Genomic DNA, 133,493 nt, shown 5'->3' with positions numbered 1-133,493 from the left:
GTCGCTGGTGGAATCTAGATCCTAGAATGCCACCTGGCACATAATGAAGAGTCAATATTTGTTGGATAGGTTAGGGGCTGGCAAACTGGCTACAGGCCAAATCCACACTGCTGCCTGGTTTTGTAGGAGCTAAGAATGCATTGCATTTTTTAAAGGCTGGGGAAAGAAATGAATACTTCACGATCTGTGAAACTAATATGAAATTCAAATCCTAGTGCCCTAAGCAGAGTTTTATTGGAATACAAAGGCAGAATGGACAAGATAAGTTTTATTGGAATACAAAGGCAGAATGGACAAGATAAGAAGTTTTATTGTCTGGTCCCTTACAGAAAAAGTTCGCTGACTCCTGCACTAGATGAACAGCCTCCTGCCTGGTGGCCTGTGGGGAAGTCAGCTGCCCTCCAACCCTCTAGGGGCTCCTCTTACTTGGCTCCCCTGTCCTGCTCACCCCTTAACTACTCTGCTCCAACCACACGGTCCTGCCAGTGGGAGAGGCCAAACAGGCCCAGGTGGGCTCTGATGGAGGAGAGGGAAGATGCTAAGCAGGAGAGGGCTTGGGGCTCAGGGGCAGGCTCAGGGCTTTTGCACAGGCTGTTTCCTCTGCCTGGAAAGGTCTTCCCCAGATGTCTGCTACTTTACTCCTTACCTCTGCACATCTTTGCTGGATGCCACCTTTTGGGGAGGCTATCCCTACTTTCCCTATGAAGTAACACCCACTGTTCTGGTATCCCTTTCCTGGCTTTCTTTGTCTCTGATAGACCATGTACTTGTGAAAGTACAGAACAGTAGGGCCTCCGCCCCCCAGGGGGGGGCAGGGCCTTCTTCATGTGCACACCCATTACTAGCACTAAACCCTCCTGAATGGGCTGATTGAGTCCTCACAAATGCCCCCTCAGAGGGCCAGGAGGTTGTAGCTTCCTCCCGCCCCCCCCCCCCCACAGCTGTGGGTGTTTGGTCACTGGGGCACCAGGGACCTCACTATGCCTTGGAAGCCCAGCTGGTCGAGGTGGGTAGTGAACACCATCCAGTGTCCAGTGGTGGGTGCAGGGAGACTCCATGGTCACCCTCTCTTGGAGGGTTGGGTTCCACAGTCCCTTGGCCCTGGTCACCTGTGGTATCCTCGGTGCATTTCCCTGACTGGCAGCCAGATGCTGGGAGGGCGCATGGGTCCGACGCCAGGTGGAGAGGCCAGACAGGCCCAGGTGAGCCCTGCATGCAAGAGAGGGAAGGTGCCAGGTTGCAGGAGAGGGCTTGGGGCTCAGAGGCAGGAGAGGCAGGCCATTCCCGTGATGGGACCTTACTACCTGTCCTGCATCCCTACGAGGAAGGAGACCTTGAGGCCTGTGGAATAAAGGTGGCTGGGACAGGTTTCTGGAGCCAGCTCCTGGCCGGGCCTTGGCTTCGGGGCCAGCTTGAGGAGGGGTTCCGCCAGGCAGGCTCAGGCCAAGTCCGCAAGGCTCCCTGGAAAGCATGGTTGTGCTGAGCCTCAGCCCCCAGCTTCAGCCCTGGGGCACCTTTCAGGCCACCTGCTGCAACACCCCCAGCATCCAGGCCCTGGCCCTGGGTGGTGAACTCCCTGGGTCTGCAGCAACAGGCTCTCTTGCACACTTTCTGCGTCTCCCTTCTTCGGGGCAGCACCGTCGGTGTTTGGAGCTGGGCAGTGTGGCGGCGACACCCCAGAAGAGGAGGCAGGGAGGTCCCGTGAGGCCGCAGGCCTCACCCTGCCCCACTCCTGCCCACATGGCTGGGGAATGCCCTGTGGGGCTGTCACCTTCCTTCCTGCCAACGGCACCCTCCCTTTCTCCCCAGTCCTGCCCTCCTGAAGTGGGTCTCTCTACCCCAGGAAGCTGGACCGTAGAGGGTGGGAGTGATGAGGAACGGATGGGGCCAGGGCTGGTGTGCCCCAGTGCCCCCACCCTGTGTCCTGCCCCAGAACCACCTGTAGGAAGGCTCCTGGACTGCGTCTCTCCACCCGGAGGCCTGTGCCCCTGTGGCCATGTGCAGCACCTCCTGGAACACTCTATCCATTCCTAGCTAAGGGCACGGCGGCGCTGGAAGGGAACAGAGCACTACGATCCGCACTCTGGGAGGGGAGCCATGAGGTCCCTGGAGAGCCCTGGTGGGGAGGACACAGGGAGGCACCCCCAGGAAAGGATTTGGCCACTGGTGCAGAGTCTGTCCTCTTCACTCGGGCAGGAGTTCTATCCTGGGTTGGGCGGGGTCTCCCTCCTACTTCCCCAGAGATGAGCGAAGAGGAAGTGCAGGTGTTCCGTAGTTCTTTTGTGCCCATAGCACCAGGAGCCCCCACACGCCTTCTTTCCTCCCTGTTTTGCCTTATGACTGTCCTGGGCAGAAAGGAGAGGTGGCCTCAGCAGGCTGGTGGACTGGAATGTCTCTGCTGTGGGCAGAGGCGCTTGAGGGCCTGTCCCCGTCTGGCTGTGGCAGGCGCTGTGGGTGGAGGAGGTGACACTGAAGTTGGTCATCAGGCAGCAGAGGCGGACGGGGACAGCAGTCTCATGGCTGCACCCATGTCAGGTCCCGGCCTCTGCCCCCGGCCTGGGGCCCACCCCTCTCCCGGCCTCAGTTCCCCACCTGAGAAAGTGGGACAATGGCAGCCCCTCTCCCCAGGTGACATGGTGGATGGTGAAACAAAGCCTGTCCAGGTGGGAGGTCCAAGTGGAGCCTCCAAGCCAGCCAGCATCCATCTGCAGGGGTGAGGAGAGAGCAGGAAGGCTGGGGGCATGGAGGAGGGTAGGGAGCAAAGCCTGGGGGCCCTGCTGGGGTTTGGGCCCTTGGGGACAGGGAATGACCGTTTTAAACATTGCTGAGGCAGGGGGCCTTGCCGTGAAGCTGGAGGCACATCCTTGTAGTTAGTTCCAAGGAAGGAGATGGCCAAAGGGGCCAGAGGGGCAGAGATGACCCGGGCCCGACTTGGTGAGGAGTGCCCCAGAGAGAAGCTGGGAAGAGGGCTACACGTTTCACTTTTGTGGGCAGGGAAAGGTTCCTGATGGCCGTGAGTGTCACAAGAACCTCAAGCCTGTTCAGGGGAAAGGGTCAGAGGGACCACCATGCACTGAGCCCAGCCTGGAGGCGGTGGTGCAGGAAACAGGCAAGTGCAAAGGCCCTGAGGCAGGAGAGTGCCCCAGGTTCTGGGAATGATAACCAGAGCGGGGCACCAGAACAAGCGGGGAGGTAGAGGGGGGAGGTAGGTGGGGCTTGGGGTCTGCCAGGAGGTGGGGAGTATGGCACCAGGAAGGAAGCAAGACCGCGGAGCTGGACTGGCTGGTGCCAGAGTGATCCAGCGAGGGAGAAGCTGCTGCTGCTGAAGCCAGCTGAGAGCAGTGGAGGGAGCCCTGGGGTGGGCCAAGGGACCTGGGATGAGGCCCCTGACATCTGGGGAAGGATACCCTCGGGCATAGGGACCTCAGTCTGTGGTGGCCTCAGTTCTACCTAGTCTTTTCCAAGGTTGAGGTGGCTTCAGAGCCTAAGATCATAACTATGGTTGCCAGATTAAGCAGATAAAAATGCAAATGTTGCATGGCACCTACGTGTATTCACAATGATTTGTTGTTTATCTGACATTCATTAACTGAGTGCACCATGAATCTGCTACAACCTTGTTAGCAGTACAGCCAACACCAAAAAGATGAAGAAAATGTGAAAATCATCTTTGATCACACCCCCAAAAGGACAACTTTTTTAAATGCAATTTTATTGAGATATAGTCACATACCATGTAATCATTCAAAGTATAAAATCAGTGGTTGACAGTATCATCATATAGTTGTGCAATTCTCACCACAACCAATTTTAAAACATTTTCAGTACTCCAAAGAAATAAAAATAAATAACACCCCAAAACATCCCATACCCTCCTTATCCCCCTATTCTTTATTTCCTTTTTTGTATTTATTTTCTTACTCATCTGCCCACACACTGGATAAAGGGAGTGTCAGTACCAAGGTTTCACAATCACATGGTCACACCATAAAAGCTATTTAGTTACATAATCATCTTCAGAAATCAAATTACTGGATTACAGTTCAACAGCTTCATGTATTTCCTTCTGGCTTATCTTTTTTTAAAAAAATATCTTTATTAAGAAATATCCACAGACATACAGTTCAATCGTATTATACAATCAGTGGTTCACAATATCATCACATAGTTGTGTATTCTTCACCATGATCATTTTTAGAACATTTGCATCACTCCAGAAAAAGAACTCATGCATCCCATAGCCTTACCCCTCCCTCTCATTGACCAACAGTATTTCAATCTACCCAATTTTTACCCTCCAAAAGGACATCTTTGAAAGCAATTAGAAGTACATCTTGTCCAGATTTTTGCCTTATGTGTTTATTTTTAAAAGATGATACTGTATGTTTTCCTTTCTCATGTGCCTTTTTCGTGTAACAAAATCTGCACCCACGTTCATCTATATCCCTGACTGCGGCGGCCTGATATTCCCCAGAGCCCATGCAAAGCTCCAGGGCGTGTCCACCTCGCCAGGCAAGACAGTTCCGAGGGGGGCAGGGCCGGTTTACACCTTCTCAGGCTCCTGTGGTAGCTCCTTAGTGGAATTTTTTTTTTTTTTTAAGAGAGAGGGAGGAAGGGAAGGAAAGACAGAGAGAAGGAAGGAAGGATAGAAGGAAGGAAAGGAAACATCTTTAAACATTTTCTTGTTTTATTGTATTTTGTTTGTTTGTTTGTTTTTTACATGGGCTGGGGCCGGGAATCGAACCGAGGTCCTCCGGCATGGCAGGCAAGCACTTTGCCCGCTGAGCCACCGCGGCCCGCCCCTTAGTGGAATTTTTTAACTGACATTTTCACTGAGATGGGAAGATCTTCTGGCTGTTTTGCCCACTCCCCGCAAAGGCGGCGGCGTGAGCACGGTGCAGTCTCCCGAATGGGTTGCATGTGGCCCCCCTCCCCCTATCCCCCCCCTCCCCCGGCGTCCTTTGTGCAGGTGCCCGCGTCCGACGCCAGGTGAAGGCCCTGAGCTGCTCGGAGCCCCACGGGCTCGCGGCCCATTCGTCCACGTTCGCTTGCCCCCTGCCTTGTCATCCAAACCCGGCAACCCCGCATATGGCCTCCGTTTCTGAAATCTGGTCATTTCGGGAGGGCTACATAAACGGAGTCACACCGCAAGTGCCCTTTGTGGACGGGCTTCCCTGAAGACTCATCTACGAAGTTGCGTTTATCAACAGTCTGTTCCTTTTTTGTGGGTAGTAGTAGTCCATGGGGTGGATGGACCAAAGCATGTTTGGACACTCAGCCGATGGCGGACCCCTGGGCTGGAGCCAGCTTCTGTCTACATCTACCAGCAATGTCGATGAGCTCCAGTTTCTCCACATCCTGGTCGGCATTTGGGGTGTCACTATTTTTAGCTTTAGCCATTCTGCTAGGGGTGACAGCTCGCTGTCTTTTCATTTCCATTCCCTCCCCCCCCATTTGACATGTATATTTTCTTCAGTGAAATGTCTCTCCCTGTCTTTTCCCAATTCTTAAATAGGATTTTTGTTTTTCTACTAGTTGAGCATTGAACGCTTTAATATATTCTACATTCTAGTTATTTGTCAGATAGGTGGTTTGTAAATATTTTCTCCCAGTCTGTAGCTTGCCTTTTCAACCTCTTTTCAGGGTCTTTTGGCAGAGCAAAAGATTTTTAATTTTGAAGAGATCTCATTTATCCATTTTTCCTTTTTTGGATTGTGCTTTCGGTGTGAAATCTAAGAACTCTTTGCCAATCTCTACATCCCAAAGATTTTCTCCTGTCTTTTTTCTGAAAGTTTTGTAGTTTTACATTTTATATTTCCATCTGTGATCCATTTTGAGTTAATTTTGGTATAAGGGTGTGTAGTGTGAAATTAGGTAGAGATTCTCCTCCTTTCTTCCTTCCTTCCTTCCATCCATCCGTTTTCTTTCTTTTCTTTCACCTGTGGACCTCTATTTGCCCCAGAACCATTTGCTAAAAAAAAAAAAAAAATGCTTTTGCAACTTTGTTTAAAATCAGTCAGACTCATTTTTTTTTTTTTTTTGGATCTATTTCTGGGTTGTCTATTCTGTTCCATTGATCTGTATGTCTGTCCTTCTGCCAACACCACATAGTGTTGATGACTGTCAGTATAAAAAGATTTAAATCAAGTAAACAGATTTCCTCTCACTCTTTTTTCAAAAGCATTTTAGCTATTTAGCTCCTTTGCCTTTCCACGTAAATTTCAGAATAATCTTATCTGTATTTATACAAAATATTGCTGGGATTTGGACAGGAATTTTCTTAAATTCGTACATCACTTTGGGGAGAACTGGCATCTTTACTCTGTTGGGTTTTCCAAACATGAATGTGGTATGCCTCACCATTTATTTAGCTCTGCTTTCATTTCTATCATAAGCATTCTGTAGTGTTGCTTCATTTTACTAAAATTACTGAAATGTAACACACCATAAATGGGGTGGTTTTTACAATGGGGATTTATTAGCTTGCGAATTCATAGTTCTAAGCTGAGGAAATGTGTCAATTAAGGTATCAACAGGATGATGCCTTCTCTGAGGATAGGCTGCTGGCATCTGGGATTCCTCTGTCAGATGGAAAGGCACATAGCTGGCATCTGCTCTTCCTTCCCTCTGGATTCCACTGTTTTCAGCTTCCATGTGTCCCTGCTTGCTTCTCCAGGCTTTTCTCTTTTTGCTCTCTCTGAATGTTTCTCTTTGGGCTCGCTCCTAAAGGACTCCAGTAAAGGATTACGACCCACCTTGAATGGGGTGGGTCACATCTTAATTGAAACAACCTAATCAAAAGGTCCCACCCACTATAGGTCTGCGCGGCAGGAATGGATTAAGAAAACATAGCCTTTCTAGTGTACATAACAGCTTCAAATCAAAACAAATGTTCAACATATAAGTCCTGTACCTTTTTGTTTGTTTGTTTTTTATTTTATTTTATTTTTTAAATTTATAATTTTTTTAACTTTTGTTATTGAATACTATATATACAAAGCAAAGAAATAAAAAAGCAATAGTTTTCAAAGCATACTTCAACAGGTAGTTACAGACAGATCCCAGAGTTTGTCATAGACTATCATAAGATCCTCTCACATTTTTCCTTCTAGCTGCTCCAGAATATAGGACGCTAGGGGGCTTAAATATTTTTTTATCATCACAATTGACTTTTTTCCTTCTTTTTTTTGTGAAAAATAACTATATACAAAAAAGCTATAAATTTCCAAGCACAGCACCACAATTATTTGTAGAACATATTTCAGTTTGACACGAGTTACAATTTCACAATTTTAGGTTTTTACTTCTAGTTGTTCTAAAATACTGGACACTAAAAGAGATACCAATTTAATGATTCAGCATTCATATTTATTTGTTAAATCCTATCTTCTCTGTATAACTACACCTTTGATCTTTCCATCCCTCTCTTTAGGGGTGTTTGGGCTATGGCAATTCTGAATTTTTCATATTGGAAGGGTCTGTCACTAATATGGGGTAGAGAGATGGAACTAGGTTTCAGGACTTATCTGGACCAGGGACCCATCTGGAGGTTATAGGTTTTTGGAAAGTTACTCTAGTACATGGAACCTTTGTGAATCTTATATATTGCCCTAGGTGTTCTTTAGGATTGGCTGGAATGGTCCTGATGGGGGTTGGCAGATTATAATAGGTAGCAAGGTCTACCTGAAGCTTGCATAAGAGCAACCTCTGGAGTAGCCTCTCAACTGTATTTGAACTCTCTCTGCCACTGATACTTTATTAATTACACTTCTTTTCCCCCATTTGGTCAGGATGTACTGTTGATCCCCCGGTGGAGAATTGATCTCTTAACTATATTTAGCCTTCCTGTTCATGAGCAGAGCATGTCTTTCTACCTATTTAGATCTCCTTTGATTTCATTTAGCAATGTTATGTAGTTTTCTGTGTACAAGTCCTTTATGTCCCTAGTTAAGTTCGTTCCTAAGTATTTGATTCTTTTAGTTGGTATTTTGAATGGAATTTTTTCCTTAACTGACTCTTCAGCTAGGTCATTTCTTGTATATAGAAATGTTACTGATTTCTGCACATTAATTCTATATTCTGTCACCTTGCTGAATTTATTACCTCAAGTAGCTTTGCTGTAGATTTCTCAGGATCTTCCAAGTATAGTATCATATCATCTGCAAATAATGAGAGTTTTACTTCTCCCTTTCCAATTTGGATCCTTTTTGTTTCTTTGTCCTGCCTGATTGCTCTAGCTTGAACTTCTAGCACAATGTTGAATAATAGTGGTGACAGTGGGCATCTTTGTCTTGTCACTGATCTTAGGGGGAAAACTTTCAGTCTTTCTCCTTTGAGTACGATGCTGGCTATTGGTTTTTCATATATTCCCTCTATCATATTGAGGTAGTTACCTTTGACTCCTATCTTTTGGAGTGTTTTTATCAAAAAAGGATGCTGAATTTTGTCGAATGCTTTTTCAGCATCAATGGAGATGATCACATGAATTTTTTCCTTTTTATATGTTACTGTGCTGTATTACATTAACTGATTTTCTTGTGTTGAACCATGTTTGCATTCCTGGTATAAACCCCACTTGGTCATGGTGTATAATTCTTTTAATGTTTATTGGATTTGATTTGCTAATATTTTAATGAGAATTTTGGCACCTGTGCTCATTAGGGAGATTGGCCTGTATTTTTCCTTTCTTATGGCAGCTTTACCCAGTTTTGGTATTAAAATGATATTAGCTTCATAGAATGAGTTAGGTAGAGTTCCTTTTTCCTCAATTTTTTTGGAAAAGTTTGGGCAGGATTGGTTTTAGTTCTTTTTGGAATGTTTGATAAAATTCCCCTGGGCTTTTCTTTGTAGGAAGATTTTTGATGACTGATTGAATCTCTTTACTTGTGATTGGTTTGTTGAGATCTTCTATTTCTTCCTGAGTCAGTGTAGCTTGTTTGCATGTATCCAGGAATTTGTCCATTTCATCTAAGTTGTCTAATTTGTTGGCATATAGTTTTTCATAATATCCTCCTACGATTTCTTTTATTTCTTCAAGGTCTGTGGTAATGTACTCCTTCTTATTTCTGATTTTGTTTATTTGCATCCTCTCTGTTTTTTTCTTTGCCAGTCTTGCTAGTGGCCCATCAATTTTATTGATTTTCTCAAAGAACCAACTTCTGGTTTTATTGATTCTTTCTATGTTCTTTTGTTCTTCCATTCATTTATCTCTGCTTTAATCTTTGTTATTTCCCTTCTCCTATTTGCTTTGTGGTTAATTTGCTGTTCTTTCTCAAGTTCCTCCCAGTGTGCTGTTAAGTCCTCAATTTTTGCTCTTTCTTGTTTTTTAATATAGGCATTTAGGACAATAAATTTCCCTCTCAGCACAGCCTTTGCCACATCCCATAAGTTCTGATCAGTTGTATTCTCATTTTCATTCATCTCCAGACAGCTACTCATTTTTCTAGCAATTTCTTCTTTGACCCACTGCATGTTTAAGAGTATGTTATTTAATCTCCATATATTTGCGAATGCTCTCATTCTTTGGTGGATATTGAGACCCAGCTTCATCCCATTGTGATCAGAGAAAGTGCTTTGAGTAATTTCAATGCTTTTAAATTTATAAAGACCTGTTTTGTGTCCCAACATATGATCTGTCCCAGAGAATGTTCCATGAGCACTAGAGAAGAATGTATAACGTTGTGCTTTGGGATTCAATGACCTATATATGTCTGTTAGGTCTAATTCATTTATCAAGTTATTTAACTTCGCTATTTCCTTGTTGATCTTCTGTGTGGTTTTATCTATAGAGGAGAGTGGTGCATTGAAATCTCCTCCTACTATTTTTGAAACATGTATCACTCCCTTCAGTTTTGCCAATGTCTGTCTCATGTACTTAGGAGCTCCTTGATTGGGAGCATAAACATTTATAATTGTTCTATCTTCTTGGTGAATTGACCCTTTAATTAGTATGTAGTGTCTTTCTTTGTCTCTTATGATGTCTTTACATTTAAAGTCTGTTTTGTCCAATGTTAGTATAGCTCCTCATGCTTTCTTTTGGTCACAACTTGCATGGAAAATCTTTTTCCATCTGTGCTGGTTTGGAAGGATATATGTATCCTAGAAAAGCCATGTTTTAATCCTAATCCCATTTTGTAAAGGCAGTCGTTTCTTCTAATCCCTATTCAGTACTGTATGTTTGAATCTGTAATTAGATCATCTCCCTGGAGATGTGACTCAATCAAGAGTGGTTGTTAAGCTGGGTGGGTCTTGATTAGTTTACTGGAATCCTATAAAAGAGGAAACATTTGGAGAAAGCTGGAGATTCAGAGAGAGCAGAGAATGACATAGCCATGAGAATCAGAGAGTCCACCAGCCAGCGACCTTTGGAGATGAAGAAGGAAAATGCCTCCTGGGGAGCTTCATGAAGCAGAAAGCCAGGAGAGAAAGCTAACAGATGACACTGTGTTCACCACGTGCCTTTCCAGATGACAGAGAAACCCTACCATGTTTTCTGTGTGCCTTTCCACTTGAGAGAGAAACCCTGAACTTCATTGGCCTTCTTGAACCAAGGTATCTTTCCCTGGATCCCTTAGATTGGACATTTCTAGAAACTTGTTTTAATTGGGATATTTTCTCGGCCGTAGAACTGTAAACTTGCAACTTATTAAATTCCCCTCTTTAAAAGCCATTCCATTTCTGGTATATTGCATTCCGGCAGCTAGCAAACTAGAACACCATCCTTGCACTTTCAATCTATTTGTATCTTTGTGTCTGAGATGAGTCTCTTGTAAGCAGCGTATAGCTGGATTATGCTTCTTAATCCATTGTGCCAATCTGTATCTTTTAATTGGTAAATTCAATCCGTTATCATTCAAAGTTATTACTGAAAAGTTGTTTCTTGAATCCACCATCTTACCATTTTATTTTGTTAGATCTATATATTCTTTTCACTCTTTCTCTTTGTATTCTTTAACTTACCCTTAGTGGTACTCTTCAATTCTGTGCCCTCCTCTAGACCACCCTCTCCTGTCTTTTGATTTTTTTTTTCAGCTGCCAGAACTTCTTTTAGTATTTCTTGTAGGGCTGGTCTCTTGTGACAGATTCTTTCAGGACTTCTTCGTCTGTGAAAACTTTAATCTCTCCCTCGGTTTTGAAGGACAATTTGGCTGGGTACAGAATTCTTGGTTGGAAGTTTTTCTCTTGAACGATCTTAAATATATCATACCACTGACTTCTCGCCTCCAGAGTGCAAGTTGAGTAGTCTAAACTCAGTCTTATCTGGTTTCCCTTGTATGTAGTAGATTGTTTTTCTCTTACCACTTTCAGGATTTTCTGCTTCTCTTCAATGTTTGACAGCCTGATTAGTATGTGTTTTGGGGAAGGCCTATATGGGTTTATACTGTTTGGAGTTCATTGGCTTCTTTGACTTGTATATTTATGTCCTTTATGATTGTTGGGAAGTTTTCCCCCATTATATTATCAATTACTCTTCCTAGCCCTTTACTCCTCTCTTATCCTTCTGGGACAATTATGTTTGTGTACTTTGTTTTGTCTATCATTTCCCTGAGATCCAATTCAAATTTTTCATCTTTTTTGCTATTTGCTGTTTGGAGTCTTCAAAGTCAGTTACCTGACTTCTATATCACTTATTCTTTCTTCTGTCTCTTCAGATCTCGTGTTGTGTGACTCTAGTATGTTTCTTATTTGGTTCGCAGAGTCTTTAATCTCTGTGATATTCTCTATTTATCTATTTATTCTTTTAAATTCCTCCTTATGGTCTTCTACTTTTTGTCATTTTCTATCCCACTTATTTTATTAAGTAGAATTGTATGAGCATCCTTGTTAGCTGTTCCAATGTTTGGTCTCCTCTGGTGTTTTATTTTGGTCATTAGGCAGGGTTATATCTGTCTGCATTGTGATATGCTTAGTGATCTGCTGTCTTCGTGGCATGTAAATATCTTGATTGATTTACTTTGGGAGTTAATTTCTTTCAGTAGTCTAAGGCCTTGTTTTTGCAGGATGGTTGTACAACAGGGAGCAGGGTACAGGGTGGGGCACTCAGTGTGGTGATTTGTTTCAGGGCAGGTATAGATGCAGGTTGGGGATGTTACGCTGATGCTTGTGAATGTGGACACCCAGCAGCCAGGGAGGATGTAGCTGAGCATGCGCCCTGGGCTGGGGGGTGTAATGCTGGTGTCCACTGGTGTAAGCCATGGGGCCCTTTGTGTGCATGTGCAGAGCTGTGGCAGCAGGTCGGCATTAGGCCTTCATGGATTGGGGGCTGATGTGACCTGGCTGTTCAGGTCAGCACTTTCTCAGAGCTGGAAAGTGTGGGTGAGGGCCGTGCACATGCGTGGTTCTAGGACTGGTGTAAAGTGAGTTTCCCAGAGTCAAATGATGTGATTTGGGGCTGGTGCACATGTGTTGGTCTAGGAGTGCCGTAAATTGATGCGCAGAATTCAGGGGGGTGGGGTGAGGCGGTGTGACACTATGGGCAGGGGGGTGGGGTAGCCTGGGTATGGAGATTAGTGCCCGTACGTAGCCTTTTGCACTGGCAACAGCCTGCAGGGAACGGAGAGGGCAAGGTAGTGCTCTGGGGGGTGCAGGAGAGGTGGGTTGATGCACTTGGGGTGGGGATGTAGGGCAGGTACATGCACTGGGGCTGGTTGGGTGGGGGCATCTGGAGCACAGGGAATGGGAGTGGGTGACAGGGTTTGGGTGCACAGGGTGTGGGGTGAGTGGCAGGTCATGGGGCTGTGCTGGTGAGGTAGTGCAACCAAGGAATGTGGCTTACTTCCTAGTCCCCAGATCCCATCTGTGTACTCCTGTGGGCTCCATGTCTCCATGCCAGTCTCCAGCTTTCTGTCTCTCAGTTCCTCGGCCTCTACCTGTACCTGTTTTTTTATATTTACACTTAAGTATTTCCTTTTTACAAGTGATTATAGTGTTGCATTTTAAATTTCATTGTCCCCATATTCATTGCTAGTATTTGGAAACACAGTCAATTTTCTGTATGTTTATTTTGTATCCTGTAACCTTGCTGTACTCATTATTTCAAGGCATTTTATTCATAGATTCTCTGGGATGATCTATATAGGTAATCATGTCATCTGCAAATAGAGATGGTTTTGTTTCTTCCTTTCAGATCAGAGTGACTTTCTTTTTCCCTTTTCTTGCCTTATTGCATAGGCTAGTATTTCTAGCACTGTGGTGAATGAGTAATGAGAGTGACAGCCTTGCCTTGTTCCTGATCTTAAGGAGAAAGCATTCATTCTTTCACCATGGAGTATGAAGTTAGCTGTAGGTCATTTGTAGGTCTTCCTTAGAAGTAGAGGTACTTCTCCTGTATCCCTATTTTTTTCTGAGTGATTTTATCATGAATGTATGTTGTTGACTATGTCAAATACTTTTTGTGCATCAATTGATATGATCTTGTGGTTTTCTACTTTAATCTGTTAAAATTATGAGTTACATTTGCCGATCTTTGAATTTTGAAATAGTCTTGCATCCTTGGACTAAACTCCCTTTGGTTATGGTGTGTAACTCTTTATATATATATATTGCTGAACTCTATTTGATAATTTGTTAAGAATTTTTGTGACTGTATTCATGACGGATATTGGTATTATGAATTGATTGGTATTGGTATTCTTTTTTGGTTCTATTTTTATTTGATTTGGAATCAGGTTGTCACTACCTCCATAAAATAAACTGTGATGTGTTCCTTTCTCTTATTTTCTGGAAGAGATTTGCAGAGTTAATATTAATACTTGTTTAAACATTTGGAAAAATTCCCTAGTGAAACCATATGGTCCTGGAGAATTCTTTATTTTTTGGAGTGTTAAAATTACAAATTCAGCTTCCTAGGTAGTTACATGGCTCTTCAAATTATCTATTTTTATATTGGATTAGTTTAGTCTATACTTTTTTAGGGAATTGGTCTATTTTAGCAAAGCTGTTAATTTTACGTGTGAGAACTGTTCATAGTATTCCCTTATTATCTTCTTGATATCTGAAGGGTCTGAAGTGATAGCCTCTGTTTCTTTCCTGATATTGGTAACTAATGGATTATCTTTTCTTTTTTCTTTTGTCTATCTTGCTGAGGTTTGCCAATTTTAGTGCTGTTTTTAAGGATGTGTTCTTTGTTTCATTGATTTTCTCTATTGTTTTTATGTTTTCAGTTCCATTGATTTCTGCTCTAACCTCTATTATTTCCTTCCTTCTGCTTGCTTGGGGCTTATTTTTCTCTTCTTTCTCTTAAGATGGGAGCTTAGACTATTGATTTGAGGGTTTTCTTCTTTTCTAAGGTATGTATTTAGTGTTACAGATTTCTTCCTCAGCACTGATTAAGCTGTGTCCCAGAAAGCTTTATATGTTGTATTTTCATGCTCATTGGATTCAATATTTTTTTTACTCACCTTGAGCCTTCTTTTTTGATCATGGGTTATTTAGCAGTGTGTTGTTTGTTTTCAAAGTATTTGGGGGTATTCCTGTTGCCTGTTTGTTATCGATTTCCAGTTTGATTCTATTATGATCAAAGAACATACTCTGTGTGATTTCAATTCTTTTAGATCTGTTAAGGATTGTTTTGTGACCCAGAATATAGTATATCTTGGTGCATGTTCCATGGGTGGTTACAAAGAAGTTTTAAGCTGTTGTTGGGTGGAATAGTCCATAAATGTCAATTAGCTCCTGCTGATTATTGCTGTTGTTGAAGTCTTCTCTATGTTTGCTGACTTTCTGTCTGGTAGTTCTATCATTTGCTGAGAGTGGTGTATGAAAGTCTCTAGCTATAATTTTAGATTTGTCTAGTTCTCCTTTTTGCTCTATCAGTTTTTGCTTCATTTTAGGCCTTGTTGTGCAGTGCATACACATTTAGGATTGCTATATTATCCCGGCAGATCAATAGTTTAACATTATGTAGTATTTCTGTTTGTCCCTAGTAATTTCCTTTCCTCTGATCTACACTATCATTTGTTAATAAAGACACTCAAACTTTTTTGATTAATATTTGCATGCTATATCTTTTTCCATTGTTTTATTTTTAAATCTACCTACACTGTTATGTTTGAAGTGGGTTTATTATAGATAGCAAATAGTTGTGTTATGTTTTTTAATCTACTCTGTCAGTATGTGTGTTTTAATTGGTGCATGTGCTGGTTTGAAATTGTTGTGTCCCCTAGAAAATCAGTGTTCTTTAATCCTAATTTAATATTGCTTGGTAGGATCTTTCTTTCTTTTTTTTTTTTTTTGCATGGGCAGGCACCGAGAATCAAACCTGGGTCTCCAGTAAGGCAGGCAAGAACTCTCCCTGCTGAGCCACCATGGTTCGCCTTGGGTGGGATCTTTTTGATTAAGTTGTTTCCATGGATATATGACCCACCCAATTGTGGGTGGTACCTTTTGATTAAATGGTTTCCATGGAGATATGTCTCTACCTATTCAAGTTGGGGATGCTTACTGGTGCCCTTTAAGAGGGAACCAATTTGGAAAAAGCTTAAGAGCCCACACAGCCAGAGAGCTTTGGAGATGAAGAAAGAAAACATCCCTGGGAGAAGATGTTTGAAATGAGGTATCAGAGACCCCAGCAGATGCCAATCATGTGCCTTTCCAGCTGACAGAGGTGTTCCAGACCCATCAGCCTTTCCTGAATCAGGGTATCATTCCAAAATATCCAATATAACAATCTACTATATTTTCCTTTATTTTAACCCATGTCATCTTCTTTCCTTTTGGAAGTTCCAAGCTTGCTATCATTTTGTATCTGTTTCAAGAACTTCCTTTAGCTGTTCTTTAAAAGTAGTTCTGCTAGTGACAGATTCTTTTATTTCCCTTTGTCTGAGCATGGTTAATTTCCCCTTACTCATACAGAATTAATGATTGACAGTTATTTCCTTTCAGCTCTTGAAAATGTTGTGCCATTTCCTTCTGGCCTCTGTAGTTCCTGGTGAGAAATCTGCTGTTATTTCAGTTGTCTTTCCCTTTAGGTAATAGGCTGTTTTCTCTGACTGCTTTAAAGACTTTTTTCTTTGTTGTTAGTTTGTAGAAGTTTAATTAGGATGTGTGAGGCATAGCTTCATTTGATTTTACACTATTTGGGGTTTGCTTGGATTTCTGAATCTGTAGGACTATATCCTTCACTACATTTGTGGAGTTTTAGCCAATTTCTTCAAATGTCCTCTTTCTAGAACTTCAATAACACAAATACAGGATTGTTTTATGGTCCCACAGTCCTAAAGGCCTGTTCTTTTTATTTCTTTTTTTTTTTTTTTAATGTCTGTTTTCTCTCTGTTGCTCAGATGGGGTAATTTCTATCTCTCCTCTATTGTATTTATTCTGCTATTGAGCCTATCCAGTCCTTTTTTTTTTTTTTAACTTCCGTTTATTGTATTTTTCAGTCCTATAATTTCCATTTGTTTGTTTTTTATAACTTCAATTTCTTTGCTAAGAATTCTTACCTTTCATTTGTTTCAAGAGGATTTATAATTGTTTGGTGAAGCATTTCTGGGATGGCTGCCTCAAAATCCTTATAAAATAATTCTAGCATGTTATCCATCTCATTGTTGGGATCTGTTGATTATCTTTTCTCATTCAAATGATGAATTTCCTGGTTCTTGGTATGACAAGTGACTTTTTATTGTAGTCTGGTCAGTTTGGATCTTCTGTTAGGAGGTTCTGAATCCTATTTAAATCTTGTGTCTCTCCAGGCAGTTGTTCTGTTTAGCTGCAGTGCGTCCTGGCCTGTTTTTCTGGGCTGTGGTTCTGATGACAGCTGAGTTTTGAGAGCCCTTGAGGTGCTATTCCAGCTGTTTCATTCACTGGGCGACTAGGGCTCTGGTGTCGCTAGTGGAAAGAGAATCACCAGCAGGGAGTGGGTGAGGCAGGGCCCGCGTGTGGAGGTGCCTACCCAGGCCACCCGAGCTGGTGGAGTTCCTGCTGCACCCCTGGACTGCCTGTGGGAGAACAGCAAGGCCCTGTCATGGCAGGTGGGGAGCCACACCCCTTGTGGGGAGCACAGGGTCCAGGCTGCTGCGTTTTCCCCTAAGCCTGGGGTTCTTAGACAACCTGCCTTTCTCTTTCAACTGTTTGGAGTTTTCCTCTGATTGCCTGCTGTGTTATTTCCAGGTTTTCAAAGTTGCATTTAGCAGACGGGGCAAGGAGAGATGAGTTTATACCATCTTGCCCTGAACCAAGACTTTCTGGTTTTATTTTTAAAAAGTGTTATTTATGCAATTATTTAATGCATTTCTTAATAAAAAAGCATCTTTATTGAGATATAATTCACATACCATACAATTAACCAACTTTAAGTGCACAATTCATTGTTATTTAGTGTATTCACAGGGTTGTGCAACAGTCACCATGATCAAATTTAGAACATTTCCATCACCACAAAAGGAGCCCCATCCCCCCAGCAGTCACTCCCTGTGTCCCCCCCAGCCTTAAGCAACCACGAATCTACTGTCTGTCTCCGGATTTGCCCTATTTTGGACATTTCATATAAATGTAATCCTACAATGTGTGACTTTTTGTGTCTGGCTTCCCTCATTTTCATGTTCGTCCATGTTGTCGCATTCATCAGTAGTCCCTCAGTCCTTTTAATTGCCAAATACTGTTTCATTGTATGAAGTTTTAAATTTTTTCATTCATCAGTTGCAGGACATTTGTAATGTTTCTACCATTTGGCTCTGATAAATGAAGCTGCGATGAACATACATGTACAAGTTTCTGTGTGGACATATGTTTTCACCTCCCTTGGGTATATTCCTAGAAGTCAAAGTGCTGGATCATATTGTAACTGTATTTTTTTTAACTTTTGGTGGAACTGCTCAGACTGTTTTCCAAAGCAGCTGCACTGCTTTCCTTCCCACCTGCAGCGTATGAGGGTTCCAGCTTGTCCACGTCCTCGTTGTACTCGCTACTGCCTTGTCTCTTTGAATATTGCCATCCTGCTGGGCAGGAACGGGTACCTCACTGTGGCTTTGATTTGTATTTCCCTGATGACTAATGATGTGCAGCATCTTGTCATGTGTTTATTGGCCATTTTATATCTTGTTTGGCAACATGTCTATTAAAATCCTTGCCCATTTGTAAATTGGGCCATTTTTGTTTTTTATCATTGAGCTGTAAGATGTCATTATATATTCTGGATATTATTCCAGATATGAATATACTTATCAGATATATGATTTGCTGACATTTTCTACTACCCCGTGGGTTGTTATTTAACTTTCTTGATGTATCATTTGCAGCACAAAAGTTTTAAATTTTGATGAAGTCCAATTTATATATTTTTTCCTTGTCTCTTGTGTTTGTGTTATCTAAGAAGGCATTGTCATGATCCATTCCTAAGTTTACTTCTAAGAGTTTTATAGAAACTACATTTGGGTTGTTGATCCATTTTGAGTCAGTTTTTTATATGGTGTGGTAAAAAGAAAAGAATTTCATTCTCTCATGTGTGGATTTCCAGTTGTCCCTGCACCATTTCTTTTTTCGTTTTTTTTTTTATTTTAACATTTGTTCTCCGTATTGTTTATTTTTATTTCATATGTTTTACTCATCTGTTGACAAGGTAGATAAAAGGAGCATCAGACACAAGGTTTTCACAATCACACAGTCACATCGTGAAAGCTATATCATTATACAATCATCATCAAGAAACATGGCTACTGGAACACAGCTCTACATTTTCAGGCAGTTCCCTCCAGCCTCTCCATTATATCTTGAATAACAAGGTGATATCTATGTAATACATAAGAATAACCTCCAGGATAGTCTCTTGACTCTGTTTGGAATCTCTCAGCCACTGACACTTTATTTTGTCTCATTTTGCTCTTTCCCCTTTTGGTCGAGAAGGTTTTCTCAATCCTTTGATGCTGAGTCTCAGTTCATTCTAGGATTTCTGTCCTACTTTGCCAGGAAGGTCGACACCCCTGGGAGTCATGTCCCACGTAGACAGGGGGAGGGTGGTGAGTCTGATTGTTGTGTTGGCTGGAGAGAGAGGCCACATCTGAGCAACAAAAGAGGCTCTCTTGGGGGTGACTCTCAGGCCTAATTTTAAGTAGGCTTAACCTATCCTTTGTGGGATTAAGTTTCATATGAACAAACCCTAAGACTGGGGGCTCAGCCTATAGCTTTGGTTGTCTACACCGCTTATGAGAATATCAAGAATTCAACTTGGGGAGGTTGAATTTTCCCCTGTTCTCACCATTCCCCAAAGGGGACTTTCCCCGCACCATTTATTGAAGAGACTCTCCCCCCACTCCACTGAATTGTCATGGCACTCTTGTCAAAAACTGCTGACTATAAACATTTGGGTTTACTTCTACACTCTCGATTCTGCTCATCTATATGTCTATCCTGATGCTGGTATTCTGGTTTTATTTTGAAAGATCTCTTAAGATGCAGATGAGACTGTTTGCATGAACAGTGACTAAAACCTTCCTTCTGTTGGGTGGTGAATTCCAGTTGTGCTGCGGCTGCCTGCATCCATTCAGGTGGTGCTTTCTCCTGCCATACCTCAGTCTGAAAAGGGTGGCACACAGGCTTCTCGCCATGGCACCACTGGAGGACGACGTGGACACACAGACGCAGGTAGTGCTCCGAAATTTTAGGTGGTCTCTAGATGTTCCTGTTCCTGAGCAATGGATGTCCTTCACTGCCTAAGTTGTTCTAGGCTTAGAGACCTAGAAGCAGTGCCCAGGGTTAGGGGGTGTGTACATTTCAGTTCTCACATTGCCAGAGGGCTGTACTAACTTATACTCTACCTTCAGCCTATAAGCTGGAATTTACTACTGCTAGTAATTGCCAATTTAATGAATAAGATATGTTACCTTGTTTTACTTTTTATTTCCTTGATTACTAACAACAGAAGATGGACAATTTTTCATATTTTATTCACTATTTCTGTTCCCTCTGTTCTAATTGTCTTTGACTAATTTTATTTTATTTATTTATTCATTTTGCATGGTCAGGCACTGGAAATCAAACCCGGGTCTTTGGCATGGTAGGTGAGAACTCTGCCTGCTGACCCGCCCTATAACTTGCTTTTATATATGTAACTTGGTTTCTAGATTCCCTGCTCTGCTTATACCCTTATCTAGTTGTTTTTCTTAGCTCCTAACACCACTCCATTGTAATAACTTCAATATTTATATGCTTTTTAAAAAATTTCTTTGGTAATTTTTGCACATCGTCTCTTCCAAATGGATTTTATATTCAGTTTGCCAAATTCTATTAAAAATCCTGTAGGATTTTGGTTGGTGATTACATTGAATTTGTAGATTAATCTAGAGGAGAATTTTGACATCTTTTCAATACTGAGTTTTTTTCTTTCAGGGGCCTGGTTTACCTCTCCACTTTAAAAGTATTTTTCAGGACTTTGTTGTGCCCCTAAGAGGTTTCAAAATTTCCTTCAAGTCCCACACTATTCTCATTAAATTTATCACCACACATTTGTAGGTTTTTTTTTGTTCTTGTAGTTGTTAATGCGCTATACTTAACTTGTACAGTTTCTAGTTGGTTATTCAAGAGTCATTTATCATTCAGTGTACAGCTACTAGCCGTGCACTGTGTTGTAGTCTCTGGGGAAACTGCAATGAATAAAACAGACAAAATTCCTTGTCCCCAGGAGAGAGGAGAGATACAAGTGGCCTAAACAAGCCAGTATATATAGAGAGGGGCTGTGGTAATTAGTATTTTGGAGGGAGCTGGTGGGCTGTGTAGGCTGACAGGGAGAGGTTCTCTGAGACACGTCCCTGTGGGCCAACATCCAGATGAGCCAAATGATGGGACCAACACTGGACCAGGGCAGCCTGTGAAAAGGCTCTGTGGTGCCACCACCCCTGGCTTGCTGGGGGAGTGGAGGCCTTGAGGGTGAAGAGGTCTGAGGAGTAGCGGAGTGGGCACAGATCTAGAAGGATCTGGAAGCACCTTGACAGGCCTTTGTGTAAGGACTTGAGGGCAGAGGGGGGCACTAGACAGTTCCTTTCCCAGGAGTGGCGGTGGAAACAGAGGTGCTTCAGGACACCGAGACAATGCAGGAGGGAGGCGGGGGTGGTGTGGTCCTGGAGGTCTCAGGGGAGGCCCATTTGGAAGGGGCAGCCCACAGGATTTGCTGGAGGCCAGGGGTGCCACCCTTGTGGGGAGCATGGAGCCCCCACCAAGAGGGGGATGGGGCTAGGCAGCTGCATAGGAAGTTAGAGCTGCTGCTGGGACACCCCAAGGAGATGCTGAGCAGGCAGCCAGGCGTGTAACCCCCAAGCACAGGGATAGGAGAGACAATGTGTGAAAGGTTTCTCCAGGCCCCTCATGACAGCGGCCCGAGGGCGCGGCTGTTCGCACAGCTGGGAGAGGCTGGCAGATGGTGTGTGGGTACAAGCCTGAAGGTCAATGGGCCACCAAATTGTGTCCTTTTGTCACCCCGGTATCTCTCTGTCACATCGTGCAGTGTGATCAGATGAGAATCACAGCACCTTGCTGTCCATGCCCTGCAGGGCAGAGGCTACCCTAAGTGGGCAGCTCGCAGTTGGTGGTGGGCAGCACGGTGGGCAGGGCGGTGTCCCCGAGGGGCCATGATCAGCCACCGCTGGCAGGACCTACAGCCCTCATCTCTGCCCACGGACACTTATTGGCCTCCCTTAGGAGCATAAATAATCTCCAGAGATTATTCTTGCCCGCAGAAAGCTGGCCTTGTACTCTAACCTGACTGGGCCACACAGGTGCAGCCAGATGCCTTCGTTAGCATGTGGGGTCTCCTGGCACACCCCGGGGGCTGTGCAAGGTGAGGGTGGAGGGCCCCTCCTGCTGCAGATGCCCCTGAGAGGACGTAGAGTACCAGGCTGCGGGCCCCAGGCCCTCCACACCAGCCCTGCCCTGGCCAGGGGCATGTCCCATGGGTCCCAGGAGAGCCACCCACAGAGGGCCTGGGGTGTACCACCTGCTGACTCTATTCTGGCGGAGAGGACCAATTTCCACAGAATCTCTTCTCGTGGCTAGTGTTCCATGAGAAGAAACGAGTCAGCAGAAAACATCTGCCTCATCTCTGAGGGTTAGTAAGAAAACTACCACTTAAAGAATGCTTCACAGCAGTTTGCAAATTATAGAGACAGATCCAGGAGAGAAAGAGCATTTGTTATTTCTGCTGGAAAATGGACCCTTAAAAACTAACACCAGCATGTCCACGCCTGTCTTCCTACCCTTGGAGAGCCCAGCTTTGGGCCCCTGGACCCAGTGTGAATGCACAGGCGTAGGCATGGGAAGGCGACGTGCCCCGGGCCAAGACTTTGGCAGGTGCCGTGGCTGGTGCTTTTGGGGTCAAGCTTTGGTTCTCGCCAGGGAGACTGACCAGGCCACTCGCTGCGGGAAATGCGTCACGAAACATGCAAAGGGGAGCCCAGGATGAACCCGATGGTGTTGGACTAGAGTTGGAGGGGTCAGGACACACTCAAGGTTTGTTGATGGGTATCAAAACAGATGGGTGTGCGTCTGCGTGTGCACGCACCTCCGGACAGCTGTTTCCCAGCTTTCTTCCGAGGGCAAATAGAACCATACTTCCGTCTCCTGTGGCTTGTTTCTTGCATGCAGCATCGTGTGACTGAGATTCAGCTTTGCGGCACCAGAGGTTTCAATTAATTTCTCCCTCTATTTATTTCTCCATAACAAATTTACTATCCATGGACATTTGAGTCCCTGCACCCCTTCCACATTTTTGCTATTAAACTCTGTGCTGCTGTGAATATTCACGTACACATTGCTTGGAGTGGACTGTGCCTAGGAATGTACGCTGGCCTAATGCTCGCTGGTAGTGGGTGTGCACGTTGTGGTGGCTTGCATTTTCCCAAAGTGGCCCCACAATTTCTCCTCTTAAAATGTGTGACTCTGACACTTCTCCAATGAGAAGGGTCTGTCCCCCCTGCTTCTGGAATTGCACAGGATTGTGACTATGGCAGAATTGACGTTAGGTGACTTTTGAGGCCAGCTCACGAGACGTAAGACAGTCCCCACCTGGCTATCTTTGGAGCCCTGTTCTTAGAACCCAGCCGCCGTCCCATGAGGGAACCCCACTAGTGCACAAAGAGGAGCACTGCAGGGGAACTGAGGCCCGTAGCCTAAAGCCACAACCGGCCTACCTGCCATGGGAGCGGCTCCCCAAGCCCAGGTAAAGTCCCCCTGGCATGTTCTAGCACATCTGCGAGCAGAACAGGTGATGGTTGTTTCCAGCTGTGAAGCATTGGGGGCAGTTTGTTTTGCCCCCAAAGATACACATATGTTCAACTTCACCAGATAATGCGATGTTATTTGCCAAGGTAATTGTACCAGTTGATGCTCAGGCCAGCACTTTTCTGTTGCCCCATCTTCTTGCCAACTCTGAGTATTGTCAGACTATAACATCTGTGCACATTTAGTGTGGTTTTAGTTTGCATTTCCAAAATTACTAGTGATGTTATTGGCAGTTTCAATTTTCTTCTCTGCAAGAAGCCCGGTTATGGGCTTTGTCCATTATTCTAGTGGGTTGTTTTTTTCTAGTGGCTTTGAAAGCACTCTTTATATATTCTGGATACTAATCTTTTGCAAGGTACGTTCTCCAGTTTTTCAATTTTTGCTCTTCATTCTCTTTATGTGTCTTTTGAGGAATGAAAGTTGTATTACATTCTATCCTTTTATTTTCAATAATTTTTTTCAGGTGTATCTCTTGAAAACAGCATTTAACTATCTTATATCCTAGAGTCTGAATCTTTTAATGGATGAATTTAGTCCAAGCACATTTCAATGATTACTTATATATTTGGATTCCTCCTGTCACTTTATGTTATATTCATTATTTACTATGCTTTTGGGTTTTTTTTCTTTTTGTTGGCTCTGTCCCTTTTTCTTCATCTCACTTTCTCCTCAGCACTTATTTAGAAGCTATAAATCCTATTTCTATTTTTTAAGTAGAAATTTCCTAATATACATTTTGTCTTTTTCCCTATAATTTAAAAATCTTCCAACCAAATAATACAAGAATCTTGATGCACTTTCACTTCTCCCTTCCACCCCTTTTTGCCAGATGTCATGTCTAATTCATCTGGGATTTTCCCCTCATGTTGTTACTTGATTTTCTTTGAATAATTCAAACCACTTCTTTTCTGGCAACCACTTCTTACTCTTGCCTTCTCTTTTCATTTTGCTAAAGTACATCCTTTAGTAGTTTTTTTGGGCTTGGTGGTTGGTAAACTGGATGCTTACGGGTCTGTGAAAACACCTTCGCAGATATTGACAACTGCTCTTTCGTGACTTCAGTCTGATTACCTCTAAAGGAGACCCTTTCCCTCTGAAGGCTTTTGAGCTATGCTCTTTATTCTTGGAATTCCAGCATGTCCCCATGGCATGTGTGTCTTTTTTCTTTCCTCTTCCTAGGCATTGCTTCTGCCCTGAGCCACATGTCTCTGGTTTGGGGAGGAAGAACTCCATGTCTTTTCCTCTTCTCTTTCATGCAACTGGCCCTCGCTTTTGCTCTATGGGGTGGGCACTCCTCTAGGTTTTCTGGTTTGTCTGAGGTGGGCAAGGGGGCCTGGAGCAGGAGCAGGAAGAGTTTGGGTCCAGCTGCCTGGGCACAGCTGGCCTGAGACTAACCCATTCCTAGAGCAGAGGCCACACTGTCCCCCACCATTGCCCAACGGCATGGCCAGAGGAAGCACGGCTGACCTTGAAGGTCCTGACCCCCTCCAGGCCTTTGCTTCCCAAGGGGACACTGGATGCCCTGGGCTGCATGAACTGGCCAGCAGATGGCCTGTCGGTGGACAAGGTCTCCCCAGTCCCACCATAGGCATTTGGTGGAGGTCCCGGGCAGTGGACGCTGCCCTGCCTACCATGTGGAGGAAGATCTGCCAGCCCAGGGGTCCCTGTGCCCCCAAGAGGACTCTTTTGCTGCCACCAGCTGGGTCCCCACACTCAGCCAGTTAATCTTCACAGGTAGCCAAGGAACCATCCGGCCACTCCCTGTATCACAGCATTTTGGGAATTTGGGGTTAAAAATTATCCAGAGGTCATTCAATTTCAGAGTTTAAACAACAGGTCAAGGGGAAGTAACCTGATAGGAGAGCATGATTGGGGTCTCTGAACTTCTGCCTCAGAGGGCCCTTTTCTCAAAAATCTTAAAATGGCATCTGTTTTACCAGGATCCCAGGTGGGTGTCCAGCTCCCTAACCACCCCCCCCACACCAGGCCTCTAATGCTCTAAAGAGGACCTCCAGCCCAGCTAGCCCCCACATCTGCTAGGCACCCTCCCAGCGCTTTGTGCAGACCCCTCCCCAGCGCTCCCTCAGATATCACCCTCCCGGGTCTGCACCCTCAGGACCCCCACTCCACCAGCCTCCCTCCCCCCATGGCCCACCCAGCACCCTTTCAGGCCCGCTGGCAGCCTTCTCTCCTACCCAGCACTCCCTTGGGACCCCCTCCTCTGGTCTCCCTCCAGCCCCTCCGTGGCAACCCCTCAGGTTCCCCCCATCCTCCGACACCCCCCCACTCCCTTAGTTCCCCTCCCTCACCCCGTCACGTCCCCTCTCCCAATCCCCCCTCTGTACCCCTTTAAGTCTCCTTTCCTGGTTCTCCCCTCAGCCTCCGCGCGGCACCCCCTAAGTCTCTACCCGCCGCCCGCCCTCCAGCCCGGCGCCCCGGCGGTCCCTCCTCCGGCTGCCCCTCCCCGCGGCCCGGCCAAGGCGGCGGAGCCCGCGCGCGTCATGGCGGCGGCCGGGGCGGGGCGCGTCGGGCACGCAGCGCGCCGGGCGGAGCGCTCGCCGCATTGTTTGCTTCGCTGGGGAGCGAGCGAGCGGCCCGGCCCGGGCGTCCGTGCCAGCCCCGCGCCCCCCGCTGCCGCCGCCGCCGCCCCGGCCGGGTCTCCCCCGCCGGCCTTCCTCGCCGGCCTCCGCCGCGCGAGCCTCCTTCCGAGAGCCCGCGGCCACCGCGGCCGGGCCCGGAGTCGCCGGCGCCGAGAGGGAGCCCGCGCCCAGGAGCGGCGGCGGGGCCGGGCCTGCGCGGCCGTTGGCGGAGGAGCCGCGGGCGCCATTAGCGCCGCCTCGGCCGCGCCGGCTCCCCGTGCTCGCCCGCTCGCCCGCCGGGCTCCCGCGGCTGCGGCGCCCCGAAGGTGAGTGTGCTGGGGGTCCCCGGCCGGGCTGTGTCTGACGCCGCCGCCGCCTTCACTCGCGGGCCGCCCGGGCCGCCGCCGCCCTGGGCCGCGGCCTGTCGCCGGCTTGTGGAGCGGACGCCATGTTTGGCGGCGGCGGCGCGCATTGTCCGCGGGCGGGCTGGGGGCGGCGGGCCGGGCCTGTCAGCCGGGGCCGCGCTCGCTGGTCGGCCGTGGCGGGGATGGAGGGGCCCAAGCCTGCGCTACCGCGCTGGGGGCTCCGTGCGGCGGCGCGGAGGAGGCCTGGGCGGGTCGCGGCGCCGTGCCGGGGAGTGCCTGGAGCCCAGGCCCCGCAGGTCTCCGGGTGAGGCCGGCCCGGGCTCTGCGCCCCGCCTCAGCCCGCGTTGGGCCCGGCACACTGCACGAAGCTGTCGGCCGCTGCCTCCTCAGCGTGCTGGATCGCGTTATGTAACAGATACACTCTGTTTGTTTTGCCGAGACAGGAAACTCCCTGTTCACAGGGACGTACTGTAAAGATTCCCCAACGAGAGACGTTGGCGGACCTCTGCGACTTCCCGGGTGGAGAGGCAACCCCGGGCCGGCGGGCGCCGTGGCGCCTCCTTCCTGCGGATCCGGCCCGGGATGAAATGAACGCGCCTCCCAGCAGGCCTGGTCTTTTTCTTAAGGAGTAACTCTGCTGAGGTATAATTTACACACATACAAGTGTTGTTCGGGTGCCGTGGTCCTGACAAGTGAATCCACATTCACATCATCACCGCCCCACCCAAGAATGTGCCCCTTGCCCCACAAAGCACCCTCCTGCCTGGGTTTAAGTCTTTGTCATTGCTTAAAATATGAACTAGGAGTTATGGCATTGTGTATTTACCTGGCTCACCACTTACTCTTCCCACAACCTGGCCAAGCATAAGCTCTTCCTGTACCTACTTTATGATAGAGGCTGCAGAGTCCTGGAGAGTTTCAATGACTTGTCCACAGCCAGACAGGAAATGAAACTAATTACAAAACCCCCAAGCAAATCACTGCTTTGGAGTGACTCTCTTCTGGCCCTTGTGGCTTTCCAGGACGTGTGCATTTAGCACACTCATTTCCCTGGAAACACACCGGCTGCCCTTGCTGTCCCTTTTTCCTTGTACAGCCCTGGGAATGGGGAGAGGCTGCCGGCTGACCAGGGCTTAGGGAGATGCCAAGTACCCCGGTCACCCTGTGTCCGATGCTGCCAATGAATGCCCATCTCACCCTCTGTAATGCCTTGGGCTAGAACTGCTCTGACTGTTGAGTCAGTGGCTAAGCTCTCCTGGTAGGAAGGGGTCAGATGAAGAGCTCTGAGACCTGTTGAGAGAGTTCAGGTTTTGAAGACCTTGTACTTAGAGTTGCTTTGTGCTTTGCTGTAGAGGAGAAAATTATATGTTTGTTTTGAATCTGGTGAGTAACCAACTGTTGCTTCTGCCCCACCTCAGTAATGAGCGTGTGTGGCTCTCCCAGAGTGCTGGAGGGCGCCTGCCGTGAAGGCGGTGGCACTGGGCTGGGGGCCACGCCCAGCCCGCCTCGGAAGGTGTCTGCCTGCTATTGGAGGTGTGGGGCCCTGGTTTGCACAGGGCTGGAGCAGCTTTGCTGACAGCTCAGCAGGAATTCAGGTTTCAGTGAGCCCCAGAGGTCCCTGAGATATGCGGGCTAGTGGGGGTTTTCCCTACCATGGTGTCTGCATAGGGAATTCCAGTCTGATTTCAACCACAAGCTGTAGGTTTTTTCCTAAGAAGTGTACATAGGCTCTGCTGGGATGTCCCTATAGGAGCTAAGAATGTCTAAGTATAGAGTGAATCTCTTCTTTGTGGGCTTTTCTTGGAGTACAACTCGGGTGACCCAGAGGCTGTGAATTAGGGCTCTGCAGGCTGCCCTTGGACCTCCTGACAGGGCAGGGCTAGATGCTGTGCTGGGGCCTCTCCAACTTGGAACACTTGTTTGAAACACTTGTTTGTAAGCCCTGAATTTATAAAAGTAATCTTGTTTCCTTTGTGTGAAATGTAGCTGTTTCCCAGGGACAGTCAGGCTTCTTCCTTGTTGTTGGACGAGAGTGCCTCTGGGGCTGTGATCTGGTCGCAAGGGTGGCCTAGTGTTAGGTCCTCAAGGAACAAGGGGCCAGGCCCCTGTAAGTGGTACGCGGTGAAACTGATGCAGTGGTGACAGGCCTACTGCTCTCAGCCACAGAAACTGGCAGCTCTGGAGGGCAGCATGCTGGCTTTGCCGATCTTTGAGAAGAGCAAATTCTCAAACCTCTGCAGCAGAGCTTTCAGGCCCTGGAGCCAGCACCAGCCTTGTAGTGTAGAGACTTCAGTGCGGTCTCTGCCAGCAGGGTTCTCTGGGAGTCAGCCCTGCTGAGGAGCCAAGCAGAAGGCAGAGATGTCCATACCTGGGTTTCTTCCAGAAAGAGGGAGAGGACACAGGCTGGCGTAGCAGCATTCAGGCCACCTATGGCAGAAGGCACCTTGGGGTGGGGTGGTCATCGTGGAGGCCCCATGGAGGCTATGCTGGGGCTCTCCTTTTCCATTCCAGCACGGTGTGCATGGGGATATGCGTCTGGCCAGAAACTCCCAGTAGGTAGCTGTCCCCCTTTACCTTGTTAGCATGAAGGGCTTGTGAGTTCTTGGGTGTACTTTTGCTCCCCCGGGGGCTGTCCCGGGCAGTCGTGGGGGAAGGGATGAGTTGGCAGGGAGGGGCCCCTGGAGACCCTGAGGACCAAGTAGCCACTGAGATGGTGCACCTTGAGACCGTGGCCCCTGTACCTGTGGGATCCCAGCCCACAGTAGAATTGTCCTAACTGGCCCCCTGGGCCAACTGGCCGTGGGGTCTAGACCCGAGTCGTCGTCCTGGTCTTGGCTGCCTATTGACTTGGCCTACATGAAGTGGGGTGGGCAAGAACTGTCCCAGCCTCTTGGAGGGCTTCTCATAGCAGATGCCCTCTGCAGAGCTGTGGCATCTGGGCTGTTCCTTGCTTCTGCCTCTCCTGGCACTATTGCCCTTTCCTTCTGGTCCTGGGGAGACTCTTGGGCCTGGGGTGAATGGGCTGTTGATGGCTTATTGGAACAAGATGACAGGTGTCAGGATGAGTGATTTTGAAAGCCTCAGACCCGTGTAAATGTGAGCTTCATGTTGATGCAGCTTGGAGTTACTGTGTATGCTCTGCTCATGTGCACTTCTGAGGTATCCCAAGCTGTGAAATAACTCTCAATCTGGCTCTGCTTGTAGGTGATTGTTGCCAAATGAGGAGGAAAGGACGATGCCATCGAGGACCTGTGGTCAGGCATCCCGCTTCCCCATGCAGCCTTAAGCACTCCCCAACACGAGAGACACTGACGTACGCACAAGCCCAGAGGATGGTCGAGATTGAGATCGAAGGGCGCCTACACAGGATCAGCATCTTTGACCCCCTGGAGGTCATTCTGGAAGATGACCTCACTGCTCAGGAAATGAGTGAGTGCAACAGCAACAAAGAGAACAGTGAGCGGCCCCCCGTCTGTTTAAGAACTAAGCGCCACAAAAACAACAGAGTCAAAAAGAAAAATGAAGCCTTGCCTGGCACCCATGGCGCGCCTGCCTCGGCCAGCGCGCTGCCCGAGCCCAAGGTGCGGGTGGTCGAGTACAGCCCCCCATCTGCCCCCAGGAGGCCTCCCATGTACTACAAATTCATTGAGAAGTCTGCTGAGGAGCTGGACAATGAGGTTGAGTATGACATGGACGAGGAGGACTATGCCTGGCTAGAGATTGTCAATGAGAAGCGCAAGGGTGAGTGTGTCTCAGCTGTATCACAGAACATGTTTGAGTTCCTCATGGATCGCTTTGAGAAGGCATCGCACTGCGAGAATCAGAAGCTGGGGGAGCAGCCGCCGCTTATAGATGAAGACGCTGTGTGCTGCATCTGCATGGATGGCGAGTGCCAGAACAGCAACGTGATCCTCTTCTGTGACCTGTGCAACCTGGCCGTGCACCAGGAGTGTTATGGTGTGCCCTACATCCCCGAGGGCCAGTGGCTCTGCCGGCACTGCCTGCAGGCCCGCGCCAGGCCTGCTGACTGCGTGCTGTGCCCCAACAAGGGCGGTGCCTTCAAAAAAACAGACGATGACCGCTGGGGCCACGTGGTGTGTGCCCTGTGGATCCCAGAGGTGGGCTTTGCCAACACGGTCTTCATTGAGCCCATTGATGGTGTGCGGAACATTCCCCCAGCCAGATGGAAACTGACGTGCTACCTCTGCAAGCAGAAGGGTGTGGGAGCTTGCATTCAGTGCCACAAAGCAAACTGCTACACAGCATTCCATGTGACATGTGCCCAGAAAGCTGGCCTGTACATGAAGATGGAGCCAGTCAGGGAGTTGGCTGGTGGGGGCACCACCTTCTCGGTCAGGAAAACCGCATATTGTGACGTTCACACTCCTCCAGGTTGCACACGGAGGCCCTTGAGCATTTACGGGGATGGTGACACAAAAAACGGTGTGTGTAGGAAAGAGGGTACGGTCAGAACAGTGAGATCCACTTCCAAGGTCAGAAAGAAAGCGAAAAAAGCCAAGAAGACACTTTCTGAGCCTTGCACGGTCCTGCCTGCCGTGTGCGCCCCTTATATTCCACCTCAGAGGTAAGTGTTCCTGGCATTGAGTCAGAGCAGGCATAGCATGAAAGCACATAGGAGAGCATAGTGGGACCCTGCCCAGAGCTGGGCCTGAGGACCACTGTGTTTGCTTCTTTGCTTCCTGGTTCCCCTAGATACAGCCTTACTGGTTTTTCGTGCTTTTTGGGGAAACAGATGCAAGAGTTTTGTCAGACCTGGGACGTTTGGCACGGTGTTGTGAGGCCCTCCTCACAGCGTGCCCCATGTGGTTCCCACCCCATCTTATTAACCTTGCTCCTTTGTAGTTTTTTCTAAAAAATAACTTTTTGCAGTGGCAAAGGGTGTCAGAATGGGACTGAAGGGAGACGTGGCTGTGCATGTGCCTGTGGGAGATGGTTACTCCCCTCGACTCCGTTGGCCTGTGGTAGCAGCACGCACTCTGGCCAGTGTCAGCGTGCACGACCTCAAGTGAGCTGCTGGGCAGATGGGCCATTGCAACCCTGCAGGCGCGCTCTCACGCCCTTCCTGGGGCTTTACTCACTCAGCTCTGTCAGCTCCTGTCCCCCTGTTGCCCAGTTTTCTTGACCTGGCTCCCTCATCACTGCTGCTTGCTTTTATCCCATTATCTTTGCCCACCTTCTCATTTTTAGGACATGAGGTAAGTGACTGGCTGAGAGCCATGTAAATGTGAAAGAATGGCTGCTGCTCTGTGAAGATCCCTGGCTCCTCTGGCTGGCTCTGAGAGGAGGCCATCGTGCCACCCCCAGGGTACAGCACGGTTCCACTGGAGAGAGTGATTCAGAAGGAACTGGTGTATGAATAAAGTGACAAGACTTTTCAAAAATTGGGTAGTTGACAGACATTTAGGACATTTTTGTTATTAAATGCTAAAAGTTATCTTCACCATATTGAATGTTAGGTTTTGTATTGTGTTCCTGTGTATTTGTGACTTAAAATAATTCATGCTTGCTAGCAGGTTGTGGTTAAATGATGTAGTTTCGCTTCAAAGTGTCAGAAGTTACCTGAATCTTAACTAATTAGATTGTAAGCATATGACTGTGGGATCTGCTGCTTAGAATACTGGTTTTATCCTGAGACAAGGAAACACTAACTTTGTATTAAGATTAAGAAATTTAAGACTATTTTTGTGTTACTTAATCTACCTGGTCTTTTCCCTCAAAATAACAATTTTTTTTTTCTTATTACAGAGCAGTGCCTAGTCTGCAGATTCTGTATATTCAGACGAGCAGAGGGAGTAAAAAATGTTCACGATCCCTCTCAGCCAGAGAAAACCATGCCTAGTCCATGGGGTGTGTCTTTGCAGATGAGACTGACTGCTCAAAGACAGTTTCACTTAAATCTCTAAATGTGTAGGATTTGTATTGGGAACTTTTGTTTAAAAGGCCTAGAAACGCCAGCTTTACTGAGAGTGGAGTAAATGAAACAAAAGTTTTGACCTAATGCATGGAAAAGCTGAAGTGTACAGTGCTTCATGCTCTGAGGCCGGTGCTTTATGCACCTGCTTCAGGTAGGGGTGAGGCTGTGGTGGGCCCCCTTCACCTGCTGCCATTGCCCCCTGCCTTGTTGGATGTCTAGGGGTACAGCCTCCCAGTGAGGGAGGATCTGCTGGAGACGCGTGGATGTCGCAAGTACAGGGAATGGGTTGATGGGGAAGAAAGCTCAGGCTCTGTTGATTTCATTGAGCCGTGTGTAAAGGTGTGGTTTGGCCGTGTTTCCGTTTCCACCTTAAGATTAAGTACCCTCCACACCTAGCCTCAGACCTTGCAGTCTGTGGTCCCCAGAGTCTCTGGGAGATTCCTGCTCACTTGAGTCTACCTGCGGGAGAGGCCTGAGCCCCCCCGCCCCATAGCGCCACTGTTAAGTGGGGGCGCAGCCATGATGGGGCATGCGGCCTGAGCGAGCGCTGGTCCCGCCATGGGTGTGCAGCAGATCTCCATCCGAGATGTGTGTGGTATTGGAATGCAGTCTCCTGGCGTGGCAGCACCTTGACAGCGTTGGTGCCAGGACCCTGAAAGCATTTTGTGAGAGCAGCAGTTGGGTGGAGAAGGGTGTGCTGTCACACGCCAGTGCAGGGGTTTTGACTGCTGCAGATACAGGCTTTCCCTCCTTCCCTGTGGGTGACAATCTGCTGCAGAGGGTTTGGGGGTGGAAACAGGGCATGCTGCAGGGCCTAGAGATGCTTTTGTCATGGGAGTGGTTTAGAAAATTAAGATTTCAAGTAAAAAAGATAAACACAGCCAAGTAATTCCAGGATCATGGTATGTTCTTACCGAGAGGGGGACGGTATATTTAACTCTTTAATGTTATCATTTTTAAGCCACTGTAACTGCTTGTTTCTCTGAGTGGTAAACTGTGGGGTGAGGAGGTGGGGTGCGCGTGGCTCTCCATGCTTGTCCCATTGCTTGCTCGCAGTCAGTGTGGGGAGGTGTGGCTCTTGCTTGTCCCATCTCTGCTCGTGGACATGGGTCAGAGTCATCCCAGCCTCATGGCCTGTGACCCGGTATGGCCGTGGTTGTTGGCTCCAGGGGCTCTCGACCTGGCCTGAGCTGCTGAGCGCTCCTTGTGCGGAAGCCAGTCTAGCCTTGGCCTCACTGACCTTCGGGTTCACCAGGCAACTGTGTGGGAAAGGTGGCCAAGTCTTAGACTTGTGCTCATCTCTTTTCATACTTCCCTCCCTCACCTGTTCTGGTCTGAAAAACTTTGTTTCCAACCTTGAAACAACACGATAACTTGGGAAAAATGAGAAAAGGAACGTCTGAATGAGAGAAAATTCCTGTTGCCTCCTAAGAGAAGTCTGTGCTTTGGTGGGTGTTGTCATAGATCTTGGTGTGTAGTGATCCTTTTCCTCCCTTGGCAGCTCTCCCCTGTGGCTTGGGTGAAAGGGACGAGTTGAGGGTACCTGAGGGGTGGGGGTCAGTCAGATTTCAGGCTGCAATGGCAGCTGGAAGCTGTAAGATTTTTTTCCCCACTTTTCCCACGGTTAATTTTTATTATGTTCTTAAAAGTTTCTGTCATGGATTGGGGAAAAGAGGAACCCTAACCAGGCCCTTTGCAGATGGAAGCCGCGGCTGCTGCCGGTCTACCCGGCACACGTTGAGGGAGGCAGTGCGCTGTGTCCAGAGCAGTGGCTACTCTGGAGACATAGTGAAGAACAGGGGAGTGTGAGCTGCAGGTTGCAAAATGTATCTGTGGAAAGCCAGGGCCAGCAGTGTTTGCTTGGGGACTGAACGGCCAGATGGGTCCTGTCCAGGTCACCCTGCCTGGTCATTTGCGGCCTCCTAGGAGCTCATGCAGGGCCCTGCTGCCCTCAGCACCTTCCTTCTGAGGGCTCTGCCTGGTGGATTCTTGCTTGGATCCACTTTCCTGGATGCCTCTGGCTTTGGTGTTCCCCATGCTGCCCCCCACTCCGGCCGGTATGACGGCCTGAGGCTGCTGGGCCTGAAGCATAGGAGTGGTGCCTGGTGCAGGCGAGGGGCTCTCTTGGGGGGGCACTTGTGGTGGCAGCTTTGAGCTCATGCATCGCTCAGGGCACTGAGGCAGGATTGGAGTTGACAGTGCCACAGGTCATTTCCACACCTGCGCTCATGTGTTTACTTGTCGGCGCCCGGGCATGGAGACGTGGGCCCATGTGGGTTTCATGCATCTTGGTTGAGTGGCATGGCCATGGGCACAGACAAAAGAGAGAGCACCACCCGGAAGCAGAGAGACCCTCGCCCGCATGGGGAGCATGTTCATGTTTTAACTCTTTGGGGAAAGAATTTCAGGTTTACAAAACATTAAATATTAAAGAGGCCACAGAACGAGCACATCCACTCTTTACAGAATCACCTGTCATTGACCTTTCACCGCATCTGTGCTCTCTATGCCCACCCCCACACACTGTTTCCTGAACCATTTGTGATGATTTACATTTGTGGCTTTCAGGGGTCCATCACAGCAGGACACAGGCACTGGCATTGGGGTCTGCCAACAGGTGAAGTCTGGGTACTTGGGCACTTTCATCCCCTGGCTTGTGGTGGGGGTCGCGGTCCAGCAGTCTCGTAAGATTTATAGAAGTGGGCTCTGCCAGGTTGGGCTGTCACTGTTGGAAACTACAGGCGCCATGCAGCTTGCATCAGAGATTGGGCAGTGGCTGCGGCCTCTCATCCACCAGGAGAAGAACGCCTGGCCCCGTGGATGAGGGGCATGAGCCCATTGGAAGTGGGAGTCAGAGCCCCTGGCACAACTGGTACATCCGCAGCCTTGGAATTTGCTGGGAGATGGTGCCCTGCCCCTCAGTTGCCACCAGGTGTGGCTTGGAGCCCTGGCGAGGGTTGGGTGCTCGAGAATGGTGAAACCTGTTTTGATGTGGAAGTATCTGGAGGCAAATTTTGGGTTGTTCAGCTCAGGGGGACTCTGAATTTCATTGATGCCTTGAGGAAAGAAGATTGTGGGAATCTCTAACTGTAGTTGTTACAAAAGTGAATCAGATCTGTCATGAAGATGCCAGCAGTCCAGAGAAGTTGGGCATGTTCCCGTGGCAGAGCCTTCCTGCGTCTGAGGCACACATGCAGGTGTAAATCATCTCACTAAGTGAGATGTTTTTTTTTCTGACTTTTCATGACTTTTATATGAAAAATTAAAAAAAAAAGAAAAACCTAGAGATTAACAGATAACATCAGATGTAACAATTTTCTTTAAAGAAGCAAAATGATTTGAAAACAGGACAACTAAGGTGCTCTCGAAGTTTAGTCCTCCTGCCTTCTTGGTGGCAATTGTTTGTGCTAGCATGCGCTGGCATATGCATGCACATGGGTGAACATGAGAACAGTGCACCATCTGGTATGCTTTATGCACCTAAATGTTTTTACATGGTGCTGTCATCATGCATGCCAGTTAGCAGCTTGCTGTTTTCTGTCAGTGTGGTTTTGATCCTTTCTTGAGGGGCCAGCTTTGCTCCTGGCAAGGGCTGGCTGATGTGCTGGTGAGAGTGACAGCAGCCTGCTCTCTGTTGAAGGTGGCGGCTTCAGGACTGTTGCCTGTGCAGGGTGCAGAGCCTCTGCGGCCCTTGAGCAGAAGTTTTTCAGTGATGCCCAGCAAGGGGATTTTGGAGGCCAGGCCTGCGTGGTTTCTGTGTGACCAGATGCCCTCCAGCATGGGAATCAGTGGTGCATTCTGGCAGCTCTCTTAGGTCAGGTCATGGTGTGTCTTTCCTCAGTCTTGGCTTATCTGCTCTCTTTTTATGTCTTTGAAAACATTCTCTCTGGATTGGAGTCTTCTAAGAGGACAGAACCATGTACCCTGTGACTTGGCACCCACTGTCCCCTCACCTGGCTGTCTTTCTGACCTGTGTGTCCTAGTGGGTCTGAAGCTCATCTTGGATGTGTTCTTTTTTCAATAGCACGTCAGGGTCTAGACCTAATACCAGCGAGTGTGTCTGGATGGACCGGAGTTTCGTAATTTAGTGTAGTCAAATTTGTCAGTCTTTTCCTGTGTTGTGCATCTTGTCTCTGGTTTAAGAAACCTACCCCAACCCTGAGGTCATAAAGCTTTCCCCTGTGTTTTCCCTGGAAGTCTTTAATCCTCTCCTGTTCACTTTTAGTGGAGGGGTGAGGTGGGGATCATTTTGCTGCTTTGGGAGGCTGTTCTGCTGCAGCATGAGTGCTCTTTGGGCGCGGGTCCCCCCCTGGGTGTGGGACCCCTCTGGGTGTGGGTCCCCCCTCAGCGTGGGTCCCCTGTGGGTGCGGGTCCCCCTTGCGTGAGGGACTCTCTGGGTACGGGTCCGTCTCGGGCGTGGGTCCTCCCAGAGCACGGGTTTTCCCAGGGAGCAGGTCCCTCTCGGGCGTGAGTCCCACTCAGGCATGTGTTCTCTGGGTGCGGGTCTTCCCAGGCTGCATGTCCCCCTCAGGCATGTGAGTTCCTGGCCCCAGACCTGCCCACCGCCCTGCACTTGAGCTGCAGTGAGGCTGCATGCCAAACCCTGGTGGAGGGCTCCGGACAGGGACCCCCAGCCCCTCAGAATTGTCAGGACTGACTTGCTTGTTCGTGCTTCCTCCTGTGTGCAGCTTGCCGTCAGCTTTTCATGTTCTGTGACTCGTCTTATAGGGCTTTTGGTTAGAATTGCCTTGACTTCAGCATTCCTTTAAGAAACTTTGATTTCCGTGTGTTCGTGACATTATCCAAATATGGACAGATCTACCTCACTGCTCCTGGGAGACTTCTGGGGCTTAGGAGGGGAGGCACTTATCAAAGATCATAGAGGGAGGAAGAGGCCATGGGGCTGGCCCTCAGAAAGAAGGGGCCCCTTGCTGCTGTGCTGACCTTGTGTCCTGCTGCCCCCGTGGACAGTTCTGCTGAGCAGGTCTTAGAGCCACGTCCTTCATGGCTTCTTAGTTGGGTTTATTTCCAGAGTGTGTTTCCAGGAGGTGGTGTCCCAGCATTCTTCCTAAAGGCCACGTGCAGGGCACACTTCTCCTCTCGAACGTTTGTCTGGTTTCGGAATAAGTGCTCTCCTCACCTCTGGTTTTGTTGATTAATTCCTGTGGGACAATGTTTCACTTAGTCCCACAGTTTTCTCCGTAGAAGTCTATTAGATTTATTTCTAGGTATAACTTATTTTGTTAATGTTCTGAATAATGTGCTTTTTTAATTAGCATTTTTTTGATTGGTGTAAGACACTGTAGATTCCCTTGAGGAGTGTCTTTGTGGACAGTGTCACTTGTGAACAGGTGGGCTTCTCTAGGTCTTCCGTGTTTCCTGCCTTTAGCGCCACGTGGACAAGGCCTCTCTGTCCTGTGTTGGCCCAGAAGGGGGTGGCAGCTCCCCTGAACGTCCTGGCGGCCGGAAGGGGCCAAGTTGTCTGTCGGTAGGAAGATTTTGTAGATGCTCTTTCTGATTAGGGAAGATCTCATTTTATTTCTGCCTCACAAAGAGCTTTTTTTTTTGGCAGTTTTATTGAGAGATATTTACACCTCTTATAATCCATACAATCACAGGTTCACAGTATCATCACAGGGAAGTGCATCTGTCATCACAGTACAAATTTTTTTTTTAAACTTTTTTTTATTAATTAAAAATTAACAAACAAAACATTAAGATATTCCATTCTACATATACAATCTATTTCTTAATATCATCACATAGTTGCATATTCATCATTTCTTAGTACATTTGCATCGATTTAGAAAAAGAAATAAAAAGACAACAGAAAAAGAAATAAAATGATAATAGAGAAAAAAAAGATTATATATACCATACCCCTTACCCCTCGCTTTCATTTACCACTAGCATTTCAAACTGAATTTATTTTAACATTTGTTCCCCCTATTATATATTTTTATTCCATATGTTCTACTCTTCTGTTGATATAGTAGCTAAAAGGAGCATCAGACATAAGGTTTTCACATTCACAGAGTCTCATTGTGAAAGCTATATCATTGTTCAATCGTCATCAAGAAACATGGCTACTGGAACACAGCTCTACATTTTCAGGCAGTTCCCTCCCGCCTCTCTGCTACATCTTGAACAACAAGGTGATATCTACTTAATGCATAAGGATAACCTCCAGGATAACCTCTGGAATCTCTCAGCCATTGACACTGTCTCATTTCATTCTTCCCCCTTTGGTTGATAAGGTTCTCTCAATCCCTTGATGTTAATTCTCAGCTCATTCTAGGGTTTTTCCTCAGTCCCTTGATGCTGAGTCTCAGCTCATTCCAGGATCTCTGTCCCACGTTGCCAGGAAGGCCCACACCCCTGGGAGTCATGTCCCACGCAGAGAGGGGGAGGGTGGTGAGACTGCTCGTCATGTTGGCTGTAGAGAGAGGCCACATCTGAGCAACAAATGAGGCTCCCTTGGGGGTGACTCTTAGGCCTAAATTTTAAGTAGACATAACCTATCTTTTGTGGGGTTAAGTTTCATATGAACAAACCCCAAGACTGGGGGCTCAGCCTATAGCTTTGGTTGTCCATACTGCTTGTGAGAATATCACGAATTCAACTTGGGGAAGTTGAATTTCTCCCCGCTCTCACCATTCCCCGAAGGGGGCTTGCAAATACTTTTCCAGTCACTGATCAAATCATTCTGGGATTCCTCGGGGCATCACTCTGGACAAACCAACAAAATCTCATGTCCTACCTGAGATTCCAAGTACTTACGACATTCAATCAAACTATCTACATGAGTTATATTAGGAAATGCTCTAGTCAAAATATAAATTTTGTAACAAATAAACATTTTTTGCTTTAGTCTCACACATAAGGTGACATTTTAAAGTATTAATTATCATCTGTTTTCAGCACCCTGCAATAATGACATTCCTTTGTTCTTCCTCATGCAAAAACATTTTTAAAATTTGTATATTAGTACATATGGTTTTTAATATTAGGGATTTAAAATGTTTTTGAATGGTTTTGATGAGTGTTTGAGGGGAATATTTATTTAATCTGTTAATATTGTATATTTTATATATCATACCTGTTTGTAATATATGCACATATATGCAACATGTGCATCCTATATGTAAATTACGAAGCCAAGTAACACCTTTAACCTGCTCCCTAGCACCAGACCTTAGAAATGCACTATCACCACTGAATCTGCCTATGGCTCCCTGTACCATTCCCTACTTCTCTCTCTGGTGGGAGAGTTACATGAGCTTTTGTTTTGTTTTGCACTGCTGTGCAAAATAATAGCTTCATTTAGATTGAGTTCACGTGTCATGTAATGCCCTCACTCCGTATACAGCTCGGTGGTCCACAGTATATGTGAAGTTGTGTATCTGCCACCATTGTCAACTGTAGTGTGTCCTCATCACCCCAGAGGGGACCCCTGCCTCCTCACCCCTCACCCAGTGCTGGTCCACCTCTGATGGGACTATTATGGCCATTTTGCAGACATGGAGTCACCTAACTTGGGGTCCTCTGTGGCTTCTTTCTCTCGACATTGCGTTATCCTGCTGATCTGAACTTCACTCCTTCCTGCGGCCACGCCCTTCTGTCCCTCCTCTGATGGACACTTGTCCCCCTTTGGCTGTTGTGAGCAGCGACTCCCGGCCCTCATTGGACTCCCAGCCCTCATTTGCATGTAGCTTCATATGTGAATATGTGTTCTTATATCTTTGGGTGGATGCCTACGAGTGGCATTGTTGGGGACATGGCAGCTCCATGGCTAGCACTTGGAGGGCTGCAGAGTGGCTCTGAAGCAGTGGCACTGAGAGGCATCCTGGCCGTGGAGGATGAGTGTTTCCAACCTGTGCTTTGATTCTAGCTGTTCTGCTTGTGTGAAGTGGTACCTCATTGTGGGTTTTATTTTTGTTTTCCATTAGGAAAGTTGTGCAGAAAATCATGCAGCGAATACAGGGATTTCCCATATTAACACCTTGTGTTATGGGGTACCTTTGTTACAGCTGGTGGAAGATTATGATAATTGCATTATCACATGTAGTCAGTCATGGGTTTACACTAGGACTCGCTGTGTTGTACAGTCCTGTGTTTTTTTAAAATTTTTATTCTAGAAACACATGTACAACCTGAAATTCCCCCATTTAACCACAGTCTGATTTGTAATTCAGTGGTGTGACTACATTGTTGTGGTTTGATTTGCGTTTCCCTGGTGACTAATGATGTTGAACAGCTTCTCAGGTTTACTGGCCGCTTGTGTGTTTTTGGAGAAATATCTGTTTGAGTCCTTTGCCCATTTTTTCTTGGAGTAATTTGTTATCTTGTTATTTCTGAGAGCTCCTTACAGATCTGGGTCTGAGGCCCTTGTACATGAGGTGTAGGTATTTTCTTCTGTTCTCTGGGTTGTTTCACTTTGTTGATGGTGCATTTCATGGCACGAAAGTTTTTAGATTTGATGAGGTCTGATTTTTGTATTTTTCCTTTAGTTACTTCTGCTTTTGGTGTTGTGCGTAAGAAGGCTTGGCCTGGCCCAGGCTGCTTAGAGGGGCTTTATCACTGCCCTGGGTCTCTACACTGCAGCTGTCCTTGGCAGCATGCCCCATGGGGTGGGTTTCCAGGCTCACGGCGGCCTTGCTTTGTGCAGGGATCGACTCCTCTTGTTAGTGGACATGTGGGGTCTGCTCCAGGTTTTTGGGGTATTTATCTGATGTGCCTGAGGACAGCCAGTGTTGCACGGCCTGAGCTGGGACTGTGGTGTCTTTACTTTGGCCAGGTGAGGCTGGTGGTTGCAGAGCCGTTTTTGGCTCATACTCCGGCACAGTGGATGCCCCTCAGCCTTGATATCTTCATCAAGCTGTTCTCAGACTGTCTAGTTAGCCCCTGTGGTGGGTCTGAAATTGTGTCCTCTCATGGTCTGAATTAGCATTATGTTGGCAGAAAGGGCCCCTGCTTCCCAAGGGGTCACCACTGTGGCATACCCGCAGTGGCGTGTCTTACCCTGTCTGCCTGGTGCTGTGTAGTGGGGCGCTGGCCCCATCTGCTATGCTATTTTCTGCAGGACTGCCACTCCATGACCGCAGGCAAGCTGTGCTGTTCAGGCTGGCAGGAGGGGTGCGGAGGGGGGTAGAGAACTGGTTCGGCTGTCCTCCTGGGATGGTGCTGGAACCTAGTTCTCTTTGACACTGCTGTGTCTTCTCCCCGCCTGGGGCTCTTCTGTTTAACATGGTTATCTTATAAAGAGGCAGCATCCTTCGTTGAATGAAGCAATTGATAAATATTTTCCTTTATGGTTAGTGCTTATGTCTTGTTTAAATAGCCCTTCGCCATCTCAGGTTTGAGGTCACGGAATTTTCTTTGTACTTTCTTCCACAATGTTAGTCTTGTCCCCGCCCCCAGAGCTGGAGCATTTTGTGTCCCACCTCGGGTTGCCCCTTGAGGGCAAGGCCTTGGCCTGGCTTGCTAGTGCACTAGGGCAGAGCAGTGCTTAGCAGCTCCTCATGGAGCAAGCATCTGCTCACCTGGAAAGGGTTTCCCTTAGCAGGTGAGAATAGGTGCATTTCTGTGGTATGGACAGCCATTTGTTGGAGTGTCATTGAGTAATTTCCCCTGTCCTTAGAGCCCTAGCCTGCTGCTCCCAATACTTGTCACATTTCCCTGGGGGATGGTGTTTCTGTGGGTTCTGCGGAGTTCTATGGGCTCTGCCATTCGCCCCTTACCTCTGCCACCTTGTGGGAAGCTCCACATCACGTCTGCCAGGAGTGCCATCCCTTGTTCCTCTTAAGGAAAGGTTCCTCAAAAAGCCCTTCTGGGAATGTGAAAATCATGTGAAATCTGCAGTCCAATCTGGAGATAATTTATGTTTTACTCTTTTGTTTTCTTTCCCCATGACTGTCTCCACTTTTTGTCACTCCTGAAGGTCAAGCCATGGACCCTAAACCGATGAGTGTGTGGTGCTGGAACGGGGGCACTCCAGGGCCTCGCTGCAATTCTCCCATGTCTCGGGACCGGTTGCGTGCTGCTGCTCCTCGCTGTCCTCTTTGTAGAAGTCCTGAGATGAAAAACCCCTGTGTCCCTGGAGCACACCCACCTTGGCCAGGATGTGTGATGATATCTTCTGCCTTGATGAATTCCGTTTGCTCTTTGTTCCTTGTTTGTCTTTCCATTGTTTTGGGTTTTGATTTCTTTCAGCAATGTATTGTAAATTTCGGTGTATGAGTCTTTCACCTCCTTGGTTAAAGTTATTCCTAGATATTTTATTCTTTTAGAGGTTTTAAATAATTTCAGTCTTTTAAAATGTATAAAGACCTGTTTTGTGCCCCAACATATGATCTATCCTGGAGAATGTTCCGTCAGCACTTGAGAAGAATATATGTCCTATTTTGGGGGGATGTAATGGCCTATATATGTCTGTTAGGTCTAATTCATTTATCAGATTGTTTAAGTTCTCTAATACCTTGTTGATCCTCTGGTTGCTTCAATAGAGGAGAGTGTTGTATTGAAGTCTCCCGTCATTATTGTTGAAATGTCTATAGCTCCCTTCAGGTTTGCCAGTGTTTGCCTCATGTACTTTGGGACTCCTTGATTGGGAGCATAAACATTTATGAATATTATTTTTTCTTGTGAATTGGTCCTTTTATATAATACGTAGTGTCCTTCTTTATCTTTAATGACTTCTTTCCATTTAAAGTCTGTTTTGTATGATACTGGTATATCTATTCCTGCTTTATTTTGGTTTCAACTTGCATGGAATATATTTTTGCATCCTTTCACTTTCATTCTGTTTGTATTCTTGGGTTTGAAATGAGTCTCTTGTAAAAACAACATATAGGTGGATCATATTTCTTAATCCATTCTACCAATCTGTTTATTTTATTTGGTGAGTTTAATCCATTGACATTCAAAGGTATTACTGTTAAGGCATTGCTTGAATCTCCCATCTTATCCTTTGGTTTTTATTTGTCAGATCTGTATATTCTTTTCCCTCTATCTCTTTTTATCTTTATTTATTTATTTTATTACTTTTTTGGGGGTGCGTGGTCCAGGAATCGAACCCAGGTCTCCCGCTTGAAAGGTGGGCATTCTAACCACTGAACTACCTATGCACCCACTTTTTATCTTTTAACTTATCCTTACTGGTACTCCTCAATTCTTTGCCTTCCTACAGACCTCTCTCCTCTGTCTTTTTTTTTTTCAGCCCACAGAACTCCCTTTAGGATTTATTTTACAGCTGATCTCTTGTTGATAAATTCTCTTAGCATTTATTTATCTGTGATAATTTTAATCTCTCCCCCCCCCTTTTTTAAACGTTTTTTATTGTGAACTATAACATGCAGAGAAGTGATAGATTTCTAATGGCATTTTAACAATTAGTTATACAACAAACTTCAAAGTATGGTATATGTTACATTTCCACAATTTCGGGTACTTCCTTCTAGCTGCTCTAATATATTGTATACTAAAAAGAAACATCAGTATGATGAATCAGTAGTCATATTTATTTGTTAAAACCTGAATTAAGAATTAAGACCCAAATAGTGAGTCTCAGGAAGTCAGATCATTGTTTAGATGACAGGAGCAAGGTATTGTGGTTCCATAAGGATGTCTACTTCTCATCTGAAATCCAGCCCGGCAGTGGCTACAATCACTTTAGTTTGACAAAGCAAAGATATCTGAAGCAATTACGTTTATTCTGTATACACAAGGCTTATTTGTTATTGAATATTTGAATATTAACTGGTTGAATGAGTACTAAATTATGCTGCTAATGAGAGTCAGTTTGCAGATAGTGTTCCTACATATGAATGAGTAGACAGAGTTATAGAATAGATATATCACTCGGTCTAGAAACTGAATCTCAGAAACCAATCAGGCAATGCACAAATGTCCTTACTTTTGAAGGACAGTTTGGTTGGGTACAGAATTCTTGGCTGGAAGTCTTTCTCTTTCAGGATCTTAAATATATCATATCTCTCCCTTCTCGCCTCCATAGTGCCAGTTCAGTAGTCTGAGCTCAAGTCTTACATGGCTTCCCTTGTATGTAGTAGATTGCTTTTCTCTTGTCGCTTTCAGGTTTTTCTGCTTCTCTTCAACATTTGACAGACTGATTAGTTTGTATCTTGGAGAAGGCCTATTTGGATTTATTCTGTTTGGAGTTCTTTGGCCTTCTTTGATTTGCATATTTATGTCTTATAAGGGTTGGGAAGTTTTCCCCCATTATTGCCCCAACTAATCTTCCTAGCCCTGTAGTCTTCTCTTCTAGTGTCTTCTTGATATCTTTTTTATCATTAGGCAACCTGTTGAATTTGTTTAGTAGTGTTGTGTGAACTTCTTTGATTAGTTGTTCCAGAGTTTGTGTCTCTTCAAGTGGTTTAATTTGGTCAATTGACTGGGCTGTATCTGTTTGCATTTTCATATGCTGTGTGATTTTCTGTTGCCTTCGAGGCACTTAATTGTCTTGGTAGGGCATGGGTGCATGTATGTGCAGGGGAGGGGGTAAATGTGTGTTTGGGCAGGGTGCAGGTGTGTGTGTGTGTGCACTGGTCACAGGGTGCAGGGGTCAGTGTGGGCTGTGGGGAGGTGGCACGTGTTGGTGCATGGACCTGTGGCCATGGCATGTTTAAGGGGTGTAGCTTGGTTTGCTTCCTCATCCCTGCCTCGCTCTCTGTGCATTCCTGAGGGCTCTGGGCCTCCATTTGAAAAGGGGTGTGTTAGGCTCTTTGCTCCAGCTGGATGGTCTCTGGTTCTTTGAGCCTCAGTTCCTCAGCTTTTGCATCTAGACCACTCTGCGTGGTATAGAAGACTCTCAGATCCTTTGTACCCTGGAATCGCTGTCCTGGTCATTTTTCTGTCAATTCTCTGGCTATTCTTGGAGTAGGGGTGAACTTGCCCTGTCCTATTCCACCATCTACCCAGAAATCCTTTTAGATGTTATTTATTGTAGGTGGAATTGTCCTTTTGATTTCCTTTTCAGATGGTTCATTACTAATGCATATAACAACTGACCTCTACAAGTTTATCCTGCATCTTGCAACTTTTCTGAACTCTTTCGTTAGTTCCAGTAGCTTTCTTGTGGATTCTTTGGGATTTTCTTTATATAATTTACACATGGATATAATTTGACATATTCTTTCCCAGTTCGGATAACTTTTATTTCCTTGTCTTGTCTTATTGCTCTGACCAGAACTTCCAATAAAAGGTTGAATAACAGTGGTGACAGTGGGCATCATTGTCTTGTTCCTGATCTCAGAGGGGAAGCTTTCAGTGTTTTACCATTGAGTGTGATACTTGGGTGTTTCATAAATGCCCTTTATTCGTAGTTTTCCGAGTGTTTTTATTACCAAAGGAAGTTGAATTTTGTCTAGTGCCTTTTCTGTGTCAATTGAGATGAAGTGTTTTTTTTCCTTCTTTCTGTTAATGTGGTATTGCATTGATTTTCTTTTGTTGAACCTTTTTTGCATATCTAGAATAAATCCCACTTGGTCATGGTGAATAATCTTTTAACATGCTTGTTTCAGTTTGCTTAAGCTGCTGGAATGCACTATACCAGAAATGGGTTGGCTTTTATAAAGGGATTTATTAAGTTATAAATTAACGCTTCTAAGGCCATGAAAATGTCCAAATTAAGGCATTAACAAGAGGATACTTTCACTCAGGAAAGACCAGTCGTGTCCAAGTTTTCTTTGACACATGGTGACATCCGCTGGTCCTTCTCTCCCAGTTTCTGGGTTCAAACAGCTTTCTTAGCTCCTGCAATCCAGATGTCTGCCCTTGGTTTCATCTCTCTGCCCTCTGTGTAGATTCTGAGCTCTTTCTCTGTTTTTTGCCCTTTACTCTCTTCATACAGGGCTCCAGTAAAGGATCAAGACCCACCTTGAAACTGTGGGTCCACTTCTCCATGGAAATAATGTAATCAAAAGACCCCACCCACAACTGGGCAGTCACATGTTGGTGGAAACAACCTAATCAGAAGCTCTCACCCACAATAAGTCTGTACCCACAAAATTGGATTGAAAGAGCATGGCTTTTCTGGGGTGCGTAACAGTTTCAGACCAGCACAGTGCTGTTGGGTTTGGTTTGCCAGAATTTGGTTGAGGTTTTTACATTTATTTTTCATAAGGGTTATTAGTCTGTAATTTTTCTTTTCTTGTGCTGTCTTTCTCTGGCTTTGACTGGTGTCTTAGGATGAGTTAGAAGGTGTTTCCTCTTCTCTGATTTTTTGTGAATAGTTTGAGAAGATTGGTGTTAAATTTTTTTTTTAAGTGTTTGTTAGAAATCAGCAGTGAAGCCTTTTAGTTCTGGGTTTTTCTTTGTTGAGAGGTCTTTGATTACTGATTCAATCTCTTGTTATAGGTCTGTTGAGACTTTGTATTTCTTCTTCTGTCAGATTAGGTAATTTGTACGTTTTAAGGAGTTTGTCCATTTCACCCAGATTTTTTAATCTGTTGGCATACCATTGTGCACAGTGCCCTTTAATAGGCCTTTATTTCTGTAAGTTTTGTAGTAAGGTCCCACTTTCATTCCTGATTTTAGTTATTTGTGTCCCCTCTTTTCCTTTATCAGTCTGGCTAAGGGTTTGTTGATTTTCTTAATCTTTTCAGAAATCCAGCTTTTGCTTTTATTGATGCTTTGTATTTTTTTTCTATTCTTTATGTAGTTTATTTCTGTTTAATATTTATTATGAAACTTCCTTTTACTAACCTTGAGGTTTTTATTTGCTTTTATTCTAGTTTCTTTAGGTGTCAAGTTCAGTTATTGGTTGTCATCTTTTTTTAATATAACATGTGAAACTGTAAATTTCCCTCTGAGCACTGCCTTGGCTTCATCTTGTAAATTTTGGTATGTTGTGCTTTTGTTCTCATTGTCTCAAGATATTTCCTAATTTCCCTTATGTTTTCTTCTTTGACCCATTGGCTGTTTAATAGTGTATTGTTTAATTTCTACATATTTATAAATTTTCCAGCTTTCTTTCTGTTGCTGGTTTCCACCTTTATTCTACTGTGGTCTGAGAAGATACTTTGTATGTTCAGTATTTTAAAATTTGTTAAGGTTCATTAAGACTCATTAAGATATAGTATGAATTCTAGGTGCACCTGAGGGGAATGTGTGTTGTGCTGTTTTTGGGGTGTTCTGTGTGTCTGCTAGCGCTGATTGTTAGATTGATGTTGTTCATGCCCTCTGCTTCCCTGTGATTTTCCACTTTGATAGTCTGTCAGTTATTGAAAGTGGGGTATTCACATCGCCAACTATTATTGCAGAGCCATCTATTTATCCCTTCATTTCTGCCAATTTTTCTTCATATGTTTTGGGACTCTGTTGTGACTTATACACACGATTATAATTGTATGTCTTGCTGAATTGAGCCTTTTGTCAATATATAATATCCTTCTTAATCTCTTGTATCTTTCTTGACTTTAAGTCTTTTTTGTCTGATACTAATAAGACCATTTGACTCTCCTTTGATTACTCTTTGCATGGAGTTATCTTTTCCTGTCCTTCCACTTTCAACCTCTTTGACTTTGTACTTAAAGTGAGCTCCTGTAGATAGCATATAGATGGATCGTGCTTTTTCATCCATTAGGGAAATTTAATTTGTTGACATTTGAGATAGTAACTGAGAAGAAAGGATGTACCTCTGCCATATAGCAACTTGTTTTCTATATGTTTTTGTTCTTTGGGTTATTGTATTACTGCCTTTTTTTGTTTTTAGTTGCTTTTTATAGTGTACCATTGTGATTCCCTTTTTTCTTCACTTTTCTCTGTATTTTTCAGTTATTTTATTAAGTCACTTTTGTAATTATAGTGAACATTTTAGTTACCTAGCTTGACCAACTTAGTGTCATTGTGCGTCCCTCCCCTTTTTTATTGTCTCAGAATACATCTTTATGCATTGTCTGCCTGTTAACATAGGTTTATAATGTTGTTTACATGTTTGCCTGTTAAATCACACAGGGGAAGTAGTTACAATCCCAAAGACAGTAACACAGAATGTTCTCTCTACCCACGTAGTCCTTTTTACCAGTGTTCTTTCCTGCTGTCTGGGGCTTTGATTTACTGTTCACATCCATTTATTTTAGGCTGAAAGACTCCCTTTAGCATTTCCTGTAAGGCCAGAAGTTCAGTCTTTCTTTATCTGTAAATATCTTAATTTCTTCTTCATTTTTTCTCTGAAGACTTTAAATGTGCCATCCCACTGTCTTCTGGCTGCCATGATTTCTGATAAGCAAGCTGCTTTTAATCTGTTGGGGAGCCCTTGTATGTGACAAGGTACTTCTCTTGTGGTTTTCAGAGTCCTCTCTTTGTCTTTGGGTTTTGACAGTTTCACTATGATGTGCCTTAGATATCTTATCCTGCTTGGAGTTTATTGAGCTTTCTGGATGTGTGTATTCATGCCTTTCTTCAGATTTGTGGGCTTTTGGCTGTTGTTTGTTTAGATGCTTTTTCTTGCCTCTTCTTCTCTGTCTTGTCTTCTGGGACTCCAGTAATGTGTATCTTGGTATACTGGTCCCCAGCAATCTGAAGTAGCTGATCAAGTGTGGTGGTTAGTGGTCAGACCACACATCCCTGGACTGTGGAGCTCAAGATAGGTCCTTGTAGCCCACCCTGGTCCCAGCAAGCTGTACCAGGAGCCCCCACTGCTTTCGCCGTGCTACTGGAGGAGGGAGGCTGGCAGCTGCTGTGGGGAGGGTGGAACTCACTCCATTAACTGCTGTTTGTCAGCCTCTTCCTCCAGCTCTTCCCTGGATGGTGCACAGGGTTCCAGTAGACTCCAGAGGTCCAAGATAGTTGATTGATACCTTGTTTGGGTGAAAGGACGCATCCTGGGGTGCCCTGCCCTGACACCATGCCATTATTCCTTCTGTGATTGTTTCTTGAAGCATGGTTTTTTAAAGCTCTTCAAATGAATTGTACCATTTGTGTTCATGAATTCCCGTATTTGAAGGTGTTTGGTGCAGTGTGACCTTGGGTGGCTTCTCCTGGAGGTCTGTTTCCTTTCTGCATCAGTAAAGTGCTGGGCATTCTCCCATGGTGCATGGTCAGGCTCTGAAGTTTTTTCCCTCTGAGTCCACGATGTCTGAGTGATCTGGGGCCTTGGCATGGGCTTTTGGCTGAGGCTCTGAACCTGGGGAGGTGCCAGAATCGTGCAGTCTACAGGCCGTGTTGGTCAGCAGTGCTGACTCTCAGAGAAGACAGTGATTTTTAGCCTATGATGTTCAAATTATTTCAGTGTGAGCAGATTGCCATGCAGCATTTTCATGTTGTTAAAAAGTATTTTATGTTCCCTTCCTTATTTGATCATGAAATGACCCTGAGTTTATACGTATGTGTGAAAACATGTGTGAGTGTGAAACTTCACTGCACATCACATAGGGTGCAGCAAAAAGTGGTGAGAAAAACAGCATCCTGTGAAGGTCCCCCCCCCCCCCCCCCCAAGGACGAGGAGATGGTGCTTGAGCTGGTCTGGGCTGTGGCTAGAGGCTGAGGGCATGGTCTCCTTTTTAGATGCTGATGCTGCCCCCGCTTGCCTGCTCTTTCTGTTGGCAGCCAAGTGAGGTGGACAGGTGGGTGCTGCCTGGGTCTGTGCTGTGCCTGGAGACTGGCTTATCCACCCCTCGTGGGTATGGGCTAGAAGGCACACTCATGTTAAGCACCCATGTCTGCTCCTCGATTGTTTTGGGGCCCAAAGGAAGGTGCACGGGTGGCTTCTGTGCAGGTGGCACTTGCCGAAGAGGCAGCATTGAGTTTACACGTTGTGCATGCAGGTGAAAGGAGACCCCAGGCAGGGTGTCCGTGACAAAATGGATGCCCTGTGTCTCAGCCAGTTTCCAGATAATGGCCACTGTGTTCATCCCCTGCAGGACCCAGTGGGATTCCGAGAGGCATGCACATATGCTCTAAATTAAAATGACAGTTGTATGTCTGAACATGATGGAGCTGGTTGGTTTTGTGTTTACTTGTTGATTATTTTGTAAAACTTTTCATTTGGTTTCCTTTTAAAATTTGGTCTGAAATTCTTTAATTTTTTTTTGCATGGGCAGACATACCGGGAATCAAACCTGGGTCTCCGACATGGCAGGCGAGAACTCTGCCTGCCGAGCCACCATGGCACGCCCTGAAATTTCTTAATTTTTGCCTTGTAACATTTTTGATGTTCATTGTATGGCAGGGAGTACATTTTCATTGTTTTCTGTGTTTTTGTTTTATTAAACTTGTGGCTTATGTTTTTATGGTGGCTTTTTTTAGGTTAAATTTATTTTACCTTTCAGTTTTCATATCAGGCAAATTGATGGATCAGTTTTTGTTGCAGCAGAAAGAATAGTAACAGGCTAGTGGAAATTTTTTGGTGGCCTTTTGCTCCCTTGCATTGTTAGAGCCCTCAGAACAGTGATTATTTCCAGGAGGTTCCAGAGGCTCCTTGCTATTTTGCTGAGCCGTAGTCCATCTGCATCCCCAACCCTGACCCCCTCGCTGTGATGCCCTTGAGTCACGTGCCTCTTACCCCAAGTTGGCCCCTTCCTGCCTTCACTGGACAGTGAACAGCGACTGACGCGGCCACTGCAGGAGCAGGATGCTGTGAAGGGCCGATGAGCATGTAGGCAACATGATGTGGAGAATTCAAGATGTTTGAAACTTTGCTCAATGTTATTTTCTGTTTGGAGGCTTTACTCTAGTATTTTAGGGCAATAAAAGTGGGACGAGGTTTACAGTAGTTTAAGATTGAGAACTTTTTTTTTTTACTTTTCTTTTAAAATTTTTATTAATATAACCAATCAACATACAATGTGAACATTCTTTTTTATCACATAGTTGTATGTTCATCATCATTATCATTTCTTAGAACATTTGCATCAATTCAAAAAAGGAAATAAAAACAGAAATTCATACATACCATGCCCCTTAACCCTCCCTTTCATTGATCACTAGCGTTTCAATCTACTAAATTTATTTTAACATTTGTTCACCCTATTATTTATTTATTTTTAATCCATATGTTTTACTCTTCTGTCCATAAGGTAGATAAAAGAAGCATCAGACACGAGGTTTTTCGCAGTCACACAGTCACATTGTGAAAGCTCTGTCATTACACAGTCATTTTCAGGAAACATGGCTACTGGAAGACAGCTCTGTGTTTTCAGACAGTTCCCTCCAGCCTCTCTGTTATGCCTTAATTAAAAAGGTGATATCTGTTTAATGCATAAGAATAACCTCCAGGATAAACTTGACTCTGTTTGAAATCTCTCAGCCATTGACACTTTATTTTGTCTCATTTCTCTCTTCCCCCTTTCAATAGAGAAGGTTTTATCAATCCCTTGGTGCTGAGTCCCAGTTCATATTCTAGGATTTCTATCCCATGTCGCCAGGAGGGTCCACACCCCTGGGAGTCATGTTACACATAAACAAGGGGAGGACAGTGAGTTTGCTTGTCATGTTGGCTGAGAGAGAGACCACATCTGAGCAACAAAAGAGGTTCTCTTGGTAGGCTTTGCCTATCCTTTGTGGGGTTAAGTTCCTATGAACACCAAGATTGGGGGCTCAACCTATTGCTTTGGTTGTCCCCACTGCTTGTGAGACTATCAAGAATTCTCCACTTGGGGAAGTTGAATTTTCTCCCTTTTTCACCATTCCCCCAAGGGACTTTGCAAGTACTTTTTTATTCACTGTTCAAATCCTTCTGGGATTTATTGAGGCATCACTCTAGACAAACCGACAAAATCTCATGCCCTACTCAAGGTTCCATGTACTTATGGTGTTCAGTTAAGCTGTCCACATAAGTTATATTAGGAAATGCACTAGTCGAATTATAAATTTTGTACCAAATATTTTTTGCTTTAGTCTCACACATACGTTAAAGTTTTAAAATATTATCATCTATTTTCAACACCCTACATTATTGACATTCCTCTGTTTTGGGAACTTTTTAAAATCAGCTCCAGGGCTATTGGGTAGTAGAAATTACATGTATAATTGCTTAAAGATAAAAATAAAACAGAAACAAGTATGGTTTTATTAAAAGTAGTACTGTTTTTTCCATGATCAGAACATTTTAATGATTTGTTTCAAAGCTAAACCTTGAGTTTTTCCATGTTTTAGATTAAATAAGATTGCGAATCAGGTGGCCATTCAGCGGAAGAAGCAGTTTGTTGAGAGAGCCCACAGTTACTGGTTGCTCAAAAGGCTGTCTAGGAATGGCGCTCCCCTGCTCAGGAGGCTCCAGTCCAGTTTACAGTCCCAGAGAAACACACAACAGGTATGTGGCCCTTTTAACATCAGTCACCTGGAAAGTCCTTGAATGTCTCTTTTCCCCAAATGTGCTGATCAGAGCAACTCTGGCCAAGGGTGTTTAATGTAGTCTGGGTTGTTCCTAAGCTCTCAGACGCCAGACTCCTCTTCTGTAGAACCTGGTCTTGCCCACTTGCTCAGTGGGTTCTGGGCTGTTAAATTGTGTAGATGATCTGCTCATCCACACTGTATTTCCTGATTTTTCTTCAATTTTGGGCCCCTTGGGTTGCTCTGCAAACATTTCCTGTGTGTGTGCCTCATGGCAAGCCCTTTGCTGGGCAGCAGGCCCACAGAAGGGCCCCTTGCTTACAGGGGAGCACTTGCCTACAGGGTAGTACTTGCTCGGGGGGTGTGGGGGAGGAGGCTTGTCCTCAGGGGAGCCCTTACTGGGTGGGGGTGGGCACCCTTGCCCTCAGGAGGCATTTGCCTATAGGTGAGCTGTTGCTCTGACTGCAGAAGATTGTGGGGTGGAGGCTGGGCTAGGACTTGGTGCTGGTGCTCAGACATGTGGGGCTGGGGATGGTGAGGAGCATTCAGTGGTATGGCGAAGGTGGCGTTTGATGGAGAGCTCAGGGTCTGCTTCACATGTGTCTGTGCTAGGCCAGGGAGTTTGGGTTTAGGGGCTGTGTCGTGCACGGGCTTGGCTTGAGACCTGATTATCCTTGAACATGGTGGGAAGGCAGGGAGAGAGCCAAGGGGGGTGAGGGAACAGGCGTTTTCCTCTTGTAAATAATTCTTCTGTCAGTAGTTGTTCTAATTTACTAGCTGCTGGAATGCAATACATTAGAATCTAACTACCACAGTAGTTAATTTGGGTTTATAGAACTATCTGATGTTTTAAAACTGTTCCTAAAGAATGGATTTAGGAAGTATGGAATTGGCTTCTGTAAGGTGCTCCCCAAACAAATTGAAACCTAAAAATGGTTCTTGTAAGGAGCACCATGTGCAGAGGTGCTGGCAGGTCTTTCTTGTGTTCTAGAGTCCAGGTGCTGGGCACTGACCCTGCTTAGCTGAGGTCCTCTAGTTCCCCTTTGCCCACCATTTCAGGTGCGAGGTTGAGTTGTTAAACTCAACTCTCAGCTTCTGCCTCTGGGTGTTTCTGGGCCCTCTGCTCTCTCCCTTTCAGAATCGAAAGTGGCCAGGTGGTTAGATGGCCACCTTGAGCTGGAAGCCCCCATCCAGTGAGTTTGGTTGAACATCTGGTGCTCTGGGTGGGTGAGGGGTTCGTGGGTCCTGCCGTGGGGCTGGTGTGGTTGTCGAATGTGGCCGCTTCCTTTCCCATCCCCTCCTAGGTGTGGGACATTCCTTTTAGTCTCGTTATTGCCCAGAACGGAGCCATCTGTTCCAAGTTTGTCTCCCCCCCTCCCTTTTTAAACACTTTTTAAAATTGTAAAATATAACGTATATACAAAGCAAAGAAAGAGAAAAGCAATGATTTTCATAGCACACCTCGGTAGTTACAGAATCGATCCCAGAGTTTGTCATGGACTACTATTCCACTATCTCAGATTTTTCTTTCTTGCTGCTCCAAAGCACTGGAGGCTAGAAGGAATATTATTAATATAGTGATTCAACAGCTATACTCATTTGTATAAATTCTATTTTCTCTGTTATAACTCCTCTTTTTCCTTTAATCCTTCTCCCAGTGTATAGGGATTGTTGGGCAATGCCTGTTCTGATTTTTTCATGTTGAGAGGAGGTGTCCACACTAAAGAATGGGGTATATGATTAATTGATAATCCTGGAGAGCCTGGTCCCTCTTGTGTTTCAAGATTTATCTGACCCAGGAACTGTCTGAGAATTATATGTTCTGGGAGGGCAGACCTAGCGCATGAAGGCTTTATGGAGTTCGAGCCCTACATGTTCTTAAGAGTCCACAGGAGTGATGTTGATTGGGGTTTAGCAAACCATGGCAATCAGCACTGTCTAGCTGAAGCATGCACAAGAGTACACTCCAGAACAGCCTCTTGACTCTATTTGATCTCTTTTAGCTACTAATGCTTTATTTTATCATATTCCTTTTCCCCCTTTTGATCAGGAAGGCTTTGTTGATCCCACGGTGACAGGGCTAGACTCATCCCTAGGAGTCATGCCCCACGTTGTGAGGGAGACTTTCACCCCCGAGTGTCATGTCCTAAGTAACGAGGAGGGTGATGATTTAACTTGGGCAGTTGGGCTTAGAGAGAGAGGCCACATCTGAGCAACAAAAGAGGTTTCTTGGAAACAACTCTTAGTTGTTATAGGAAGTCTTAGCTTCTCCACTACAGAAATATGTTTCATAAGTCGTCTGTCTTTTTTTTTGTCTTCCCCTCTTTTTATCTCATTGCTATGGTGACATTTGGTGTGTGTTCTCATGGAACCCACTCATATTAATTTGTAACTCTCATTTGAACTTTTCCCTAATATTCCATAATATTACAGTGATGAAACAGATACTTTGTTCAGCATTTAGATGGTCAGTGGTTTTGGTTTAAGTTGAATTCGAGTAACTTTTGTACACTTTTTGGAAACCGTAGAGACAGTTAAAGATTCTGGGCTTCTGAGGGGTAACATGTAGGCCTGCCGCCGTCTCTGGGAAAGGGGGTGTCTTGGTGCTTGGGAGGGGGTGTGTTCCTTCAAGATCCCTGCTGCCCCCCTTTGTGTGATGGACTATGCTCAGGCCAGGTGGCCCTGAAAGTGTGGGGCAGGGCTGGGCTCTGGGGTGCTGTGGGGGTGGGACTGCATGCTTGAGAAGCGGGGCTAGCTGCCTAGGACTCTTGTCAGGGGAATCTTTCAGAGGAAGCTGGGACAGAAGATGGGGACAGATCCCACCAGGCCTCTAGTGCGATCTGGGGCCTTGTGCATTGCCTGTTAATAGAGGTGAGGCACGATCTGAATGATGGGGGTGATGAAACTGGTGGAGTGGTTCAAGGAGGTTGGTAACTTGTAGGGTGGAGACAGAGGAAAGTGTTGCTGGAGGACACATACAGGGGTTCTCTTCAGGGGCTGAGAGTAAGACTCCCCATAAGCCACCAGGGAAGCCGCCCACTCCCACCCCCGGCTCGGGGACAGGGGCCTGCATGCAGTCAAGCCTGAGAGTTGAAAATGGAGCTGCATGGGTCAGAATGGGGTCTGACAGAATATGGCACACGTCAGGGGGAGAGTGTTGGAGAGAGGGTCCCGGACCCTACTGGGTGGTTGGCCGTATTCAAGCGTGAGCTGGAAGCTAGAGACACCTGCCCGAGGGCATCACACCCCACTTGGAACTGCCTGCGCCTGCCCTCTCTTTAGGTACATGGAGAGGGCGGCGTGGACACTGGCTTTGCCTGGAGGTACTGGCATGGATATTGATTGTAGACTAAATCAATTTGTGAAGGACAGGAAAAGCTGGAAACAAGGGAGAGGAGGAATGCTGCTTAAAGGTGTTGGGGAAGCTATTGCGTAGGGATGCTGTGCTGGGAGCTGAGCCGTGCTGGGAGCTGAGAGCCCTGCGGGGATTGAGACCCCAGAGGTGCATGGGAAGCATCAGTGTGCGGGGTGGACTGGGAGTGGGGGGAGGGCTGTTGTTTTGTAAAGGGGGAGCTGCCCCGACCATGGTGAGGACTGGCTCTCCAGGAGAGTGATATTTCACACAGAACCTGTCAGAGGTGTAACTTCCGTGTTTGCTGTAACCCAGGGCCACTCTTGGTGTTTGGGTTTGGTTGGTTTGATGGTGGATTCTGGTGTGAGCTCTGTGCTGGGTGCTGAAGACGACAGGCCACTGCCAGGACCGAGCCACCGCAGCCTCTTCTGAGCCCCAGGTCTGGGGTTGTGGAGCAAGGGTCCCTACAGGCCTGGGTGGGGCTGGGTGGGGTCTCTGCCATGGTATCAGCTGATGGGTGTGAGGGTGAACCCAAGCCCTGCAGGTCATCCTGCAGAGCCAGGGAGCTAGGTGGTGGGGGTGAGGGCTGTGCTGGCAGGGTACTCCGCCAGGTTGTGGGCTTGTGGAGCAAGGGGCATGTGCACTGCCCACAGCAGGACTCAGTGTCTACCCCTCTTCTGAGCAGGGCCCAGGGCCACGGCCACGAACTCTTCCCCTGCTGTGGAGCACCGGCTCCAGGAGATGTGGGGCTGATCTGTGTCCTTCCCATGCCAGCCTTTCTTACTGCCTCCTCTTGACCTCAGTGAATTGGTCGTTTATGGACTAAGCACACCCTGGGGGGAACCCTCAGGCCAGAACCCTGTGCTCTTGGGGGCGTCCCTGGGCTCTCAGAGCAGCCTCCTTTGGATTGACCCAGGCCCGGCAGCTCAGAGCCCCAGAGCCTCAGGGCTTTCTCCAGGCGACCTGTTCCTGTTCTCAGTCACTCAGTCTTTAGGGTTGAACTTAGCTTGGTTTCAAGCTGGGTCTTTAAGTTTTCTGTTCCTGGTAGGTCTTTGATATTAGAAACAGTTTCAGTTCTAGTTTACTTCTGTGGAGTTTTCTAGAACTAACTTTTACATAGGAAGTAAAGGTCATTAGAAGCAGAGTAAGGAAACCCGAGTGCTTTTTTGTTTAATATTTTTATTGTGAACAACAAACCAACATACAAACATTCTTGACATGGTTACAATCAATGGCATAATATCATCACATAGTTCTGTATTCACCACCATGATCATTTTTTGAACATTTGCATCTCTCTAGCAAAAGAAAGAAAAAAGAAAAAACTCCTACATGCGATACCCCTTACCCTTCCCTCTCCTTGACCAGTACTATTTCAGTTGACCAATACTATTTCAATCTACTCAATTTATTTTAACCTTTGTTAAATAAAGGTTATTTCTTATCCATATTTTTTACTCACCGGTCCATACCATAGATTAAAGGAGCATCAGAGACAAGGTTTTCACAATCACACAGTCACGTTGTGAAAGCTGTATCATTATACAGTCATCTTCAAGAAACATGGCTGCTGGAACACAGCTCTACAACTTCAGGTACTTCCTTCTAGCCACTCTGATATACCTTAAACTAAAAAGGGGATAGCTATGTAATATGTAAGAATAACCTCCAGGATAACCTCTTGACTCTGTTTGAAATCTTTCAGCCACTGATCCTTTATTTTGTCTTATTTCTCTCTTCCCTGTTTTGGTCGAGAAGGTTTTCTCAATCCCTTGATGCTGACTGAGTCTCAGCTCATTCTAGGATTTCTGTTCCACATTGCCAGGAGGTTTACACCTCTGGGAGTCATGTCCCATGTAGAGGGGAGAGGGCAGCGAGTTCACTTGCTGTATTGGCTTAGAGAGAGAGAGAGAGAGGCCACATCTGAGCAACAAAAGAGGTTCTGGGGTGACTAGTAGCCCTGATTTTAAGTAGGCTTATCCTATCATTTGCAGGGAAAAGTTTCATAGGGGCACATCCCAAGATCAAGGGCTTGGCCTCTTGATTTGGATGTCCCCACTGCTTGCGAGAATATCAGGAGTTCTCCAAATGGGGAGATTGAAGTTTTCCCCTTTCTCCCTGTGCCCAAAAGGGGCATGTATTTGCACATACTTTTTTTTCACTGTTCAAGTCACTCTGGGATTTATTGGGGCATCACACTAACCCGGACAAACCAATAAAATCTCATGCCCTATTCAAGGTTCCATATACTTAACGGTGTTCAATTAAACTGTCCATATAAGTTAAATTAGGGAATGCACTAGTCAAAACATAACTTTTGTACCAAATAAACATTTCTTGCTTTAGTCTCACACAAAAGTTGAAATTTTAAAATATGAATGACCATCTATTTTCAGCACCCTGCAATGTTGACATTCCTTTGTTCTTCTATTGCAAAAACATTTTTTAATTTGTACATTTAGTCACTATCATTGTCTGGGTGTGTTTTGAGTAGATAAGACCGCGTGCATCCTGAGGTCAGTACCTGAGAGAGGCTGGGCCCCTCTGGGCCAGTGTGGGTGCTGAGGCTGGCTCCATGGCAGTGCCTTCGTCGCCACCCAGTGGTGGGATGCCACCAAACCAGGCGTCAGGAGGCCCTGAGAGGACCCCACTAAGCCAGGTGCCAGGAAGCCCTGAGAGGACACCACCAAGCCAGGTGGGCAAGGAATCCCAGAGAGGACCCCACCAAACCAGGTGTGTGAGGAGGCTGAGAGGGCCCCACCAAGTCAGGTGTGCGAGGAGGCCCTGAGAGGACTACACCATGCCAGGTGTGCGAAGAGGCCCTGAGAGAACACCACCAAGCCAGGTTGTGCCAGGAGGTCCTCAGAGGACCCCACCAAGCCAGGTGTGTGAGGAAACTCTGAGAGCAGCCAGGTCTCCAGAAGAGGGCTTGGAGTTGGGAGACTTGCTGTTTCTGTGTTGTTTCTGTTTCAAAGCGGTGCACAAGATAGATGACTTCCACTTTTGGGGAATTTTTCTTTGCTTACTGGCCTTGTTGACTAGATATGTGACTGCTAGCCCATTTTTGGTGGGGTGTTTTGAATACCATTAGAATAAAGTCCGTGTCAGCCCTCAGGTGGGAGATGTGGGGGCCCTAAGTAGAGGGGCTGCCCAGTGTCCGCTGGCTCCCAGCCCCTCTTGAGAGTGACGCTCCTTTCCACTGACCCTAAGGTCCTTCAGGGTACACATTGGCTGCCTCTGCTTGCAGACTCCCATCTGCTGACCCTAAGGTCCTTCAGGGTACACATTGGCTGCCTCTGCTTGCAGACTCCCATCTGCATCGTGGTTAACAAGGATCTTCCTAAAGGTTGGATTTGGGTAGTTTTGTGTTTCTCTTATCAAGGTGGTGAGTTCACATGCCTTGAAGTGTCAGAATAGAAGAGGGGTGCAGCGTCTGGGCAGGGGTGCACTGGGAGGTGGAGGCCTGTGTGGCCTGGGGTATGGGGTGTGCCTGAACTGGGTGCTGTTTCAGCTCCATTTAGATGGAGCAGTATGGAGCTTTGAGGGACGGCGCTGTCCAGAAAGGGAGCAAAGTCTCTGAATAGTGGTGCTCATAGAAGTGCGTGGAGGGGTAGGTCACTGGGCACAGACTTTTGTGTTTGAGGAGGATTGTCGTGTGAGGGTCCATCTGCTCCTTTAGGTCCTTCTCATCCCCCCCAAGAGAAGCAGTGGTCAGCAATTAGATGGTCTGGGGGCAGCAGGGAGGCGCTGGCCAGCAGTGAGCCTGTGCCCATACTTTCAGGTCACTGACAGGCTGCCTTTCTCTTCTTTCTCTTCACAGAGGGAAAACGACGAGGAGGTGAAGGCAGCGAAGGAGAAGCTCAAGTACTGGCAGAGGCTGCGGCATGACTTGGAGCGTGCGCGCTTGCTGATTGAGCTCATGCGTAAGCGTGAGAAGCTCAAGCGTGAGCAGGTGGGCACTGGGACACCACGGCTGATGGGGGGCTTCTGGTGCTTGCCTCCTGGGGCCTGGCTGCAGGGGGCTCTGGGTGGCCTGGAAGCATGTTCCAACCGTGGTTTCCCATGGGAGCTCCTCTGGCACCGACCTGTTCCCGTGCACGGTGGGCAGAGGGGCTTTGCGGGGTCTACAGCTGGGGTGGTGGTGCAGAGGCAGGGTAGAACCAGGCCTGGGGACTGTCCTGTGTGGACTCCGCCCTACTTGTCTGCCCTGCTTGGGAGGCTGAGTGCCAGTGCTTCTCATCCAGGTGAAGGTGGAGCAGGTGGCCATGGAGCTGCGGCTAACACCCTTCACGGTGCTGCTGCGCTCGGTGCTGGATCAGCTGCAAGAGAAGGACCCTGCCCGGATTTTCGCCCAGCCCGTGAGTCTGAAAGAGGTGGGTCTTAGTGCAATTCCACGCGGGTGGCCCTCTGGAGTTGACGTTATTTCCTGTTTTATTGAATGCATTTTTAAAAAGTACAGAACTTTTGCCTTTTACTGTAAAATCTTTAAAGTGAAATAGGTGAAAGTTTCCTCTTAGGAAAGAGCTCCAGCAGTGGGCATCTGTCTGTCCAGACCAGTGCTCCAGTTACATTTTAACTCAAGTGACTTGGGCCACCTGCTAGCTGTGAGAATGATTTGTACTGAACTAGTGTGTGTGTACATGCATGTGTGTGCACGCCGCTCTGGACTCGGGTCATGTAGAAAAAATAAGAGAGTCCACCTCGGGTTTATAATAGTGACTTTCCTTCCTCGAAATCAGGTGCCAGATTACTTGGAGCACATTCAGCACCCCATGGACTTTGCCACAATGCGCCAACGGCTGGAGGCGCAGGGGTATCAGAGCCTCGCAGAGTTTGAGGCGGACTTTAGCCTCATCGTGCACAATTGCATGAAGTACAACGCCAAGGATACTGTGTTCTATCGGGCTGCTGTGCGGCTGCGTGACCAGGGCGGCGCCGTGCTCAGGCAGGCCCGGCGCCATGTGGACAGCATCGGCTTTGAGGAGGCCACAGGGATGCACCTGCCCGAGCGGCCCGTGGCTGCCCCACTACCACCCTTCTCCTGGGAAGACGGTAAGGGGCTTCCTCACTGCTGTGTCAGCGCTGTCAGGTACAAAGCCAGGGCGAACCACATACACCACTTAGCATTTTCTAGTTGTGTCATTGAAGGAGTAAAAAGAAACATCAAAATTAACTTTATTAATAGATCTTATTTAATCCAGTCTGTCTAAAGAATTATTTCGACACATAACCAAAGTAAGAATTACGAAACTTTTATTTGTATTTCATGCTGTCTTTGAAACCTGATGTGTGCTTTACACTCAAACATCCCAGGACGACTGCATTCAGGGCTAGCTCAGGTATGCTTGGGGCCTCTGGGGAGAGAATACATGTGGTCAGAGACTACATGTCGTCAGAGACTTGCTTGTACCCCAGTGGCCTTGATTGGCTCAGCTGGAGAAAGACTGTTCTCAGCTGTGCTTTACAGTTAGAAGAAAACAGAAAGGACTGTTGGTCAGCTCGGTCTTGACCCTTTGCCCTCTTGGCTTGCACCTGTTGCCAAAAAGCCTCAGTGACCCTGGGTGTCACCCATGAGCGATGCCGTCCTCACCTCCTGGCTCCGAGGCAGTGCCCCCCCTTGACACATGCCATCACTATCTGGTCACTTGCCTGTCACCACCACTCAAGCCAGGGGGCCACATGTCTTGGTTGGCCACTGTGCAGCTTGCAGGGTCGTTTTTCTGAACTTAAAGCTGTCAGCCAAATTTGCAGCAAGTTTGTATTCCAGTTTCCTTGGGGTGCCCTTTTCCCTGATAAGTCACTACCAGGGACAGGCTCCAGCTGGACATTGTCCTATCTCCTGTCTCCCAAGCCTGTCTCCTTTCACTTCTACGTCTGTGGGCCAGCTCTTGCGTGTTGTTTCTTGCTAGAGTCCCTGGGGAGCCTGATGCTGCCATGAGCCATCTCTGTACCACCCTGTGGGGCTGCTGACTGCTGGCTGTCTGCCTCCACCAGCCCCATGGACATGTACATGTGGCCTGGAGCCTCGTCTTGTTGGCCAGGTCACCGATGTACTCTGTCCCCAGGGTGTTACCAAGGTGTTGGCGGAGATACTGTAAATTTCTTTTTTTTTTCTTTTTCTTTTTCTTTTTTCCAGGGCTTAAAAGACTCAATATTGGTAAGATGTCAGTTCTTCCCAAATTGATGGATTACAATCAACACCCCAGGTTTTTTATGTTAATATTGGCATCATGATTCTAAAATGCATATCAAATGCAAAGGATGTAGAGCAGCCAAAAGAACTTTAAAAAGGAAGAAAAAAGGCAGAGGGCTAACACTTAAATCTGATTTCTTGACTTATTAAAGAGTTACAGTGACCAAGACAGGGTGATACTGGCAAAAAAAATAAACAGTTGAATCGATGGAGCGGAAGAGAGAACCCAAAATAGACCCATATATATTTGGACAAGATTTTTTTTTTTTAATTGAGAAATCTTCACACGCATATAGTCTGTACATGGTATATAATCAATGGCTCATGATATCATCACATAGTTGTGTATTCATCACCATGATCATTTTTAGAACATTTTCATCACTCCAAAAAAAGAAATAAAAAGAAAAAACTCATACATCCCATACCTCTTACCCCTCTCTCTCATTGACCATTAGTATTTCCATCTACCCAATCTGTTTTTACTCCTTGTCCCCCCTATTTTTAATTTATTTTTTATCTTTACTGATCTTTCCATTCCCTAAATAAAAGGAGCATCAGACACAAGGTTTTCACAATCGCACAGTCACATCGTAAAAGCTGTATTGTGTATTATACAGTTGTCTTCAAGAAACAAAGCTACTGAAACACAGCTCAACAGTTTCAGGTATTTCTCTCCAGCCACTCCAATACACCATAAACTAAAAAGGAATATCTATGTAATGCATAAGAATAATCTCCAGGATAACCTTTCAACTCTGTTTGAAACCTCTCAGCCACTTTATTTTGCCTCATTTCTCTCTTCCCCCTTTTGGTCAAGAAGACTTTCTCAATGCCTTGATGCCGGGTCCTGGCTCATCCTTGGAGTTCTGTCCCATGCTGCCAGGGAGATTTACACCCCTGGGAGTCATGCCCCATGTAGGCGGGGAAGACAGTGAGTTCACCTGCCGAGTTGGTTTAGAGAGGCCACATCTGAGCAGAGGTTCTCTGGGGTGTGATTCTCAGGCATAATGTTAAATATGCTTAGCCTGTACTTTGCAGGAATAAGTTTCATAGGCTGAGATTGAGGGCTTGGCCTGTTGATTTGGTTGTCCGCACTTATTCTCCAAATGGGAAAGTTGAATATTTCCTCCTTTTTCCCCAGTGCCCCAAGATGACTTTGCAAATACTTTTTTATTTACTCCCCAAATTCTCTGGGATATATCGGGGCATCATACTAACCTGGACAAACTTAACATTAAAGTCTCATGCCCTACTCAAGATTCCATGTACTTATGGTGCTCAACTAAACTGACCATATAAATTAAATTCTGTGATTTGCTACCCAAAATATAAATTTTGCACCATATAGATGTCTCTTTCTTTGGTCTTGAACAGAAGTTGAAGTTTTAAAATATGAACTGTGTCATCCTTTACCCTGTATTCTGATTTACCTCAGTCCTATCCAAATCAGCTTCATTCATATCTCTGGTTGAAGTCTGATTACTTTTTCAGTTTTTAACAGTTAGTGTGTGGGGTAATGCTGACTTTTATAGCTTCAGAGCTCTAACTCTGAGTGTCAGGTGTCACATAAATACCCGAAGTTTCTGGGAATGACCAGATAATATACAAACAGCTCAGTATCTCAGAATTTAGAAATAACAGATACAACTCCAGAATATATGTGACCTCGGTAAGAGCTCATAATCTAGGAACCTTTACAGTAGGCCCTGGGCGCTGCAGCCGTGACTCAGGCAGAATTCTCGCCTGCCATGCCAGAGACCTGGGTTCAATTCCTGGAGCCTATGCCCTCCCCCAAATTAAAGGGTACAGTAGGCCCCAATTTGATAACCCATGCTCTTGACTTCAGTTGTCCGAGTTTGTATATTATAGTTCATCCATATGAGTGTGGCTTGATAATATTTGTCTTTTTGTTTCTGGCATTTTATTCAACATACTGTCTTTAAGGTTCATTCACCAGGTTTCATGCCTCATAACTTCATTCTTTGTTGTGGCTGCTCAGTATGTAAACACAACAGTTTCACCTTCCATACCTCAGTCATAGTACCCTTAGGCCACCTCCATCCATTGGGAATCTTTAGCACTGTAGCCATAAACCCCAGTGTGCAAATGTCTATTCCTGTTCCTCTAGATATATCCTAGCAATTGGGTTTCAGGATCATATGAGAACCCCACCCTTAGCCACCCATGGAACTACCACACTGCCTGCCCTCCAAGGGGCTGCACCTCTTATTTCCCTACCAACAGTGAATAGGTACATCTCTTTTCTCTGTGTTCATTTTTAGCTTTATTCGCACATCATACAATCCAACCTAAGTAAATAGACATGCCTTTACCACCATAACCTATATAAAGGCATTTCCTTTTCTTCTGCATGGAATCCATATCCCTCCCCTATCCCCACGCCTGTCGCTATTTAGCTTTGGCATAATGCCTTTTTTACATTCAGGGGAAGCATATTACAATGTTACTGTTGACTGTAAACCCTGGCGTGCATTGATTGCATTTTTTCCATGTATCATCTTTTTTTTTTTTGCATGGGCAGGCTCTGGGAATCAAACGCGGGTCTCTGGCATGGCAGGCAAGAACTCTGCCTGCTGAGCCAGTGTGGCCCTCCCACCATCTGTTTTCAACACCTTTCAGTGTTGACATCCATGTAAATTTCTTTTTAAAGAATGGGCACATGCACATATATTTTATTTCTCTGAATCTGTAGTAGTGTGTGGTCTTGTATGAAATTGGAATATGCATTTCCACAGAGTCAGAATCTGGGGTAGGGTTCTGGCTCCTCTACCTTCTCACTGTTCCACAGGGGACCCCCTCATGTTCCTTGGCCTACAGCTCAGCTCTTCTTCAGGCCTCCTGTTTAAGGGTGCAGGCAGGGTACCCTGAACCATCCCAGGGCCCTGGGGGAAGAACCCATACAGCTGGGATTCCCTGTTTCCCCAATAACCTGGAGAAAGCCACTGCCTTGGGCCTCACCTTGAAAGGGACACGTGGGCTGGGGGTTCTCTGGCTCACATCTTTTTTCACCCTGCTCACTCCTCCCCTTTCCCCATTCACCCCACCCACACACTGTCACCATGTGATCTGAATGAGGAGAGGGGTGCTTGGAAATGGCCTTGCAAGTTCCCATGGGTTTTCCCTAAATTAATATCTGTGTTGAGGTTTTTGGAAGGATGAAAAGCATCATTTTCTTTCTCTTCTGTCGTGTGGGGAAATATGTGAGCCAGCAGGCTCTGATTTAACCGGTTCTCCTTGGTTTAAGCTGAATTATAGTAAACATACCTGAAATGCAGAGTTGTCTATGAATTTTGCTCGACAGCCAGCTTTAGTTGCACAGTCTGAGTAATGATGTCAGCCAAGACACTGCGGGTGGTGTGGAGCTGGTGGACCCTGCTGTGTGCTGCCATGCTTGCTACTGGCTGCCCCCAGCCCCGTGCTGGTGTTGTGGTGATGCCTGTTTCTATTGCCCACAGTGGACAGGCTGCTGGACCCGGCCAGCAGAGCACACATGCCACTGGAAGACCAGCTGCGGGAGCTTCTGGACAAGCTGGACCTCACCTGCTCCATGAAGTCCAGTGGGTCAAGGAGCAAGCGGGCAAAACTGCTCAAGAAGGAGATTGCGCTGCTCCGGAACAAGCTCAGCCAGCAGCATAGCCAGCCTCCGCAAGCAGAGTCAGGTATTGGAAGCTTGGAAGAGGATGCGGCTCCACCGGGGCCCGAAACCGAGGAGGAAGGTAAGCGGCACTGCCGAGCTCTCGGCCAGGCCTGTCCTTGCAGCTTTCGCCTCCTTCACCTCCGTCATGCTGGCCAGTAGCTTGTGACAGCCATAGAGCTCACCCAGCCCTGCCCTGTGTTTCCTGTTTCCTTCTGAAACATCACCTGGCTAGTGCCGGCCATGCTCTGCTTGATACTCACTTTACAAAGCTTGAGGTGCCGAATTAAGACCCTTTTCCCCTCAACTTGGGCCTGAAAAACTATTAAAAAGTGAGGTGTAGATCTCAATACTGGGTGGAGTAGTGAGGGTGAAAGTCTGCTCTGGTAAAAGATGTATGGTGGGAGCGAGGTGCGGATGCTGTGTGGTGGCTTGCCGGGACAGCCTCTGCGTAAGGCTCTTCTATGCTGGCATCACTTACCTGCCCCTCTTGGAACTTTGAGGGGTCGGGTCTGCTTCCCACAGCCAGGCACAGGCACGTGTGATCCCATCTGTGAGCCCCCCCCATGCCCCTGTAGCAGTTTCAGCGCTCCCTGTTCAGGCACCACTGATGCATCTTGAGTGTCCACTTTGTGATAGTTGAAGTGTCTCTGGAAACAGGCGATGCCTGGGATGTTTTTATTGATAGGAAATAAACGGAGAAGAGGAAGTTTGTGTGTCCTGCAGAAAAACGTGTGAACCCTAGTGGAAGATGTAGAGTTAAGAGGGGGAGAAAGTGGTGCGGTCAGATACCTGTTTGTCTGCTTTCTTGGCTCCTGTCGGTACTGGGGGGGAGGAGCACAAGGTGCGTCGCCCACATCTTATGTTCAGGGAAATGAAACTTCAGAGGAAAAGGTACATGACTAAATTGTTTGAGACTGAAGAAGTTGTTGGGAAATCCTTCCAATCTTTTTGCCCTCTCCTTTTCTAATTTTAATTTTTTTTTTTTTTTTATACATGGGCAGGCACCGGGAACCAAACGCGGGTCTTCTGGCACAACAGGCAAGCGTGCTTGCCTGCTGAGCCACTGTGGCCCGCCCTCCTTTTCTAATTTTAGTTATACAGAAATATAAAGTAGAACGAGACCCCCTGCCCCTACCACTGTTTGCAGTTTTATGTTTCATCTTCTTGATGACTCATCCTCTGTGCATATCCAAATAAGAATAGCAGAAACAAATGAAAAGTGATAGACTCACACATAATTTTCATATGCTTTATCTTGACTCTGATCTTTCGTGGATGTGTGTGGCTAGAAGCACAGCCCTGACACCAAGCCCCAGCAGCCATGTGGACGTGCCCCAATCCCAACTGTAACTCAGCCAGTCCCTCCGCTAAGCCGTGTATCCCTCGGAATTTAGCACCGCCACCTCCCAGGTCCACTGCCTCTCTATTGTGTTTTGTTAGGCAGCTGGCTGAAATAAGAACTAGAGACATTGAACTTTTCCTTCCTGGAGGATTTTTCTTTGCCCTTTTCCTCACTCATTTTAAACTTGTTTTAGTTTCAGTTTTGTGATTCCTTCTTTAAGGTACCCATTGCTAGCATCCAGACTCCTTTTTGGGGTGTTAGAAATCAAAGTTGGCCGCATAATAGAATCATACCCTGCTTTCTCCATAGGAGGCCTTCACTTTGTAGTCTCTGAAAAGCCTTTATTCTACACATGTGACGTTTCCTGCTGTATTTTTAGGGCCCATGTTTTGTTTCTTATGAGGAGCCTTTGATCCAGGGAACTTTTTACAGCTGTCCCATTGGGGTCCCTAGTGGGTCCTTTGGGGTCTCAGGGTCCCCAGGGTGGTGTCCATGTGTGTAACCCAAGGACTGGGCTCCGTGCGGCTCTAACTGCCTGCAGGCTGCCCCACAAGCTCAGGTGGCCGTGTCTGGGGGCCCCCTGTGAGCAGCCGTCTGCCCAGAGCCTCCTGTTTACTGCTTGAGCAGGGAAAGAATCCCGTTTCTCTTCTTTTGGGCAGATCAGTCTTTTCTTCATTTACTGTTTGCCATGAAAAGAGCAAGTTGTGGAAACGTAGTCATCAAGTCAGCTCACCATCACCAGCACAGCCTGTTTCTGTTCCTAGACAGCCCTGCCTTTGTCCCAGTGCACCCCAGGCTCCCTGTGAACTCTTTCTAAGAAAAACTGTCCAGGCATTGGGCCCACCCGGCTGAGGACGCCCTGTGCGCATTCCCTCCTTGGCCTCCTCACCCCTGCAGGTGGGATGGCAGCACCAGGGCCGCACCCTCACTGTGCCACCAGTGAGCTTCTGCCACTGCTCGGGTGAAGGCAGTGGGGGCCTTCACCAGATAAGCAGTTGCCAGAGTCTTTGAGAGCTCCTCTTGCCTGGGGGTAATTGGTTGGGTAAGGGGAGGGCAGGTGAGACAGAAGACGGCTTGGCAGTGCAGCCCACCTGAGGGGGTGGGGCCCAGAGGGCTGGAGTGTGTGTACATGGGCACAGTGTTCTGTGGGGAGCCGCCAACATGTAAGTTTATACTTAATAACATAATGATCAGTAAATATGGCCAAAAAAGAACACTTATAATTTAGTGTGGAAGTGTTTACTTAAGATGGGACTCAGTCTTTAAAAAAATTTCACTGTGCACTTCTAAAAGACAAGGACTCCTTGCTAAACATAATTACAATATGTGTCTTACCTAAAAAAAAGTTGTAGTTCTTGAGTGTCAGACACACAATTTAACTTAAATTGTGATTTGACAGTGTTTATGCAGTACTTGTCTCTGTCTGGAGGAACTTGAGTTAGGAAGTAATTGCCAGGGGTGCAGTCCAGGCTGTCACTGGTCCCCTACACCCAGGTCCTCCCTCTGCCAGCTGAGGCAGTACCTCCCTTGGGCTTTGAAGACCAGCAGCCTCTGCCCTTGGGGCACTTCCACTGGGGGTGGTTTTTCTTAGGGAGCCCTGCTCCGGTTGGCTTATAGTTAGCAAGTTGAAGCGGGTAAAGGCTGCGGGTGAAGACTGAATTACACCAGGAGCTCAGTAAGACTTGTGGTGGTAATTAGTAACTCTTGGAGATTTAATTTTTATTTTTAAAGAGTCTGGTTTCAGTTGACTAATTAGGTGTCACACTAATGAGCAAGACCTGGACTTGCTGGGATAACACTCTAAGGTGGGCCCTTTTACCCAGGCTGCCTCTGCTGGCCACCACAGAGGCCCAGGGCTTTGGGGTCTGCATAGTTAGGGCTTGAGCTCACGTGGGGATCCTGGCTCTTGGTGGCTGTTTTCACTGAGGGCCCCAGATCCAGAGACTTGCCTCCAGTGCAGTTTTGTTGAGCATCTACTTTGCGCACGGAGCCCTGAGCCCTACGATTACCGGAATTAAGGATTGGGAAAAACCAGGACATGCATGGATGCTGTGGTGTCGCGAGTCTTTGTGGCCGTGTCCTCCAATGTCAGCATCTCCCCAGGAGGAGGTGGTGAAGACAGGACGCAGGATGTCGGAAGGGTGGGATTGAAGGTTTGCAGATACGTCGTAGGGCATTCCCGAAGCTGTCTGTGGCTTGGGTGCTGAAGTATTTGATTCTCACAAATCTGCAGCCTGTCCCTTGCTCAGGGGTGGCACTGTCAGCGGGCCTGTGCTGGGTGTGCGAAGCTGGGGGCACTTTGCTTCACTTTTCACAGTGTAGCTAATTCATATCTGATGTCCTGGGTATCGGTTCACACTTCCTCTTTCATCTGTGTGATAAGTTCCCATGAGTGTCATTTGAGATGATGGCGGGTTTTTCAGTTTACAGACGTTGATACTCTTCTTTACAGCTGACTTCCCCAAAGTGAATTCTAGAGCTCAGTTGAGCCTTTGTTACCTACAGTTAAGTAACAGCATATAGTTGCTAGCAGCTGGTGAACTTTTGGGCAGAATCCTTATCCTTTTATAATTAATTTGGCATCAGTTTTCAGCAGAGGACCATGTCCTGCTGGCATAGGTGCCTGCACTGTGGGTTTGGTCAGTGTGCATCCTTGGCCGTGAGGTGTGGATGCTGCCTGGACTCCACGGTGCTGTGGGTCAGGGATGGGGTGGTGAGTGGGCTTGTGGGGCAGGGGAGGGGGCGGGACAGCAGCCCATAGGCAGTGACTCTCTGCTATCCTGATGCCATCTGGCCAGTATTCTCATGTGCTTGTAAATAGACTTTCTAAGCCTGCTGGTGACTCTAAACACAATGGGTGCAAAGAATTTGGTCACTGGCCGAATGTCATGATAACTCAATCCAGTACTTCCATTTTGGAGATGTTTTAATGTAAGCACCAGTGGTATCAGTTTTCTGCAGTGGATGAGCTTGTATCTCTTGCATGGAGTTTATTTTTGCAAGGGCTTTTTGTTGAGGCCTGTGCTCTGGCCATGGTGTGCTGGGCCCTGAGCTGCTGCCTGCCCAGGACCAGTGGTGCCCACTCTCATTGAGCTAGCCTGTCTTCACTTTACTACTTTTTTAGGTTTGGTAGGGAGAATAACCTTTCTTTTTGGTATCATTCTCAAACATTTGCTCTGATTCATCAAATGGCTCAGACACAAGTGAAACTTAGAAGTTGTATAGCTTTTCGTTTTCAAAATGGCTTTTTGAATTTAAAATATAAATGTTAACATATTTCAGATGTTTTGGAAAGTTTACAGGTTTAATAAAATACAGAGTATACCTTGAAAATAAGCCCTACCTCAAGTCATTTAGATTATTGTTCAGCTCAGAAAGTGATCTTGGCATCACGCCTGTCCCTCTCGTTCTCGTGGCTTCTTGTCTGTCCCAGCTCTCTGCAGCCCACAGCCAGACCAGACCACCTCCCTGAGGGGTGATGGCAAAGTCACTGCAGTGAGGTGGTTTTAAGAACATGTCCTTCTATGTTCATCCTTTTTAAAAAGGTTAAAATAGCCATCTTCCAAAGAGTGCGTTTCTAGTTCTAAAGTCCGATTCTAATAAAGAACTTAGGTTATTATACTTAAAATACTCTAGGATAATTTTAAATTTTGATTGAGTGCTGAGTGGATGGTTGTTTTTTTTGAGAAATGAATGGGAATTTTTCCTCCTTTCTTGAGAATTGTTCATAGCCACTTACCATTCCACTGTTTTTTGGCACTGAGTTTGAAAACCCTGGTCAGAAATCAAAGGCGAGTGTCTCTCCCTTTGCTGCCACCCTTCGGGCCCAGCTGGCTACTGAGGGGGTCAGTCTGAGGGCCCCTTAGCTCGGTGGGACTCCTTTTCTTCCTCAAGGTAAGTGAACTGCTGGTAGTAGAAACTGTCACGAACTCCAATGTTGCATTTAATATTGGCAATATGAGATGATGTGTCACGGTTTTTTTCAGAAGGTAACATTGAACCTGTGGTCTGGGCCCTGCTGGGCTCTGGTGTTAGGGCAGGCCATGCATAGGGGCACTTGATGCTTGGCCAGCAGTTGTGTGTGATACTTTGTGTCCTTAATTGAATTAGTATTTTGGTGGACTTCACATTTATAGTAAGTTTTATGATAGCTTTTATAATTATCAGTTTTCAAAAATCACTTTATTTATAATTTTTTCAGGAGATAAATCTCCCCCTAAACTTGAACCATCAGATGCATTACCTCTTCCTTCAAACCCGGAGACTAATTCAGAACCACCAACCCTCAGACCAGTAGAACTCAATCCAGAGCACAGTAAACTATTCAAAAGAGTCACATTTGATAATGAGTCACGTAGCCCCGGCCCTCAGAGAGCGCCGGTGAATGGACACCCAGCAGAGGCCCCTCTGGCCGGTACTGGCCATGCGCCGGCCGCCGCCGCAGGGGCGGAGCCTTGGAGCGATGTAAACAGACGCACTTCTGTTCTCTTCTGCAAATCGAAAAGCGTAAGCCCCCCAAAGTCTGCCAAGAACACTGAAACCCAGCCAACTTCTCCTCAGCTAGGGACCAAAACCTTTTTGTCTGTAGTCCTTCCAAGGTTGGAGACTCTTCTGCAGCCAAGGAAAAGGTCACGGAGCACCTGTGGAGACTCCGAGGCGGAAGAGGAGTCCCCGGGAAAGCGCCTGGACACAGGTAAATGCCATGGCTGCCGGGGACCGCACTTGGGGGCAGCTGCCGCCAGCTCTGGCCTTATAGGGCCCTGCCTGTCAAATGAAAGGATCGTGAGGGCAGTGCGCTCGCGGCTGCAGGGCGTTGTCCAGAGAAGCTGATTTCTAGAGGAGAAGCGACGTGGGGCCACCTCTTACTTTTGGAAGCCTTGAGCTGTGGCTGCATGGTGCTGGGGAGGGGGGCTTGGGTCTTTCCATGGGGCCAGGAGAGGCTCGGGGTCCAAGACAGCTCTGAGGCCAGAGCAGGCAGTTTTGTTTTGTTTGTTTTCTCTTTATCCTTTCCCTCTGATTTTGTTTTTTGATTATCAAGAGAGACATGAGAATGTGAGTTACATTGTATCCTCCTGGGTGAGGTATACACCCGAGTGGTTGTGTCTGTAGCCTTTGCTGAACCCACGTTGGCGGCTGAGTGTCCAGCCGGCCTCTTCTTACGCACAGCTGGGCGTCCACCTGGCCTCTTCCTTCCCACGGCTGAGCATCCACTGGCCTCTCCCTGCCCGCGGCAGCACATCCGTGCATCCACCCGGCCTCTTCCTGCCCATGGCTGTGCATTTGTCTGGCCTTTCCGTGCGCAAGTCCTTGCGTCTATCCATTCTCTCCCTGCCTGCGGCCGTGCATCTGTCCGGCATCTCCCTGCCCATGGCCATGTGTCAGGCCAGCCTCTCCCCTGTCTGGTCATGCATCCAGCCAGCCTCTCCCTGCCTTCGGCCGTGCGTCTGTCTGTTCTCTCCCTGCCCATGGCCATGAATCTGCTCTTAATCTGCCTCACAGGTGCAGGGTTTGCACTTGGCCTAAGGGCCACCCTCTGTGATGGCTTGGTCCCTCCTGCAGGTACCCTTGGGGCGTTTTTCTGCTTTCTGCTATTTTGTCTGTCTGTCCTTGTTAGTATCTGAGGGAATGAATGGTCATGCCCTTCTCATCTGCTGTTGAGCTTCTGAGGCATAAGTTTGTTCAGTTTACTGAGAAATCCCCACATCCCCACAGCCAAAGCACTTCTGTGGCACCCTGCTGCCAGGATGGGAGGGACCCTCTTTGTTCTGTCTCAGCCCTGAGGTTAAAACCATGGAGCTCTTTGTAGTCTTTAAGATAGAATCATTTCCAGTAGGAAGGAGGAAGAGAGAGCTGAGCAGGACAGGTGGCTGTCATTCATTCAGTAAACGGCTGTGTGTTTGGAAGGCAACAGAATTAAAACTTCAGTGTCTCCTTTCTGAAAGTATGCTTATTAACTTGGTACTTCTGAGTTGAAGCTTGATCTGTCTTTGCTGTGTTTTCTCTGGCAAGCAGACGCTGTCTTCTGGCTGCTTGAGTGTTTGGGGGTCCTTCATGCTTTTCAGGAGCGGCAATGTGGAGTCTTGGTGGAGTGGTTGAGGTTGGGTGGGGGCTGGTGCTGGATAAGGCCACTCCCCCCAGAGTCTCTGGGCTTCATGTGGCCCGAGTTGAGGGGCACTCCGCTGCCTTTTCTACATGGCTGACAAGCCGAGGATGCTTTTTGTTACCAAGTAATTTCATATAGGTTTAACTTTTTAAAAATATTTTTATTGACATATCTTCACACACATACATTCCATACATGATGTATGATCAGTGGCTTACAATATCATCACAGAGTTGTGTATTTCAACACTGTGATCATTTTTTGAACATTTGCATCTTTCCAGAAAAGAAAGAAAAAATTCATGCATGTCATACCCCTTACCCCTCCCTCTTATTGATCATTAGTATTTTCATCTGCCCAATATATTTTAACCTTTGTTCCCCCTATTTATTTTTTTTAATCCTTTTTGTTTTTTGACATGATCAGGCTCCAGAAATTGAAACCGGGTCAATGGCAGGCAAGTACCCTGCCACTGAGCCATTGTTGCCTGCCCTAATCCATATTTTCTACTCATCTGTTCATGCCTTATAGATAAAGGGAGCATCAGACACAAGGTTTTCACCATCACACAGTCATATTGCAGAAGTTATATCATTATACAATCATCTTCAAGAAACATGGCTACTGAAACATAGCTCTAAAGTTTCAGGTACTTCCGTCCAGACATAATACACCATAAAATAAAAAGGGGATATCTATATAATGTGCAAGAATAACCTCCAGGAAAACCTCTCGAGTCTGTTTGAAACCTCTCAGCCACCGGGACTTTATTTTGCCTCATTTCTCTTCCCCATTTTGGTTGAAAAGATTTTCTCAATCCCTTGATACTGAGTCCCAGCTCATTCTAGGAGTTCTTCACCACGTTAAGAGCTGGGGAGGGCAGTGAGTTTGCTTGCCATGTTGGCTGAGAGAGTGAGAGAGGCCACATCTGAGCAACAGAAGAGGTTCTCTGGGGGTGACTCTTAGGCTTAATTCTAAGTAGGCTTAGCCCATCCTTTGCAGGGGTAAGTTTCATAGGGGCAAACCCTATGATCAAGGGCTCAGCCTAGTGATTTGGTTGTCCCCACTGCTTATTAGAAGTTCTCCAAATGTGGAAGTTGAATATTTATTCCCTTCTCCTCAGTGCCCCAAGAGGATTTTGCAAATACTTTTTTATTCACTGCCCAAATTACTCTGGGATATATTGGGCATCACACTAAACTGAACCAACCAACAGAATCTCACACCCCATTCAAGATTCCATGTGCTTATGATGGTCAACTAAACCATGTAGTTCTAATTTTTTTCTTTTAATTTTTTTTATTAATTAATTATTTTTTAATTTGACAAAAAAACACAAATGTTCTTAACATATCATTCCTTTCCACGTATATAATCAGTAATTCACAATATCATCACATAGTTGCATGTTCATTATCATGATCATTTCTTAGAACATTTGTGTCAATTCAGAAAAAGAAAAGACAACAGAAAAAAATTCATACATACCATACCCCTTACCCCTCCCCTTCACCGATCACCAGCATTTCAATCTACTAAATTTATTTTAACATTTGTTCCCCTATTATTTATTTTTAATCCATATGTTTTACTTGTCCTTCGATAAAGTGGACAAAAGGAGCATCAGATACAAGGCTCTCACAACCACACAGTCACACTGCGACAGCCATATTATCAAGTTATTTTCAAGAAACATGGCCACCAGAGCACAGCTCCACATTTTCAGGCCGTTCCCTCCAGCCTCTCCATTACAACTTGACTAACAAGGTGATAGCTATTTAATGCGTAAGAATAACCTCCAGGATAACCTCTCGACTCTGTTTGAAATCTCTCAGCCACTGACACTTTATTTTGTCTCATTTAACTCTTCCCCCTTTTGGTCAAGAAGATTTTCTCAATCCCTTGATGCTGAGTCCCAGCTCATTCTAGGATTTCTGTCTCATGTTGCCAGGAAGCTCCACACCCCTGGGATTCATGTCCCACATAGACGGGGGCTGTGAGTTTGCTTGCTGTGTCAGCCAAGAGAGAGAGGCCACATCTGAGCAACAGAGGAGGTTCTCTTGGCAGTGACTCTTGGGCCTAATTTTAAGTAGGCTTAGCCTGTCCTTTGTGGGCGTAAGTTTCATATGAACAAACCCCAAGATTGGAGGCTTGGCCTATTGCTTTGACTGTCCCCACTACCTGTGAGAATATCAAGAAGTCTCCACTTGGGGACGTTGAATTTTCCCCGTTTCTCACTGTTCCCCCTAGGGGACTCAGCAAATACTTCGCTATTCGCTGTTCAAATTGCTCTGGGATTTATCTGGGCATCACTCTGGACAAACCTACAAAATCTCATGCCCTACGCAAGGTTCTAAGTACTATGGTGTTCGATTAAGCAGTCCGCATAAGTTATATTAGGGAATGCACTAGTCAAAATATAAATTTTGTACCAATTAAACATTTTTTGCTTGTCTCACAAATATGTTAAAGTTTTAAAATATAAATTACCATCTATTTTCAACACCCTGCATTATTACATTCCTTTGTTCTTCTTCACGCAGAAACATTTTTAAATTTGTACGTTTAGTCACTATCGTTATATACTCTAGGCAGTCCTAGATTATACCATCTCAGTCTTTATTGTCTATGTTTCCTTCTGATCTCATTTGTGTCCCCAGGCCTCCTCCCTCTATCGTTCTCACATTCTCACATTCAGCTTCATTCTAACATTATTGTATTACAGTTAGGTAAGTATTGTGCTATCCATTTCTGAATTTCTTAATTTTTGCAATCAGTCCTGTTGCACAGTCTGTATCCCTTCAGCTCCAATTACCCAATATCTACCCTATTTCTATCTCCTGACGGTCTCTGTTACCAACTGAAATTCTCCTAGTTCATTTGCTAATGTCAGTTCATATCAGTGAGACCATACAGTATTTGTCCTTTTGTTTCTGGCTAATCTCACTCAGCATAATGTCCTTAAGGTCCACCCATGTTGTTGCATGCTTCATGACTTTATTCTATCTTAGAACTGCATAATATTCCATTGTATGTATATACCACAGCTTGCTTAGCCACGTGTCTGTTGATGGATATTTTGGCTGTTTCCATCTCTTGGCAATTGTAAATAATGCTGCTGTAAACATTGGTGTGCAAATGTCCGTTTGTGTTCTTGCCCTCATGACCTGAGTAGATACCTAGCAATGGTATTGCCAGATCATATGGCAATTCTATACTTAGCTTCCTGAGAAACCGCCACACTGTCTTCTGCAGTGGTTGTATCATTTGACATTCCCACCAACAGTGAATAAGTATGCCTCTTTCTTCACATCCTCTCCAGCACTTGTCGTTTTCTGTTTTATTGATAATGGCCATTCTGGTGGGTGTGAAATGATATCTCATTGTGATTTTGATTTGCATTTCTCTAATAGTTACGGAAATTGAGCATCTTTTCATGTGCCTTTTGGCCATTGAAAGCTTCTGTTCTGAGAAGCTTCTGTTCATATCATTTGTCCATTTTGTAATTGAGTTATCTGTCTTTTTGTTGTTGAATTGAACAATCTCTTTATATATTCTGGATACTAGATCTTTGTCTGGTATATCATTTCCAGATATTGTCTCCCATTGTGTGGGCTGTCTTTTTACTTTCTTGATGAAGATCTTTGATGCACAAAAGTGTTTAATTTTGAGGAGTTCCCATTTATCTATTTCTTCAGTGCTCGTGTTTTGGGTGTAAGGTCTAGAAAACTGCCTCCTATTATAAGATTGATAAGATAATTTCCTGCATTTTCTTCTAACAGTTTTATGGTCTTAGATCTAATGTTTAGGTCTTTGATCCATTTTGGTTAATTTTTGTATAGGGTGTGAGATATGGGTCATGTTTCATTCTTTTGCATGTGGATATCCAGTTCTCTAGGCACTATTTATTGAAGAGACTGTTCTGTCCCAGGTGACCTGGCTTGACTGCCTTATCAAAGATCAATTGTCCATAGATGAGAGGGTTTATTTCTGAAAACTCTATTCGATTTCATTGGTCAGTATAGCTATCTTTATGCCAGTACCATGCTGTTTTGACCACTGTATCTTCATAATACACCTTAAAGTCAGGTAGCATGAGGCCTCCAACTTCATTTTTCTTTCTCAAAATATTTTTAGTGATCCAGTGCACCCTGCCCCTCCAGATAAATTTGGTTATTGGTTTTTCTGTTTCTGAAAAGTAAGTTTTTGGGATTTTAATTGGTACTGCATTGAATCTGTAAATCAATTTAGCTAGAACTGACGTCTTAATTATATTTAGTCTTCCAATCCATAAACACGGTATGCCCTTCCATTTATTTAGGTCTTCTGTGATTTCTTTTGACAATTTCTTGTAGTTTTCTTTGTATAGGTCTTTTGTCTCTTAAGTTTATTCCTAAATATTTAATTCTTTTGGTTGCAGTTGTAAGTGGAGTTGTTTTCTTGATTTCCCCCTCAGATTGTTCATTACTAGTGTATAGAAACACTACAGATTTTTGAGTGTTGATCTTGTAACCTGCCACTTTGCTGTACTCATTTATTAGCTGTAGTAGTTTTGCTGTGGATTTTTCAGGGTTTTCGACATACAGTAGGTCTGGCTAGGACTTCCAACACAATGTTGAATAACAGTGGTGATAGTGGACATCCTTGTTTTGTTCCTCATCTTAGGGGGAAAGTTCTCAGTTTTTCCCTGAGGACGATGTTAGCTGTGGGTTTTTCATATATTCCCTTTACTATGTTGAGGAAGTTCCCTTCTGTTCCTATCCTTTGAAGTGTTTTCAACAAGAAAGGATGTTGAATTTGGTCAAATGCCTTTTCTGAACACTCTATTCGATTTCATTGGTCAGTAAATCTATCTTTATGCCAGTACCATGCTGTTTTCTTCATAATATGCCTTAAAGTCAGGTAGCGTGAGTCCTGCAACTTCATTTTTCTTTCTCAGGATATTTTTAGCGATCCAGTGTAACCTGCCCCTCCAGATAAATCAAAGCAGAAAACCACACGATCATCTCAATTGATGATCATGTGGTTTTTCTGCTTTGATTTGTTGATATGGTGTATTACATTAATTGATTTTCTTATGTTAAACCATCCTTACATATCTGGGATGAATCCTACTTGGTCTTGGTGTATAATTTTTTTAATGTGCTGCTGGATTCAATTTACAAGAATTTTGTTGAGGATTTTTGCATCTATATTCATTTGAGAGATTGGTCTGTAGTTTTCTTTTTTTGCAATATCTTTGTCTGACTTTGGTATGAGGGTGATGTTGGCTTCGTAGAATGAGTTAGGTAGCTTTCCGTCCTCCTCAATTTTTTTTGAAGCATTTGAGCAGGATTGGTACTAATTCTTTCTTGAATGTTTAGTAGAACTCACATGTGAAGCCATCTGGTCTTGGGCTTTTCTTTTTGGGGAGCTTCTTAACAGACTGATTCAGTTTCTTTACTTGTGATTGATTTGTTGAGGTCGTCTTTTTCGTCTTCGAGTCAATGTTGGTTGTTTATACCTTTCTAGGAAGTTGTCCATTTTATCTACATTGTCTAGTTTATTAGCATAAAGTTGTTCATAGTATCCTCTCATTACTTCCTTTATTTATGTGGGGTTGGTGGTTATGTCTCATCTCCCATTTCTGATTTTATTTATTTGCATCCTCTCTCTTCTTTTTGTAAGCCTTGCTAAGGGTCCATCAATCTTATTGATTTTCTCATAGAACCAACTTCTGGTTTTGTTGATTGTTCTCAATTTCATTTATTTCTGCTCTAATCTTTGTTATTTCTTTCCTTTTGCTTGCTTTGGGGTTAATTTGCTGTTCTTTCTCTAGTTCTTCAAAGTGGACAATTAATTCCTTGATTTTTGCCCTTTCTTCTTTTTCGATATAGGTATTTAGGGCAATAAATTTCCCTCTTAGCACTGCCTTTGCTCCATCCCATAAATTTTGATACATTGTGTTTTCATTTTCATTTACCTCGAGATATTTACTGATATCTCTTGTAATTTCTTCCTTGATCCACTGGTTGTTAAAGAGTATGTTGTTGAGCCTCCATATATTTGTGAATTTTCTGGCACTCTGCCTATTATTGATTTCCAGCTTCATTCCTTTATGATCTGAGAAAGTGTTTTGTATGATTTTAATCTTTTAAAAATTTATTGAGACTTGCTTTGTGACCCAGCATATGGTCTGTCCTTGAGAATGATCCATGAGCACTTGAGAAAAAGATGTATCCTGCCGTTGTGGGGTGTAACACTCTAAATATGTCTATTAAGTCTAGCTTACTTATTGTATTATTCAGATTTTCTGTTTCTTTATTGATCCTCTGTCTAGATGTTCTGTCCATTGATGAGGGTGGGGAATTGAAGCCTCCCGCTATTATGGTAGATGTGTCTATTTCTCTTTTCAGTGTTTGCCGCATGTATTTTGGAGCATTCTGGTTTGGTGCATAAATATTTATGATTGTTATATCTTCATGCTGAATTGTTCCTTTTATTAATTTTGAGTATCCTTCTTTGTCTCTTTTAACTGTTTTACATTTGAAGTCTACTTTGTTGGGTATAGTATAGCTACTCCTGCTCTTTTCTTAAATTGTTATTTGCATGGAATATCTTTTCGCAACTTTTCACTTTCAACCTATGTTTATCCTTAGGTCTAAGATGCGTTTCCTGTAGACAGCATATAGATGGGTCCTGTTTTTTAATCCATTCTGACAGTCTATGTCTTTTGATTGGGGAGTTTAATTCATTAATGTTTAGTGTTATTACTGTACAGGCAGTACTTTCTTCTACCATTTTGCCATTTGGATTTTATATATCACATCTAATTTTTCTTCTTTTTACCTTTACTGATAGTCTTCATTCTATACTCTTCTCCACACCTCTCTTTCTCCTCTCTTATCTTTCTCTAGTGTTCCCTTTAGTATTTCTTGCAGAGCCGGTCTCTTGGTCACAAATTCTCTCAATGAATTTTTGTCTGCAAATGTTTTAATTTACTCTCATTTTTGAAGGACAGTTTTGCTGGATATAGAATTCTTGGTTGGCATTTTTTTTCTTTTAGTATCTTTATCATCCCACTGTCTTCTCGCCTCCATGGTTTCTGCTGAGAAATCTATGCATAGTCTTGTTGGGCTTTCCTTGTATGTGATGAATTGTTTTTCTCTTGCTGCTTTCAAGATTCTCTCTTTCTCTTTGACCTCTGACATTCTGATTAGTAAGTGTCTTGGAGTACGTCTATTTGGATCTGTTTTCTTTGGGGTACGTTGTACTTTTTGGATCTGTAATTTTAAGACTTTCATAAAAGTTGGGAAATTTTCAGTGATAATTTCTTCCATTAGTTTTTCTCCTTCTTTTCCCTCCTTTTCTCCTTCTGGGACACCCACAATACGTATATTCGTGCACTTCATGTTGTCACTCAGTTCCCCAAGTCCCTGCTCATATTTTTCTATTCTTTTCCCTATATATATATTTTTTGTTTGTTAGATTTCATATGTCCTGTCCTCCAGTTCTAGTAATCCTATCTTCTGCCTTTTGAAATCTGACATTGTAGGTTTTCATTGTTTTTTTCATCTCTTCTACTGTGCCTTTCATTCCCATAAGTTCTGTGATTTATTTTCTCAGACTTTCTGTTTCTTCTTTTTGTTCATTCCCTGCCTTTATATCCTCCCTCAATTCATTGATTTGATTTTTGATGAGGTTTTCCATGTCTATTTGAACATTCTGAATTAATTGTTTCAGCTCCTGTATATCATTTGAATTGTTGGTTTGTTCCTTTGACTGGGCCATATCTTCAATTTTCCTAGTATGATTCGTTATTTTTTGCTGGCCTCTAGGCATTTAATTACCTTAATTAGTTTATTCTGGAGATTGTTTTCACTTTTTTTTCCCTAGGATTTTCTTGCTGCATGACTGTGCTGCCTAACTGTTCTTTGACATTCAGTTCAGCTTATTCTAGTCCTCTAACTTAGGTTTTGTTTAATAGATCAGAATGTTTTAGTTCTTGTTTTTTTTTATTTCTTGCCCTGCCTGTATGGTGCCTTTTCCCCACCCCTTAGCAGGGTCTACTTAGATATTATAGATCCCAGTCAGATTTTCCCAGACCAAACTGGTCACCTCTTAGGAGTTACCATCTGCGTCAGTTTTCCCTGAGGATAAGACCCAGCAGATTGAAAGGCTTTCCTGTGAAGTCTCTGGACTCTGCATTTTCCTGTCCTGCGCTTATGTGGTTCTTTTCTGCCTGTGGGTCCCACCGGTATAAGGTGATGTGGTTACCTTTAGCTTCAGCAGACTCTCCCTGCTGGGGGTGTGATGGACACAGTGTAGAGGTGTAGGGTTGGCTTTAATTGCTTCCCTTTTCCAGACCCTGGGTCTGAATTCCTTGAGGAAGTGGTTCCACCTCAGCTGGGCCCCGCCCCTCTCCTGGGGAAGGCACAGGCTCCAGAGAAGCTCTCAAATGAGCCTGTTTCTGCCTATGCCTGTGGCATTGGAGCCTGAGAAGCCTTGCAGCTGTATCCAAACAGTAATCAATCCGTAAAAACACAGCCGGGAAAGAGAAAAAGAAAAATCCTTTTTAGAGCAGGACCCCATTCCTCAGGATTGCCAGTCAAGAGCTTTAGTTCGTACGTTGCTCTGTGTATCTCCAGGTCCTATGTGCCCCCTACTTTCCTGCAGGGCCCAGACCTTTCCAGATCCAAAATAACCTTTTTTTTTTTCTTTTTTCTTTTTCTGTCAGCCCTGCCCCCTCTGCGCCGGGGCAAAAACCAGCGACCTCGGCTTTTACTCAAGGTTCAGCTGAGCTGGGGGCTTATTTTTAGTAGTCAGAATTTGTTAATTCCACAGTTGGCGTTTGGCTGTGCTCAGCCCCTGCTGCTAGTAAAGTCCTTTTCCTTTCCCCTCTGGGAAGCAGCCTGTGGGGCAGGGGCACCTGTCGCCAGGGTTTGGGGAACTCAGGGTTCTGGGTGGGCTTGCAGCCGGTCCAGGTGGTCCAGACTGGGGTACACTATGTGTCTGGTCACCGATGTGGCCTCAGCAGTTGTTCTGTACTTTTCCTGGCTATTTAGTAGCTGTTCTGGAGGACGAACTAAATCCCAGATCTCGCTAAGCTGCCCTCTTGGATCGGACTCTTGTAGTTCTAATTTTAACTCAGGAAAATTTTACACATGAATTAGATTTTTGGAAATTACCCATGTGCTCTACTTCCCCCCCCCTTTTCTTTTTAACTTGTTAAATTGTATAATAAATATCCAAAGCAAAGAAAACAGCAAGAGTTTTCAAAGCACACTTCAACACATAGTTACAGGACAGATCCCAGAGAGTGTCATGGGCTACCATACCATCATCTCAGATTTTTCCTCCTAGCTGCTCCAGAATATAGGAGCCCAGAAGGAATAAGTATTTTTCTATTGTCAAAATCAACCTTAAAAAAATTTTTTTGTGAAAAATAGCATATGTATATAGATAAAGGCAGTAAATTTCAAAGCATAGCATAATTAGCTGTAGAAACAGATTTCAGAGTTTGGTATAGGTTACAGTTCCACAATTTTAAGTTTTTACTTTTAGCTGCTCTAAGATACTTGGAGACTAAAGGAAATACCGATAAAATGATTCAGCAATCATACTCGTTTGTTAAGCCCTACCTTCTCTGTGTAACTCCATTATCACCTTTGATCCTTCTGTCCCTCTCTTCAGGGATATTTGGGCTTTGGCCATTCTAACTTTTGCATGTTGGAAGGGGCTGTCAATAATCTGGGTGTAGGGAGATGGAACTAGCTGATGTTCTGAAGAAGCCGGGCCCTCTAGATTTCAGTACTTCTACCCCTGTGCTTTTATTTTGATGGATTCTTATTACTTATAAACTTGTGTTTTAAACAACTTGGTAAAATACCTTTTGCATCTAACATGCTATTTGAATTTTTCCTGAGGCTACAGGTAACAATTCATTTTAGTGCTTGGTGATGTCTCTGAACTACATTTTGACCTTTCTTTGGCTTTGTTTTCCCAGCACACTAAAAAGTTCCAACAGTTGTGACTGGGGAGTTACCTCAGAGCCCTTCTTTTTGGTCCTGGCTGCGAGCAAGCTGCTGTCGCACGTGCTGCTCCCCTAAAACTGGGGTCCAGTGTGAGCTGCTGAGTTGGCAGCTGTGAGTGCTAGCCCAATGTATGGCAGGTCCCAGGGTGTGTTGGCAGGCTGAGCCTTTGGCTGTTCCCCTACTCTCCACAGTCACTTGTGGTCCCCTTTGGGGTGACTGAGGCTGTGGTCTGGCATCTTCTGTTGTGGGGCGCTGATCTGACCAGCTGGGTTTTGCAGCTGTTATTTGGGGACAGGCGTCTCCTGTCAGGGGCTTCTGGCAGTCTGGGCCAGCAGTCATCACTTTGGGGATTTCCTGGCCTCACTCCTTGAATGTCCCTTGTAGAAAATAACATGCCTGCCCTGACACCACTTTTCCATGTCTGGGAGTGTTTGGTTTTTTTTTTTTTTTCTAACATGGGCAGGTATTGGGAACTGAACCCGGGTCTCTGGCATGGCAGTGAGAACTCTGCCTGCTGAGTCACCGTGGCCCACCCTCTGGGAGTGCTTTGCATGTATGTTTTCAGTGGTGACAGTGAGTCTTGATGATTTTCTGCAGCTCTGGTGAGCGTGGAATGCACTGGTCCAGCAGTGTGAGTTTCTGGGGGAGCGCGCGTACCCTTTGTGCCTGACTGAAATGGAGGTTTCTCCTTTCTTGTTCCAGAGTGGCAATAGATTTCAGTGGATGCGTGCTGAAGCCCTAAGCGCCCCGAACAGCCCTGAGAGTGCTAGTAGCCCTGCGCTGGGTCAGAGCGACCCCGGGAGCGTGAGGCGCCGCCACCGACGGTCTGGCCAGCGCCCCCCGCCCTCCCAAGCTGTGGCCGGGCTGAGTCTTACGTCCCTGCCAGCCCTTTGCGACGTCACCTGAGCCTTCCGTTGCTCTCGGCACGCCTTGGATTTCTGGCTCCGAAATGCACTTCTTCGCAGTCTGAGGACTTGAAGTATTCTGAACCTTCTGGTTTTCCCAAAAAAATCTTCAGTGTGCTCTGAACTTATAGGGGAGTTCTCTGGTGTTCTACGATGCACTACAAGATTTCCGAGTTAGCATAAACAGAGATCCACTCATTGTGAGACGATTCACATCCTGTGCCTTTGCAGACCAGTTGGTGTCGGGCGCGAGGTCCTGAAGCCTGGGAAGGAGCTCACTGAGGGATTGGGAAGCAGTGTGCCGTGGCATTTGGGCCTTTGGGAGGGCATGGGCCACATGGCGCCGGAGATTCCATTGTCACCAAGCTTGCTTGTCACCACCATCTTCTGGGATTACTAATTTATCTCCAACAATGACCAGTCACACCAGCAGTTGTGTTTTACTTGTCTCTTCTTTCGGGACGCCTGTCACGATTCTGGCTGTGTGTGAGGTGGGGTGGGCATGTGCGGGCGCAAGTGGGCTTAGTGTCTGCAGACCGCACAGGGAAGGTGGCTGCTGTGTGTCCTTTCAGTCAGACTAAATGGCTTTTTCGCTGTTTTCCAGGTTCTCATTTTAACTACTAATATCCTGGGTACTTAACTCTTTGGATCCTAATTATTCTCTCTTATCTCAACCTGGACTGGAGCTCTGTTAACGATCATTTTGGAATGCAGAAAGATCATTAATTCCACGAATATCTTGTGGATCGTGTTGGAACCATCCACTCATCCACCTGTAAGCAAATGCAGTGCCAGCACACGGAGCTGGCCTCTGGCCCAGACCCGCCGTCCTCCAGGCCCTGTCTCGGGCGGCGGAAATAGTGACAGAGAGCGACGCCCCAGCACTCTGCACGCTGGCTGGATGCTGCCAGCAGCCTCCGTCCCCCTGTTGGTAGTCATGAGGGATGCAGAGATGCCTGTGCCTGCGTCCCTCACCGACACTGGGATACCTGCTGCGCCCGCAGACCCTGACGCCTATCGCCAGCACGCACAGACCCTGCCACAGCGCCCAGGCTCTGAGCCACTGCTCTGAGGGTGCAGCCTCAGCAGTGTGTCCTCAGTCGCCCACATCACCCTATCTCATCTTCCCTTCTTTTTCCTTTACTTCCGTCTGACGGTCTCCACCGGGTCACTGAGTGCATCAAGTTCTGAATTGTCACCAGCTGCCCTGGGCCCTGACAAGTCTGTCCTCGTGACAGTAGTGCTCCCCGGGCCTCCAGCGTCTTGCTCAGGCCCCTCGCGTTCCTGTAGCTCCTGTGTCCTTGGGGCTGGGTGCAGCAAGGGCAGGGCAATGGGGGACTCTTCTTATTCACTGTGTTTTTATTTTTAATGATAAGATTGAAAGCCCAAAAGTGTCCAGAGCCTGCAGGTGAGCTGCAGGTTTGTTAATATAACGGCTTGCCTGGGGTTGTGGTGTTAACACTGAGACGCTTCAGACTGTAGGGCAGAGAGCTCTGGAGGGGTCTCTGCCCCAGGGCCTATCCTGGGCATCCACATATCCCCCACTTCCCCATTTTGGTCTGGGGAACTGAGGCTCAGACAAGGCCTGGTGGGTTTGCTGTTGCTGGCAGACCTGTGACTCGGAGTCTGGGTATAGGTCAGTGGTGCATTCACCCAGCGCCCAGCAGGGCTGCATCCTGGCAGTCACGCTTCCCTCTGGTCGAGCTTCCTCCAGGGCTCAGCTGTGTTCATTGCTCAGGGAATGCTGGTTCTCAGCCTCCAAAGCTTCCTCTAAAACTGCTTGAGCCACTTCAGACTGGGTGTCTTGGGAAGCCCTTGAAGACTTCCCATGCAGGCTGGAGCAGGGATGGGGGTATCTGCTGTGGCCAAGGTCCCCCCAGCTGGGTTATCCTCACTGGTGGCAGCAGGAGGGCAGTCCCCAGTTTCGGCATTTTGTCTTTTGATTCCTAAGAAGTCACCGTCTATGTCTCCTGCTGAAAAGGGTGGCTGGCTGCTCAGAGGATCTGGAACATTGGGTTGCAAGTGCAGCCCACGCATCTGGAGGGGGTTTGTTTTTTCCTAGCAGCACTCTTGTCTTTTTCCTCATTTGTTTGAAGTCCACTAGCTTTACTTCCCACTTCTTCATACTGAGATAGTCCTACAAGTGCCCTGCTCTGCCCACGCTTGAGATGGATAGGGCTGTCGGGTGGCATCTCCTGGGCGTGGCTCCCACCAGGGGATGGCCCAGCAGGTGCTCTTGGGGCCTTGAGGACTTTTTGGTCCTGTGTGTGTTTTAGCTCCTTCGATGGTCCCACTGTGGGAGACTCTTGCATGTGAGCATGTAGCTGGCAGGAGGGGCCACCTTCAGGAAGCTGGTCTCCCTGGCATTTGTTTCTGAGCTCAGTGTGGTCAGTGTGTGTTCCGCGCTTATTAGCATGGGGGAAGGCTGTGCTGTGGGCAGGAGTGCACCCAGGACCCTACTGCCATGTGGAATTCAGCCCCTGCACACCTCAGCCATTGGCCTGCGTGCCCGGCCCTGTGGTCCTGTAAGGATGTGGCTGTCAGCACCTTCGCAAGCCTGGACTGGAGTCCCTTCTGTCCTGGAATCTGTCTGAGGCCCAGGATTGTCTCTATCTATTTCTTCCACTGGCCGGGGCTATCAGCAGCCCCCTCTGTCCAGCAGCCCCCACCCTCCCACTTGGCCTCCTGCTGTTCCACATCACCTTTAGCCTCTCATGTGCCATCTCTGCTGCACTGCCTGGCATTGGGGCTCCTCGCCCTCTTGGGCCTCCATGGAGGCTCGGTCTTCATTGGGATTTACCCATGAGGCTTGGCTTGCGCTAGGCGTGTGATAAAATGTTGCATATTATGGGAAAACTTCATATGTGAATAAGTTGTCGGTCTGGATATCAATTAATTGCAAATTAAAGGCTTAAGAAAAATGAAAGGGTGACATTTGATCATTCTTTATTTCTGAAAATTAAGAAGTATTTTATTGGTATGTTTGTGTCTCCCCCTAGATGGTTGCTTTGGAGAGCAAGCCTGACCTCAGATTGTGGTTCTGGCTTGTCCTAATCAAGTCTGTGCAGTTCTTCGCAGGGAATGTCTAGGCCTGGGTCTTGGAAACTAGCACCTTCCATGCACGGCAGGCATCTGTCCTTCCTTGGGCTAGTGACCATCAGCGAGGGTTTCTGTGGTGGCTGTGCTGCCTCTTCCTCCCTGTGCTGTCTCCTCCTCTGAGGAGTGCCCAGGCCATGGGCTCTTGGGTGGGCCAGGGGAGTCCCTGATGCGGCCCACAGCTGGTTGCATGTCTCAGGTTCCCTGCGGTGCTGCTGGGCACACCTGTGGTCAGGTGAGAAAAAGGCTATCACCTTTCTAGGAGAAGTCCCGCTGAGCCTGGGGAGGCCATCTGGCATTTCAGGTGCTGCACGGAGGGCCCTCAGGTGCCAAGGGGGGCCACAGCTGGCAGGCAGTGGTGTTCGCAGGCAGTGCTAGGGGTAAACACGGCCTGGCCCTGTGTCTGTAAGGGCAGCTGCGTGTTGCCGCTGTGGTGTTATGGCTGGCCCTACATGTTTTCCTGCTGCTCCCTGTCTTGGTTACCATCACTTTGAGCCATGTGACTGTGGTTTAGGGACAGGCCTGGTTTGTACAGAAGCATAGCAGGAGCAGATGTGTGCAGGGTGTTGTCCTGGAGGGTCTCTTCATGTGGTGGGTGGCACCTTGCAGGGTCCCCTGTATGACCTGCCTGTGATTGGTGTGTTCGTCCACCTGAGGTCAGCAGAGTGCCTGGCCTGGGTTTGCACGCAGCATTGAGTGATGGGAAATGTGGCTTGATTTTAAAATGTCCCCCTCTCAGGCTTCGGAACCCTGGGCTCTGGGCTCTGCCTGTCCGTTTTCTTGAACTGGGTTAGCGTAGGGGGTTCATGTGTGCATCACGAAGCCTGCGGGTCAGGGACCCATGTGACTTCATGGCCAGGTTTTGCAATCATTAATTTGGAGATTCTTAGAAAAGTCCACATTCCAGAAACGAGGATGGCACCCCCGAGTTAGATCCAGCAGCAAGTGTGCTGCCGCTCTGGACCCGGCATCTCTGAGCCTGAGGCCTGAAGTGTGTCTGGTGAACAACCTTGGTTCAGCGAGCACATGCTGCTCCAGCCTGCAGCTTTGCTTCTTGGTTGCCAGCAAGGCTTATTGACCGGCCTTCTTGTAAAGGTGGCTTGTGCTGAGAAAATGCAGAAAAAGTAGAAAGCAGGTGGAGAAACCTGTGATCCTGCCACACTTAAACATTTTCTAAGGAAATGCTTTATTTACAAAGGTACTCATTTCTCTTTGGAAATGGACTGATTTGTATTGTGTTTTTATGCTTTTAAAGGCGGGCCAGGCAGGGGACTGGGGTTCTACTTTGGAAATCCCACCTCCAGGCAGCTGGGCTGGGCCCCGTGGGTATGTGGGTGTGTTCCCCCAGCCATGTATCTCCCTTGCTGTGGGTGAGTGAGGGTCGCAGGCTCTCGAGTAGTGTGTCCCGTCAGGCGAGAGGAGAAAGGTGACATGGGATTGACTTGATTTTTGAGATTTGCCTTGATTAAAACCATTTTAAAATATTGAGGCGATGTAATTGTGTTTTGGTTGAATATTTAGAACACAGGCAAACTAGCAAGTTTTAACTTCATGGGAGGAACTCAAAGAAATGCCAGGGACTAAGGCAGGCAGCCCCATGAGTACGTCTGTGTCTTTGGACTTTAGCGTGGATGGTTCTGGATGGTTCTGCTTTGATGTGGGATAGATAAACTCAGAGCTCATTTTCCATTTTCAGGGGTTTTCTGAAGCAATTTTTATTCTGGTAGTTTCCTCATGAATCGGGATTTTTGCTTTTTTCTTATTGTTTTCTTTTAAACTTCGCTACTTCCTTCACTTTCACTCCTCTAGCATGAAGTTGGTTCTTGGCATTATGTTTTTAAGGCAACTAGGGCCCCCAGCCTCTGGTGCTGGAACTTGGGCAGGTGCTGTCTTTAGGGGTGTGCCCCTGCCCCCCATTTCAGACCGGGGAATGGCAGGCTCAGCCTTCTCACAAAGGGCATGGTCTGTTCATCACCTGGGTATAGCTGGGTCTTTTGCCTTCTTGGAACCTGTTTGAAATTTTAACTTTGTAGGAATAGCCACTGTTTCCTTCAGACCCAGGCTCAGGGAACAGCTTCTATTTGGATTCTCTGTGTGTGTATTTATCTCTCGCAACAAGTCCTTTTGTGTTGGTTGTGTTCGGGACCCTCAGCTGGGCATGAGTTAGGGGGCTGAGTCCGCCAAGGTGCTCTATAGATAATTCCAGGCTCAAAGGGAAAGCTGTGCGCGGAGGATGAAGTGTCAAGCAGAGGCCCTGGGGCGGAGCTCAGGGGCCGTGCATGTGTGTTCCAGGTCTCACCAATGGCTTTGGGGATGTGAGCACTGAGCAGGAGCTGGGCGGAGCGGCGGGCAGAAAGACCGCCCCCCGACGCCGCTGTGCCTCTGAGTCCAGCATCTCCTCCAGCAACAGCCTCCTCTGTGACTCCAGGTACCTCCTGGACCCTATGCGGGGCACCCATGGGGAGCCTGCCCATATCTTCAGCCTCTCCAAGGCCCGTACTGGCAGGTGGGCAGCCTGAGCAGCTGCTGTGGCTTTATGCCCCTGGGGGCCCCCTGCCCTGTCCCCCACGGACAAGCTCATTGCACTCATTCCCACCACATGGCTCTACTTCTGTCCTGAGTCCCCACCCTTGGCATGGCCATGGTCAGCAGGGCAGGCTCCCCCTCGTGTGCCCCGTGGGCAGGGCAAGCTTAGGGACCATGGTAGCTAGGACTTAAGGTGCTTCCTGTCCCTGGGTAAAGATTGGGGTGGGATTGACATGGGGGAAGGTGAGCTCCCATGGTAGGTGCTAAACTGACTTTAAAAAATTTAACTCGGGCAGCCATACAACATGAAAGATGGATGTGATTTGAGAAATCTATAATTAATTTTACATTTTATTTCTCTTTTCCAAATCTTCACTTTAGGAAAACCTTAGTAAACAAAGCCCTGCTTTTCTGACCTAAGGAGGCCACTTTTGGTTATGGGGCCAGAATCAGGAGTCCCCTAAACCCCTCAGAACCCCTCACCCTGCACAGGCCCTTCTGCTCTCCTGGCCAGACCCGCCCCTCTGCCTGTCTGGCCTTGCCCCTCTGGCCCCCGACAGGGCTGGCCTTGCCTGGGAGGTGGGGGTTGCCAGTCTGTGTCCCCAGTGGTCTCTCTGGGCCCAGGGTCATGGCAGCTCTGTCGGGCCGCCCTGATCACGATGAAATCGTGGCTTCAGCAGGGCAGATGAGCAAGTGGATGCATCTCCTCCTCCAGCGCTCTCTCTCTTTGAAGTTTCAGTGCACCCAGGTGTGGGAGGGGCAAGCCTGCCCTTGTGCGGAGACACACGCTGGAGGACCGCAGCGAGCTGATATCCTGCATTGAGAGTGGGAATTATGCAAAGGCGGCGAGGATCGCAGCAGGTCAGTTGTTGGGGGCTTTGCACCTCTGTCTGCACTACTTTTGCTCAGCCCTCCTAGAGTTCCTTTTTGAGCTCTGCAGTCTCTTTGTGTGCTGTGTTACGGCTTTTGGCACCTTTTGGGCACCTACTGTTCCAGCTTCAGCTTTTCTTAGGGAAGCTCTTTCCTTCTCATCCATGTTGACATTGACCATACGTGTTGGTCACTATTTGTTACTGTCCCCAGTAAGGGGGGGATGTTGTGGCCTCGAACTGACATCTGCTACCAGGCCATGGCCTGGGAGCCTCTGCAGGGGCTCCTGGGCACCTGTGGGTCAGGTGGAGTATAACTGCCTGTTCTCATCGGGGAGGCACGGCAGGAGTCAGTGTGTCTGCAGTGGTTCTGAAGACGGACTGCAGTGGTGGGTGCTGTTTTCACAGGAAGGGAAAAATAGTAGGAGCCCTGTGGTACCACACAAAGTGGGCTCTGTGGAGGGAGCACAATCCAGAGGGGGTCCAGAAGGACGGTGGGGGCAGAGGCAGGCCATTGGCCTCCTCCTGGGCCAGTTTCTGGGTGGTGGTGCCTTTCCTTCTGGCTAGGGTCTTGCTTGTGGCCTCTTCCCTGTGGTTGACATATGGCCTGCATTGGTGGCAGCTGCTGTGCGCAGTGGCCTTAAGCGACATCTCTGGGGGTAGGTGGGTGCAGACCATGAGTACCCCCCTCCACCGCAAGGGCCTTAGGGGTGAATGGGGCCAGTCTGTGTCCAAGTCAGCTCCAACCATCCAGCTCCTCCTCCTGCCTGGTGGGCACCTGTGTGTGTGGCAGGCCCGTGGAGCAGTGTGGCTCTCTGTACCCTCACTAACCCTTCCTGCTCTTCCTCTTCTAGAAGTCGGTCAGAGCAGCATGTGGCTCTCCACCGACGCTGCGGCCTCCGTGCTCGAGCCTCTGAAGGTGGTGTGGGCCAAGTGCAGCGGCTACCCCTCGTACCCTGCACTGGTGAGCAGTGGGAGCAGCTTCTTGGACACCACGAGGGGTGGGATAGGGTCACGGCCCCCTGGGCCACAGTTTGCAGTCAGCTCTTAGTGGATATGCTATCATGAAATGTTCACTGCCCTGGGAGACTTGCTGCTCCCAAAGGACACAGGGGCAGTGGGGACATGTGCTGGGGCTGTCATGGCGGGGGAGTGGGGTGCAGGTGTCCTCACATCCTCCTGTATCTGGGACTCAGCTTGGCTGGAGTGGGGCCAGGTGGGGCCCTTTGTGCTGCTGCCTACAACTGTGGCAGGGTCCCAGGGAGCTCTAAGTGACTGCACCCTCCCTTGCAGATCATCGACCCCAAGATGCCCCGCGTGCCTGGCCACCACAACGGCGTCACCATTCCTGCGCCACCCCTGGACGTGCTCAGGATCGGGGAGCACATGCAGACCAAGGCTGGCGAGAAGTTGTTCCTTGTCCTGTTTTTTGACAACAAGAGAAGCTGGTAAGTTTAGAACCCTGACTTTGGCGCTGGGCTTGCCCACCTGTGCAGCTGCTCCTACCTGCCATGTGTGGGTGGGGAGCCATGGTGCCACTGGTACCTTCCCTTGTCTGGGTGCATGGCCAGTGAGAGGAGAGCATGCCAGGGACTGAGTGTGAGCACTGGGCCCCGGGTTGACTGGCTCTGCTCACCCACTTTCTCTCCCTGGCTCCCTGTTTTTGATGTGCCCAGGGGTACCTGGAAACAGCAGTTTCCTGGGAAAGTTGGGTCACTGCATCTTTAGAAGCATTTCCACACATACCCATTTGTGTAGAGAAATGGAAATTTGGAATACTTACCCTTTTGACCACTATGAGGTGCTCCTGGTGTTCTCCCAGGAAGCCCCTGCCCTTCTCCCACCGCCCTTGTTCATCTGCCCGGGGCCTTTGCACAGACTGTGCCCTTGGCTTGCAGTGTCTGCCAGGCACCTCTGGCAGGCACCCTCAGTTCTATGCAGCCCAGAGACCCCTCTGGAGTATGGCCCCTACTGTGCCTTCACCATACCACTTGTTGTACCTGCCGCACGCCCCCTACGTCACACCTGCCGCACCCCCCTATGTCACACCTGCCGCACCCCCCCTACATCACACCTGCTGCACCCTCCTATGTCACACCTGATGCATCCCTGTCACAACTGATGCACCCCCCCATCACACCTGATGCACACCTCTTTGCGTTGTGTTTGATCTGATGTTGACTCTCATCACATGCTCTGGTGGTCTGTCCACACAGGCCCCTGCCAAGACCTGTGCCTTCCAGGGCCCCTTACAGGTGTACAGATGTGGGTGGTGCCCTGAGAGTCCCTTGGTGGCCTGCCTGTCTGGGACCCCAACTGCCTCACCACCCAGGGCAGGCTCTTGGGAGATGGGGACCCCATTAGCACCTGCCATATGTCTTTGTCATGCTGTGTCCAGGAAGGCGCTGGGTCTGGCAGCATGGGAGGTAGGGGTAGGAGGTCATTCCTCATCCTTGCCTTTGCTGCCACTACCAGAATGCCCTGGAGGAGGTCCAGCCCTTTGGGCGAAGGGGGCAGCTCTATACCCAGCCAGACTTTGAGAGTCCCTGCCCAGAGCTTCCTGGACCCTCTGACGGCAGCCACGTGCCCGCCTCACCCCTTTCCCTGTCATAGTCCTCTCCATAGCACTCCCCATCCCTCCCTCACCCAGGGCTCTGTGTGTGCACACATAGATATGTGCCCTCACACCTACAAGTGTGTGTAGAAGTGTTAGTGTGTGTACATATGTGCCTATGTGTACCTTGCTTGATGTGGTCCCCCCAGCAGGGCCTGGCAGACTGAGGGCCCTAGGGAGGATTTGGGGGTAGTGGGCGGTAGGGATAGTGCCTTGTTGAGCCTGTCCTGCCTGAGCATGCTGTCACTCGCTCCAGCCCCAGGGTGGGAGCCATGGCTTCCAGGTCTGCCCTGGCTCATGGCCACATTCATCTGTTACCTCCCCTGACTTCTCACCCACCGCTTACCCCCTCAGCAGGTCATGCTAGCCCCTAATAACTGTGCTTGCTGTAGCTTTGCTCAAGTTCCTCATTACCAAAGGGCTTGAGTTGTGGATGTTATTATTCAAGACACGTAAGTGTAACGTGCATGTGCTGTTGTTTGCTCCACCTTCTGTGTTTCATGAAGGCAGTGGCTTCCTAAGTCCAAGATGGTCCCCCTCGGCATCGACGAGACGATCGACAAGCTGAAGATGATGGAGGGCAGAAGCTCTAGCATCCGCAAGGCTGTGCGGGTCGCCTTCGACCGTGCCATGAACCACCTGAGTCGCGTGCACGGGGAGCCGGTCAGCGACCTCAGTGACATTGACTAGCTAGCACCCCCACCAGAAGGGGCCCCGTGTCCTGTCCATACTGTCCATAGCCTGTACATACATGTACATTGTTCAAAACTTAACTTATTCTGGTTTTCAGTCGTAGGTCTTTCATTCTTTTTCCCTTGAGGAGGGGGAGGTTTATTTTCCACGTGTTCTTTGTGAAGCCATCGCCCGGCTCTGTGAGCTTTGGCCGTGCGTGGCTCCGTCTGCGGAAGCGCCGGTCTGCGGAGACCCCTCGCCACACCGGATGGTGCTGCTATTTCACTTTCTTTGATCGGTAGCTTTTTTTTAAAGACTTTTGAATGTTTGATAATTTTGTAAATCATACTCTTTACACAGAGTGCCACTTATTTAATAAGATGGGTGTAAATTTACAGTGACAAATGTGTATTTTAAGAAAGAAATGACATTATTTTGAATGGTACTTTGTGGAAAGAGATGGAGAATAAATCGATGTCGTGCACATCACTTGCAAATCACCAAAAACCCTCCGCCGGCCGTCGGGCAGAGCTCCCGGGGGCGCGGGGCCCCGTCCCTTTTCGGTCCTTCTGTCTGGCCCTCACCCCCTCCCACCCACCCCCGACCACCATGGGTGCACCTCCCAGCAGATTATTTATTGTAGAAAATGTATTCATTTGCTTTATAATGAAAAATAAATTTGCAAAAGTATATTGATATGCATTTTTATACAGGCACATAAAAATCCAATTTGCTTTGGGAGAAAGATGTATCGGCGTCGTTGTATAAATGATTTGATGGCTTGTGTGTACTTTGATTTTGTAACTTGTAATCTTCTGTTTACAACGAGGGGCTTTCTGTAACTTGTTTTAATTTAGAACACTTTGGTAGCAATAGAGACTTTGGATACATTTTTGTATGGTACATGTGATGTATATAGAATTAGTACTTTATTTTTATTTTTAAGAGGTAAAGCATTATGTTAGGGGGGGAAGTAGGGTGGGTTTCCAAAATTTCATTTTTTATATTAAAAAATAAAGTCAAGATTTGGATGGTTGTGGATGTTTTTTTTTTTTTTTTCCTCATCACTGAAATACTGGGCTAGGGCCAGTGAGCTGCAGCACAGGGAGAACTCCAGCCCGTGGGTTGCTCAGGAAAGCAAGTTATTGGGTTTTTATCTTAAAAATTGTCATAGGGTGATACTGTTTTTCTCAACCCAGCCATTTTTACTTTTAAGTGATAGTAAGGTATTTAAACAAGTTAAGTATTTTTCTTTTTAGTCTGCCTTGTTCATAATATCTCCATAGAAACTTGAGAGTCAGCATCTTTCTTTGATGGTGTTTGTCCTGTATAGTAGATGCTTCCCGTCTGCTGTGGTCCATCACCTGACCTGGGATACAAACCCTGATGGTGGAGATTGGTTTTCGGGGGAAGGCATTGGGGCCAGGGTACCTGAAGGTGGGGTGGAGTGAGGGGAAGGGGCAGTGCCAGGCTGCAGGGAGCTCAGGCTAGGTTCTTCTCCCTGGACACCTGAGCCTGTTCCCAGGCTCCCCTCCTTGGGCTGTGATGGGGCTTGCCTCCTTCCCCAGGTTGTCTCCGTACTGCAGCTTAGAGGGTTCATAACTGGGCCAGAGCAGGGAGGTGAGCAGCTTTGGGCAGCTTCTGGGGCTCGAGTTTGTTTCTGGCACAGGCCAGACCTGGTTTTTGTCCTTTGGTGCCTCATGTGGGGCAGGCTGAGAAGGGGCTAGAGGATGCAGAGGTGTCTGGGTGGGGTACAAGGTAAGGAGCAGGAGTCTGATAGTAGAGGAGCTGGGGTGAGCCAATGAGGGGAGTGGAGAGGCTGAGGGGCAGTTGGGGGAGCAGAGAGACTACTGGGGTGATGAGAACAGGGGCTGGGGGGCAATGGGGAAAGTGAAGGGGTTGGGGGTCTGATTGGGAGCAGAGTGGTTGTGGGGGAAAATGGGGAGAGCAGAGGGGCTGGGGTTTGGTGGTGGGCAGATGGATATCCTGGAAGTTCTTGGGAGATTGCCTGGGACCCAGGACAATGGGTTTTCAGGCTGTTCCCTTAGAGGCCCAGAGCCCAGCTTCCTGTCCTCCACCAGTGGTCTGCGTGGTTGGGGAGTTCCAGGTGGAGGCTGGCATGATGGGGGCCTGACTCAGGGCAGGTGGAGGAGCCAGGGCATCCACAGTGCACCCCAACATGGTGTCAGCCTGCAGGGGAAAGAAGACGCAAATCCTGTAAATGACTCCTGGACCCTAGGTTAGCAGGACTTGCCCCACTCCCACCCTTTCCCACCCCTCCCACTCCATGGGCCCCTGCCTATGCCTGCTTTGCACTCCCTTGCTTGGGCCACTCTCTGCATTCCCTTCCTTTTTGCCTTTACCTCTGCTTCCCCCATCCTAGCGAGGGCAGGTTCTCAGCCATCCAGGCTGTGCGCTCCTTGGGGATAGGCCCTCAGTAAATGTGAAGTGCTGCTGCCAAAAAAAAAAAAAAGAGGCTGGGGGCTGATGGGTTCCTGTCTTTGACCTGCTTTCCTGACTGGGTCCCTGAGCATCCAGAATGCCCATCCTTGCAGGTCTGTACAGGTATGTATACCTGTCACCTGGGGTCTCCTGCTTCTTGGGCTGAAGCTGCAGCTCTGGGTCTTGGGGTGGGGGTGGGGACCCAGGGTCCCACGTCTTCCCTCTGCTTGATGCCCTCTCTGGGGTCCCCTCCCTGTTCACTGGAGATCTTTATTTCCATTGGTGAGTATCCCTTCCCTGCAGCTGTGGAGCTCCCTTTAGCATCTCCTGCAGAGTGTGCCTAGAGATGACCAACTCCTCCAGCTTTTGTTGATCTGGGTATGTCTTAATCTCAACTTCGTTTTTGAAAGATAGTTTTGCCAGATTTATAATTGTTGGTTAGCAGTTTTAAGCTTTTGGCACTTTAAATATGTCGTCCCCCTGCCTTCTTGCCTCTGTGGTTTCTGATGAGAAATTGGCACTTCACCTTCCTGAGGTTCCTTTGTACATGACATGTTGCTTCCCTCTTGTAGCTTACCCAATTCTCCATTTTTGGTGTTTGACAGATTGATTATAGGATGCCATGGTATAGGTCTATTTGGAGTTTGTCATGTATTCATGTGTTTTGTTAAATTTGGGTATTTTCAGCTGTTATATCCTTGAGTATTCTCTCCCCCTTTCTCTCCTTCTTCTTCTGGGACTCCCACCATGCATATCATGGACACTTGATGGTGTTACACAAGCTCTGTGGACTCGGCCCACTTTTCCTCATTCTCTTTTCCTTCTGTTTCTCTGATGGATGATTTCAGTGGTCTTATCTTCAGGTTCACTAATTCTTTCTTCTGCTAGCTCCAATCTGCTGTTGAACCCCTCTAGGGAACTTCAAATTTCTGTTACTGTGGTCTGCAGCTCTGTTTGTTTCCTTTTCATAATTTCCATCTCTATTGATATTTGTTTGTGTTCATATATTGTTTTCCTCATTTTCTTTAGTTGTTTGTCCATGTTTTCCTTTAGCTCTTTGAGTATATTTAGGACCATTTAAAAAAATTTTTGAAATGTGCAAGCTCTGGTCCTTTGCATTGATGGTTTCTAATGCTTTAATCTTCTCCGTTGTCTGGGCTGTCACTTGCTGTTTCTTTGGATGTTTTGTAATCTTTCGTTGAAATCTGGACATTTTGATATTTTAATACGTAATTACTAGAATTTAGCCTCTGAGGCATCTGTTCCTTAAGCTTCTGTCTAACTTGTGTTATGACAGAGCTTTCCGGGAATGCTAGGAGGTAGCAAAAAAGGAAGGAAGGAGGGAGGGAAGGACATTGAGTGTAGAGAGCAGCTCCAGGCCGCAGTGTGGGGCTGCCCAGCTCCTTTCTGCATGTGCTTCTTGTCTGGGCATGTGGACCTGGGAATCCCTGCCGTTTGCATGGTTCTGAACTTCCCCTCTTCCCTAGGAAACTGTTTCTTCAGCATTGCTCATCCTATTATTACAGTTTACTGGAGACTTGAGCAAGACGTTTCTGCCAGTTCCTGCTGGTTGTTCAAAGCTTCTGAGGGGTCGAAGCCTTGGAGCGTGCCACTCCTCCATCTTGACTGAAGCGGGATCTCCATTTCTGCAGAACCCCAGTGTGTGGTGGGGCAGAGCAGCCTCTGGGAAGGCCCTCTCCTGGCCACACCACTGGTGTAAGGGTCACTGCCCAAGGCCTCCCCATGGCCTCCTCACCTGCAGGCAGAGGGAGGGACTGGTGGCCCAGCAGGTCCAGGAGGCTGCACCTCTCCCCAGCTCAGCAGCCCATGGGTGACGTCCCAGGAGCACCAGCATCCCAGTGTCCCCAACAAGTCTAGGAAGAAAACTGACCACTGGCAACCAGCCTCAACAGTTGCTGGAAGAATGCACAGGTCAGTCTGGGCTGAAGCCCCATGGTCCCCACCTCCTGGGGAACCCCCAAAGCCATGAGGACGGCAGGCACATAACTCCTGCCGGGCCACGGAAACTGCCTGGTTCCTGACTGGGAAAGCAGAAAATACCGAAGGTCCCAAGGCTGCTTCCAGTAAGTCAGGTTCCAATACAAGCCCAGCGGGGAAAAACAAAGAGGAAGACAAATCAGTTTTAAAATTTCTTGGGAAAAATGAATAAGAAACAGTATTTAGGGGATTTTTAGGGGAGAACCTATTAATCAGGGAAACACATTTGAAAGCACAATTGTCAGGATCATGGGGTCCTCGCAAATGGCCCAACAACTGGTGTGCATGATGAAGTCCACAGCAGTGAGTGTGGCAGAGGCTCCAAATGTCTCCCTTCACATTCTTTCCTTTCTCTTAGTAATAGAGGTTCTGATATGTGGTCAGGCACATGGCCTCTTGGAAGAATGACTACATCCCCCAGGTGCTCTTGCATAGAGCTGAGACCAGGAGACTAAGATCAGGCCAGGTGGGAGTATGATTTTCAGGACATATCCTTCGAGGGAAGGGGCATGCTTATCTTTGCTGCTTCCTGTAGGCTGGGATTTGGATATGATGGATGGAGCTTGGGCAGCCCTTTTGAACCACATGGGGAGTGGCAGAGCCACAAGGTAGATGGAGCCTGGTCTCAATGCCTGGACTTTTAAGTGGTAGAAAAGTAAACTTGAGCTCTCTTAAAGTGACAATTATTTTTCTTTACAGCAGGTAAATTTCAAAGAGGCCAGACATTACAATTAAATGTGCTGGAAAAAAACATGGAAGATAACCATGGAGAAGGGATGGTCTCTTAAAATATGACTCAAACCCAGAAAAGCCATGAAAAGAAATCGTTATATTTGACAATGTAAAATTTGACAAAAATCTCTGCAGCAAAAACAAAAAACCAGACCTCTTTCACATTGTCAAAGGATCAATTAGGAAGACTATTTGCAATCCAAGCCCAGCAAAAGGGCTCACATCCTTACCATATTAAGATTGTACAAATTATTACATACCACTGATGTGATAGAAAAACTAGGCCAAATAGGAACATTCAATTCACCGAAAAGTAAATGTAAATGGCTCAAAGCATATGAAATGTGCTCAATTTCCCTTGTAGTAAAAGAAATGTCAATTAAAACTGCACTGAGATTCCATTTTTAAACTGCAGGTTTGGAAAAGAAAACCACAGGTGTTTCCAAAGTGTGGAAGACCTGACCTCCCACATGCTGCTGGGCCATGTGATGGGAGAGAAATGTGGCTGCTCTGTCTCCCCGAAGTGCCCTTTGACCTGGCAGTCCTCTTCAAGGGATGCACCCCCAGGCGGAGTTCCGTCAAGGGGAAGTGATTCATGCAAGGTAGGAGGGTCTGGTATGAGCAAACATTTGGAAGTAACTGAAGTGCACATCCACACCTGGCTGGTAAAAGAAATTAAGGTTCAGCCTGGTGGCTTGGCAGGAGAGAGGAGATGCCTTGTGTGGGTTACGTGGTCTTCAGATCATGGGTAGATGATAAAGGGGACAAGCTTGGATTTGCATAAGACATTTCTGGAGGGCTGGGTGGCACAGGAAGCAGGTGACCAGCTGCCCTTTACATTTTAAGTTCCAGGGTGGGGTGCCCCCTAAGCCCCAGCCCCCTCCCTGCCTGCATTGTGATGAGGCCGGCCCCCTGCCAGTGGTCGTGGTGCAGGGCTCTGCCCTGGAGGGCCAGGGGACCTGTGCCTATGTGGTCTAGCTTGGAGCCTCTTGGCTCAGGCCACCAGCCAGGGTCCTGCGTCCAGCTCTGGCTGTGTCCCCAGTAGGTTCCTTGGCCACATAAGCTCTGTGTTCCTGTGGCTGGAAGCCCCTTCCTTGGAAGTCTGAACCTCGGCTCTGGGGGGTAGGACTTTTGGGGTTTCTTCCAGGGTAGAGCCTGCTTCCTGCATCGTGACCACTCTCCCCGAGTGTCTCAGCTTGCTATAGTTCAGCCGCCATTGACTGGTGAGCGTTAATCTCCCTGTTCACATCTCCACTGTAGTTTCTCTCCTGGCTGAACCCCAGCTGATAGTGAACAGGGGCTACCTCTGGGAACATGAGCTTGTCCTCAGTGCTGAGTGCAGGGCCGAGCCTGGTTAGGGATGGGAGAATGTGGGTTGTTTGAGGCAGGTGGTGGCCCCATGACCAAGTCCTTACCTTTGGTTGCCGAGGGGCAGGTGCCCTGGCAGCCCAAGTGCCAGTAGCACTCCCTGCGGCGGCAGGGCCAGACTTCCCGAGGATGCTGGGGAGAGGCCACACCACAGCTGGCCCTTGAGCACTCAGCCTGTCATGGTCCAGAAGCTGAGAGCCTCCGGGGCCGCCTGAAACAACCGCCTGATCCTTGTAGCCCTGGGGCTGAAATGCTGGGCAGGGTGTTACTGGGGAAAAACAGGGCCCGGAACTCGAACTGGACCTGGAGAATACAAAGTCCTGGCCCCGAAGTCTTTCCGGGCCCCCTGGCAGCAGAAGGTGGCACACTCCAGAGCCGAGTGGTGGCCATCCTCCACTCGCAGACCCCACAGTAATTGTGCCTGTCCCTGTCCCACCAGACTCGGCACGCACCAGGGAAAAACAGCCTGCATGGGAAGAAACCCACTGTGTTCTTCAGCTTTTACATTCTGAAAAGCTTTCAAACTCATTGACAGTTACACAGAATACAAACCCCACACAGAAAACCCCAGCAGACCCCTGCATCTCAAGAATTGCCAGTTGTTGCTAACAGACATTTGCAGGAAACTGGGGACCACGAGTGGGGAGCTTCTTGGAGGTCTTACTGAGGGGCAGGGGTGACTGGATCACACAACATGCGGTGTGGCGGATAGTATGGAACTCTGCATTTGCTGTGCCAGCTTGTATGTCTCGGGCACCAGACGGGGTTCAGCGTGGTCCAGGTTAAGGGGCGGAGCTGAGAGCTGCCCCGGGAGGCAGCAGTGGGCAGAGCCAGCCTCTACCAGGACGGCCGGGCTCCAGATGGTACCTCACAGCTGGTATGTGGCCCGGGAGCCAAGTGTCCATCAGAGGGAGCAGAACTATGGGCCGAGCTCCCCCAACAGGTCCTGCCGCCCACAGCAGCGCCGCCCTCCCTGCCAACCTCTGGTCTGGGAGTGGAGGGTGGATGCCAGCTGAGACTTGCACCCCTACCCTTCGGCCAGGGGAGACTGTGAGCCAACCAGGCACTTGGGGTCCCACCCCGTGGACAGCTTTTGGGGAGCAGAGGCTGCATCTGAGGGCTTGGGTGATTCCTGAGGCCTCCTCGCTGCTCAGGATGGCCCAGGTACCCCCAGGGCTGGCTCCGGCTCCGGCCCCCTGACCCTGCCCCTGGCTGGGGTGAGCCCCACCCCGCAGATGCTAGAGTTGCAGGCCTGGCTGCCCTGTAAACTCGGAAAGCTGGTTCCTCTTCCAGCACCTTCCTGCCATGACAGGCAGAGAAACAAGGCAAGGGACATGCAGCCTGCCAGGCGGAGGGGGCGCCATAGTGGCCGGTCCAGGTCTGCTGGGGCCTGGGGCTTCCACCTGCCCAGAGCCACTAGGGAACTGCTGGGAGCTGCAGTTCGGGCATGCAGGCCCCTGGCTGCTGGCAGTTGGCCTCACTGAGCCCTGGGAACCCACTCACGTGCTCACCGTCTCGCTTGTTCACTCACTTGTTCAGTCTCCACTCACTTGCTCACTTACCTGCTCATTCATTCACACACTTATTCATTCACTCACTCACACACTCACTCATTGACTTGCTCACTCGCTTACTCATTCACTTGCTCACTCGTTCACTCGCTTGCTCACTCACTTGCTTATTCATTCACCCCTTGCTTGCTCACTCATTCATTTGCTCACTTGCTTACTCGGTCATGCACACATGCTCACTACTCATTTACTTGCTCACTCATTCACTTCCTTGTTCACTCATTTGCTCACTTGTTCATTCACCCATTCACTTGCTCATTCATTGACTGCATGGATGACCACATGTGAACGAATGCCTAGCTATCCTGCCACCCCCCTGCCCCTCAGCACACCCCTCCCCTCAGGAAGGAGCTGGAAGCCCCTGGAGGAGCAGTGGGGGTACTGGAGGTACTGGGGTATGGGTTGTTCGGCTGGCCTGGTGGAGCTCCCAGGGAAGTGGCTCGGAAACACCCAGAGGAGCCAAAGTGACTGCCTCAAGGCTGAGGTCAGAGCGCAGAGAAAGGTGCTGCTCCCCTGGAAGGCCTCAGCGCTTGGGTCTTCAGGGGCCCCGTGAGGGCAAGAAGGGGCACCCAGGTGGTTCCTGCAGCCCATAACTGGACAGATCCAGCTGCTGGGCAGGGACACCTGGGGGGAGGTGGACGACAGGACATGCTGCTCCGTGGTCGTTGGGGCTCCCAGCCTGCAGTGTGGGTGCCGCCAGCAGGCGCCACCACAGGGCAGGCTGGGGGTCTCCCGGCAGGGCCTCTGCTGTCTTGAGTCCCTGCGTCGTTGGAGCCCTCTGCCCTTGAGGACCTCACCGGCCGGGCAACCTCCATGCTGGGCCCCCACCCAAAGTCTGCCGGTTGGGACATCTGCAGACCGGGGGACAGGACCAATGAGCATTTCAGAGAGAAGATGAAGGGTCTGCACTAGGGTGGGCTGTCTCACGCCCCTGCTGCATCCTCATGGACTCCCCAGGTGCTGTTTTCTGGGCCATGGCGGCCGACGGCACCATGTGGGCTGACTCGGTCCAGACCCCCTTTTCCATGCTCAGGTCTTCCGTTCTGAGTGCTGAGCCTGACTGCCCTGGACAGGCATGGGGTCGGGGGACATGGAGTGGATGGCCAGGGAGGTGGTTGGAGGGCCAGCTCGATCCCCCTGTCACTGAGCCAGGAGAGGAGCTCTCGCAAGGGGAGCACAGGACAGGGGAGGGTCAGCGGGCTGTGTTGGGGCAGGGGCGGGCAGCCCCTGGGCCAAGGTGGGGATGGTACTTCCAGGGTGTGGGTAGTGTGGGCATGACCAGGCCCTTGACACTCCGACAGTCCCTCCCAGAGGAGTAGACTCCACTGTGCCCCCTACGTTGTCCCCAGAGCCTCCCTAAAGCGAGCCTGCCCTCCTCCCTCCCCACTGGCCCCATATCCTGCCCTGCAGTGTCCAGAGGATGTCAGGGTAAAAACCGAAGCATCCCAGAGAGCGTGATGGGGGGCTGACCCACCACCCCCTCCACAGGCAGACACGTCACTACCCCCAGTGTCGCCTCCCCATGTTTGAAGTTGCGTCCTGGCCTGGCCATCCTTAGCGGGGCGTCGCCTGCTGTGGGGCTGGGAGCTCGCTGGCAGTGGTGCCCAGGCAGCACGTGGGGCTTCGAGTTGTAGTGGGGTGGGCAGGCAGTGCCCTGGGCTTCCCCCGCCTCAGCGCCATTGTCACATGCTCCCCGGGTCTGTCTCCTTGTCAGAACCTCCTTTCTCTTCCAAGGACACCAGTCACACTGGATCTGGGCCCCAACCTAGTTCGGCTCCTGTTTCCAAATAGGGTCACACACGTAGGAACCAGGGATTAGGACTCACGGTGCCTTTCGGGGGACACACTTGGCCCACAACCGTCCCTGGGTGGAACTCTGCACAGAAACGCTGCTCCTTGTAGTGAGCTTGGGGGATCCCAGCAGGCCGTAAGGGGGTGTGAGGTTGGAGGGGTTGGATGGCAGGGGTGGCCTCCAGCCCTTGGAGGGCATGGGTGTGCAGGGGGCTGGTGGTGCTGGGCTGGGATCCCTCGTGGAATCCCACGCTGACCACGCCTGCTCTGAGGATGCAGGGCAGGGCCCCCAGGGCCGAATGCCCAGTAGCTGGCTGCAGGGCCCGAGGGGGTGGGGAGTGCCTACGCCACTGCTGAGGGGAGAGGGGTGGCACTGCCTGTGGGGGGCCCCACCCTGCCCAGACATGACCTCTCAGGACTCAGGACTCTCCATTTGCCAACCCCTCCAAGTCTTGAGTCCTGGCAAGCGGAAAGCTGCCCCTAGGAGCTCCCTTGAAAAAGACATCATTTCAATGAAGACAAGCCTGGCCCCAGCAAGCAGGGTCCCCCTCAGCTTGGCTAGGTAGCCTCCCTTTCCCTAACTCTGTACAGAGACTCGTACTTAAAGCAGATGCCCTGACATACCAGTGTTTTGTTTGGCCTTCAAAGGTGATATAGACCAAGATACTGGAAATCAGACATTGCTCAGTGCCCTGAGACGCCACCTGTGGCTCACCCAGATCTGAGTTGTGAGTCATCAAGTTGTGTGGGGGGACCTCAGGCTCCTCTGTGGTTTCAGGGCCTGATGGTGCGAAGCCCTGAGGCCCGTGGGGCCTGGGCCGGGATCCGATCCTGCTGCTGCGCACAGAGGGGGCCCAGGCAGGCCTTGCCCTCGGCCTCTCTGACAGCCGTCCTGCTTGCCTGCTGATCCTGCCTCAAACCCCAAATTTCAGCACACTGCAGGCCGATGGGGAGCCCCAGCAGCCCCATGGCTGTGCTCAGCCCAGGCAGGACCTGCAGAGGGGCCCTGGCGGGGGGTCCTCATGTTGCTGTCTGAGGGTCTTGAGATGCCACCTCCACCACAGTGCCTCAGAGCTGGAGACCCTCGTTGCTTGGCGCCCTCTGTGCCCAGCCAGTCACGGGCAGAGGCCACGGAGGGAGCCTACACTGGCCACAGGGAGTCCACACCTGCCCGACTTTCACCTAAGGCCAGGGTGGGCCCAGGACAGACCCAAACAAAGGCCAAGTGAATGACTGAGTTGAAGAATGAACGAATGAATGGGTGCCCGAGTGGACAGGGTCATCCAGTGTCCATCCCACACCTACTGCCTGAGGCACGTTTTTGGGTTATTCTGCTAGTTACGTTTATAATCACACACAAGTGCACCCACACCCGTGCTCATGTGGGTGGGGTCAGCTTGACTAAGGGGCTCAGGAGGAAGGCACAGGGTGCCCAGGCTTGGGGCCAAAGGAAGGGCGTGCTACAGGAAACAGTGTGTACGGGTGTGCAGAGGTGCCAGGAGTGAGTTTCCTGCACCCTGGGTGTTGTGGGGTGCACCGAAAGAGAGACCACATAATTCGAAACTGCAAGCCAATTTGGAGTCTTTATTAGCTAGCCGGCGACTGCCTCAGAAACTTCCAAGAAGAAAGATTCAGAGAGCAGCCCCCAGAGGTTTTCAAGGTATGCTTATAAAGGCTAAAATCATGTTGTGGTTTTGCAGTTGTTAGCAAGCAAGGGTATCATAGAAGCAGAAAAATGCCGTTAGCTGTTTCCAAAACACATCCCGTTCTCTCAGTTTCCTAACATTGGTTATCGTTTAACTCTTGGGGACATTCCACCCCAATGTTGTGGGGACTTTCCCTGCTTGGGCCTGATTGATTGCTCCTGGCCCTCCACATGGGCCAGGGGAGACCTGAGGGGTCAGGGGGTGGAGACAGGCCCGCAACGGGGTCCTCCTGCCCAGCTGCTGGGGGTGGGGGCGGGGAGGCCCCACTAGGAACTGCTTGAGCTGGCCCTGCTCCCATCTGCAGGCTGCCCCTTCATTCATTCACTTGTTCATTCATTCATCCATCTGCTGGTAAGCGGCTGCATGCCTGCACCCACAGTGGCCAAGGACAAAAACTGGGTGGTGGGTGCCTCCCCAGAGGAACAGAAATCTCCGCCCAGGATGAGGTCATGTGCCCCATACCCCCCAGCCACTTACCACCTAATAGGACATATTCGCTCAGAAAGTCATATGATGCAAAGGGGAAGATGGCTGATGGGGCTGGGTGGGGATGTCAGAGCCCAGGTCCATGGGCACCTGCTCAGGCTTGTCCCACATCTGTCTGCCCTGAGTGACGTCTGTCTTAAGGAGCCTGACATGCGCTTGAAGGTCCATGGCCCTTCACCCACCTAAGACTCGTGCCAACCTCCTGATGCCTAGCTACTGGGTGGGGAGGCACCGGCTGAGGAAGTCTCAGCATAGGGCAGAGAAGTGGTCAGGATGAGTGCCTTGGTGTGCCCACAGTCAGGGTGAATGTATGTGTGTGTGTGTGCACAGGGGGTTGGGGCCACTTCCCAAAGGCTCTGGAGGTCCTGCCCGTTTGCTAAGCCTGGACAGTGATCAGCTTGGATCTTACTGAGACCGGTGCAGTGCAGGGCTGGAATGAGGGCAGTCAGCTCTCAGCACCACCACATCCAGACCTGGCTGCAAAATGTGTGGACAAACCTGTTCTCTAGGTCAAGGTTTAGAACTCGCCGGAGGTCCTTTTGCTTTTTGTTCTTGATCATTGCAAGCCTCTGTAGGCAGGAGACAGCAAACTGTCAGAATGACCTAAAAACAAGCAAACAAAAACCCAGAAAAAACTGAAAACAAAAACTCGTCAATTAATTGTAAAGGCCCTTGCTTTCAGACTCCTTGGACATTTTTGGTGAAAAAAGTCTGAGACTTTGATGGGATATCTTGGAGTGATCATTGTAAGTTCAGATCAGTCTTAGGTGCAGTTCAAGAGGCACCACCAAACTCCAACACCACCCTGCTTCGTGACTTTTCATGATGTCCCAGAACTGGTTCCCAATTCTCAACTAGTAAAGAAGTCCTTTAATGGGCAATGAAGGCTTCTCCCGACCACAGTGTCCTAAATTCTTTAATCCAAATGGTGGGTGGAGTGAGAAGAGCTCAGCCTCTGTTTCAAATTTATTAGTGTAGCAAATAGTTTATTCAGCTGCAGGGTTGAGAATGTTTTGTATCTGAGCAAACAGAAGAACATTTAGGTCTACATTATTAGTATCACAGTTTTCCTTCAATTAAAGCAGGTTCCCTTCTTAAGGGTGACTTACTTTTTTATTTCATATTTTCCTTTTTTGAAGAAGGGCATATATTATTCTGATTTCCACAGGAGGGGACACAAGAGTCTGTTTTACAGATAATGGAAAATGAGGCTAAGAGTGATCTGAGTGCCTAAGTTAGGGGTCTTTGGAATGGAACAAAGGAAAATCTATTTGAGAAACATTTCAAGGTTTGTAGACTGTTTGATGTGGACAGTGGGGAAGGAACTGACCACATCTCCTGATTCTTTGTGTCTGGGGAATCTGAGAATGTGGGGACATCATCAGCTAAGCTGGTGGGAGCATTAAGTTCCATTTTGAACATGCGAGGGTTTCATAGAAGTACCAAAACTATGGGTTAATGGAATGCCACATCTGCACAAAAGCTAATAAAAATGTCCACATTTCTCAATAAAATTCTGGCAGTTTTTCTCATCTAATTTTCTACTGGTTCATCCTACAGATTCTTGGGTAAGTAATCATTGGATAGGTATGTGAGCCTGAATGAGCTCTGCTAGGCATATAGAGATCTAAGACCCAGTTCTTGCGACCAGGAAATTTGTAATCCCACTGGGGAGACAAGCCATTCCAGTCCCTTTCCCCTTAAGAGAAGTTGAACACTCACATCAGAATCTCTGCACTCACGAAATGACCACCATCCGTCCATCATCCAATATCCATCCACCATCCACCATCCATCCACCATCTATCTACCATTCATCTGCCATCCAACATCTACCATCCACCATCCTTCCATCATCTGCTCATCCACCCATCATTCCAGCTATACGACCATCAACTGACTGGCTAGTATAGCCTGAGTTCTGGGAGTCCCTACACTCACATAGGGAAAGTAAGTCTCACAAACAAAATTCCAGCACAGGAGTCCATTTATTTGGTGCTTCCATTCATCCTTCTGCCCTCCTTCCCCCTTCCTACCTTCCCTTTCACTTTTTCTTTCATCCTCCTTCCCTCCTTTCTTTCTATTTTCCTTCTCCAAACATCCATCAAATGCCTATTAGGGACTAGAACCTGTGATGCAGAAGGTACCAAGACAGTGTTTTAGCTCTCAAGGAGTTCATGGTCTAGGAATTAATCTGAAGTCATATTTGAGGGACTTGAATGATACATGAGAAACAGATTCAAGTAAATATCTTTTGGAAGTTGGAGCATTTTGGTTTGTTGGTCATTGCAGGAAGTTTTCAGTGAAAAAGGAATGACAAAAGAAACAATATGGGGAAAGGTAAACTCTGTGGGTGACTCCTGGAAAAGGTGGCTCTTTCCTTAGTAGACTGTGATCTTCCTGAGATGTTGTCTTGCCAGACTTGGCTAGAACAGGCTCAAGAAAGTTGACAATCAGCAGATGGGGGTTGAATGAGTGAGTAAGTCATCTGAAGATCTATTTTATCAAAAATCAATTCTATTGAGGTATGATTTACATACTGTAAAATTCACCATTTTTAAATGCACCATTCAGCAGGTTTTGACAAATGCATACAGTCATGTAACTGCCACCATAAAAAAATATATAGAATATTTTCATAACCCCAAATAGTTTCCTCATGCCCCTTTTCAGTCAGTCCTTTACCCAATCCCAGCTCCTAGAAACTGCTGATCTGACATCTGGCCTACAGTGTGCCTTTTCCAGAATGCCATATAAAGAGATCATATAGCATGTAGCCTTTTGAGTTTGACTCCTCACTTAGCATGAAGCATGTGAAGTTAATCCATTCTGCTGTGTGCATCAGAAGTCCATACCCTTTTTCTGTTGAGTAGTTTTCAGTTGTATGTATGTGCTATAATTTGTTTCTCTATTTGCTAGTTGATGGACATTTGGATTGTTTCTAGTATCTGCCTACAATGAGTAATGCTGTTCTATTCATGTCTAGGTCTTTGTATAGGACACACATTTTTTTTTCATTTCTCTTGGGTCAATGTCCAGGAGTGGGATAGCCAGATCATGTCAAGGGAAAGAGACACTTGATGCCACCTCAGGGAGAAGGGTCTCATTGCATGGAGGGTAATAAAGAACACACACGTGCCATGAGGAATAGCAGTTCTAAGGATCTCAACCCATTCCATGGCTTTGCAGATGTTGGGGTCACCAGCAGAAGTACAACTCACCTAGGCAATGGATTGAACTGTGTTATTGTTTAATGTTGTATAATAATGCTTACTCACATTGAGAGAAGATAGAGCAGGCTTAGTTTCCATAGTGGGCATTAGTGCCCATGGCCAGCACATTTCCATCCACCAGATGATGCATGAGATGGCATGCACATGCTACAAAATGAAGGAGCTCATTCCCTCTACACCAGGAATAGATGTAGCAGCACCACCAGTGGACCAGGTACCATAAAATGTATATCCTTTAGCCGGGAGATGTTTGCATAAGCTTGGGGCAAAAGGGGAAGGAATGTGCTGGCAGGTCACCATCTGCTAAGGGCTGATTTGAGATACTGTCAAGGAGGGGATTCATTATCCTGTTCTAGGTGCCAGGCCAACACACCCAGTCTCAAGCACACGATTTATTTGGAGGTCTGAGGGAAAGGTGGCAGGCCATGCTTGGACGTTCCTTACCACAGATCATATGGTAAGTGTATGTCTAGCTTTAAAAGAAACTGCTAATCTGTTTTCCAAAGTGGCTGTTCCATTTTTTATTCCCACCAGCAATGTGAGAGCTCCATGTTTGCTCAATACTTGATATTTTCACTTTTTGAAGAAATACCGGTCAAAAAGTCCCCAAATTTGATTAAAACTATAATTCCACATATCTAAGAAACTCAAAAAACCCTAAGCACAATAAACATGAAGAAAATAACACCAAAGTACATCATAATAAAAAATAAAATCTTAAAAGCAAGCAAAGGAGCAAAGATAGGAAAGACAGCAGACTTCTTGTCAAAAGCAATGCATGTTTGTAGACAGTGGAGAGACACCTTTAAAGTGCTGCAATAAAATTACTGTCAACCTAGGATTCTACCCCATGAAAATGTCTCTCAAAAATGAAAAGCCATGGTGGCCGGACAGGCACCGACACAGTCTTGCTAGTCCTCTGGGAGCACAGGCATTGGCACAGAAGATGGCAAGACCACAAACCAGAGCAAAATACAGTCCCAGCTCTTAACTAGGCTCTTCCAGTTACAAGTGCGAAGAGTCAGAACAGGAATAAAACTAAGAGATATCACATGGCCAGAAAAGCTGCCCTCAAGGTACCATTTGGGGAGGGGAATCTTTGCTTTCTTGTTCTCCCTTAAAAAACAGACATATTCCAAAAAAAAAAAAAGAAAAAAAAAGAAAAACAAAACAAAAAAACAGACATATTCCAACACTCTTCCACTGTTGTTTTATCCATATACTCCAACATTCAGAAAGTCTTGTGATACCAGCCAGCAGGGGCCTGTGGTTGTGTTAACCATGTATGGAAATCCAAGCAGGCCCAGCCAAGAAGACAGACAGATTTGAGTCTCTTTTCCCCAACCTTTACACATAGTAAATTTGAAACAAAAGTCCACTCTGGAGTCAAAAACAAAAACAAACAAACAAAAAAACCAGGCAAAATAAAGGCTTCAGATAAGCAAAAACTGAAGGAGTTCATCACTAGAAGACCTGTACTACAAGGAACATTAAAGGAAACTTAACAGGAAGAAGGAAAATGATATATGGAAATCTGGATCTGCACAAAGCAATGAAGAATACCAGAAAATATAACTATGTGGGTAAATATAAAATATATATTTTACTTATTAAAAATATTTAAAATATTGACTGTTTAAAGTAAAAGTAATAAAAATTTAGTATTTGGTATGGGGCTTATGATCTATTTAGGAATAAAATGTATGACAACAGTAGCACAAGGCCAAGTTGAGTGAGAGGTATATTGTTAGATTCTCATATTAAATGTGAAGTAGTATAATATCAGTTAAATGCAGACTGTGTTATTATTTAAAGATGTATGTTATTATCCCTAAAACAATCACTAAAATAATAAAACAAGGAGTATAGCTAATAAAACAGCAATAAGATAAAAATGAATAAAAAAGTATACTATATTAATCCAAAAGAAGGGCAAAAAAAGAAAAAGTGGAACAAAGAACAGGTAGGAAATGGAAAGCAAGATTTAAACCCAAATATAACAATTTTCACACTAAATGTAAACTGTCTAAAGACTATTGTCAGACAGTCAAATTGGATAAAAAAGTAACACCCACCTGTAAGTTGCCTACAAGAAATCCATTTAAAAAACAAAGACAAATATGTTAAAGTAAAAGGATGGAAAAGTTACGCCATTCTAACACTAATATATAGCAAGCTGGATTAGCTATATTCTATCAGACAAGTAGATTTCAGAAAAAAGAATATTAACAGCAATAAAGAAGGGTCACCTAATAATCATAAAGGGATCAATTCATCCTAATAATAGAGTTTACATAGAGCAAAAGCTGATAGAATTGTGAGGAGAAGTAGAAAAATCTATAATTATAGCTTTATATTTAATAACCCTCGCTCACTAATTGATAGCATGCATAGACAGAAAATCAGGCAGGTTATAGAAGATTTGATCTAATTGACATTCATAGAACACACCTTCCAATAACCACAGAGTGCACCTTATTTTCAAGTATACTTTGAACAATTTCCAAGATAGATTATATTCTGGGCCATAAAATAAGTCTTAATACATCCCAGGTACAAACCAAACCAGATATGTTCTCTGACCAAAATGGAATTAAAGTTAACTGAATGATATCTGGGAAATACCCAAATGCCTGGAAACTAAATAATACACTTCTGAGTAAATTCGTAGTCAAAGAAGAACTTAAAAGATAAATTAGAAAGTATTTTGAATTTAATTTAAACAAAAACATAGCATATGAAAACTTGCAGGATGGAGCTAAAGTAGTAACCAGAGGAAAATTTATAGCATTAAATGCCTTTACTAAAAAGGCAGGAAGACCTCAAATTGATGACTTTAGCTCATACCTTAAGAAATCAGAAAAAGAAGAGCAAATTAAATCCAAAACAAGCATAAAAATAATACAATAAAGATAAGAGCATAAATAAATGAAATACAAAACAGAAAACAATAGAGAAAATCAATGAAACCAAAAGCTAGTTCTTTGAAAAAGATGAATAAAATTGATAAACTTCAGACAGACCGATCAGGTAAAATAGGACAAATATTACCAATATTAGGAATGAGAGTGACAACACTAAATATTCTACAGGCATAAAAGGATAATAAAGGGATATATGAATAACAAATTTAAAAATTAGGTGAAATTTAAAAATTAGGTGAAATTCTTTTAAGGACACAAACTACCAAAGCTCACTCAACAAGGAATAGATAACCCAAATAGCCTAAATCTATTGGTAAACTGTGAGTTTATAGTTAAAAACTTTCCTGCAAAGAAAACTCCAGGTCCACATGCCTTATTAGTAAATTCTAGTAAACATTTAAGGAATAACACTAACTCTCAGTAAGCTCTTCCAGAAAATTTACGGGGAAAGAATAATTCCCACCTTATCTTTTTAAAATAAAAAAAAATATGGCCTTAAACAGCACACATTTATTCTCTGAAAGTTATGGGAGTCAAAAGTCTGACCTGGATTTCACTGGGCTAAAATCAAGACCTTGAAACTTTAAAGAACAAAATATTGAAAGAAATTATGATCTAAATAAACAGAGAGATGTCCTGTGTTCATAGATTGGGTTACTCAATATTGTCAAGATGTCAGTTCTCCCTATATAGATTCAATCCTAATTACAATCTCAGTAGGTTTTTTTTTTTTGTTAGAAACAAAACAAGCATAAAAATAATATGCCAAAGTTTAAACCAAAATGCAGAGGAGCTAAATAACTTTTTTAAAAAAATGATGTTTGAGGTCTTACACCATCTGATTTCAAGCTATAGTAATTTCTAAAGCTATAGTAATCAAGATAGTGTGGTATTTATTGGCATAAAAATGGGTGATCAACGGAACTGAATTAAGAGCCCCCTCTCCCAAAGATCTATACTTCTATAGTCAATTGATTTTCTATTAGGGTGCACAACTAATTCAATGGCGAAGGATTTTTCAAGAAATGGTACTGGGTCACGTGGACATTCACATGTAAAAAAAGTGAACCTCAATCCATGCCTTACACCATCAGAGATCTAAAGGCAAAACCTAAATCTATGAAACTTATAGAAGAAAACCTAGGGAAAGTCTTTGTGATCTTAGATCAAGCAAAGATTTCTTAGGGGGGACACCAAAAAATAAGATCCATAAAAGAAAAAAAAAGATAAATTGGACTTAATAAAAAGTAAGAATTTGGCTCTGTGAAGACACTATTAGGAAATTGCAAAGGGAAGCCACAAACTTGGAGAAAATATTTGTAAACCACATATGTGATAAAGGGCTTTGTATCCAGGATATACAGAGACTGCTTAAAACCAAAACTAATGGCTCTGGGTGGTTTCCTGTACTGCTGGGTCTGGCCACAGCAGAGCTTCTGAGTGAGTGGCTGGTTGGGTGAGTGGATGGTGGGGAGGTTGTACTTTGGGGACGGGATGCCTGTGGATCTTGGTCAGTCGGTAAGCAGGCGGTGACCAGGTGGTGACCAGGCTGCCTGCTCAACTGCCTCCAGAGTCCAGCCCCAGCTTTTTCCAGGGCAGGAGCCTTCAGGCGGGGGCACCCCTGCTTACCACCGCACCCCTGAGCCACAGAGACTCCTTCTTCTGGTCTGGAGGGACCCGGCTGGTCAGAAGTAGACCCTCCCGACTTCTGGCCTGCACGGAAGGGGCTCCCCAGGCACCCACTCTCCCACAATTTCCTTCTGGAGTCCCATCCTCATGGCTGCTGGCTCAGGCCACATGCCCTGGTACCACATTGGGATGAGCAGGGGTCCTCCAAGACTCACCTGCATGTGCCCTGAGTCTCCATCTGTGGGCAGAGCCCGGAGGCCCTGGGGCCTGTCACCAAGAGGCCAGGGGGAAGGGTGGGGTGGGTGAGGAGCTGGGTCCCAAACCCTGCACCCTGCACTCCACGCCGCTTCACGCTGCTTTCCAGAGGCTGGGCCGCCGGCCTCCAAGAAAACCTTTTAAAGGGCTATTTTTTCAGTGTGTCTGACTCAGTTATAAATTAAAATCCAATTAGTGCTTGCCTTCTGAGTTTGTAGGCAAATAATTATTTTAAATTTTCAATCCTCCTACAGCTGTCACAGATAAATAGCCATGTTTCAATTCTCCCTGTCCTTGAAAATGTATGCTGCCATCCTCAAATATTATTTTCTGGATGGCCTGAGTCTGCAGGGTGCCAGTGGACTCTGCAGTGAAGCCACCAGGAGCTCAGAACCCCCAGTTGGGTGCTCCGTGGTGGCTGTCCCCCCCGGGCTGCTGGGGAGGGGCTCTGAGCCATGGCGTCCCTGAGTGTCACTGTGGGGCAGGGGTGGGGTCCAGGGTGGGGATCCTGGATATGGTCGGGAGCGAGAGAAGGCCAGCATCCAAGTGCCAAAACCTGGGGTTTTCAACTCACACTAAAGTCCTGTCTGGCTCGGGAGCCGCCAGGGCAGGGTCTTCCCAAGCTTGCGTGCTCTGTACCAGGCCGGCTCCCCTCTGTCCATGTCCACGTCCCCTTCTTCTAAGGACCGGCCCTCATGTAAACTAATCCCACCTCCCAACTCCCAATGTAAAAGTGGAGTTACAACTGTAGACCCGAGTTAGGCTGGAACGGTCTCTTTGGGAGACAGATTCAGCTCTAACCTGGGATGTCCATAGCCCAGAGCCAGGGCAGCGTGGGGCACCTCTCCCCTCCCCTCATGGCCGCTGGGTGGGTGGGTGGCGGTCCCAGAGCAGGGAAGAAAGTCAGGTCCCTGCCCTAGGACCTCTGGGACTGAGGCCCCTTGGAGCCTGGGCTTACAGACCCGGGTCCGAGTAGGTGGCCGCGGTTCTGCACCGACCCCTGCCCCCACTCGTTCCTGCCTAGCTCTTGTCCCGCTCCGCCAGCCCCCTGGGGAAACCGAGGCCCAGCCCACTGGGTGGGTCCCGCTGAGAACCCGCGGAGCTGTTGGGGCTGCATCGTTTACCACGCCAGGAGCCCAGAGTGCGTCCCAGGCGGGGCTGGGACAACGAGGTTGGACGGGGCGGGGGCTCTCCGCCCGGAGTGGGGGTGGAGGTTGCGAGCGCCTGGGGTGTGGTCCCTTCCGGGGCGGCAGGCCTGCTCGCCTCGGCCGCCCATCCTCCTCGCCCACGGAGGGCTCCGCGCCGGGCGCCCAGGGCGGGGCGGCAGGACACGCGCACTCCGCGGGGCCCTCGAGAAATGCCGCCCTCTAAAAATGCCTCTGGGGCACAGGCGGTCTAGATGTGGGTGGCATGAGAACACAGTTCTTAGGGTCCATTTAGAGGATTTTCTTACCCGCAGTGCATATTCAGTGATTATTATTAATAAAAGTAAATTTTGTTTAAAAGTGAGAAAGTTCATCTTAAAAGATACTCCGAGTCTAGATTTTTCAGTGAAAAAGCTGTCCTCAGAATAGAGAGGGGTGACTTAGCAGGAAGCCCCCTCTGCCCTGGTGTGCATGTCCCTGCATCTGGAGCCCTCACCTGGCCGGCGTGGGCCGAGTGGATTCCCCGTGGTACCCCATGACGGATCCCAGGGTCTCGGCTTCCAGCACCTTCTTCTTCAGGGATCCCCATCCACCTATCTTCCTGCTGAGGGGAGGGGCAGGGCCCCAGACCTTCCTGTGGGAGCCAGAGAAGGCTTCCTGGGGGTGGAGGGCTGTGTGTGTGGTGGGGGGTGGGGAGGGGTTGACCTGATGGGGTATGTTCCCCGCGTAGCTCCAAGACCTCCCATCACCCCTCCCTGTCCCTTCTCCACACCGTTCCTTTGGCCAAGCCTCTCCCTGGAAGCCCGGGTCTGGACCCCTCCTGGCCAGCTCCGTTGGGAGCAGCGGGCTCCTACTCGCACCCTGTGCCTGATCCTGGGTGCCCCCCTTGTCCACCAGGCTCAGAGGACAGCGGGAAGAGGCAGAGGGCCAGGTGGGGCCGGGCGCCAATAGGAGAGCTTTCCCGGAAGAAGGAATCTTCTTCAGCGCCTTAAGCCCCTGGTTGCTGGGTGTTGGGATCACGCTGACCAGGGAGACGACTTCACCCACTGCAGGAGTCGCGGCGCCTCAGGACTTCCCGCGCGCGCGGCCGTGGTGCTCCGTGTGGCCACCAGGTGGCAGCAGCGCCCTTCGCCGGCACCGCAGCTGCAGCCTGAGATGTATTTTGTGGATACAAAGTTTTGTAGAAAAACATAAAATATTCAATAGGAAAAGTTTAAATAATAATTGTAGGCAGACTTGAGACAGGCCCTTGGATTCTGACATGGGCCGATCATAAATTAGCGGCTTGGCAGGGAATTGGGAGAGTTTTGGACCTAGGTGGGGGATTCTGGGTGGGCGGTGCCGCGGGGCGGGGCGGTGGGGTACGGGGCTGGGGGTGGCTCTTCTTGCCCAAGGCCTCTTCCTTGCCTCACTGTCGCAAGACCTTAGCAGCCTGCTGGAGTGTGGGAAGTGCTTGATTTGGGGCTGTTTGGTGGGGCTGTGGACCCTGAGGTTTGTGGCACCCGCCAGTGTGCAGGTTCTGTCTGCAGGGAGGGGCAGGCAGGGGTGGCTGGTGTCCCAGCCAAATCCAGGCTTCTCTGCCCTCGGGGAACCTGAACCCCCTTCCGCAGGGCTCATCTCTGCAGGAGAAAGAATGTAGGGTCTGGGGTCTTGGCCTGTGTTGGGCCCCATCTCTACCACATTAGCCAGGGCAGAGTCTCCTGTGGTGTCCTGAGGAGGCTGCCCCCACCGCAGAGTGCAGGAGTGCACAGGGAGCACAGTGGGGGCCTGAGGAGGCTGCCCCCCCCCCCACACCCCTAGTAGCTCAGGCCAGTGCAGACCAGCAGGGAGGAAGGACCACACGCGTGTCCTCCCAGATCCTCTTTACAGGTGGCCTCCCCTGCTGGGTCCTTCACTCCTTCGTCTCCCAGACCAGATGGAGCTGCCCGGGGCAGGCACTGGGGGACAGTGACCGGCAGGAGCCCGCGGTGGGGAACGGTGACCAGGGGAGGCGGTTACCCAGACCTCGAAGGGGTGCAAATGGTAGACTTTGGGGCACGAGCAGGGGACTGGGGGCCGTGGGGTGTGGGAGGCGCCCCTGCAATGGTCCCGGGCCAGCTGCCAGGCCCCTGGCTCCTGCGGGCAGCACGGGCGGTGCCTGTGTGCAAGGAAATCGCTTTGCCAAAGTGGGGGAGAGTTCCTCAACAGCCGGGGCAGCAGTTCTGTGGGAGCCACGGCGGGGGGGGGGGGTGGCGTGGGCAAGGGACTGGGGGCCACTTGGGCCTGGGGGTCCTGGAGGACCGGGTTAAAGGAGCATCTCAGAGCCATTTGTGGCCCTCAGTCTTGCTAGGCCCACTGGGGCTGGGTTTGGGGTGCAGGGCTGGTAGTGCAGAGCCCCTGGGGGCACAGAGGATGGGGCAGCGCCTGGCGCCTCTGTGGAGTCTGAGGCTGGGCTGATGTGCTTTCCCCCCAGCTCTCCCCATCAGGTCTTGAAGAGTGTGAGGCCTTGTTCTGGGTTAATTTCTGAATAAGGGTGGGGGGCTGTGGTAGTTAGATTCAGTTGTCAACTTGGCCAGGTGAAGGCACCTAGTTCTGTTGCTGTGGACTTGAGCCAATGGTACATGAACTTCATCTGTTGCTGGTTTACATCTGTAGTCGGCTAGGAGGCGTGCCTGCTGCAGTGAATGACGGTTGACTTAATTGGTTGGTGCTTAAATGAGAGAGCACAATGTAGCACAGCCTAAGCAGCTCTGCATTCCTCATCTCAGCACTTGCAGTTCAGCCCAGGCCTTTGGAGATGCAGAAAGAGGTCACTCAGGGGAAAGTTGTTGGAACTCAGGGGCCTGGAGAGAAGGCCAGCAGAGACCATCCTGTGCCTTCCCATGTAAGAAAGAACCTCAGTGAAAGGTTAGCTGCCTTTCCTCTGAAGAACTAACAAAATAAATCCCCTTTTATTAAAAGCCAATCTGTTTCTGGTGTGTTGCATTCCGGCAGCTAGCAAACTAGAACAGGGGCCATCACCCTAAGAAGCAGGCCAGGCTAGGCCACTGTGGCTGACCCATACCTTGGCGCTCTTGGAGTCAATCACTCACCACCAGGAGAGGCAGGCCAAGTGGCGAAGGGGCACCCTAAGGACACCCCCTCCCCGCCACCGCTTTCCCGCACTGCTACAAGGAGAAAGAATAAAGTGACGTGAGCTGGGAAGTGGAGGGAGGACCTGAGGTAGAGGTGTGGCCGGAGGCCCCCACTGGGATTTACCACATTCTGTGCTGAGGTGACTGGGGGCGGGGCCCCAGGAGAGGGGACTCTGAGGATGCGGGGCTGTGAATGATGCCATCCCCGCCGGTGCCCCCTCCATCTGTGCTGCTGGGACTCCTGGGATCCTGGAGAGCTCCTGGCCCCTCTCTGTCAGCTGTTTCCGAGAGCTGTCCCCTTCTGTCAGCTTGGGGTCTCCCTCTAGGGTCACAGGGCTGCCCCCAGCTGAGGGGTGTCTTTTCTCCCCTCCCCGTTGGCCTGGCAGGGGTAAAGACCCTGGCCCCAGGTTAGAGAGAAGGCCATGGGGCGGGCCAGGTGCCCTTAGCTTCCTCCTGGGCCCTCCTGGGCTCCCCTTGGGGATGGTGGAGGGGGGGATCGTTAGCCGAGCCTTCTCCCGAGAACCCATGTGGGCCACCTTGGAGCCACAGCGTCCCTCCTGCCCCCACGCTGCCCCGCACGAGGGGAGCCTGTGCCCAGGCAGGGGTTGAGGTGAGGGTGTGGGACCTGGGGGTGAGTGCCGCTCGGGGGAGCCCTGGGGCGGCAGCCTGGGCCTGTGGCTCCTGGGGCCTGGTACTGCATCATTTCCTGGCAAATTAACAAGGAAGCCAGACGTGTGAATCAGGGGACACGCAGGCCCCCCCGTCAGGTGCACAGCTCTGGATTGCATCGCCCTGAGTCACATCACTCTGAGACAGAGCCGATCCGGAGGCTGGGAGGCACATGCCAGTGGGTGAGTTTGCAGGTGGTACCTGCTGCTGCCCTCCCAGGCCTTCGATAGGACTTTTGGTCCCAGGGGAGCCACTTGGGGACCCTGCATGCCCTGATGGGTCCACCTGCCTGCCTGCTCTGGGCACCATCGGACCCCCTGCTGCCCGTCACTTGGGGCCTTCTCAGGCTGTTCAGGGTTCCGTGGGCTGGAGCCGCGTCTGTCTGTTCTCAGGTGGGAGGTGGAGCCCCGGGACAGATGAGCTTGCAAGAGCTGCGGGGCCTTTAATTTGGGGTACCTGACCCTGAGCATGTACAGTGACCCAGAGCAGGCCTCAGAGAGGGGGGCCCTGCAGGAGCCAGGAGCAGGTTACCCCCCCAAACCTCCTGAGAACCTCCTGCTTGGCCGGAATCCCCGGCCCTTGCATGATCCTTCCCCTCTAACTCCTCACCCTGCCCCCCATGAGCAGCAGCTGCTCTCTCTCTCTCTCACTATAGATAAGGGCTCTAGTAAAGCTGATCAACCCACCTGATGCTGGGGGCTGCACCTGAACCGAAGCAACACCTGGAGAAGATCTGACTTCCAGGTACCTGCACCCAAGGGGACAGACTAGTTCTCAGAACATGGATTTTGGGGTCCCTGGCTTGCCTCCCGATCTATGCAGTGTCCACTTAGCCTCTGGCCTATGGAGGTGAATGTCCACTTTCTCCAGCCCTGGCTGTCCCCAGAGCCCGCTCTCGAGCTCATCCCTTTGGGACACGGGGCTTGGAGGTGGCACTGCCAGTGAGCAGGGTTCCTGCCCCCGAGACCACCAGGAACCACCAAGCGGCCCTATGAGTGCCTGTTCCACCGCCCCAACTTCTGTCCAGCTTTGCTAACTTAGGTGGTTCCGTGCTGCTTTTCCGTAGCACCTGGTGATGGTGGGCTCTTGCTTATAGGTTTATTGTCCTCAAGCTCTCATATCCTTTGCTGATCTTTCTCTCGTATGTTTGTCTTTTTATCTCCTCCTCACCAGTAGGTCAGTTCTGCCTTCATCCCAGCGATAACCCTGCGCTGGCTGCACAGGGTGCACACACACTCCCCTAGGGTGGGGCTGGGGAAGGAGGGAGAGGTACCTCACCCCTGCAGGGGCCCTGCAGCTGGGCTCGAAACTCTGTTTCCACCTTTGCTGCGGTAATGCAGCTGAGATCTGATTTTATGTATAGTATGGGTAGGGTCCTAGTTTTCTATGTTTCCATATAAGCAGCCAATTTCCCCAGCAACATTTAGTGAATATCCCCCCTTTAGGCACTAATTTGCTACAGGACCTCTTCTGTGTTCCAGAATCAAATACTCCCATGCCCTGCGCACAGATGAGCTCACACCCAGGATGGGGCTTAGGATAGAAGCGTGACTTTGTGGGGGACATAATTCAATCTTCCACAATTCATATTTTTTGTTACTGTTGTAAATGGTATATATATATATATTTAACTTTTTTATTGTATAATGTATATACAAAGCAAAGAAAGAAAAAATTAACAGTTTTCAAAGTACTCCTCAACAAACAGTTATAGGACATATCCCAAAATTTGTCATGGGCCACATACCATCCTCTCAGGTTTTTCCTTCCAGCTGCTCCAGAACATCGGAGGCTAAAAGGAACACGCATTTTTTTTTTTATCATCACAATCGACGTTTTTTTCTTTTTTGTGAAAAATAACATATATACAAAAAAGCAATAATTTTCAAAGCATAGCACAACAATCAGATGTAGAACAGATTTCAGAGTTTGGTATGGGTTACAGTTTCACTGTAAATGGTATATTTTAAGCTGCATTTTACTAGTTGTTGCTTCTCTGTAGGAAATCTACTTACTTTTGTACACTGACCTTGTCTTAATTTGCCAGCCTGCTATGAGAGATGGCACACACAGGTCGGCTGAGCAGCAGGAATTTACTGTCTTAGTGGTTTTGGAGGCTGCAAGTCCAACATCAAGGCAATGGCATGACCACGCTTTCTACCCAAAGCCTGTGGTGTTCTGTGCTGCCTGTGCTACCCTCGGGGCTCCCCTGCTGCCCTCGGGGCTCCTGGCTAGCATGCAGGCTCCCATCGCCTCCGGTCTGCCCTGCTTTCTGTTGACTCTGGCTGCCCCCGGGGCCGCCCCTGACTGCATTTCTTCTTGTGTGACTCTGGTCATGGGGATTGGGGCTGTCCTGACTAAGTCAGGCTACAGCTGGCTGAGAGGTTCCTATTTACAGGGGGTTCATAGCCACGTGGGTTCAGACCGAGCGCGGCTTTGCTGGCGGGCAGGGTTCACCTTCCAGGCTGGGCCATGCTGAGCCCTGTGGCCACTCTGAGAGCTGGTCTCGCTGCCTGGCCAATCATCACATCCCCAGAAAGAATTATGGTGCAACCATCCTTTTCAGTCTTCAGGGCATGGATTTCCTTCCCGAACCTGTGTCTTCCTGGAATCCCCACCGTGCTGGTGACAAGTGTACAAAATCTTGTTCTTGAACCGAAAAGTGGCTGCCGATGGCCAGTGCCAATTCTGATGTTTCTCGTAGAGTTTGCTGGCTGCCCTCTGCCACATTATGGAGATGCCCTCTCACTCCCACTTTGGAATTTAAAAAATCATGAATTGGCATTCAAATGTGTCTTTCTGATATACCTGTTTTGTTGTGATGCCTGTCTGTTTTCTAACCTCATTGCTGACTTGATGTTTTACAGCGGCTTTGAATCTGTGTACATCACCGTGATTGGTTTCAGATTTTCTATGTCTGTTTTGTATTAAGATGATACTAAGCTTCTAGCATTCTATTTCCAGGAATAGTTTGTCTGAGGGAGTCAATATCACTTGCTTGGAGGTTTGACTCATCTTACCTGTGAAATCATCCTGCCATTTTTTTCAATGGTGAAATTTTAAACACTTCATTAATGCTAATGAATATGTAGTGTAAAATGTTAATGATTAATGAATAACTTTAATCCTTTCATTATGATTGTAGATCATTTTTAGTGAATTTTAGTGAGTTGCATTTCCACCCTTCCAATGTCTATTTTGGTCTGAGTTCAAATTTATTTGTATATAGCTGCATAGTATTTTCTCTGATGATTTAAAAAAATATATCCTGGATCTGTCATTATGTTCCCATTTAAATTCCTAATAATTTCGTTTGTTTTTTTTTTATTACTGGATCTACATTGCTAGAATATTGTTTTAATAAAACATGTTTTTACTTTTTGCATCGGCAGGCACCAGGAATCAAACCCAGGTCTCCAACCTGGCAGGTAAAAATTCTGCCACTGAGCCATCCTCGCACTGCCAAAAACACTTATTTTTTGTTTTACTGATTCTGTTGATCTCTATTGACTCTTGTTTTGGGGTTCCTTCATTCCTCCCTTCTACTGCTTTTGGGTAGACTGTTCTTTTTCAAATTTCTTGAGTTCTCGTACTAGCTTATTGATTCTCAATATTTCAGTGATACATGGCTATAAAATCATCTCTCGATATAGTTAGCCGCATCTCATAAGTTCTGATTAAAGTTTTTCATTTATTCAGTTCTGGGTCAATTTTTAGATTCACACCTTGGTGAAATTTTGGATTTCATATCTCCTTGAGTTGTGGCCCTGGGTTTTTGTTTTTTAGGGGAGACTTTTCCCCCCTAGAGCCTGGGTATGTCCTGCTTCCTTCTGCTAGCCTGCCTAGGGGCAGCTCTCTCCTGGTCTGCTCTTTTCCTAAGGTCCAGACCTCGAGATTGAGGCTGCGTTTCTGGTCCTTGCTTGGCCCTCCTTTCCACCATCCTGGCCGGCTGACCGCCGAGTGCTTGTCCTTACTGCTCTGCAGATAAGTTTGCTCTTATACCTAATGCCTGGTACTTTATATGTTGGTTATGTTTCATGCAGACTTCTAAGAGTTTGAAGTTGGGGTGGTGGTGGCATTTTCAGGCTGTCCCAGTCTGCCATCTTGCCAGAATGGGGAACTCTCCACCTGACTTTCCAATAAGAAGTTTGTTGTAGAATGTTTAAGTTTGAAAGGCTTTGCATAGCACCCAGTAGATGCCAGAAGCTCTACCAAGCTCTGAGTGTATGCAGACAGCTGTCTGTAAGGAGAGAAGACATGTGCCCAGCTCAGCTGGGCAGAAGCTCCACTCCAAGAGGGTGTGCCCAAGAAGGTGGGGCCCCCTCTCCCCTCAGCTCCCAATCAAGGGTCACCACTTCTCACCAGGAGGGGCAGGCAGCCAGAATTTCTCATTCTATCAGCTCCAGGTTGAACAGGCTTATAGTGTGACCAAGAGGTCAGGTGACCCTGACCTTCACTCTGCCCCCACCCATAGGAAAGAGGATTTATGCCAGGGGCTGAGAACACTGGGCCCCATTGCCCTCACTCCAGCTTGCTCATAGGACAGAGGTTCCACACTGGGAGATGCCAGCTGGGAAATCCACAGGCCACCACCCTCTTAGTACCTAGTGTACTGGTTCAGAGATTTTGTCCAGTGGGCAAAGCAATCAGTAATAAAAGAGTGCCCAGACCACTTCCCAAAGGAAGGAACTAGAAGGTTCAAACCTCAGTGTACTCTGTAAAACAGTAGTTCTTCTTAACTAAGACCAACTAGCTAAATCATGGGCCAGTTAATTCACCATTGAGAACCAGGGAGAGACATGAACAAAAAGAGCCCTGATGGGGTCAGAACAGACCTCAAAGACTCGCTTCCCACACCATCCCTGCCAAAATTTGATTGAATCAGACTGCTGGGAAATTTAAGCTCCGGAGCCTAGTTGAAAATAATAGAGCAATGAGCTGGCTGTCAGCAGAGCCTACAGGGGTGGTTGTGATGCCAAATGAAGCAGTTACCTGAATAGATCAGGGAAGGACACAGTCAAAAGAGCCCAGTATCACAAGGTGATGGGAACACCCAAGTTTGCACTCTCCGAAGAGTGACCCCAATGCCTTTAGGGAACATCGACTTCACTAGAATAGCCTCACCACATCACACAACAAATGAACAAGCAAGCAGGGACAAAAACAGGCCCCGGAAGGTGGAAGCACAATCAGTTTTGGGAATTGTTGCAATATATTACCTAAAATGTCCAGTTTTCAACAAAAATTTATGAGATGCAAAAAAACAAACAAACAAACAAACAAACAAACAGGAAGCAAGACCCATATACTAGGAGAAAAAGCAGGCAATGGGACCTACCTGTGAGGGTGACCAGATATCAGATCTAACAGAAAAAGACTTACGATAGCCATTATAAATATGTCCTCAAAACTAAAGGAGAGTATGATTAGCAAGATAAAGGAAGGCATGATTAGAAGTTGCATAGATTAGAGAATATTGATGAAGAGATAGAAATTACAAAAAAGAACCAAATGGAAATTCTAGAGTTGAAAGAATAATGACTGAACTGAGGGACTTAATGGTAGATTTGAAGTGGCAGAACAGAGAATCAATAAACTAAAAAATAGTTTGATAGAGATTATACAAACTGAAGACCAGACAGAAAATAAAAGGAATAAAAATGAACAGTTTTCAGAGAAATTTGAGATACTTTAAATACCTGAACAATGCATAGTGGGAGCAGCAGAAGGAGAGGAGAAATAAAAAGGCACAGAAAAGATACCTGAAGAGAAGAATAATGGCTGAAACCTTCTCAAGTTTGCTGAAAAACATTCAATTGAATGTGTAATCCAATAAGCTCAATGAATTCCAAATAAATATATATGTACAGAGATCCACCCCATGACCACCATAGTAAAAATGCTCAAAGCTGATGACAAAGAGAAAATCTTGAAAACAGCAAGAGAAAAACTACTTGTCGAGTACAAAGGAATCCCAATACAATTAATGGGTGTCTTCCCATCTGAAACAATCATGTCCCAGGAGCAATGAGATGACGCAGTGAAAGTGCTCAAAGAAAAACAGTTAAACAAGAATCCCATATCGAACAAAGTTATTTTTCAAAAGTGAAAGTGAAATATATTCCCCAAAATACAAAAATACAGAGAGAATTTATTGCTAACAGATCCACTTAGAAGAAATATTGGAGGAAGTTCTTTGGGCTGAAAACAAGTGGTTTGGATTGTTAAAGATGCTGTAATGCAATATACCAGAAGTGGATTGGCTTTTTAAAAGGAAATTTATTAAGTTACAAGTTTACAGTTCAAAGGTCATAAAAAAATGTGCAAACTAAGGCATCCAGAAAAAGATACCTTGACTCAAGAAAGGCCAGTGGGTCTTTGTCAGCTGGGAAGGCACATGACTGTCATCTGCTGGGGTCTTTGGCTTCTGGTTTCAAGCAGCTTCCCTGAAGGCATTTTCTTTCTGCACCTACAAACATCTTGGTCTCATGATGGCTCTGAAACAACTGTTCTCCAAGTGTCTGCATCTGAGGTTTCTGCAAGATGTTTCCCCTTTTAAAGGACTCTAGTAAACTAATCAAAGGCCCACCTTGAATGGGTGGAGTCACATCTCCATCTAATCAAAAGGCCACACCCACAATTGGGTGAGTCACATCTCCATGGAAGTAATCCAACCAAAAGGTCACACTCACAATTAAGTGGGTCAATCTCCATGGAAACAATCTAATCAAAGGTTTCCATTCACAATATTGAATCAGGATTAAAGGACATGACAGTTTCTGGGGTACATAACAGCTTCAAACTGGGAAAACAAGTAAACCTGAAGAAGGAAATTTAAACACACATAAACACACACAGAAGAGCACTGGTAAAGGTAATTAAATGATTATAAAAGGTAGTATAAATACATATTTCTTCTTCTCTCTTCACTTAACAGATTTTAAAAAAGCAATGTATATAAAACTTTTAGAAGAAAATTTAGGGAAATATCTTATAAATCTTGTAATAGCATGTGGTTTCCTGGACCTTACACCCAAAGCATGAGCATTGAAAAAAGAAATAGGCAAGTGTGATCTCCTCAAAATTAAACACTTCTGTGCATCAAAGAACTTTGTCAGGAAAGTAAAAAGGCAGCCTATGCAATAGTAGATAATATTTGGAAACATGTATCAGATAAGGGTCTAGTATCTAGAATATATAAAAAGATTGTTCAACTCAACAAAAAAAAGACAAACAACCCAATTACAAAATGAGCAAAAGACATGAACATACACTTCTCAGAAGAGGAAATACAAATGGCTAAAAGGCACATGAAAAGTGCTCAATTTCCTGGTTATTATGCAAATCAAAACCATGATGAGATATCATTTCACACCCACCAGAATGGCCATTGTCAAAAACAAAACAAAAACAAAACAAAAAAATGACAAGTGCTGGAGAGGATGTGGAGAAAGTGGTGGGAATGTAAAATGGTACAACTGCTCTGGAAGGCAGCTTGGAGGTTCCTCAGGAAGCTAAGCATAGAATTGCCATATGATCCATTATCCCATTACTAGGTATATATTCAGAGGAATTGAAGACAAAGATACAAACAGATATTTGCACACTGATGTTGATAGCAGCATTATTCACGATTGCCAAGAGATGGAAACAGCCCAAATATCCATCACTGGATGAGTGGCTAAATAAGCTCTGATATTTACGTATGATGGAATATTATGCAGCTGTAAGACCAAATCATGAAGCATATAACAATGTGGATGAACCTTGAGAACATTATGCTGAGTGAAGTTAGCCAGAAACAAAGGCACAAATGCTGTTTGGTCTCACTAATATGAACTAACATTAATGAGTGAACTTTGAGAGTGAAGGTAGAAATAGGATAGAGATTGGGCATTTGGTGCTGAAGAAATACAGATTGTGCAATGGGCCTGTTCTAGTTTGCTAACTGCCAGAATGCAATATACCAGAAATGGAAGGGCTTTTAAAAAGGGGAATTTAATTAGGTACAAATTTACAGTTCTAAGGCTGAGAAAATGTCCCAATTAAAACAAGTCTATAGAAATGTCCACTTTAAGCCATTGAGGGAAAGATACCTTGGTTTAAGAAGGCTGATGATGTTCAATGTTTCTCTCTTGGCTGGAAGGGCACATGGTGAACATGGTGGCGTCTGCTGGCTTTCTCATGGCTCTACAAAAAGGGACTCTCTCAAAAATGTTTCCTCTTTTAAAGGATTCCAGTAAGCAACTCCACCTTTGATGGGTGGAGACACACCTCCATGGAAATCATCTGATCAAAACTTATCACCCACAATTGGGTGGGCCACATCTCCATGGGAACAATCAAAACTCTCCCACACAGTAATATTGAATGAGGTCCACCACAGATTCAAACTGGCACAGGGTCTGATTGTAAAATTTCAGAAATGGATAGCATAATACTACCTGTTTGTAGCACAATAACATAAGTACACTGAATGAAGCTAAATGTGAATTTGATTGAGGGAGAAGGCTAGTGGCACACATGAAACCAAAAGGAAAAGATGGAGAATCAAGATTGAGACGGTATAATTTAAGAACGCCTAAAATGTACGATGATGATGAGTAAATGTACAAATAAAAAAATATTTTTGTATGAGGGAGAACAAATGAATGTCAACATTGCAAGGTGTTAAAAATGGATGAGGGCGGGCCGCGGTGGCTCAGCGGGCAAAGTGCTTGCCTGCTATGCCGGAGGACCTCGGTTCGATTCCTGGCCCCACCCCATGTAACAAAAACGGAGAAACAGAATACAATAAAACAAGAAAATGTTTAAAAATGTTTCCCTTTCCTCCTTCCTTCCTTCCTTCTATCCTTCCTTCCTTCTCTCTGTCTTTAAAAAAAAAAAAAAAAAAAAAAAAAAAAAAAAAAAAAAAAATGGATGATATACAAGAAAAAGTACAGTCAATGCAAGCTAGGGTTTATAGCCAACAGTAACATTGTAATATGCTTCTGTGGAATGTAACAAAGGCAGTATGTCAAACTGGCAGAGGGCATGGGGAAGGGGTATGGATTCTTCGTGGAAGAAAAGGAAATGGCTTTATATAGATTATGGTGGCGAAGGTATGTCTATATACTTAAGTTGAATTCTATGATATACGAATAAATGAGTTTAAAAATGAACAGAGAAACAAGTGCTAGAGAAAATGTGGAGAAAGAGAGATCTGTCGGTAGGGAAGTTGAGAGGTGCAGCCCCTTGGAGGGCAGTGTGGTGGTCCCACAGGAGGCTAGGGATGGGGTTGCCATATGACCCTGCAACCCCATTGCTCAGTATATACCTGAAGGAACTGCGTGTGGTGACAGGAATGGACATTTGCATACTGGTGTTTATGGTGGCAGTGTTTGCAATTTGCAATGGATGGAGTTTGCCTAAGGGTACTGTATTAGTTAAAGTTCTCTAGAGAAACAGAATCAACAGGGAATACTCACAAGTACAAAATTTATTAAAGTGTCTCATGTGAACACAGGAACGCAGAGTCCAAATTCCGCAGGGCAGGCTGTGAAGCCGACGATTCCGATGGAGGGTCTGGATGAACTCCACAGGAGAGGCTCGCCAACCAAAGCAGGAAGAGAGCCTGTCTCTTCTGAATCCTCCTTAAAAGGCTTCCAGTGATTAGATTAAGCATCATTCATTGCAGAAGACACTCCCCTCGGCTGATTACAAATGGAATCAGCTGTGGGTGCAGCTGACGTGATTATGATTTAATTCTATGAAATGTCCTCATTGCAACAGACAGGCCAGCACTTGCCCAACCAGACAAACAGGTACCAAGGTACACTTGGCCAAGTTGACACATGAACCTGACCATGACAGCCTACCCCTTGTCAACTTGGCAGCTATATGTATATATCACCTTAAACCATACCTAATTTCTAAATAAAAAACATTAAAACACACATTTTTTTCTTTCACCTAACAATACTCAACTGTTCTGCATATAACTGGAAATGCATTAACTCTCTCCAGAATAGGGTGCAAGTCGTTGGGTAATATTTGTTCTTAAGCTTGATATCTTACAACTCAAATTGTATAACAGGAACAAAACAGCATCACAGTCCTCATTTCTGTAACTGATCACGTGGTCGTAGTTCATATTTATCACTACCTTCTTCCATTACCCATTCCATGTCCCCTTTACCCTCAGCAAGCACTTCAGCTGGCCGTGGTTCTTTGCCTGCTGGGGTGACCCAAACCTTCATTCCTGAAGTTTCAGACCCATTGGTGGTCCTGCCTGGATTAGGCTGGGGCAGTTTTCCATTGATTTTAATCACAGGGCATGGTAGTACTAAAAGATACCCTAGGGGGTCTCCTATATTCCAAGAAAACTCTTCTTTGCCTCCATTGCGTAGTTGCAGTCCTATTTCCCCCTGATAGTCAGGGTCAGTCACCCTAGACAATAATGCAATCCTCTTCTTGGCTTGTTGATCCAGTGGCATGAGTAGCCCAAAGTGACCAGGTGGCAGTCTCAGATTCCAGTTCAGTGGAATCATTGTTGTTTCTTCTGGTGGAAGCACTCCCCCCTTTGGAACTAAAACCTGTAGACCAGCAGAGCTCAGGGTCACAGGGACAGGAAGCAAAAATTTTCCTAGTGGCTTACTAGGGGTAATAGTGAGTGGTGCCACTCCCATTTCCATCCCTTGGTTCCTGGACCCATGGATCCTGGTTATGGGAGAAACAGCACCATACAGTGGGTGCTGATTCAGAGCATATACAGCTTCCTGGAGAACATTACCCTGTCTTTCAAGGTATTGCCACCTAGTTGGCACTGTAAGTGAGTTTTCAAAAGCCATTCCACCGTTCTATCAATCCAGCTGCTTCTGGATGATGGGGAATATGGTAAGACCAGATAATTCCATGAGCATGTGCCCATTCCCACACTTCATTTGTTGTGAAGTGTGTTTCTTGATCAGAGGCAATGCTATGAGGAATACCATGACGATGGATAAGGCATTCTGTAAGCCCACAGATGGTAGTTTTGGCAGAAGCATTGCATGCAGGGAAAGCAAACCTACATCCAGAGTATGTGTCTATTCCAGTTAGAACGAATTGCTGCCCCCTCCATGAAGGGAATGGTCCATTGTAATCAACCTGCCACCATGTAGCTGGCTGGTCACCTCGGGGAATGGTGCCATATCAGGGGCTGAGTGTGGGTCTCTGTTGCTGGCAGACTGGGCACTCAGCAGTGGCTGTAGCCAAGTCAGCCTTGGTGAGTGGAAGTCCATGTTGCTGAGACCATGCATAACCTCCATCCCCACCATCATGACCACTTTGTTCATGAGCCCATCGGGCAATGACAGGAGTTGCTGGGGAAAGAGGCTGACTGGCATCCATAGAATGGGTCATCTTATCCACTTGATTATTAAAACCTTCCTCTGCTGAAGTCACCCTCTGGTGTGCATTCACATGGGACACAAATCTGTTCATGTTTTCAGTCCACTCAGAAAGGCCTATCCACATACTTCTTTCCCAGACCTCTTTGTCACCAATTTTCCAGTTATGGTCTTTCCACGTCTCTGACCATCCAGCCAAACCATTAGCAACAGCCTGTGAGTCAGTATACAAACACAGCTCTGGCCAGTTTTCCTTCCAAGCAAAAGAACAACCAGGTGCAGTGCTCGAAGTTCTGCCCACTGGGAGGATTTCCCTTCACCACTGCCCTTCAAGGACACCCCAGAAAGGGGTTGTAGTGCTGCAGCTGTCCACTTTCGGTGGTACTTGCATATTGTGCTGGACCATCTGCAAACCAGGCCTGAGTTTTCTCTTCCTCAGTCAGTTCACTGTAAGGAACTCCCCAAGAGGCCATAGCTCTGGTCTGGGAAAGAGAAGGTGATGTGGCAGGAGTGGAGACCATGGGCATTTGTGCCACTTCTTCATGTAACTTACTTGTGCCTTCAGGACAAGCTCTGGCCCTATCTCATATATATCATTTCCATTTTACAATAGAGTGCTGCTGCACATGCCCATCTTTATGGCTTGGTGGGTCAGACAACACCCAGCTCATGATAGGCAACTCAGGTCTCATGGTAACTTGGTGGCCCATGGTTAAGTGCTCAGTCTCTACTAAGGCCCAGTAGCAGGCCAAAAGCTTTTGCTCAAAAGGAGAGTAGTTATCTGCAGTGGATGGTAAGGATTTGTTCCAAAATCCTAAGGGTCTGCATTGTGATTCTCCTATAGGGGTCTGCCAAAGGCTCCAGACAGCATCTCTACTTGCCACTGACACTTCCAGCACCATTGGATCTGCTGGATCATATGGCCCAAGTGGCACAGCAGCTTGTACAGCAGCCTGCACTTGTCTCAGAGCCTCCTCTTGTTCAGGTCCCCACTAAAAATTAGCAGCTTTTCTGGTCACTCAATAAATGGGCCAGAGTAGCACACCCAAATGAGGAATATGTTGTTGCCAAAATCCAAAGAGACCAACTAGGTGTTGTGCCTCTTTTTTGGTTGTAGGAAGGGCCAGATGCAGCAACTTATCCTTCACCTTAGAAGGGTTATCTTGACATGCCCCACATCACTGGACACCTAGAAATTTCACTGAGATGGAAGGCCCCTGTATTTTTGTTGGATTTATCTTCCATCCTCTGACACGCAAATGCCTTACCAGTAAGTCTAGAGCAGTTGCTACTTCTTGCTTATTAGGTCTAATCAACATAATATCATCAATATAATGGACCAGTGTGATGGCTTCTTGGAGAGAGATAAATGATCACGCTCCCTGTGGACAAGGTTATGACATAGGGCTGGAGAGTTGATATACCTCTGAGGTAAGACAGTGAAAGTATATTGCTTTTTTTCTCAATAGCTATTAGTAAGGACCACCAGAAACAGCTTGCTTTCAGCTGACAAGGTGAGCAATATACTTTCACCATCCTACTTCAGGGATATATCAACTTTCAAGCCCTATGTCATAATCTCGTCATGTCTGAACCAGTGTCTAATAATCCCCAAATATCTGATCATTTCCTTTTCCCCAATGCACAGTACTCTGGGAAAAGTCTTTCGGTTTCGTTGGGGAAGGCTTGGAGGAAGATTAACAATATAAATTTGTGGCACTGTAATAGGGCTCTCCTCCAAAGGGAACTGGCATCCCTTTCATTCAAGGGGCTCTGGGTCTGTAAACTGTCTCGAGTCTGGAAATTGATTAAGGGGCTGTGACTCTGTGTTTTTATAATTCAGGTTAGACTTCTGTTCACTTGACCTAGAACTCTTTTGTTTATACAGCTCTAACAAGAATTTAGTAGACTGCCCTTCTATTGTATTTCTAGGTACCCCATGATTTACTAGCCAATGCCACAAATCTCTGCGAGTCAGATTATTTTGACTTCTACTTTGAGTTTGCTGTCTATTATAATAGCTGCATCTACCGTGTCTTTGGCCATTAAGTGCTGCCACCTGGCTTCTGCCAACTTGGAATTCAGTCATCCCCATGGCTTTAAGGATTTCAGCTCACTGACAGCAGTTCCTACAGTAATATCTGACCTACAGAGAAGTGCAACTACAGAACTCTTCAGGAATGATGGCGCTAGTCTCAACAATTTATTTCTCACTGTTCTGGTAAAAGGTGCATCCTCCGGACGTTCCTGAGGTATAAGAGCAGACTTTGCATGATAAATCCACTCTAACATTCCAATCTCTCTAAGCCTCCAGATCCCCTCATCTACATTATATCAGGGCAGTTCTGGCAGTTCAACCTCAGATAATGTTGGCCACCTTTTGATCCATGTTTCAACCAACCATCCAAATAAACTGTTAATAACTTTTCTAATCCCTTGAGCTATAACATTGAATGCAAAATATCTGCTTAGTGGGCCCATATCAATTAATTCAGCCTAATCCAGCCTTATATTCCTCCCACCATTATCCCACACCCTTAAAATCCATTGCCACACATATTCCCCTGACTTCCGTCTATTTATTTGGAAAATTCACACAGTTCTTTTGGAGTATAATGTGCCTCCTCATGTGTGATACTTTGTACCTCACCTTTAGGGGCCTGTTGGGACTTTAGTCTAGTTATAGGTTTGGAAGAAATGAGGGGTGGTGGGGGTGGGTCATGAAAAGAATTAGAAATATCTTCCAAGCCATTTGCTTCAGCACCTTCATTTGCAGTTTCATCTGGTGAAGCAGGATTCATCACTCTAGGGCTAATCCCTCCAGGAGGACATTGGGTGGCCAACTCCTCAAGGCAGGCTGGAGGTGGGGTAGCTATGTCCTCAGGACAGACTATTACAGGGTTATCTAGAGAAGACTCAGCATAACCTACGGTTTCAGCCTCATCCCCAACATCATTATCAATCCATATGTCACCATTCCATTTTTCAGGGTCCCACTCCTTTCCAATCAATGCCCTCACTTTTACAGCAGATACCATGCAACATTGAGATTTCAGATTACGTTATAAAGTTGCTACTCTAACAATAAGATTCTGAGTCTGATTTTCAGAGATCTCAAGTCTATGGCTTCAGGAAATAAGATTTTCCTTCAGGATATTCTCTAGACGCTTCTACATCTGTCAGACAGTGCTTAAGCTTCTCGTTTGAAACTGTAAGCCCATCCCTTTCACTCCTTAACGTAGCCAGTGTATCTAACAACAACCAGCCAACATCCCTATACCTCTAATTTCCACAAAACTCTGTAAAGGTGTCAAAAACATTCTTCCCCAGAGCCTGGCTTTGTACA

The 133,493-nt window shown here is 47.2% G+C and overlaps 1 protein-coding gene across 5 annotated transcripts; it reads left to right on the top strand.

Moving 5' to 3' along the window:
• Nucleotides 1-26,041: 26,041 nt before the first annotated feature.
• BRD1 (bromodomain containing 1) lies at nt 26,042-94,711 on the top strand. Of its 5 annotated transcripts, none has more exons than XM_077169204.1 (14): nt 26,042-26,107; nt 26,590-26,788; nt 29,351-30,731; nt 52,194-52,350; nt 59,543-59,674; nt 59,967-60,095; nt 60,462-60,774; nt 65,395-65,655; nt 71,120-71,611; nt 89,328-89,463; nt 90,295-90,422; nt 91,285-91,394; nt 91,724-91,878; nt 93,551-94,711. In XM_077169204.1, exons 3-14 carry the CDS (start codon nt 29,365-29,367, stop codon nt 93,732-93,734), a joined length of 3,564 nt encoding a protein of 1,187 aa, XP_077025319.1. In that variant the 5' UTR covers nt 26,042-26,107; nt 26,590-26,788; nt 29,351-29,364; the 3' UTR covers nt 93,735-94,711. The 5 variants fall into 5 exon arrangements, with proteins under 5 accessions (XP_077025319.1, XP_077025321.1, XP_077025322.1 ...); XM_077169206.1 differs by having other exon boundaries at nt 71,507-71,611; nt 93,551-94,710; XM_077169207.1 differs by lacking the exon at nt 71,120-71,611 and having other exon boundaries at nt 93,551-94,710.
• The last annotated feature ends 38,782 nt before the right edge of the window (nt 94,712-133,493 follow it).

The sequence above is a fragment of the Tamandua tetradactyla genome, chromosome 7 (genome assembly GCF_023851605.1).
Source record: "Tamandua tetradactyla isolate mTamTet1 chromosome 7, mTamTet1.pri, whole genome shotgun sequence".
Lineage (NCBI taxonomy): Eukaryota > Metazoa > Chordata > Mammalia > Pilosa > Myrmecophagidae > Tamandua > Tamandua tetradactyla.
Note: the sequence above shows the minus strand (reverse complement) of the source record. Positions and strands in the feature narration are given on the sequence as shown.

Bases quoted from the DNA above. Each gene is read 5' to 3' on its own strand.
- BRD1 (XM_077169204.1), top strand. From the start codon at position 29,365: ATGAGGAGGAAAGGACGATGCCATCGAGGACCTGTGGTCAGGCATCCC. The intron at 52,351-59,542 runs GTATGTGGCCCT...TTCTCTTCACAG, and splicing joins CCCAGAGAAACACACAACAG to AGGGAAAACGACGAGGAGGT. The intron at 91,395-91,723 runs GTGAGCAGTGGG...CCTCCCTTGCAG, and splicing joins ACCCCTCGTACCCTGCACTG to ATCATCGACCCCAAGATGCC.